General features: G+C 40.6%; 4 protein-coding genes across 8 annotated transcripts in view; 3 read left to right on the forward strand and 1 right to left on the reverse strand.

The window, feature by feature from the left end:
- Nucleotides 1-9,870: 9,870 nt before the first annotated feature.
- seraf (Schwann cell-specific EGF-like repeat autocrine factor) lies at nucleotides 9,871-27,167 on the forward strand. Its single transcript, XM_061915505.1, has 5 exons — nucleotides 9,871-10,225; nucleotides 16,351-16,446; nucleotides 19,494-19,598; nucleotides 23,083-23,178; nucleotides 26,901-27,167. The coding sequence occupies exons 1-5, from the start codon at nucleotides 10,009-10,011 to the stop codon at nucleotides 27,011-27,013; spliced, it is 627 nt and encodes a 208-aa protein (XP_061771489.1). The 5' UTR covers nucleotides 9,871-10,008; the 3' UTR covers nucleotides 27,014-27,167.
- Nucleotides 27,050-104,756, reverse strand: vwde (von Willebrand factor D and EGF domains). Of its 4 annotated transcripts, none has more exons than XM_061915500.1 (31): nucleotides 104,418-104,755; nucleotides 95,803-95,993; nucleotides 90,129-90,360; nucleotides 89,972-90,049; nucleotides 86,367-86,623; nucleotides 86,219-86,308; nucleotides 85,987-86,128; nucleotides 85,274-85,488; nucleotides 85,126-85,199; nucleotides 79,245-79,518; nucleotides 76,752-76,948; nucleotides 74,197-74,987; nucleotides 72,057-72,193; nucleotides 71,803-71,967; nucleotides 71,568-71,672; nucleotides 71,380-71,494; nucleotides 71,056-71,312; nucleotides 69,490-69,709; nucleotides 66,178-66,315; nucleotides 65,904-66,110; nucleotides 65,427-65,810; nucleotides 60,147-60,242; nucleotides 55,682-55,777; nucleotides 55,510-55,605; nucleotides 45,618-45,713; nucleotides 45,412-45,507; nucleotides 43,322-43,417; nucleotides 41,421-41,516; nucleotides 41,241-41,336; nucleotides 41,065-41,162; nucleotides 27,050-27,448 (listed from the first exon to the last, which is right to left on the reverse strand). In XM_061915500.1, exons 1-31 carry the CDS (start codon nucleotides 104,497-104,499, stop codon nucleotides 27,434-27,436), a joined length of 5,232 nt encoding a protein of 1,743 aa, XP_061771484.1. In that variant the 5' UTR covers nucleotides 104,500-104,755; the 3' UTR covers nucleotides 27,050-27,433. The 4 variants fall into 4 exon arrangements, with proteins under 4 accessions (XP_061771484.1, XP_061771486.1, XP_061771487.1 ...); XM_061915502.1 differs by lacking the exon at nucleotides 27,050-27,448 and adding an exon at nucleotides 36,105-36,532 and having other exon boundaries at nucleotides 104,418-104,756; XM_061915503.1 differs by lacking the exon at nucleotides 27,050-27,448 and having other exon boundaries at nucleotides 39,917-41,162; nucleotides 104,418-104,694.
- Nucleotides 104,757-133,763: 29,007 nt separating this feature from the next.
- On the forward strand, nucleotides 133,764-135,895 carry si:dkey-30e9.6 (uncharacterized protein LOC564083 homolog). The gene is made up of 5 exons (XM_061916620.1): nucleotides 133,764-134,070; nucleotides 134,908-134,992; nucleotides 135,064-135,200; nucleotides 135,286-135,393; nucleotides 135,495-135,895. The coding sequence occupies exons 1-4, from the start codon at nucleotides 133,924-133,926 to the stop codon at nucleotides 135,370-135,372; spliced, it is 456 nt and encodes a 151-aa protein (XP_061772604.1). The 5' UTR covers nucleotides 133,764-133,923; the 3' UTR covers nucleotides 135,373-135,393; nucleotides 135,495-135,895.
- Nucleotides 135,896-138,799: 2,904 nt separating this feature from the next.
- The window catches only part of arl4aa (ADP-ribosylation factor-like 4aa), a 7,243-nt gene continuing 1,863 nt past the window's right edge, over nucleotides 138,800-144,179 (forward strand). Inside the window, exons 1-2 of one of the 2 annotated variants that reach the window (XM_061915507.1) lie at nucleotides 138,800-139,161; nucleotides 140,624-140,706. The gene's annotated coding sequence lies outside the window, so the exon portion shown is untranslated. The remainder of the gene's footprint in view (nucleotides 139,162-140,623; nucleotides 140,707-144,179) is intronic. The other variant, XM_061915506.1, reaches the window with a different exon arrangement.

The raw sequence follows: 144,179 nt of genomic DNA on the forward strand, positions 1-144,179 counted from the left end.
TTAGGAGACCCTGCCCCAAGTGGAGGAGTTCAAGTACCTAGGAGTCTTGTTCACGAGTGAGGGAAGAGTGGATCGCGAGATCGACAGGCGGATCGGTGCGGCGTCTTCAGTAATGCGGCCGTTGTATCGATCCGTTGTGGTGAAGAAGGAGCCGAGCCGGAAGGCAAAGCTCTCAATTTACCGGTCGATCTACGTTTCCATCCTCACCTATGGTCATGAGCTTTGGGTTATAACCGAAAGGACATGATCACGGGTACAAGCGGCCGAAATGAGCTTCCTCTACCGGGTGGCTGGGCTCTCCCTTAGATATTGTGATGATAAGCTCTGCCATCCGGGAGGAGCTCAAAGTAAAGCCGCTGCTCCTCCACATCGAGAGGAGCCAGATGATGTGGTTCGGGCATCTGGTCAGGATGCCACCCGAACGCCTCCCGAGGGAGGTGTGTAGGGCACGTCCAACCGGTAAAAGGCCACGGGGGAGACCCAGGACACGTTGGGAAGACTGTCTCCTGGCTGGCCTGGGAACGCCTCGGGATCCCCCGGGAAGAGCTGGACAAAATGGCTGGGGAGAGGAAAGTCTGGGCTTCCCTGCTTAAGCTTCTGCCCCTGCGACCCGACCTCGGATAAGCGGAAGAAGATGGAAGGATGGATGGATTATTTATTAATATTTAATACTCTCTGTTTTTACTTTTCCCCTGGGGGTCGCCCACATATGCGGTCCTCTCCAAGGTTTCTCATAGTCATCATGGTCGATGTCCCACTGGGGTGAGTTTTTCCTTGCCCTTATGTGGGCCATACCGAGGATGTCGTTGGTGGTTTGTGCAGCCCTTTGAGGCACTTGTGATCTAGGGCTATATAAATAAACATTGATTGATTGATTGATTTTGTTTTATTTCCTTGTTGTTGAAAGTGCCTTGACTGTTGAGTGAAATATAAATGTATGTTTGTTGTTCAATAAAAATATTAACCCTTGTGTAATGTTCATATTGTTGTTACTCAGCCAGCGTTTGTGGGTCTGATGGACCTGTTTCATTTTGTGGCTTTTAATGCCTCACAATCAAACACTTTTATGTTAAAATACTGAACAGATGGTTATTGGGATTAGGTAAATCAAAAACTTTTAACATAAAAGTTAAAATACTGAACAGATGTTTATCGGGATAAGGTAAATCAAACACTTTTAACATAAAAGTGTTTGATTTCTCTGCCAGTTTTTGCATCACGCAGGGATTCTTCTTTTGGGTTTCTGCACCTGCGGTTCCCACACAAGGTTGCAACATTGCTTGTCAACACTGTCTGCTCTCATTTTCTCGCACATTTGACCCTCTGATGTTCTGTGTACCTACACGCTGTAGTCCTCCTGTCTATGCCTGCTGTATGTGTGTGTGTGTGTGTGTGTGTGTGTTACACAGAACATCAATTTCCACACTTCTATTAGCCCCTGATCCAGTAGACCCGGACATCCTCTATGACAGTGGTTCTTAAATCGGGGTACGCGTACACCTGGGGGTAATTGAAGGTATGTCAAGGGGTACGTGAGATTTTAAAAAAATATTCTAAAAATAGCAACAATTCAAAAATCCTTTTAAATATATTTATTGAATAATACTTTAACAAAATATTAATGTAAGTTCATAAACTGTGAAAATAAATGCAACAATGCAATATTCAGTGTTGATAGTTAGATTTTTTGGACATGTTCCATAAATATTGATGTTAAAGATTTATTTTTTTGTGAAGAAATTTTTAGAATTAAGTTCATGAATCCAGACGGATCTCTATTACAATCCCCAAAGAGGGCATTTTAAGTTGATGATTACTTCTATGTGTAGAAATCTTTATTTATAATTGAATCACTTGTTTAGTTTTCAACAAGTTTTTAGTTATTTTTATATATTTTTTTCAAAATAGTTCAAGAAAGACCACTATAAATCAGCAATATTTTGCACTGTTATACAATTTAATAAATGAGAAACTGATGACATAGTGCTGTATTTTACTTCTTTATCTCTTTTTTTCAACCAAAATTGCTTTGCTCTGATTAGGGGGTACTTGAATTAAAAAAAAAAATCACAGGGCGGGTACATCACTGAAAAAAGGTTGAGAACCACTGTTCTATGTAATAGAAATGTGTAGGGGGTGTATGGTGTGTGGTCATTAAATATGTATTCTGATATATGTTCTTCACAGAAAATGAGCCAAAGTCTGTGAGTTTCAGCTTAAAAAAAAAAAGTAAAGGCCCACTGAAACCAGCTACTACCGACCACACAGTCTGATAGTTTGTACATCAATGATGAAATATTAACATTGAAACACATGCCAATACAGCCGGTTTAGTTTACTAATTTGCAATTTTAGATTTCCCGCGGAGTTTCTTGTTGAAAACGTTGCGGAATGATGACGCGTGACGTCACGGACTGTCAGGAAATAATAGCACAGCACTATTTGCGGCTCAAAAGTCGTCTCTTTTCATCGCGCAATTAAACAGTATTCTGGACATCAGTGTTGCTGAATCTTTTGTAATTTGTTCAATCAATAATGGAGACGTCAAAGTAGAAAGATGGAGTTGGGAAGCTTTAGCCTTTAGCCACACAAACACACGGTGATTCCTTGTTTAAAATTCCCGGAGGTGAAGCTTTACTATGGATCAGAGCGGTCAAGCGAACATGGTTCCCGACCACTTGTCAACCGGCAGGTTTCGGTGAGAAAATTGTGTTAAAAACTCGCCTCTTACCGGAGATCTGTGGAGTTTGCGCTGTCCTTGTATCTGCTGTGACTTCTCTCAAACACTGGCCTCAAGACACCCGTGGACACACCCCTCCGACTATCAGGTACTATTTAATTTCACTAAAACACTAGCAACACAATAGAAAGATACGGGATTTCCCGGAATTATCCTAGTAAATGTGTCTAAAAACATCTGAATCCGCCCAATGCAATCGCCTTTTTGTTTTTAACTTTATTTATTTATTAATTTTTTCTAGTCCTTCGCTATCAATATCATCATCCACAAATCTTTCATCTTCGCTCAAATTAATGGGGAAATTGCAATTTTCTGGGTCTGAATAGCTCTTGCTGCTGGAGGCTCCCATTAAAAACAATGTGAGGACGTGAAGAGCCCTCACCCCTTGTGACGTCATCGTTAGTGTTGTGTCGTTCGCGAACGATTCGTTCGAATGAACGAATCATTTGAGTGAACGTACTGAACCGAATCACTTAATGAACTGATTTGTTCCTTTCTCAGTTCAGTTGATCTCCGCCGCGACCATGCCGGTATGAGTTGAACTGGCGCGAATCACGTGAATCACGTTCGCCAACGTACTGACAGAGAACTGACTGTGTCGCGGAGGATGACGTCACATTGAGGATCTCGTTCAGTCACTGTGTGCGTCGTTCATTGGGTACTGAGGGCTTGTGTCGTTCGTGAACTGACACACACCGAGATCTGCCGCTGGGGAAGCTGTTACTGACTGACTCATGATTCGCCGACCTGCACACATTTTTCTATTCTATTTTTCCTATCATGTTTATTATATACCGCTTTTAGAGTGATCATAATTGTTTTAAAAAATATATATATATCCCACATTGGATGTGATATAAAAGGAAGAGTGATTTTTATTAAATTTTTAATACCATGTAGGTTTTGTTAGAAACATTATATGTTAAAATAATAAAATGTAATGTGAAAAAAGAAAACTTGTAACACATTTTAGAATCGTTTTTTCTATCTTGTCAAATCCACTACGAATTGTTAAAATGAATGTAATAATGTAGAAAATAATTGCATTTCAAATACATTTAACAAATGTATTTGAACAAATACAAATACAATTCTACAAACTTCATGGCTGGCTCACATCGTGGTCACATCGTGGTCACTCCGTGATCACGTACGACCGCCAGACACTTCTGGATGTGGACATATCGGGCCGTTTTGGACCGATAGACGCGTGCGTGCTAAACGTGCTAACTAGCATGGGAATACGTCGACGGCTACATCCAGCGGCCTGTGAAGCAGGGGAGTATAGTAGCAGCGGGGGCCGTCTACGGAGCAGACGCCAGCGGTGTGATCGGAAACGCGGATGCCGAGCGGGGCTAAAAACAAAGCAGAAGACTAATCCCCACAGGACACCACTTCCCTCCATCCTGAAGCCGGATTCAAATGGAAGATGCGAGACTACTGGTCTGGGTAAGGAGTCAGTTAAATTAGAACAAGTTTTTTCTGCTTTGAGGGTTTCAGAGTTGGTAATGTGTTTTACCGAGGTGGTTAACTATGATGCGTGCAGTTTATCAAATCAACAAACAATCGGAAAATCCCCGTTACTGAGGTGGCTAACCATGATGCGTGCAGTTTATCAAAGCAACAATCAAACAATCGGAAAATTCCCGTCGTATCAATTCCTAGATATGGTCGTAATTATACTAAATGCACTGGGCATAATAAACACAACATTATTAATATTGCTACTACGGATAATTTGATCAAAAACTCCCTAAAACAGCCCACTACTTATAATATAGGTTTTTTAAACATAAGATCATTGTCTCCCAAAACGTTGTTAGTTAATGATATTATCAGAGACAACAATCTTAACGTCATCGGTCTCAGCGAAACCTGGCTTAAACCAAACGACTTTTTTGCGCTAAATGAGGCATGTCCTCCTAACTTTACACATGCGCATATTGCCCGTCCGCTTAAAAGGGGTGGGGGGGTCGCACTAATATACAACGAAAACTTTAACCTTAGTCCTAACATAAATAATAAATATAAATCGTTTGAGGTGCTTACTATGAGGTCTGTCACATCGCTGCCTCTACACCTGGCTGTTATCTACCGCCCCCCAGGGCCCTATTCGGACTTTATCAATGAATTCTCAGAGTTCGTTGCTGATCTAGTGACACACGCCGATAATATAATCATAATGGGGGACTTTAATATCCATATGAATACCCCATCGGACCCACCGTGCGTAGCGCTCCAGACTATAATTGATAGCTGTGGTCTCACACAAATAATAAATGAACCCACACATCGCAACGGTAATACGATAGACCTAGTGCTTGCCAGGGGTATCACCGTTTCCAAAGTTATGATACTCCCGTATACTAAAGTATTGTCCGATCATTACCTTATAAAATTCGAGGTTCAGACGCATGTTCGTCAAACTAATAATAATAATAACTGCTATAGCAGCCGCAACATTAATACAGCCACAACTACAACTCTTGCTGACCTACTGCCCTCGGTAATGGCACCATTCCCAAAATATGTGGGCTCTATTGATAACCTCACTAACAACTTTAACGACGCCCTGCGCAAAACCATTGATAACATAGCACCGCTAAAGTTAAAAAAGGCTCCAAAAAAGCGCACCCCGTGGTTTACAGAAGAAACTAGAGCTCAGAAATTATTATGTAGAAAGCTGGAACGCAAATGGCGCACGACTAAACTTGAGGTGCACCATCAAGCATGGAGTGATGGTTTAATAACTTATAAACGCAGGCTTACCTTAGCTAAAGCTAAATATTACTCAAATCTCACCCACCGTAATAAAAACGATCCTAAATTTTTGTTTAGTACGGTAGCATCGCTAACCCAACAAGGGACCCCTTCCAGTAGCTCAACCCACTCAGCTGATGACTTTATGCAATTATTTAGTAAGAAAATTGAAGTCATTAGAAAGGAGATTAAAGACAATGCGTCCCAGCTACAACGGGGTTCTATTAACACTGACACGATGGTATATACGGCGGATACTGCAATCCAAAATAGTTTCTCTCGTTTTGAGGAAATAACATTAGAGGAATTGTCACAACGTGTAAATGGAATAAAACAAACAACATGTTTACTTGACCCTCTTCCTGGGAAACTGATCAAGGAGCTCTTTGTATTATTAGGTCCATCAGTGCTAAATATTATAAACTTATCACTCTCCTCGGGCACTGTTCCCCTAGCATTCAAAAAAGCGGTTATTCATCCTCTTCTTAAAAGACCTAACGTCGATCCTGACCTCATGGTAAACTACCGACCGGTGTCTCACCTTCCCTTTATTTCAAAAATCCTCGAAAAAATTGTTGCGGAGCAGTTAAATGAACACTTAGCGTCTAACAATCTATGTGAAACTTTTCAATCCGGTTTCAGGGCAAATCACTCCACGGAGACAGCCCTCGCAAAAATGACTAATGATCTATTGCTAACGATGGATTCTGATGCGTCATCTATGTTGCTGCTCCTCGATCTTAGCGCTGCTTTCGATACCGTCGATCATAATATTTTATTAGAACGTATCAAAACACGAATTGGTATGTCAGACTTAGCCCTGTCTTGGTTTAACTCTTATCTTACTGATAGGATGCAGTGTGTCTCCCATAACAATGTGACCTCGGACTACGTTAAGGTAACGTGTGGAGTTCCCCAGGGTTCGGTCCTTGGCCCTGCACTCTTCAGCATCTACATGCTGCCGCTAGGTGACATCATACGCAAATACGGTGTTAGCTTTCACTGTTATGCTGATGACACCCAACTCTACATGCCCCTGAAGCTGACCAACACGCCGGATTGTAGTCAGCTGGAGGCGTGTCTTAATGAAATTAAACAATGGATGTCCGCTAACTTTTTGCAACTCAACGCCAAAAAAACGGAAATGCTGATTATCGGTCCTGCTAGACACCGAACTCTATTTAATAATACAACTCTAACATTTGACAACCAAACAATTAAACAAGGCGACACGGTAAAGAATCTGGGTATTATCTTCGACCCAACTCTCTCCTTTGAGTCACACATTAAAAGCGTTACTAAAACGGCCTTCTTTCATCACCGCAATATCGCTAAAATGCACTCCATTCTGTCCACTAAAGACGCTGAGATCATTATCCATGCGTTTGTTACGTCTCGTCTCGATTACTGTAACGTATTATTTTCGGGTCTCCCCATGTCTAGCATTAAAAGATTACAGTTGGTACAAAATGCGGCTGCTAGACTTTTGACAAGAACAAGAAAGTTTGATCACATTACGCCTGTACTGGCTCACCTGCACTGGCTTCCTGTGCACTTAAGATGTGACTTTAAGGTTTTACTACTTACGTATAAAATACTGCACGGTCTAGCTCCATCCTATCTTGCCGACTGTATTGTACCATATGTCCCGGCAAGAAATCTGCGTTCAAAGGACTCCAGCTTATTAGTGATTCCCAAAGCCCAAAAAAAGTCTGCGGGCTATAGAGCGTTTTCCGTTCGGGCTCCAGTACTCTGGAATGCCCTCCCGGTAACAGTTCGAGATGCCACCTCAGTAGAAGCATTTAAGTCTCACCTTAAAACTCATTTGTATACTCTAGCCTTTAAATAGACTCCCTTTTTAGACCAGTTGATCTGCCGTTTCTTTTCTTTTTCTTCTATGTCCCACTCTCCCTTGTGGAGGGGGTCCGGTCCGATCCGGTGGCCATGTACTGCTTGCCTGTGTATCGGCTGGGGACATCTCTGCGCTGCTGATCCGCCTCCGCTTGGGATGGTTTCCTGCTGGCTCCGCTATGAACGGGACTCTCGCTGCTGTGTTGGATCCGCTTTGGACTGGACTCTCGCGACTGTGTTGGATCCATTATGGATTGAACTTTCACAGTATCATGTTAGACCCGCTCGACATCCATTGCTTTCCTCCTCTCCAAGGTTCTCATAGTCATCATTGTCACCGACGTCCCACTGGGTCATTATTGTCACCGATGTCCCACTGGGTGTGAGTTTTCCTTGCCCTTATGTGGGCCTACCGAGGATGTCGTAGTGGTTTGTGCAGCCCTTTGAGACACTAGTGATTTAGGGCTATATAAGTAAACATTGATTGATTGATGATTGATTTAATAATATATTTCAATTTTGTCGTCGAGTCAAATGTTAAAATGCAAAAATAATAATACCATTTGTAAATTTGTATGTAATTTTTACCACTTTAAAAACCTTTTTTTTTTTTTTTTTTTTTTCAGATCCATTTAAAAATGGCATGGACACCTCATGGAGAGGACACAAAAAAAAGAAAAAGGAAAAAAAAGACAATAATATTTGTAGCAAATTTGAAAATAAATTGTTTTTATCTTGTCAGATTCGCTTTTAAATGTTAAAATAATCACATCTAATGCAGTAATTAAAAAAAATAAAAATCTGAATTTTCAAACTGGAGCATTCTGTGACTCACTGAACCCTCGACGCAGCCTCATCATGGGGCGGGGGGAGGGACAGAGCGAACGATTCGTTCACCGCGGATTAACGACATGAATCACTCAGTGAACGACAACACTCTCGCTAACAGGACTCGCGAACGTACTGACACAGAGAACTGACTCATTTCAGTAGGCCTTTAATTGTATCACTTTTCTTTTAATTAAAAATTTAAATGGGTCCCACAGACCCGAACACCACATAAGGGTTAAAAAAAACAGCTTTGCCAACGTAGCTAATGAGCTAAGAGGCTAGCTCATTAATTTGAGCGAGGATGAAAGATTCGTGTTTGAGAATATTGATAGCGACGGACTAGAAAAAAAAAAAAGCGCGATTGCATTGGGAAGGATTCCGATCTTTTTAGACACATTTACTAGGTTAATTCTGGGAAATCCCTTATCTTTCTTTTGTGTTGCTAGTGTTTTAGTGAGTTAAATAGTACCTGATAGTCGGAAGGGTGTCTCCACGGGTGTCTTGACGCGCAGTGTCTCAGGGAAGTCGACGGCAGCCATGGACGGCACAAGCTCAGCTTTTGACTTTTTAACCACAATTTTTTCACCGAAACCTGCTGGTTGACATTCCGTCTTGATTCATGTTCGCTTGACCACGCTCTGATCCATAGGAAAATTTCACCTCCAGGAATTTTAAACAAGGAATCACCGTGTGTTTGTGTGACTAAATGCTAAAGCTTCCCAACTCCATCTTTCCACTGTGACTTCTCCAATATTAATTGAACAAATTGCAAAAGATTCAGCAACACAGATCTCCAAAGTACTGTATAATTATGCCGTTAAAGCAGACAACTTTTAGCTGTGTGTGTGTGCAGCGCTCATACTTCCTAAAAACCTGTGACGTCTTGCGTACACGTCATCATTACACAACGTTTTCAAGACGAAACTCCCGGGAAATTTTAAATTGTAATTCAGTAAACTAAAATGGCTGTATTGGCATGTATCCATCCATCCATTTTCTACCGCTTATTCCCTTTCGGGGTCGCGGGGGGCGCTGGCGCCTATCTCAGCTACAATCGGGCGGAAGGCGGGGTACACCCTGGACAAGTCGCCACCTCATCGCAGGGCCAACACAGATAGACAGACAACATTCACACTCACATTCACACACTAGGGCCAATTTAGTGGGGATAGGTTGTATTGGCATGTATTGCAATGTTAATATTTCATCATTGATATATAAACTATCAGACAGCGTGGTGGGTAGTAGTGGGTTTCAGTAGGCCTTTAAATTTGCAAAATGCGCACCATTGGTATTGAGCTTACAACATTTACACCTAGATTTTTTTGTGGACATGTTCCGTAAATATTGATGTTAAAGATTTATTTTTTTGTGAAGAAATGTTTAGAATTAAATTCATGAATCCAGATGGATCTCTATTACAATCCCTAAAGAGGGCACTTTAAGTTGATGATTGCAGTATTTCCTTGAATTGCCACAAGGCATATAGTATGCGCCTGCCTTGAATTACTGCCGAGGCTAGCTCATTAGCAAACGAGCTAAGAGGCTAGCTACACACTATCTTTCAAGTTTGTTGGCAAACAAAGCAATGTTTTAAAATGAGGTAGTAAGTGTTATGTGTTTGTGTATGAATATATACTTTTTGTAAATGACACATTGTAAGTGGCCAATTTTAAAATATAGAGTCGAAGCACGCTTCTTTCCGGTTCCCCTGCCTCCACCGGCTCCACCCCCATCATCGACCCTCCCCGCCAGGCGACACCGTCCCCCGCCTTCCCGCACTCACCTCCTGGAGGGCTGCTTGTGGTACGAAGACTGTGTCGGTCATGGCTTTCACGGCGTCTCTGGGCTGGGCGGCTCTCCTCCTGGCCGCCTCGGTGTCGCTGTGCTGGGCTCGCTCGGACGCACCACGCGGAGTCGCGCAGGGCTTCGTCTTCGACCCGAAGGCGACCTGCGAGCCCCGGTGCGCCCACGCCGGAGTCTGCATCCGCAACAACACTTGTCTCTGCGCCACGGGATACGAGGGAGACTCCTGCCAGTATGGTGACTAAACTCCTGCATTCTCTTTATTCCTAGTAGTTCTGTGCATGCACTATAGCAGTTGTTCTCAACCTTTTTTCAAAAATGTATCCCCTGTGAACATGTTTTTAAATTCAAGTACCCCCTAATCAGAGCAAAGCATTTTTGGTTGATAAGAAGAGATAAATAAGTAAAATACAGCACTATGTCATCAGTTTCTGATTTATTAAATTGTTTAACAGTGCTAAATATTGCTCATTTGTAGTGGTCTTTCTTGAACTGTTTGGAAAAAATAATAATAATAACTAAAAAACTTGTTGAAAAATAAACAAGTGATTCAATTATAAAATACAGATGTCTACACAGAAGTAATCATCAACTTAAAGTGCACTCTTTGGGGATTGTAATAGAGATCCATCTGGATTCATGAACTTAAAGGCCTAATGAAATGAGATTTTCTTATTCAAACGGGGATAGTAGGTCCATTCTATGTCATACTTGATCATTTTGCGATCTTGACATAATTTTGCTGAAAGGATTTAGTACAGAACATCCACGATAACGTTTGCAACTTTCGGTGTTAAGAGAAAAGCCCTGCCTCCACCGGAAGTCGCAGACGATGACGTCACACGTGTGGGGGCTCCTCACATATTCACATTATTTTTAGAGGAAGCCACCAACAAAAAGTGCTATTCGGACCGAGAAAACGCCAATTTCCCCATTAATTTGAGCGAGGATGAAAGATTTGTGTTTGAGGATATTGATAGTGACGGATTAGAAAAAATTTTTTTTTTAAAAATAAGTTTAAAAAAAAAACGCGATTGCATTGGGACAGATTCCGATGTTTTTAGAGACATTTACTAGGATAATTCTGGGAAATCCCTTATCTTTCTATTGTGTTGCTAGTGTTTTAGTGAGTTAAATAGTACCTGATAGTCTGGAGGGTGTCTCCACGGGTGTCTTGACGCGCTGTGTCTCAGGGAAGTCGACGTCAACTATGGACGGCACAAGCTCAGCTTTTCTCCGGTAAGAACTGACTTTTTAACCACAATTTTCTCACCGAAACCTGCTGGTTGACATTTGGTAGGGATCCATGTTGGCTTGACCGCGCTCTGATCCATAGGAAAGTTTCACCTCCAGGAATTTTAAACAAGGAATCACCGTGTGTTTGTGTGGCTAAAGGCTAAAGCTTCCCAACTCTATCTTTCTACTGTGACTTCTCCAATATTAATTGAACAAATTGCAAAAGATTCAGCAACACAGAGCTCCAAAATACTGTGTAATAATGCCGTTAAAGCAGACGACTTTTAGCTGTGTGTGTGTGCAGCGCTCATATTTCCTTAAAACCCGTGACGTCTTGCGTACACGTCATCATTACGCAACGTTTTCAAGACAAAACTCCCGGCAAATTTAAAATTGTAATTTAGTAAACTAAAAAGGCCGTATTGGCTTGTGTTGCAATGTTAATATTTCATCATTTATATATAAACTATCAGACGGCGTGGTGGGTAGTAGTGGGTTTCAGTAGGCCTTTAATTCTAAACATTTCTTCACAAAAAAATAAATCTTTAACATCAATATTTATGGAACATGTCCACAAAAAAATCTAGCTGTAAATGTTGTAAGCACAATACCAATGGCGCGCAATTTGCAAAATGCGTAACTGCATTTTGCAAATTTAATGTAAAATCAAATCAAATCAAATGTTTATTGGATTCATCACTATACAGTGTACATCCACGACAGAACTACTGACTAAACTACTACAACAGCTTGGTTTACTATTTATAAAATATAATAATGTAGGGTTATCTGGAACTTGAAATAGGCCATCCGGCCTGAATCCACACTTGGTAGTAGTTTAGTCAGTAGTTTAGTCGTGGATGTACACTGTATAGTGATGAATCCAATAAACAATTGATTTGATTTGATTTGATTTGACATTAAATTTGCAAAATGCGGTTGCACTGAATATTGCATTGTTGCATTTCTTTTCACAGTTTATGAACTTACATTCATATTTTGTTGAAGTATTATTCAATGAATATATTTATAAATGATGTTTTAATTGTTGCTATTTTTAGAATATTTAAAAAAAATCTCACGTACCCCTTGGCATACCTTCAAGTACCCCCAGGGGTGCGCGCACCCCCATTTGAGAACCACTGCACTATAGGACTATTGTGATCCATACTGAGCAAATATTGGTAATAAAATCAAGTATTAGGCAGTGCATTGTCAAACACATGTACACAAAACAGCTTGCTGATGTTTGTATTACAATAAATTCACACAAAAGCTACTATTAAACACAATATGCAACATTAGATTGATTCAAATACTGGAAAAACCACACAGAAATGAACGTGTATTTTTTAAAATGTCAAATATAATGGAGATGCTCATCTTAAAACTAAGATAATTTAGGCAGGGTTCTCAAACGTACGGCCCGCGAACAGGTTTTATCCGCCCCACGGGATGAGTTTTTGTCAAGTATGAAAATAAGCCGAAATGTTTACAGAAACTGCTGTTCTAAATGTGTCCACTAGATGTCGCAATTGCAATTATTTGTATCTTTGTAGATGATGCTACATATGTATGAAAATAAACTACATGATGTTAGTGCACCAGTCGAGGGAAATGATCAAACTACATAAATAACATACTGTAATTTGATTTTGATATTATTTCTTTTATCTCGATAGATTGAAAATTAACACCAATGAGCATACTTGCCAACCTTAGGACCAGAGGTGGGTAGAGTAGCCAGAAATTGTACTCAAGTAAGAGTACTGTTACTTTAGAGATTTATTACTCAAGTAAAAGTAAGGAGTAGTCACCCAAATATTTACTTGAGTAAAAGTAAAAAGTATGTTGTGAAAAAACTACTCAAGTACTGAGTAACTGATGAGTAACCTGATTACGGCAACAAATAATGCACAAAAACATAAAAATAGCAATGAGCAAATTCAGAGCCAGGAATATCTCTTAAGCAACTAAAACAATAATATATATTAAATAATAGTATATTAAAATAAAATAAAAAAAATGGCACATTGAGCCACAATAATTTAACAGCACCATAGCCTCAGTAGGCATTCATTGATTTGATTGATTGATTGATTAAAACTTGTATTAGTAGATTGTACAGTACAGTACATATTCCGTACAATTGACCACTAAATGGTAACACCCCAATAAGTTTTTCAACGTTTATAAATTACTTAGTAAATGACCAAGTCGAGGTGATCTACCTCATATATACATATACATACACACACATATCATTTATACACACGCATATCATACATACACACACAAATCATATATATATATATATATATATATATATATATATATATATATATATATATATATATATACATTTATATATACAGTATATAATTTATATTTATTTATTTTGCCGTTTTTGTTCACATGTTGAAGGTGTTTTATTGAGTATACATGCATGTTTAACATATAGATTCCTATCTTTCATGAAGACAAGAATATAAGTTGGTGTATTACCTGATTCTGATGACTTGCATTGATTGGAATCAGACGTCCACGTTTTCAAATGGAGGAGAAAAAAAGTTCCTCTTTTCTGTCTAATACCACATGAAAGTCGTTGGTTTTTGGCATCTTATTTGTCCAGCTTCCATGTTCATTTTTATACACTTTACAAGAAATACATTGGCGGCAAACTCCGTAGCTTGCTAGCTTGTTTGCGCTGGCTTTCGGAGACTCTTATTTTGTTAACGCACGCGCGATGGAGCGGCGCTTTTATTGTGAAGACAGGAACTGTGCGATCAGTCTTTAGGCTTTTGACGGGAAGTACGGTTGAAATAAAAAGTGTCTTTTTTCCTTTACACTTTTGATTGATTGATTGAAACTTTTATTATTAGATTGCACAGTACAATACATATTCCGTACAATTGACCACTAAATGGTAACACCCGAATACGTTTGTCAACATGTTTAAGTCGGGTTTTACGTACAACGGTCATGTGATCGCCTGGCTCTGTTTGATTGGTCCAACGTCACCAGTGACTACATGTGATTGGTGAAACGCAGGCATGCGTAAATTCTACTTTGAAGCTCTGTCATTAACCAAAACAAACATTAATAGATCGATAAAAAAAAGTAGCGAGTAGCGAGCTTAATGTAGATAAATGGAACGGAGTAAAAGTAGCGTTTCTTCTCTATAAATATACTCAAGTAAAAGTATGTTGCATAAAAACTACTTGTAGAAGTACAATTTATCCCAAAAGTTACTCAAGTAAATGTAACGGAGTAAATGTAGCGCGTTACTACCCACCTCTGCTTAGGACCTCCGAATTCGGGAGATGGGGCGGGGAGTTGAGGGGGGTGTTTGGTGGTAGCGGGGGTGTATATTATAGCGTCCTGGAAGAGTTAGTGCTGCAAGGGATTCTGGGTATTTGTTCTGTTGTGTTTATGTTGTGTTACGGTGCGGATGTTCTCCCAAAATGTGTTTGTCATTCTTGTTTGGTGTGGGTTCACAGTGTGGTGCATATTTGTCAAAGTTAAAGTTGTTTATACGGCCACCCTCAGCATTCATTTTTGAGTGTCTGTAATAGCAGCATATATTATGTGACTGGGCCGACGCGCTGTTTGTATGGAGGAAAAACGGACCTATAGACAGGTTGTAGAGGATGCTAAAGGAAGTGACTTTAAGGCACGCCCCCAATATTGTTGTCCGGGTGGAAATCGGGAGAAATTCAGGAGAATGGTTGCCCCGGGAGATTTTCGGGAGGAGCACTGAAATTCGGGAGTCTCCCAGGAAAATCATTGACTGACGAACATTATCACATAATTTATTTAGAAAGTATAAATAACGACAAATGAAGGTGGAATACTATCAACTGCAACATATAAGTGTAAAAAAAAACCCCCACAACATTATGATTTGTACATTTTCAGAATGTGCTTGTTGTATTTTTAAACAAAGAAAACAATCTGAAGTTGTCTTTATTTTTAAGTTATCATGCCGTGGTTTTACCAGTCCGGCCCACTTGGGAGTAGATTTTTTTCCATGTGATATAAATTAAGTTTGAAAGACCTGATTTAAGGTCATCATTATTTAATTCATCATTTGAAACCATTCAACACAAAACAAAATGCACAATTTCAAACAGTTTTGGAAATGAAAAGTGTGATAAAATAGTAAGTAGTTGCATATTAAAATTAAGGATATTTTAAATAAAGTTAGTCACTGTTGTTTTGCAGTAAAAAGTGTCCTTCAAGAAGATTTTTGGCACTCTAGTCTGAAAGACCTTAAAGTACAGGTGTATAACTCAAGGCCCGCGAAAACCTGGAATTAATATGCGACTTTTCTTTCTTTTTTTAATAATATTTTTTTATTAATTTGATAGGGAAATCATAATACAGGTACTGAGAAAACAGACCTATTTTTTCCCCTCGCCCCAAAAAACCTAAAAAAAAAAAAAAATACAAAATTTACACCAAAAAATGTCCTACATTTCATGCTTCATTTTATACGGCCCACAAAAACCTGGAATGAATGCGTATCTTTTCTTCCTAAATGTATTAATTTTTCCATTTTGACAGGAACACATACATGTATTGCAAGCATTTTTATATATTTGAAATTAGATTTTTCCTGTTTAAATCAAAATAAGTACTTAATTATCGCCTGGGCTCAGGATTCTTAAGCAAGTATCCATCCAATTGTGCAATGTAAAAATGTTTAGTTTTTTTTACAGTAAAAAAAAATAACTGGTAGCTTAGTTGCAAAAATTCTACCATAAATAACACGAACTGTGGTATCGTTTTTCCATTTACAGTAATACACCATGGATTTTACAGTACAAACAGTGGTATTGTATTAACATTTAATTTATAAAATGTAAAATTTACTGATATTTTTTAACAGTGTAAGTAAACAATATAATTAGTAATTATTTATGCTTATATATTATTCACTGTTAAATGTGGCCCTCTGAGGGCAGTAATAACTGCCATCTGGCCCTCAAGGAAAACAAGGTTGACACCCTGCCTTAAATTGTGATGTCTAAAACACGTGTTCTTGTGTGTGTGTGTGTGTGTGTGTGTGTGTGTGTGTGTGTGTGTGTGTGTGTGTGTGTGTGTGTGTGTGTGTGTGTGCGCAGCCAACTGCTACCCCAAATGTAAGAACGGAGGCGTGTGTCTTCGTCCTGGAAAATGCCGCTGTCCTCCAGGGTTCGGAGGGAGGTACTGTCACAAAGGTAAACAAAGTAGATCTTAGTGAAGAAGAATACTGTAAGAAAATGTACAGTAGGCACGCCAGACTACTGTGCAAACAATCTCTAAGAATATATATGTGAGTGTATATATATATACATATACATATATATATCCGTCTGCTAAATACAGCTGTACCTCGGCTTTCAAAAGTAATACAATCCAGTAGGTCAGAAGCAATTTTTCCCATAAGAAGTACTGTAAATAAATTTCCAGTCGTCCCCGTTTATTGCAGCTATTTGGTTCCAGGCATTACTGTGATTGACACATTTTCACAAAATATGATCATTATTAATATATAATGAGCATAACAAATGTTTATGACCTTCTAGATATATTTTAGAACATAGTTAGAGCCATCTAAACATTAAATAACACTCATATTAGGGCTGAGCAATACGGTTGAAAACTGTATCACGATGTAAGTGATTTGTATCGGTCGATATGTATAATTGTCGATATTTTTTATGTCCTCTGGAAAATAAGGACCGGGAGAAAAATATATCTACTGTAAATATTTTTATTTGAAATGTAAACTTCCTCTTATTATAATCCTGTTAGCTATCGGGGCAGAAAGGAAAGAGAAGTTCAAGACAAACATGGAAAACAATCGATGTAAACAAAAATCTAAAATCACATTAAGATTAAACATTTTATGAAAATGTAAAATAATGATTATGTAAGAAATGCTAGTAAAGTGTAACACAATTGCGCAAAGTTAATAATGTAAACAGAGAAACCAGAGGAGAACTATTTTGCGCAGGTTTACTGCCGGCTGTGCTCTAAAGGGTAAGGCGGTGTGGTATTATTACAGTACTACTGATGACGAGCGCCTTGGTTTAACTTAAAAAAAATTCCACCAAAAAACTGTCATACTGCCGAGGTGACTTTTTCTGTTTTATCGACAATTTCTTCGCTCTCTGCACCACGAGACAAGACGGCGCAACCAAACTTGATAGTGCCTTTATTTATGCAACAAACATTGCTTCGCTACTACCTGATTCTTTTGATGAAGAAAACAATGCATAAATCGAATGCAATTTTTATTGATGTTGATTATGTGTTAATCGCGATGTGTGTTGATATTGTTTAATCGCCCAGACCTAACACACAGTCACCTTTACACGCGTTTAGTAGCTTGGGGTATGTTTTACTGTAGATTACAGTACACCAAGACCCTCCAAGCGTCCAAGCTATGGCAATCACCCGGCCACTACAACACGGTCACTACGTGGAAATACTTAATCACATCCTGGTTCAGTCCTCCAAGGTAAAATTGGGGGGCCTTGTCATTCCACCACGCTCATGCCAAAGTTTCACCGGTGTGGAGTTGAGGATAAAGTGTATAAAAAAGTTGGTCAACTTGATGGTCGCGGTGTAGCTAGCGCTAAGATTAGCCACTGTGCTGTTAGTATTGTTCACCCTTAGCCCGGAAACCCAAGTTATCTTTATAATTTTCCACAAAATAGAACATAAGACATATATATAAGACTTACCTTATATATATATATATATATATATATATATATATATATATATAAGACTTACCTTAACACTTTAAGCTAGAAATGTGTAGACTAGGCTGAAAAACAATAAGAATAAAATGTGTGTGTGTATATATATATATATATATATATATATATATATATATATATATATATACATGTGTGTATATATATATATATATATATATATATATATATATATATATATATATATGTGTGTGTGTATATATACATGTATATATATATATATACACGTGTGTGTATATATGTATATGTATATATACATGTGTGTATATATATATATATATATATATATACACACATGTATATGTATATATATACACATGTGTGTGTGTGTGTATATATATATATACATATATATACAGTATATGTATGTATATATACACATTATATATACGTATACATATACATGTATATATATTTACATATACGCATATATACACATATATATATATATATATATATATATATATATATATATACGTAGATATGTATATGTGTGTATATATACATGTGTATATATATACATATCCATATATATGTATGTATATATACATATTAAATATAGGTATACATACATATACATGTATATGTATTTGTACATATATACGCATATATACATATATATACATACATACAGTATATATACATACATATATATGTACATATATACATATAAATGTATATATGTACATATATATGTATATATACATATATATGTATATATACATATAAATGTATATATACACATATTTATAATGTATACATATATATGATGTATACATATATATGTATATATATACGTATATATATGTACATGTATACATTTATATGTATATATATGTACATATATATGTATGTATGTATACACATATATACATATGTGTATATATACATATATATGTATATATGTACATAATAATGTATACATATGTATATATACGCACATATAAATATATATATATTTGTATATATGTATATATATGTATACATATATATATATATATATATATATATATATATAAAATATGTGATGTAGTGAGGATGCAATATTTGACGTGGGATGACTAACACATTCAGGAAAGAAAAGAAAAATGAACAAAAATCTTTATAGAGAATGTTAGTGTCACGTGCAGAAATCAACGTGAAATATATATAAAGTATAGATTAGATGTATAAATCAACATTTAACATCACTTTTCCTTTTATTAAAGACTCTTGTTGACTGTCTGGAGCAGGGAGGTACCTTTTTGTACTAGATCTTTCTTGACTTCAATAGTGTTTCTCACTTTCTTTATCAAAGTGCTGGCACTCGCAACTAACCTTGGCCCCACGGCGGATTATTCTGCGGGCAAACCGATAAGTTTTTTTTAGGAATTTTCCTCAAAATTGATCTCCTATAAAAACCCGGGGTACCACCGTTTGAATTATTATGTAGTATTCTAAAAATGTCATATCTTTGCTGGTTGATGAGAACTGTTCTTTTTTCCTATATTTTCGTTCAGTGACGTGCGACGGCGGATGTTGGAACGGAGGCGAATGCAACGCCGTCAACGGAGTGGCCAAGTGCATCTGTCCTTTCAGCTGGACGGGCTCCAAATGCCAAGAGGGTTTGTTTAAGTGGGGGGAGGCCAATACTTTCGTTATAAAGAAATCATAAATTGCTCATTTCCCAACTGATTTCCATGCGGTTTACTTTGTCAATGTAAAAAGTACATGTGCTACTAATACATATTATATTTTTTTGTAATAAAAAAAAAAAAAATCCAAAACTATGACGGGTTACCGTATTTTCCGGACCATGGAGCGCACCGGATTATAAGGTGCCCTGCCGATGAATGCATTATTTTTGTCTTTTTTCATATATAAGGCGCACCGGATTATAGGGCGCATTAAAGGAGGCATATTATAATTCATGTTTCTAAATTAAAAACCCTTCCTTGTGGGCCACATAACATCTTTGGTCAAAATGTTGCATAGGTGATGTTTTACAGATCATCTTAAATTTGCTTTCTGACAATCGCTTCCAAATGCACAGTTTTGTGGGCGGTCTTATTTACGTGGCTCACCCTCGGCAGCCTCTTCGCCCCGTCATCTTTGTTGTAGCGGTGTAGCATGCAAGGACGGGAGTGGAAGAAGTGTCAAAAGATGAAGTTCACTGTTTTATTGAGAGTCAGACTTTACTTAAATGAATAATGCAGCAGCATCTCCTCATCCAGAAACAACAACACCGGAAATGTAAAAAAACATTAGACAGGAACTCTAATAACTAAAGATCCTTGGGTGGATAATGTGAAGTCACTACACCGGTATGTTTTAGCGCTTTCATGGCGAGTTTACTGACAGATATAAGTAAGAACTTTAAACTACATTATATTAGAAATGGCAACAGCAGAGGATGAATGTCCCTTACAAGAAGATAGAGAAACAGAAGAAGCTTATTGACGACGGTGTCGCCACGGACTACAAAGGCGAGACACACGCAATTTTTCAGGATTTATGCAGATCCCAAATACACATCAGCAGGTACCAGAAGGTAGGAAAAGTTTGTTTTGCATAATATTGCAAAACAAAACGCCAGATATGTCTTACTTTTTCACACACCATAATAATACTCATATGTTGAAGTACATCAAGGGGTGCGGCTTCATAGTTTCCCAAAGTCGTACTAAAACGTTTCGATAAATCTTTGAGCGCCGTGTGTAATGTTCTACACTTACAATGGAACATCTAAAATGTTGGTGTTGTTTACTTGAGTCATATTGCCATCATAATGCAGTCTACACTTATCTCTTATGTGTGACTGCCATCTACTGGTCACACTTATCATTACACCATGTACAAAATAACATTTCTTCAAGGTCGGTCAGCAAAACCAGAATTATTCCGTACATTAGGCGCACTGGGTTAAAAGGCGCACTGGCCGGTTTTGGGAAAAAGAGAAGGATTTTAAGTGCGCCTTAAAGTCCAGAAAATACGGTACTATTGATGTCTATGTTTCAACCGCACAGTGTATTTTACAACCGTATGCAGTAGTGCTGTCAAAAAAGAATCGATTTTCGAATTAATCGCAATTCTTATTTGTAACTATTCTTAATTGATTAAAATGAAATAAAATATATAAAAGGGAATAAGCGGTAGCAAAAGGATGGATGGATTTTTTGAAAGTGTCGGTCCTCTCCAGCCACTCACAACACATCATATTGTTGATGTGATGATCATATCTGCTGTACAGATTTTCTTTAGAAAAGAGAAGTGTTAGATACTTCTCTTGTTGCCTTATTTGTATTTGACTTTAATAAATGTTTGGGTAGAATTTTACCAAACAAAACCAGTTTCCTCTGAACTAATTTTGAAATGTATCACAACTGTTGATCTATTTTATGGAGGAATGTAGTTAGTCATAGAACTGGTACCCAATGTTATAACAAAAATTATTGATTTGAAATCGAGAATTGATTCTAAATGGAATTGTTACCCCCAAGAATCTAATCGAGTCGTGGGGGTGGCTAAAAATTTACAGATGCATCTCTGTGCCGTCACCACCAATGGAATACCTTGGCACTGTGTCTCTACAAGTTTCGACATGCAGCTCAAAGGGTCGTGATGTATCGAGTTATATCTATGGCAGGGGTCGGAAACCTTTACCACTCAAAGAGCCATTTTGACCCGTTTCACAAAATAAAGAAGACGATGGGAGCCACAAAACTCTTTTGAAATTTATAATGAAATAACACAGCATAAGGAGTTTTTTTTTGCTTTGTGCTATGTGTAAACCAGGGGTCTCAGACACCTGGCCCGCGACTTTTACATGAATTCTGCTTGACAGCATTACACTTGTCAACCCTCCCAAATTTTCCGGGAGGTTCCCGAATTCTCAAAGCAACCATTCTCGCGAAAATCTGCTGATGGTCACTCAGATAACAATAACAAGGGCGTGCTTTGAAGCCACTGCCTTTGACGCCTTCTACAACATGTACAGTTTGCCAGCCCAGTAACATGTTGTATGTGGCTTCCGCCGATGGAAGTTCACGACTGCAAGGCATAGTTGTTCGACAGCCATACAGGTTACACTGAAGGTTGTGATATAGACAATTTTAACACTCTTACTAGTATGCGCCACACTGTGAACCCATACCATACAAGTATGACAAACACATTTCAGGAGAACATCCTCACAGTAACAACATAAACGCAACACAACAAATACCCAGAATCCTTTGCATTCATGACTATTCCTGACTATATTATACACCCCCCCGTGCGTCGGTTGAGGTGGGCAGGGTTGGGGCGCGTGGGTGTATAATATAGTCAGGAATAGTCATGGATGCAAAGGATTCTGGGTATTTGTTGTGTTGCATTTATGTTGTGTTACTGTGAGGATGTTCTCCCAAAATGTGTTTGTCATTCTTGTTTGGTGTGGGTTCACAGTGTGGTGCATATCAGTAGGAGTGTTAGAGTTGTTTATATCACAACCTTCAGTGTAACCTGTATGGATGTTGAGCAAGTAAGCCTCGCAATCTCGTACGTGTAACGATAGAAGCAGAGAAATGCATGCGTCAGCTGGCACGCAGATAGCATTGTGTAAAGGCGGGCACAATGACATGTTATAGAGGACGTTAAATGTAAAGCAATCACGGCACGCCCTTAATGTTGTAGTCCGAGTGAAAATCGGAGAATGTTAGGCCCGAGTGATGTCCTGGAGAGGCACATAAATCCGGAAACCCCCCCAAATAATCGGGGGTATGCAGCTGAGCCACATCAGAGTGGGCAAAGAACCGCATGTGGCTCCGGAACCGCGGGTTGCCGACCCCTGATCTATGGCTAGCGCGCTAATCGCTACTTAGCTTAAATGCTAACATGAATCTAAACTTGCATAAACACGCTGGTGCACATTGAAGCCACAGGCCATGCACTCTTAGAACAAATAACTGTAATTTCGGTCCAAATAAACATGATATGAAATTTTCATATTGTTACATCCCTACAGCCAAACTAATTGCTTTTTTTTTGTCTTCATAGAGAGGAATAAAAATAACTAATAATACACTTGTTAATGTTTCTAATGCTCCGGTGTGCTTTGTCCCACTGCAGCCATTTGTCCCCAAGGCTGCAGGAACGGGGGTCTCTGTGTGGCTCCTGGAATCTGCAGCTGTCCTGAAGGTTGGCTGGGCGGCGCCTGCCACGTTGGTGAGTTCAAAACGTTGTCAGAAGCGCACTCTTGTCTATTTTTAAAACTCTAAAAACGCCTCACATACCGAATCGCCGCTAATGAACAATATTGTCGATAGAACAGCTGGTCTGAAAGTCAAGCTAACGCTACGGCCGTGCTTCCGTTTCCTGTGGCCCCGCGCCCACTTCACTCTGAAGTGACTTGTACGTGGCCTAACCTTTGCCGCAGGCTGCCAGGACCTTTAGCTTGCAATCTGAGATCATGGAGCGTTCCTTCAGTGTCACGTCTAATCCTCAATGCTTGGAGACCCAATGGTACTTTGGTTTTCCTTCCAATTTGTTCCAAAAAGTCCAAAAAGTCTTCTTCCATAAGAAATAATGTCAATCTGAATTAATAAATAATTGTATAGAGCGTAATGGTCAGTCCCTTCAGGAATTTGCAGGGTTTTTTTGAGTGATTAAGGCCTAAAATGCATGGATTTCAGGAAGTTGCAGCAAAACGGCTTTGAGGCTTTTTTTAAATATAAAATATAATCAACTTAGGATTGTATTAATTTGTTATCAATGTTTTTTGACCTCAAAAAGCATTGGATTTCAATAAAAATAATGCAATGATGTTTTACTTGTTTTATACCACACGGACTTAAGTGGACACTAAATAGGGGTGCACAAAAAATGTATTCACATCCCGATCGCAATTCTTACTCATCCCGATTCTAAATTAGTACATAATTTTCAAACGTCTTTTTGTATTGTATTATTATTTAATTACAATTTTAAAAATATGTTTTTAGGCCTTCTCTATGCAACCAGAAGGAGTCATAAATACAAACTTGCATCCTAAGGTACCCTATTTTTCGGAGTATAAGTCGCTCCGTTATAAGTCGCACCTGCCGAAAATGCATAATAAAGAAGGAAAAAAACATATATAAGTCGCACTGGAGTATAAGTCGTATTTTTGGGGGAAATTTATTTGATAAAACCCAACACCAAGAATAGACATTTGAAAGGCAATTTAAAATAAATAAAGAATAGTGAACAACAGGCTGAATAAATGTACGTTATATGACGCATAAATAACCAACTGAGAAGGTGCCTGGTATGTTAACATAACATACTATGGTAAGAGTCATTCAAATAACTAACATATAGAACATGCTATACGTTTACTAAAAAATCTGTCACTCCTAATCGCTAAATCCCATTAAATCTTATACGTTTAGTCTCTTACGTGAAAGAGCTAAATAATATTATTTGATATTTTACGGGAATGTGTTAATAATTTCACACATAAGTCATTCCTTAGTATAAGTCGCACTCCTGGCCAAACTATGAAAAAAACTGCGACTTATAGTCCGAAAAATACGGTACTAGTTTAGTTGTAAATGATCAACTTATAATGAATGAGATGTTTTGTGCTTGTTTTTGGAGCGAACAAGCATCAATGGTTGAATATTTCCACAATTAGTGATAATAAAAACATTTATAAGAAATTCACAATTCAATCGTGAAAATGCCAGCGACCACAAAAACTTCATACAATTACAGTTGGCAACAAAAAGACAACAGAACAAACCACCCGACCCAGTTTTTCCCAGCTGGGGGAAAAAAACTGCATTTCAAGATGTTAAAGGGGAACATTATCACAATTTCAAAAAGGTTAAAAACAATAAAAAAACAGTTCCCAGTGGCTTGTTGTATTTTTTGAAGTTTTTTTCAAAATTTTACCGGTCCCCGAATATCCCTAAAAAAAAGCTTTAAAGTGCTTGATTTTCGCTATTTGCGATGCGACTATCCATTTCCCTGTGATGTCATACAGTGCTGCCAATGTAAACAAACAACGGCGAATACCACAGCAAGATATAGCGACATTAGCTCCGATTCAGACTCGGATTTCAGCGGCTTAAGCGATTCAACAGATTACGCATGTATTGAAACGAATGGTTGGAGTATGAAAGTATTGAAGAAGAAACTGAAGCTATTGAGCGACTAGCTATTGACGCTATTCATAGCCATAGCATGGCCGAATAGCTGCGTTAGCATCGCCGGTAAAATGTGCGGACCAAACGATCAGGACTTTTGTCTCTCTTGACACTGGAGCAACTTAAATCCTTCGATTGGTAAGTATTTTTTTCGCATTAAATGTGGGTGGAAGTAAACGTAATATAGTTGCAAATGCATCTGCAGGTTATCCATACATCTCTGTGCCATGTCTGCTTCAGCACCGCCGGTAAATAGCATGTTAGCATCGATTAGCGTAGCATGTTAACATCGATTAGCTGGCAGTCAACATCAACAAAACTCACCTTTGTGAATTCGTTGTCTTTACAGTTGCAAATGCATCTGCAGGTTATCCATACATCTCTGTGCCATGTCTGCTTTAGCACCGCCGGTAAATAGCATGTTAGCATCGATTAGCGTAGCATGTTAACATCGATTAGCTGGCAGTCAACATCAACAAAACTCACCTTTGTGAATTCGTTGACTTTACAGTTGCAAATGCATCTGCAGGTTATCCATACATCTCTGTGCCATGTCTGCTTTAGCACCGCCGGTAAATAGCATGTTAGCATCAATTAGCGTAGCATGTTAACATCGATTAGCTGGCAGTCAACATCAACAAAACTCACCTTTGTGAATTCGTTGACTTTACAGTTGCAAATGCATCTGCAGGTTATCCATACATCTCTGTGCCATGTCTGCTTTAGCACAGCCGGTAAATAGCATGTTAGCGTCGATTAGTGTAGCATGTTAGCATCGATTAGCTGGCAGTCACGCCGCAACCAAATATGTCTGATTAGCACATAAGTCAACATCAACATAACTCACCTTTGTGATTTTGTTGAATTTATCGTTGCAAAGGCATCTGCATGTTATCCATACATCTCTGTGTCATGTCTGTCTTAGCATCGCCGGTAAAATGTGGAGACACTCTGGCACATTCAATGGGGGTCTGGCGGCAGACACTTTCGCATCTTCGGGCCAGTGGTGCAACTTGAATCCCTCCCTGTTAGTGTTGTTACACCCTCCGACAACACACCGACGAGGCATGATGTCTCCAAAGTTCCAAAAAATAGTCGAAAAAACGGAAAATAACAGAGCCGAGACCCAATGTTTGCAATTTGTTGAAAATAAAAATGGCGGCTGTATTACCTCGGAGACGTCACGTTCTGACGGCATCGCAAAAAGAGCGATAAACAGAAAGAAGTTTAATTCGCCAAAATTCACCCATTTATAGTTCGGAAATCAGTTAAAAAAATATTTGGTCTTTTTTCTGCACCATCAAGGTATATATTGACGCTTACATAGGTCTGGTGATAATGTTTCCCTTTAAATATTTATTAATGTGCAGTTTTTACTAACAAAAAGTCAATTTTATTTTTAAGTTTTCCTATTCGAGATGATTAAGTTATAGTTAATTAAAATGTTAATTGCGTTTGTAATGTTTACTTGCACTATTAGTTATTACAGTTGTGCTTAATTTAAACTATGTAACATTAAATATTGTGAAATGCTTACATTTTGTCTAAACGGACAATTGTTTGCTTTTGTCTGTGTGTATAATTTGGTCTGCAGTTGTTTTAAGTTGCATTAAAATAGATTTGCTGGTAGATGCAGAAACCCTGTGTACCTAATGAAACGTCCAGTGAGTGTTTTTCCAGATGTGACCCAAAACAAAAATATTTACGAGCGTCCTTTTTAAGCTAATAAACAACGTTGTGTGTTGTTGTTGCTGGCAGCTGAGTGCACGGTGCCGTGCATGAACGGAGGGAAGTGTATCTCACCTGACAAGTGCCGCTGCCGCCCCCCCTACTTGGGCCTTCGCTGCGAGGAGAGGAAGAGACGCCACTAAGGGTCAAGGGTTACTGAGGGTCCCCGGCACAGGAGGTCAATGTAGATTAGTCCATTTATTGACTTGTAATCATTGTCATGTTTCTGTGTAGGTAACGTGTGTCACAGAACAATGTGAAATATCCCACCATACCAAAATAAAATCATAGAAATAGTCCAGTTTATTTAGTTTTTGCTTGGAAAAGTCTCACTTTTAAACGCACAAACAAGTCTGAAGAATAGAATGTGTGTAGTAAGAAGAAAAATACTATTTTTAAGGCTAAAAATGGCAACAAACTTAATGTGTTTACTATTGTTGTGTTACATTGAGGTAGTGACCACAAAAAGAAAAGGGCAATACATCAAGTCTCCTCCTGGTGGAGACATTCGTACCAAATATTTACATGATCACACTTACACATCTTCGCTTCTTCATTTTCTGTCACGCCCTTGATCCCTGCAAAGTGGCAAACATATTATTATTATCCGTACACATAAAAGCAATCATGTTCCATCCATCCATCCATCCATCCATTTCTACCGCTTATTCCCTTCGGGGGTGCTGGAGCCTATCTCAGCTACAATCGGGCGGAAGCCAGCGTACACTCTGGACAAGTCGCCACCTCCATCAAGTCTTTAGTTTTATAGAAACTTGTATTTTGTCTTTACACATTATCTTGCCTTGTCCAGTGAATATTCATGTTTTTTTTTAAATTGTATGAAGGTAATAGTGTGTCTTTTATTACAAAAGCTTTTTTGCACTGACTTTACTTTTACACCAAATTATGTTAACAAATTTATCCATCCATCCATCATTATTAACTACCCTGTCTGCAACTGAAGTGGGTTGTTTGGGTGGATCTTTCCTCTTGATGTCGACGGCAGTTGTCGATGTAAACAAAGGATGAAGTCCGTAAGGTTTGCTCACTTTCAGTTGACATCCAAAAGTACCAGCTAGTGAAAAGTTAGTTTTCCTTGCTTCAAGTTGTTTCATATGTTTTTGGCGTTTTGCATGTACTTCCAAAGCCTTGAAACCTCGTGATCCACAGTCAATATTATGACACCACGTGCACAAAACTTTTCCGGGACGATCGATTTTCCGAATAAAATCGCCGAACAAAGTCGTAACTTTCTTCTTCCCAACAGTATCAGTGATTTCCCTTTCCATCCAGTCCCATCGAAACTTAATTTTGACATGTTTATCAATTTCTTTTACTCGTGAAGCGTCCTTTCTCTCGAGAACCGACATTGTTTACATTTGGAAAATGGCGGTAATAACGTCAACATTCATAACAGATGTCCTGATTGGTCACAAGGAACATATCGACCAATCAACTACGGCGTAATATAAGCTATGTCTTGAGTCTTGATTACAAAAGACGAATCGGCAAGTAAACGAATCTTGACTTAGGGTCGTAAAAAAAAAAACGAAGATAAATTCCCCCCCCCCCCCCCCCCGATAAAAAAAAAACGGAATTCCGACTTTACACGGAAAAATCACATGCCTGTTAAACACATTTTTCTCACAAATTTTTATTCAATGAAATAGTCAGCATAATTTGATGTAAAAAAAAGAATATATATATATATATATATATATATATATATATATAATTAGAGATGCGCGGTTTGCGGTCTCATCCGCGGACTCCGCGGATAAACAGCGGGTCGGGCGGTTGACATGACGAAAAAATAGATTTTAAATAGATTCAGGCGGGTGGCGGTTGAACCATCCGGAAATATTTGATATGCATGGTTCTGAGATCGGTATCATTTGCCTTTCAAAGAGCCATTAAAGACCCGTGTCATTAAGCGAAGAAGACAATAAGAGAAGCTATTATTCTCCTGAATGACTGCCGGCAGTCACCCAGATAAGTATTTGGCCGTGTTATGAAGCCATTGGCTTTGTCGCCTACTACATGTACGATCTGCTTGTCAGTCCAGCATCATGTTTTGTGTGGCTTCCGCGGCAACACGCACACGACTGCAAGGCATACTGGGTGACACAGAGTACACTAATGGTTGTGATATAAACAATTTTAACACTCTTAGTAATATGCGCCACGCTGTGAAGCCAGACCAAATAAGAACGACAAACACATTTCGGGAGAACATCCTCACAGTAACACAACATAAACGCAACACAACATATACCGAAAATCCTTTGTATGCATGACACTTCATGACTATTTTATACCCCCGCTAGCAGCGGTTGGGTACGATCCTGATAAAATGTTGGTTCGGGTTGACGACGGGTGGATGACGACTTTGGTGATGCGGATGATATAATTGCCTATCCGCGCATCTCATATATATATATATATATATATATATATATATATATATATATATATATATATATGTATGTATGTATATATATCTACATATATATATATGTATACATATATATGTGTGTGTATGTATATGTATATATATATATTCAGTTCACAAATTTTACAAACTGGATTTTTTAAACACATTTTTCTCACAAATTTTTATTCAATGAAATACTCAGCATAATTCGATGTAAAAAAAGAAAAGAAAAACAATATGTATTCAATTTACAAAATCAAAACACATTTAAATCATTTGCTTAAATTCTGTGTACAAAAATAGATTTTGTAATAAAGTAATACAAATTGACCTAAAATATAGTTGGTTCAAGTCTAACCAAGGAACCAGTTTTTAATGTGCTCTACTGCCACCTGCTGGCTGTCTTGCAAGTAGGAGTGGGCGTATCGATCAAAATATCTGTTGTATTGGTATCGGAATGATACTCACGTAATAAGATTTATATATGTTGCAGTTTCTGTTTTTTACGTCCAACAAATTACTTAAATTTCCTCAATTTCCTGCTCAATTTGCCCCTCACTCTCCGTGCTCGACTGACAGACTTTTTTTTCACAAATATCTGCCTTTTGTAGACATTTTCATGTTCACATTTTTGAACTAAATGAACAGGTGTAGTAGAATATGATGCAATTATTTTTTTATATTAATTGTATAATAATACATTAGTTTATATTGTTGCTTTTAGTTATGAAACATCCATCCAACCGTCCATTTTCTTATTCTTGCCCCCTTTTTGGGGTGGCGGGGGGTGCTGGAGCCTATCTCAGCTGCATTCAGGCGGAAGGCGGTGTACACCCTGGACAAGTCGCCACCTCATCCCAAGGCCAACACAGATAGATAGACAACATTCACACTCACATTCACACACTAGGGCCAATTTAGTGTTGCCAATCAACCTATCCCCAGGTGCATGTCTTTGGAGGTGGGAGGAAGCCGGTGTACCCGGAGGGAACCCACACAGTCATGGGGAGGACATGCAAACTCCATACAGAAAGACCTCGAGCCCGGGGATCGAAACCAGGACCTTCGTATTGTGAGGCACATGCGTGCTGCCCAGTTCTGAAACATTATTAATTCATTCATATTTTACCTATGTTATCTTTGTCATAATTAACTAACTTGAGACAAATTCACACAATCTTTCCGTCATTTTTTTTTAACAATTCAAGTCACGGTATCGGTGATATCAGCCCTGTATTCACTTGGTATCAGACTGATACCAAAATTCCCACTATCGCCCACGCCTACTGCTAGCACTCTTTTTGGCATTTTATCATAAAGGGGAACTGCACTTTTTTGGAATTTTGCCTATCATTCACAATCCTTGTATAAGACAAGAACACATGTTTTTCTTATTTTATCCATTCTCAGTCGTTAAATCGGGCAAGTACTGTGGACGGGACACTCTCTGCTGTGTTGGATCCAGTTTGGACTGGACTCTCACGGTTGTGTTGGATCCACTATGGATTGAACTTTCACAATATCATGTTAGACCCGCTCGACATCCATTGCTTTCGGTTCCCCTGGGGGGGGGTTTGCCCACATGTGCGGTCCTCTCCAAGGTTTCTCATAGTCATCATTGTCACCGACGTCCCACTGGGTGTGAGTTGTCCTTGCCCTTATGTGGCCTCTACCGAGGATGTCGTTGTGGTTTATGTTGTGGTTTGTGCAGCCCTTTGAGACACTAGTGATTTAGGGCTGTATAAATAATCATTGATTGAACTAGGTGGCTAACAATGCAGCTAACGGGAGTACACTCTTGCTTGGTTTTAAACAATGTCATGTCCGGCTCACTGAACTTGCGTGGTGGTCAAGCCAGCGTCTGTTCCCAATGGGTACTTGGCATCATTTAGCCTTTCTCAAAGAAAAAACGCCCTATGTGTGCATTGTTTTCGGCTGTACAAAGTGTTCACGAAAAGGATAAACGTTTCTTCAGAGTTCCTCGAAATAATCAAGAAAGGCTGAAGACTGCAAGATTTTACAAAACGACAAAATAAATAGCATCCACTCCAGTCCAAAAATGCTCCAGTTTACTGCGTTAAAAAGTGTGTTTGATATACTTTTAACGTTTAGTATTTCCCATTCAACCCTTGTGTGGCGTTCGGGTCTGTGGGACCCGTTTTCGTTTTTTATTAAAAGAAAAATGATACAATTAATTAACTTTTCAAACTGTGACTCACTGACCTTGGTTCATTTTCTGTGAAGAACATATATCAGAATAAGTGAAGTGAAGTGAATTATATTTATATAGCACTTTTTTCCCTAGTGACTCAAAGCGCTTTACATAGTGAAACCCAATATCTAAGTTACATTTAAACTAGTGTGGGTGGCACTGGGAGCAGGTGGGTAAGGCGTCTTTCCCAAGGACACGACGGCAGTGACTAGGATGGCAGAAGCTGGGATCGAACCTGGAAACCTCAAGTTGCTGGCACGGCCACTCTACCACTCTACTGAACAGATGTTTACCTTATCCCAATAAATATCTGCTCAGTATTTTAACATAAAAGCAGATGTTTATTGGGATAAGGTAAACATCTGTTCAGTATTTTAACATAAAAGTGTTTGATTGTGAGGCATTAAAAGCCACAAAATGCAACGGATCCATCAGACCCACAAACGCTGGCTGAGTAACAACAATATGAACGTGGTACGGAAAAGTTCTCTGTCAGTTTCTGCATCCCACAGGGATTCTTCTTTTGTGTTTCTCCACCTGCGGTTCCCACACAAGGTTGCAACATTGTTTGTCACCACTGTCTGCTCTCATTTTCTCGCACATTTGACCCTCTGATGTTCTGTGTACTTACACTCTGTCCTCCTCCTGTCTAGGCCTCAGTATTTTAACATAAAAGCAGATGTTTATTGGGATAAGGTAAACATCTGTTCAGTATTTTAACATAAACGTCTTTGATTGTGAGGCATTAAAAGCCACAAAATGCAACAGATCCATCAGACCCACAAACGCTGGCTGAGTAACAACAATATGAACGTGGCACGGAAAATTTCTCTGTCAGTTTCTGCATCCCACGGGGATTTTTCTTTTGTGTTTCTGCACCTGCGGTTCCCACACAAGGTTGCAACAATATTTGTCACCACTGTTGGCTCTCATTTTCTCGCACATTTGACCCTCTGATGTTCTGTGTACTTAGACTCCGTCCTCCTCCTGTCTAGGCCTCAGTATTTTAACATAAAAGCCAATGTTTATTGGGATAAGGTAAACATCTGTTCAGTATTTTAACATAAAAGTGTTTGATTGTGAGGCATTAAAAGCCACAAAATGCAACAGGTCCATCAAACCCACAAACGCTAGCTGAGTATCAACAATATGAACATTACACAAGGGTTATTAAGTATCATCTCGGTATTATTTTCATTTCTTAAAAAATATTTTTGCTGCAAGTGTTTCAAAAAGCCCCAACTCTGAGTCTAACTAAAAGAAAGCAAATGTGACCAAAACTAAAAAAAATAGGTTTTTATCAAAGGCAGCAATCATAAATGAATCTTTCAGACCATACACAATGTTGACATCTATAGTTATATTTCGTCAAAGTTGGGGAGAAACTGGCGTACTCAAACGGTGTGTACAGCAGCGACAACATGGCAGCAAAGTTCAATCATGAAAAACAACCTTACCCGAGCAAAAACGATGCACATTTATCTGAGAAAGTCTTGATACCAATTTCCTTGACCCAGTCAAACGCAAAGAACTTGTAGACCGACTTGATTTTCCAAGTTTCAATCTGTTTTGTCGAGTAGCATGACATCTGGAGTACAAAATAGTTCGACATGTCTGGGAACGCGGCCGACATATAATCCTTAATATCACTCAACAAATCTTTTTTTTGATAAAGTACAGGGATCTATTCTATTTTATAGTTAGATTTTTTTGCGCGTATCTGCTTTTTGCGGGAAGATTTAGGCCTCTTTTGCACTCAGACAGTTCATGCGCTGTGCTGTACAATAGCCATCTTGGCTTGGTTGACCACCACTGTTTTTCCACTTCCAGGAAGACGTTACGTGACAAAATACAAGCAATTGTGCCTATTAAGCTCTTTAAAAGAACATCTAAAAACCGCCAACAATGCTCCATGTACATGTTGTGACTTAATTATTAACCAAGTATCAACAAATTGGTGAAATATCTGCTCTCATTTTCTCGCACATTTGACCCTCTGATGTTCTGTGTACTTACACTCTGTCCTCCTCCTGTCTAGGCCTCAGTATTTTAGATTTTAAATAGAGTTGTCTGATGATATCGGACTGCTGATATTATCGGCCGATAAATGCTTTAAAATGTAATATCGGAAATTATCGGTATCTGTTTCAAAAATTAAAATGTATGACTTTTTAAAACACCGCTGTACGGAGCGGTACACGGACGTAGGGAGAAATACAGAGCAATTGCGTCTCCCAGTCAGTAGCCCCTCCCCCATACCCTCTCCCACACACAACACAAGAGTTGCAGCACGACTGCAGCAATAGAAGTTTACTGCCGATGCTTGATGACCTCATCAAACCGCCTCGAGCGGAGCATAACAACATCAAGAGTGTGTTGTTGCCGGTGCTGTAGCCTGGCTAACAAGCCAGCTCGCTCCGTGACAAACGACATGGTTTGGGATTATTTTAAAGTGTCTCTGACGGATGAAAAACTGGCAATTTAAAATGACCGCAAAAAGTTGGTTATGCGAGGAGGAACGAAGACGTCTTCTTTTAATACGAACCATTTTTACTTTGTCTTTTTGAACAAAAGACAGGTACCTTGACCACTCCCGAACTGTGAACCATCATTGTAGCAATTTTCACCTTTGATCACTAAAGACACTTTAACTGCTGCTGTGACCCAAGGTCACCTCCATATTTACGTATACTGTTGACTGTCAATCAGAATGTGCAATAATGTTATGTACTTACCGTGCTTTGTATACACATTTGTATTTTTAGCTAAGTACCGTGTGACTTGTTGAAGGGTGGACTAGCAAAGTAAGATTTTCATTGTACGGCAAACTGTCTGTTTAACTGTACATGTGACAATAAACAATCTTAAATCTTGAGTCTTGATCTCCCACCTCTTCAAGAATCATAAGGAGATACACGATGAATACAGGCGGAAGATGGATAAAAATCAAACAGCGAAAAAAAGTAGTACCACACAGTTGTAGCTTAAAGACTCCGCCGAGAAAAAACAAAAATACAACAAAAAACACCCCTGTCTCAACGCATTTCAGAAGCTCTGACTGACTGGTAGGCCACTTCAAGCACTCACCACTAGCTTGCAGCACATTTGTGTTACGTACACAAATACGTTAGAGCAGGGCAGATTGAGCCCAGTTTATAATTTCCTGTTATACAGTATGCCAGGCAGTCTTGCACTAAAGGAGGACTAACTTATTGTGTACTTTATTACTTGACTATACTCTGGACTGAAGCTGTGTGCCTTCATTGTTTTTGTAGCTGTTGTTTTGAGGCATGTTTAAAATAAAATAAAAAATAATGCACTTTGTGAAAGTCAAAGTATAGTACTTCCCATAGTTGTAGTGGGTATCAGGGAGAGCATGTACCAAATTCCAACCTGCTGTTTTGAGGCATGTTAAAAAAAAATAATGCACTTTGTGACTTCAATAATAAATATAACAGTGCCATGTTGGCATGTATTTCCATAACTTGAGTTGATTTATTTTGGAAAACCTTGTTACATTGTTTAATGCATCCATTGGGGCGTCACAACAAAATTAGGCATAATAATATGTTAATTCCACAACTGTATATATCGGTATCGGTTGATATCGGAATCGGTAATTAAGAGTTGGACAATATCGGATATCGGCAAGAAAGCCATTATCGGACATCTCTCATTTTAAATCATGCCTAGTAGAACAGAGCTGGGCAAATATTTTGACTCAGAATTTTTGAGAGAAAAAAAACGTGTCTGGGGGCCCAAAGTGTGTGTATGTGGCTTAGTGGTTAGAGTGTCCGCCCTGAGATCAGTAGGTCGTGAGTTCAAATCCCTGCGAGTCATACCAAAGACTATAAAAATGGGACCCATTACCTCCCTGCTTGGCACTCAGCATTAAGGGTTGGAATTGGGGGTAAAGTCACCATAAATGATTCCCTGGTGTGGCACCGCTGCTGCCCACTGCTCCCCTCACCTCCCAGGGGGTGATCAAGGGTGATGGGTCAAATGCAGAGAATAATTTTGCCACATCTCGTATGTGTGTGTGACAATCATTGGTACTTTAACTTTTTTTCAGAAACACTAATACCAAGTCAAAACATCTGATAGAGTTCCAAAAACGTTATGACAGACCACCTCAAAAAAAACGGAATGGAATTTTTCACTTTTTTACTGAATGGGATACCCAAAATGTATATGAAAATAAAGACGTGGCGTGGTTGGGAGAGTGGCCGTGCCAGCAACCTGAGGGTTCCTGGTTCAATCCCCACCTACTACCAACCCCGTCACGTCCGTTGTGTCCTTGAGCAAGACAGTTCACCCTTGCTCCTGATGGGTCGTGGTTAGGGCCTTGTATGACAGCTCCCGCAATGTGTGTGTGAATGGGTGAATGTGGAAATAGTGTCAAAGCGCATTGAGTACCTTGAAGGTAGAAAAGCGCTATGCAAGTATAACCCATTTATCATAACCCATTTAAAGTGGAATTTACAATATGAATATGAACGTCGCTTCTCTTCTACTTCTCAGACCAGCTCCTCGATAAACATCTTTTAGAATCAAGAAAAACACAACAAAAAGGTAACAAACAGCAAAATATAAATGCAAAGTGTAATTAGCACATACAATATGATATATCATCACGGAAAAATGTACTTCCGGTTCTGTTTCGGATACACGCGTTTCAGGCTGGCTGCTCTGAAAACAAACCCCGCCCACTCTGCTTTGTCCCTGGTTTGAGCTGCTGTGACGTATATTACCGTAATAACGCCTATAATACCCAAAAGCGTAGAAGTCAAACATTTTTAAATACTTTCTATAGTTCAAGACTCGCGGTAGTTTAAAAACAGCACTGCACATCATAATGGCGGCGACAGTTTTGATGTTAAAGGTCTAAAAAAAATGATGTAGAACGTCCGGCGAGCCGGATTGCAAATCATAACGGGCCGTATTGTGCTCAGGTCTGTAGTAGAAGGTTGTGGACAAAAACTGAGACGTTGGTCAACTTTGACATCCAACTTAAAGCTGAAAAGAGAAAGACACAAAAAAAATTGCTTATCATTTCATTTGATTTTTTGATTCTTCATCTAAACGGGAAGATATGAACATCTCATCTGTCGTCATCCCACTGAAAGCAGACATTGGAAAGTGATTGTTTCATTATGTCCATAGCACTCAACGCCAAGAAAGCGGGAATGCTGATTATCGGTCCTGCGAGACACAGACACCTATTTAATGATACCACCTTAACATTTGACAATCAATCAATTGCTCAAGGCGACTCGGTAAAGAAATTGGGTATTATCTTCGACCCAACTCTCTCGTTTGAGTCACACATCAAGAGTGTTACTAAAACGGCCTTCTTTCATCTACGTCATGGGTGTCAAACTCTGGCCCGTGGGCAAAAAATGGCCCGCCGTGTAATTTCATTTGGCCCTTGAGGTAATATCAAATTAAGATTAGAGCTGGCCCGCCGGTATTATACAGGGGCGGTGCCGCTGTAACAACGCATTTGCAAACCCTCACGATTTACCCGAGAGACTTACGAATTTCACTGCCCCTCCCGAAAAACTCCCGGGGCAACAATTCTTCTGAATTTTTCCCAATTTCCACCCGGACAACAATATTGGGGGCGTGCCTTGAAGTGGGTTAGGGTTAGGGTTAGGGTTAGGGTTAAACCTGTCGTCACGTCCGCTTTTCCGCCATACAAACAACGTGCCGGACCAGTCACATAATATCTGCGGCTTTAACACACACGAATGAAAGCAACGCATACTTGGTCAACAGCCATACAGGTCACACTGAGGGTGGCCGTATAAACAACTTTAACACTGTTACAAATATGCGCCACACTGTGAAGCCACACCAAACAAGAATGACAAACACGTTTCGGGAGAACATCTGCACCGTAACACACATAATACCCAGAATCCCTTGCAGCACTAACTCTTCCTGGACGCCACAATATACACACCCGCTACCACCAAACCCGGCCCCCCCAATATTTATTTTAAATGGATGGATGGATAATTTGAAACTCGCCTTTGCATGTCACTATAAAGTTATATAAGCCTTGCTTGTTCAATATTCAATGCAAAACTTGTTTGCATCCCTCTTAAAAGGTTAATTTGTTCAACCTTGGCCCGCGGCTTTGTTCCGTTTGAAATTTTGGCCCACTCTGTATTTGAGTTTGACACCCCTGATCTACGTAATATCGCAAAAATGTGTTCCATTTTGTCCACTAGTGACGCTGAGATCATTATTCATGCGTTCGTTACGTCTCGTCTCGATTACTGTAACGTATTATTTTCAGGTGTCCCTATGTCTAGCATTAAAAGATGACAGTTGGTACAAAATGCGGCTGCTAGACTTTTGACAAGAAAAAGAAAGTTTGATCACATTACACCTATACTGGCTCACCTGCACTGGCGTCCTGTGCACTTAAGATGTGACTTAAAGGCCTACAGAAATGAGATTTTCTTATTTAAACGGGGATAGCAGGTCCATTCTATGTGTCATACTTGATCATTTTGCGATATTACCATATTTTTTCTGAAAAGATTTAGTATAGAACAACGACGATAAAGTTTGCAACTTTTGGTCGCTAATAAAAAAGCATTGCCTGTACCGGAAGTAGCAGACTATGTGCGCGTGATGTCACGGGTTGTGGAGCTCCTCACATCCTCACATTGTTTACAATCATGGCCACCAGCAGCGAGAGCGATTTGGACCGAGAAAGCGACGATTTCCCCATTAATTTGAGCGAGGATGAAAGATTTGTGGATGAGGAAAGTGAGAGTGAAGGACAAAAAAAAAAAAAAGACGAGGGCAGTGAGAGCGATTCAGATGTTATTAGACACATTTACTAGGATAATTCTGGAAAATCCCTTATCTGCTTATTGTGTCACTAGTGTTTTAGTGGGATTATATGGTCGTACCTGTACAACCTGAAGGTCGGCCTCGCACCTTTCTTCAGCACCAGTCGAAGGGTGGTGGCGATGCCCATCGCTGCCCTTCGCAAGGGACCCTCTTTGAAACACGATCATTCGAAAGGATCGCTGCATAATAAACTGTACTTTGTGTGTGTGGTCCAATCCAACCATTTTCGCTTGACATCTCTGTTCCATAGTAAAGCTTGACTGTCCTCTTTTGGGAATGTAAACAAAGAAACACCGGCTGTGTTTGTGTTGCTAAAGGCGGCCACAATACACCGCTTCCCATCTACAACTTTCTTCTTTGACGTCTCCATTATTCATTGAACAAATTGCAAAATATTCAGCAACACAGATGTCCATAATACTGTGTAATTATGCGATGGAAACAGACGACTTATAGCTGGGAACGGTGCTGCTCTACAATGCGTGACTTCACACGCACGTGTCATTATACCGCAACGTTTTAGCATGATACTTACGCGAAAAATTTAAAATTGCAATTTAGTAAACTAAACCGGCTGTATTGGCATGTGTTGCAATGTTAATATTTCATCATTGATATATAAACTATCAGACTGCGTCGTCGGTAGTAGTGGATCTTTAAAGGTTTTACTACTTACGTATAAACTACTACACGGTGTAGCTCCATCCTATCTTGCTGATTGTATTGTACCATATGTCCCGGCAAGAGATATGCGTTCAAAGAACTCTGGCTTATTAGTGATTCCCAGACCCCCCAAAAAATCTGCGGGCTACAGAGCGTTTTCTATTTGGGCTCCAGTACCATGGAATGCCCTCTCGGTAACAGTTAGAGATGCTACCTCAGTACAAGCATTTAAGTCCCATCTTAAAACTCATTTGTATACTCTAGCCTTTAAATAGACTCCCTTTTTAGACCAGTTGATCTGCCGTTTCTTTTCTTTTCTGCTCTGCCCCCTCTCCCTTGTGGAAGGGGGGCAGAGGTCCAGTGGCCATGGATGAAGTGCTGGCTGTCCAGAGTCAGAACCCGGAGTGGACCACTCGCCTGTGCATCAGTTGGGGACATCTCTGCGCTGCTGACCCGTCTCCGCTTGGTATGGTCTCCTGCTGGCCCCACTATGGACTGGACACTCACTATTATGTTATTAGATCCACTATGGATCTAACATAATAGATCCATAGGATGACAATGAGGTTTCTCATTGTCATCCCACTGGGTTGAGTTTTTCCTTGCCCTGAAGTTGGATCTGAACCGAGGATGTCGTTTCGGCTTGTGCAGCCCTTTGAGACACTTGTGATTTAGGGCTATATAAATAAACATTGATTGATTGATTGTTTGTATTTTTTGTTTAGCACTTGCTTGCTACTTGTGGGATTTTTTTAGCACACAGATTCTAAAACTTGTATATCATCCTTCTTATATTCAGGCTCAAAAACACAAGGTTGTGGATCTTTTGTCCAAATGTTGTCGTGTCTCATGAAGTCTGCATGAGTGGTTAAGTTTTTCTTGAAGGACAGTGGAATGCTGTGATGCGTCTGAGAAATTAATACGACCCCGTACGTTTAAAATGAGAGAAAATGCGTAAATATTGCATTTTATGTAACCTTGCACACCACCTGTAGGATACAACTAGCCATACTTTCCAACCCTCACGGATTTTCCGGGAGACTCCCGAAATTCAGCGCCTCTCCCGAAAATCTCCTGAAATTCAGGCGGGGCTGGAGGCCACGCCCCCCCTACCTCCATGAGGACCTGAGTGACGTGTCTGAAAGCGTGTCTGCCCGTTGACGTTATAACTGTAGAATGATCGAGGGCGAGTTCTTGGTTTCTTATGTGGGTTTATTGTTGGGCAGTTTCATTAACGTCCTCCCAGCGCAGTAACAACACACAACAACAGCAGTCACGTTTACGTCTAACACTATCGTAAGGCAGTTCGTCTGCCGTAAACAGCATGTGACACTCTTAAACAAGACAATACTGCCATCTACTGTACATGCACCAGCACAACACCTCCTACATTCACATCCCATCTCCCCGGATTGTAAATAACCTAATGTAAATAATCAAATGTATTTCCAATGTATATATTTGTTCTTATGCTATCTGAACTCACTATGTTTTCTGCTGGCTGTACATATCCTACTAAGTCACACCAATGTCCATTTCTCTGTTGATGCAATTGTTGATGACTGAAGTACTGATATCAACCAAAGCTCCTCATCCCACCCCCCGGATTGTAAATAATTCAATGTATATACTTTGATGATTAACTTGTGTGGTGACTGTATTATGCTGATAGTATATATGTGTACCATGAATTGATTAATGTGGACCCCGACTTAAACAAGTTGAAAAACTTATTGCGGTGTTACCCTTTAGTGGTCAATTGTACGGAATACGTACTGTACTGTGCAATCTACTAATAAAAGTTTCAATCAATCAAGCATGCATTTGTGACAATAACATCTACTTTTGAAAGTGCAGTGCACAACTGCACACTCAACAGCTGTAAATATACTACTCCCCTCTTAACCACACCCCCAAACAAACCCCCCACCTCCTGAAATCGGAGGTCTCAAGGTTGGCAAGTATGCAACTAGCTCCCAATGTCAGGTATAAGGAAGTGTGAGCCGAGCACCCACCTGGACGGCGCAGGTGAGCCCCTTGTAGCCTCTCCGACAGTGGCAGTAGTCGGGCAGCACGCACCTCCCCCCGTTGAGGCAGCGCTGTCTGCACACGGCTTGGAGGGCCCACAAAAAGTCAGGTTAGTGAATGAGAAGAGCATTCTTACAACACAATTCGGGTGTCGAGCCCTCACCTGTTTGACACTGCAGACCTTCCCACCCGGCCGGGCAGTTGCAGGTGTTGGGCCCCACGCACTCGCCGCCGTTTTTGCACTTTTGCAGGCAGACGGCTGCGGCGTGAAGGCAGAGACGACAGGAAGAACAAATGAAATTGGATCTCGAGGCAGCAGGATGAAACTGACGGCGTCACTCACGTATGTGACAACGCCTGCCCGTCCATCCCGATGTGCAGGAGCACGTGTTGGCGCCCACACACTTGCCTTTGTTCATGCACGCAGGCTCGCACACACCTGCGACACACATTGTGTTACTTTGAAAAATTCAGCACAACTGCTGGTAATAATTAGTGCTGTGCGGATCAATACGGAAATATCAATACCAGATCTTTACGCTATAATATCCATCATCAAATCGATACTTTTGAGACTTTAGTTCAGGGATGTCGAAACTTTTTCCACCAAGGGCCACAAACTGAAAAGTCAAAGTATGCAGGAGCCATATTGATAAGTTTTTTATATTTAAAAAAATGCTAAAAACAGATATTGTTTCAGCTATGTGTTTTAGGTCAGTGGTCCCCAACCACCGGGCTGCGGCCCGGTACCGATTGGTAGCGGGCCGCAGAAGAATTTTTCATTCATTTTTATTATTTTTTTTAAAAAAGTATTTTTTTTTTTATTAAATCAGCATAAAAAACACAATATACACTTAAAATTAGTGCACCAACCACAAAAAAAACCCTTTTTCATGACAAAGAAAAAAATAAGAATTTCCCCCCCCCGGGCCGCGGGACAAATTATTAAGCGTTGACCGGTCCGCGGATACAAAAAAAAGGTTGGGGACCACTGTTTTAGGTGACCAAGTATTTTGTTTTTAATTATTAGTTATAAATGGGTAAATGGGTTGTACTTGTATAGCGCTTTTCTACCTTCAAGGTACTCAAAGCGCTTTGACACTACTTCCACATTTACCCAATCACACACACATTCACACACTGATGGAGGGAGCTGCCATGCAAGGCGCCAACCAGCACCCATCAGGAGCAAGGGTGAAGTGTCTTGCTCAGGACACAACGGACGTGACGAAGTTGGTACTAGGTGGGATTTGAACCAGGGACCCTCGGGTTGCGCACGGCCACTCTTCTACTGCGCCACGCCGTCCCTGTTACAAATTTTTAGCTTTTTCCCGTTACAAACCGATTTTTTTTTGCTCCTTTTTCTTACATTTTTACTGTCATCCCTCCCCATAAGAATATAATAATAATACTACTAGTAATAACAATACAATTGTGTAACTGCATAGTAAAGTGTGTAAAAACTTCTGCCTGTACAAAAGTTACACATTAAATAGTGTTCATTATAGTTGTTGTCATTTTTCAAATTAATTCATAAGTTAATATAATGACTTTTTTTAATTAACTAACTAAACTTTGTTTATATTTTAGGTATATTTTATTTTTATTTATTGAGCTTCTAAGATTTTAGATCAGCGGTGTCTAAACTTTTCCCACCAAGGGCCGCATACTGAAAGGTGAATTAGTGAAGTGAATTATATTTATATAGCGCTTTTCTCTAGTGACTCAAAGTGCTTTACATAGTGAAACCCAATATCTAAGTTACATTTAAACCAGCGTGGGTGGCATTGGGAGCAGGTGGGTGTCTTGCCCAAGGACACAACGGCAGTGACTAGAATGGTAGAAGCGGGGATCGAACCTGGAACCCTCAAGTTCATGAGATTTTGAGCCAAAACCTCTTTCCATCAGTGAGAGCTTTGAACGGTTGACCAAATACTTATTTTCCACCATAATTTACAAATAAATTCTTTAAAATTCCTACAATGTGAATTCCTGGATTTTTTTCTTTCGCATTCTGTCTCTCACAGTTGAAGTGTACCTATGATGACAATTACAAACCACTGTCATCATTTTAAGTGGGAGAACTTGCACAATCGGTGGCTGACTAAATACTTTTTTGCCCCACTGTATATTGGCACAAAGTAACAGTATCGCTGATACCAACCTGAATTTTACTTGATATCGGATCAGAATGAAAATCAGTGGTGTCGCACATCACTAGTAATAATAAGTAACGCCACTCACTTTTCTGACATCTTGTCCCCGTGTAGCCTTCAGGACAGGAACACACGTTGTTCCTCATGCAGTGACCCCCGTTCTTGCAGGTTGGGCTGCACACGGCTAACAAACACAAACAAGTAGGGATTGTCATGTCTTGACATAACAGTGGTGTGTACGTGATCCCAAAATGCGGAGGCAGGAGACAACGTGCAGGTAAGAAAAGTTATTTTACGTCCTTAAAGGGGAACATTATCACAATTTCAGAAGGGTTAAAACCAATACAAATCAGTTCCAAGTGGTTTATTTTGTTTTTTTAATTTTTTTTCAAAATTTTACCCAACCCGGAACATCCCTAAAAAAAGCTTTAAAGTGCCTGATTTTCGCTATCTGTGAAGGCATCGTCCATTTTCCTGTGACGTCATCCAGTGATGCCAATACAGATAGCACAGCAGGATATAGCGACATTAGCTCGGATTTAGACTCGGATTTCAGCGGCTTAAGCGATTCAACAGATTACGCATGTATTGAAACGGATGGTTGGAGTGTGGAGGCAGATAGCGAAAACGAAATTGAAGCAGAAACTGAAGCTATTGAGCGAATAGCTATTGACGCTATTCGGCCATGTTTGCCTTAGCATCGCCGGTAAAATGTGCAGACCAACCATCGGAAGTTTCGCATCTTGTGACACTGGATCAACTTAAATCCATCGATTGGTAAGTGTTTGTTTGGCATTAAATGTGGGTGGAGGGAAACGCTAGATGTAAATATAGTTTCAAATGTACATACAGCTAGCCTAAATAGCATGTTAGCATCGATTAGCTGGCAGTCATGCCGCGACCAAATATGTCTGATTAGCACATAAGTCAACAACATCAACAAAACTCACCTTTGTGATTTAGTTGACTTTATCGTTATAAATGCATCTGCAGGTTATCCATACATCTCTGTGCCATGTTTGCCTTAGCACTGCCGGTAAAATGTGCAGAGACTCCGGCACATTCAATGGGGGTCTGGCGGCAGATTTCTTTGACTTTATCGTTGGAAATGCATCGGCTTTGAGTGTTGCAGGATATCCACACAATCTTGCCATCTCTGTAGTAGCATAACTTTCGTCGGTAAAGTGTGCGGAACAAACGACTGACCATTTCATCGGCTTTCCCCACACCCTCGTATTTTGAACAAATTTCGTCCAATTTCTTGCCCCTTTCGCATCTTTGGGCCACTGGTGCAACTTGAATCCCTCCCTGTTAGTGTTGTTACACCCTCCGACAACACACCGACGAGGCATGATGTCTCCCTGGTTCCAGAAAATAGTCGAAAAAACGGAAAATAACAGAGCTTAGACGCGGTGTTTGTAATGTGTTTGAGAAAATGGCGGCTTTATTACCTAGGTGACGTCATGTTCTGACGTCATCGCTCTAAAGGCGTTTAATTCACCAAAATTCACCCATTTAGAGTTCGGAAATCAGTTAAAAATATATATGGTCTATATATTGACGCTTACATAAGTCTGGTGATAATGTTCCCCTCGAAGCAGGCAAAATACAAGGAGCCGTGCCACTCGGAAGTGCACGTGAAGTATAGCACACCAGAGTAAACATTAAATGTAAGACAATAGCATTCAGCTAATAAGAACCTTAAACGGTAAAACAAAGCTAATAATGAGTCCGGCTGGGATATAAAAGTGCTTGAGTCGGACTGGCCGCAAGTGTGTGTCCTAATCACAAAACAGAGGCAGGTGTGCACAATCAGCGCTACTAGCAACTAGAAGGTAAACAAGGGAGGAAAGGAGGGCTCAACACATAAATAACCGCTAAAAAAACGATTGTAACGGGTCATGACTGCGCTGATTAATCGGCCACTGATCAGTATGGGCTAATTTGTGTGAAAAAGTATAGGATCCAAAAAGTGACCCCAAGAATCGATATTGAATCGAATCGTGGGACACCCAAAGATTCACAGCCCAAATAAATACATTAAAAAAATCTACAGTTGATACATATGATCGGTATCGGCCGGTATCGGAATCGGCAGCATAAACACCTGGTTGGAACATCTTTACGTATAAATGGAATTAAGCAGAACCAAAAACTGTTTTGTTGCATATTTCTTACCAATCTGGCACTGAGAGCCGTAGAAGCCGCCGGGGCACACGCAGACGTTTGGTTTCACGCACGTGCCCCCGTTCAGGCAAACTGGATGACACTCCGCTGTGGACCCCGGGCAAGCGTACACATTTCAGTGATCTCCTCGTGGAAACAGGATGTAGATTGCGGACTGTCCATACCACCGTCACTCGGTGTGATGCCATGTGTCATACCCGAATTGCACGTTGGTCCGTTCCAGCCTGGCTTGCATTTGCACACATCGGGAGAAACGCACTCGCCGCCATTTTCACAGTGCCTGTTACACACCACTGAAACACACACAGTTTTATATTATATTGTACTGCTCTCATTACATGATGCAGGTGTACACAATGAAGTGTCTGATGTAAATGGAAATGAGAAAACTCAGGGTGTTCCGATACCATTTTTTCACTTCCCATAGGATGCAGATAATTTTGAAGTTTGACTGATATCGATGTTAATCCGATACAATCAATATGAATCATACGCTTGTTGTTTTGTAGTTTGGAATATTACAAACCCCGTTTCCATATGAGTTGGGAAATTGTGTTAGATGTAAATATAAACGGAATACAATGATTTGCAAATAATTTTCAACCCATATTCAGTTGAATATGCTACAAAGACAACATATTTGATGTTCAAACTGAAAAACTTTTTTTTTTTTTTGCAAATAATCATTAACTTTAGAATGTGATGCCAAACGTTGGGAAAGGTGGCAATAAATACTGACAAAGTTGAGAAATGCTCATCAAACACTTATTTGGAGACTCTCACAGGTGTGCAGGCTAATTGGGAACAGGTGGGTGCCATGATTGGGTATAAAACAGCTTCCCAAAAAATGCTCAGTCTTTCACAAGAAAGAATGGGGCGAGGTACACCCCTTTGTCCTCAACTTCGTGAGCAAAGAGTCAAACAGTTTAAGAACAACGTTTCTCAAAGTGCAATTGCTAGAAATTTAGGGATTTCAACATCTACGGTTCATAATCTCATCAAAAGGTTCAAAGAATCTGGAAAAAATCAATCCACGTAAGCGGCATGGCCGGAAACCAACTTTGAATGACCGTGACGTTCGATCCCTCAGACAGCACTGTATCAAAAACCGACATCAATCTCTAAAGGATATCACCACACGGGCTCAGGAACACTTCAGAAAACCACTGTCACTAAATACAGTTTGTCGGTACATCTGTAAGTACAAGTTAAAGCTCTACTATGCAAAGTGAAAGCCATTTGTCAACAACATCCACAAACGCCGCCGGCTTCTCTGGGCCCGAGATCATCAAAGATGGACTGATGCAAAGTGGAAAAGTGTTCTGTGGTCTGACGAGTACACATTTCAAATTGTTTTTGGAAATATTCAACATCGTGTCATCCGGACCAAAGGGGAAGCGAACCATCCAGACTGTTATCAACGCAAAGTTCAAAAGCCAGCATCTGTGATGGTATGGGGGTGCATTAGTGCCCAAGGCATGGGTAACTTACACATCTGTGAAGGCACCATTAATGGTGAAAAGTACATACAAGTTTTGGAACAACATATGCTGCCATCTAAGCGCCGTCTTTTTCATGGACACCCCTGCTTATTTCAGCAAGACAATGCCAAGCCACATTCAGTACGTGTTACAACAGCGTGGCTTCTTAAAAAAAGAGTGCGGGTACCTTTCTGGCTCGCCTGCAGTCCAGTACTGTCTCCCATCGAAAATGTGTGGCGCATTATGAAGCGTAAAATACGACAGTGGAGACCCCGGGCTGTTAAACGACTGAAGCGCTACATAAAACAAGAATGGGAAATAATTCCACTTTCAAAGCTTCAACAATTAGTTTCCTCAGTTCCCAAATGTTTATTGAGTGTTGTTAAAAGAAAAGGTGATGTAACACAGTGGTGAACATCCATCCATCCATCCATCTTCTTCCGCTTATCCAAAGTCGGGTCGCAGGGGCAGCAGGGAAGCCCAGACTTTTGTTTTTATTTACCTCTAACACAATTTCCCAACTCAAATGGAAACGGGTTTTCTAGAAAAGGCTTGATGAAATAAATCAAATCGCAGATATGAAATACACTAACTTACTAACAGATTTAATGTTTATGAGGTGAATTAGTTTTTTGGTGAGACCAAGTGGTCACAATAATACATCGACGCGGTAAATTGAATGATACGGACACGTTTGTTACCGAATACTTTCTAACACTCTTCTGCCTTGGAGACTTTGTAAGTGTAAGTAATATAGAACTATAATTATTTAAGACTTGTTTGTATTGACACATTTTAGATTGCAATGTTGTAACCAGTGTGGCGGCCCCCCCTGGTGGTGCGCCGTGACCCTAGGGAACTTAATCACTATCATGCTTCAAACCCCGCTTCAAAAAGCTCAAACTACAAAACGTGCACATATTAGCCATTTGTATTCATAAAAAAAATCTGCACAAATAATTGTATTCATTTTCGTTTTGTAAGTGTTTTATATATTGTGCTTGAGACAATGTTGCTGATCCATTTGAATGTATTTTTTTTTTTTGTCATTTTTATTTTATTTTTCAATATCAAATGGTTCAAGTTAATAAAAAAATGTTATAGCTTAAAAATTTTGGGGGGGGGGGGGTTTAGGGAAATTGCTGCACTTTAAATCTTGTGTTAGTCTCCCAAAAATTTTTTTAATAAAGTTATTTGTTGATGCATTCTTCTTATTTTTTGCTTTTTTGAATGTTGTTAAGTTTCAGATTCAGTGTATTTCGAACATGCATACGATACAATGTAATGCATCACATATTTCCAGTTGTTTCATTACAGCGTGTCTGAAAAAGAGAAGGAAGAAGCAGAGCTCATTTAATCCTACCCCTTTTCATATTAGAGCAATTTTATCCCATTTCCTTCTTCTCTATTTGTAACGAAATAGTGAATAAATAAATAATGATATGCCATAGTAAATAAACAAATATTAAATAAATAAATAATCATATCCCAAATAACAAAATGAAAAAAGGTTTAAGATGTTTATCATAATTGTTCTCCTTTGTACTTAGTAAACACTTGTAGTTTGTACAGTCCCTTAAATTCAGTCATATTGATGCTATGTTTAATTTATTTGGTTAATCCATTCTATAACTAAAACTGCTAAAGGTTTTAAGTGTTGTACGAGCATATAAATGTCTTAAATTAGATTTTCCTCAAATATTTCATATCTCGTATTTTGTTGAGAATAATGATTGTACTTTAAGGATACAATGTTATGCAGAGGTGTACTTACAACAATTTTACGAACAAGTCATACTATTGGTAGTCGTGGCAGAAAGTGTCCAGCGGGCACAAGACATTAGAACAACGTTGAGAACTTGTTGGATGAGGTCCTGACATTGAGCAACTCAAACATAACATTGAAACAACATACTTTTTGAGCATGTTTAATCAAAGTTGGGATCTGACCAATGTTCCCTCTAAGTGTTCGTATGTGTGAGCAAACACAAAAACTCCCTGAGCATTCAGTGGAGCACATGTGAGAAACATCACACGTGGCAATACCAGCAGCACACCGATCTCAAACCAATCTTTTATTACAAAACCCGTTTCCATATGAGTTGGGAAATTGTGTTAGATGTAAATATAAACAGAATACAATGATTTGCAAATCCTTTTCAACCCATATTCAATTGAATGCACTACAAATACAACATATTTGATGTTCAAACTCATAAACTTTTTTTTTTTTTTTGCAAATAATAATTAACTTAGAATTTCATGGATGCAACATGTGCCGAAGTAGTTGGGAAAGGGCATGTTCACCACTGTGTTATATCACCTTTTCTTTTAACAACACTCAAACGTTTGGGAACTGAGGAAACTAATTGTTGAAGCTTTGAAAGTGGAACTTTTTCCCATTCTTGTTTTAAGTAGAGCTTCGGTCGTTTAACAGTCCGGGGTCTCCACTGTCATATTCTACGCTTCATAATGCGCCATACATTTTCGATGGGAGACAGGTCTGGACTGCAGGCGGGCCAGGAAAGGAGCGCACTCTTTTTTTACAAAGCCACGCTGTTGTAACACGTGCTGAATGTGGCTTGGCATTGTCTTGCTGAAATAAGCAGGGGCGTCCATAAAAAAGACGGCGCTTAAATGCCAGCATATGTTGTTCCAAAACCTGTATGTACCTTTCAGATGTGTAAGTTACCCATGCCTTGGGCACTAATGCACCCCCATACCGTCACAGATGCTGGCTTTTGATAACAGTCTGGATGGTTCGCTTCCCCTTTGGTCCGGATGACACAATGTCGAATAGGTGTGTACCTCGCCCCATCCTTTCTTGTGAAAGACTGAGCATTTTTTGGGAAGCTGTTTTTATACCCAATCATGGCACCCGCCTGTTCCCAATTAGCCTGCACACCTGTGGGATGTTCCAAAGAAGTGTTTGATGAGCATTCCTCAACTTTATCAGTATTTATTGCCACCTTTCCCAACTTCTTTGTCGCGTGTTGCTGGCATCAAATTCTACAGTTAATGATTATTTGCAAAAAAAAAAATGTTTATCAGTTTGAACATCAAATATGTTGTCTTTGTAGCATATTCAACTGTATATGGGTCGAAAATGATTTGCAAATCATTGTACTGCGTTTATATTTATATCTAACACAATTTCCCAACTCATATGGAAACGGGGTTTGTATAATACTCAAATGACAGGAGTTATTTTCATGAGATTATTTTGTAATATTAGTGATTTGGCGCACTTATAAAGAAAAGAAAAGAAATCTTGTTTTTCATAAGCTATGGATTAGTATTGTACAATATGTCTGGGTGGGGGTCCTGCTTTGTACCCCGTTCAGAGATCACATTTAGTTCCCCTTGAACATCCTCATGTCGCATAATGAAATGTAAGCATAGGATGAAGTGTGCATTCCTGTAATTTTTTCTAGTAACAGCATTCCGTGATTAATATCAATAAATTAACATTAATCATAAATGACAGTAGAATAAGCACACATGACTGAGGAGTCATAGTGTAACTTTGTGTGGTGTTTTGAATTGTCCGACTTTTTGTGTGGCCATAAACGCACCAGTTGAAAAGTTCGTTTTGGCCTGGTTTGTACACCAGAAAATGACTAGTTTTGAGATAGAAGTTTTTTACTCATGTGTTGGTGTGATTATGGTCGAATATAAACAGTTTTGCTCAATAAAGTGATCAATATAATTCCTATCCCCGAAGCCTCTCGATGGACGTCACAATAATTGAATGGTGTTCAATTGAACGGTTTTGACGAACACCGTTAGGGCCGCTTGTTGTCACTGTCACTCACAGTTGCATTGCAAAATTATACAGAATAAATGATGTGCTTATTTTGTTTAAAATTCAGATGGGATTTGATTTGGTGCGCTGCATTTATTTGCTGTGCGCAGAGGACGCTTGAACAGTGCGCAATTGTGCAGGCGCGCACCTTCTGGCGTTGATTTGACCATTGAATTTTGGTCATTTATCAAGCAATATTCCACAACACAAATACAATATTGAAACAAAATACTTTTTGACGACGTTTAATCAATGTCAGGTTTTGACGTTGATTTGACCATTGAATTTTGGTCATTTTCCAACCGATATTCCACAACACAAATACAATGTTGAAACAACATGCTCTTTGACGACGTTTAATCGATGTCAGGTTCTGACGTCGATTTGACCGTTTAATTTTGGTTGTTTTCCAACCAATATTTTAGACGAACACAATGTTGAAACAACATGCTTTTTGACTACGTTTAATCAATGTCAGGTTTTGACCTTGATTTGAACATTGAATTTTGGTCATTTCCCAACCAATATCCCACAACATAAATCCAACGTTGAAACAACATGTTTTTGACAACGTTTAATCAATGTCAGGTTTTGACCCTGATTTGAACATTGAATTTTGGTCATCTACCAACCGATATTCCACAACACAAATACAACGTTGAAATAACATGCTTTTTGACGACGTTTAATCAATGTCCGGTTTTGACTTTGATTTGAACATTGAATTTTGATCATTTACCAACCAATATTCGACAACACAAATACAACGTTTAAACAAAATACTTTTTGACGACATTTAATCAATGTCAGGTTCTGATGTTGATTTGACCATTGAACTTTGGTCATTTTCCAACCAATATTCTACAACATAAATAAAACCTTGGAACAACATGCTTTTTGACAACGTTTAATCAATGTCAGGTTCTGATGTTGATTTGACCATTTAATTTTGGTCATTTTCCAACCAATATTTTACAACATAAATACAACGCTGAAACAACATGCTTTTTGACGACGTTTAATCAATGTCAGGTTCTGACGTCGATTTGACAGTTTAATTTTGGTTGTTTTCCAACCAATATTTTAAACAAATACAACGTTGAAACAAAATGCTTTTTGCCTACGTTTAATCAATATCAGGTTCTGACGTTGATTTGAACATTGAATTTTGGTCATTTTCCAACCGATATTCCACAACACAAATACAACGTTGAAACAACATGCTTTTTGACGACGTTTAATCAATGTCAGGTTCTGACGTCGAATTGACCGTTTGACTTTGGTCATTTTCCAACCAATATTTTAAACAAATACAACGTTGAAACAACATGCTTTTTGACGACGTTTAATCAATGTCAGGTTCTGGCGTTGATTTGAACATTGAATTTTGGTCATTTCCCAACCAATATTCCACAACACAAATACAATGTTGAAACAACATGCTTTTTGACGACGTTTAATCAATGTCAGGTTTGACTTTGATTTGAACATTGAATTTTGGTCATTTACCAACCAATATTCCACAACACAAATACAACGTTGAAACAACATGCTTTTTGCCGACGTTTAATCAATGTCAGGTTCTGACGTTGATTTGAACATTGAATTTTGGTCATTTTCCAACCGATATTCCACAACACAAATACAATGTTGAAACAACATGCTTTTTGACGACGTTTAATCAATGTCAGGTTTGACTTTGATTTGAACATTGAATTTTGGTCATTTACCAACCAATATTCCACAACACAAATACAACGTTGAAACAACATGCTTTTTGCCGACGTTTAATCAATGTCAGGTTCTGACTTTGATTTGAACATTGAATTTTGATCATTTACCAACCAATATTCGACAACACAAATACAACGTTTAAACAAAATACTTTTTGACGACATTTAATCAATGTCAGGTTCTGATGTTGATTTGACCATTGAACTTTGGTCATTTTCCAACCAATATTCTACAACATAAATAAAACCTTGGAACAACATGCTTTTTGACAACGTTTAATCAATGTCAGGTTCTGATGTTGATTTGACCATTTAATTTTGGTCATTTTCCAACCAATATTTTACAACATAAATACAACGCTGAAACAACATGCTTTTTGACGACGTTTAATCAATGTCAGGTTCTGACGTCGATTTGACAGTTTAATTTTGGTTGTTTTCCAACCAATATTTTAAACAAATACAACGTTGAAACAAAATGCTTTTTGCCTACGTTTAATCAATATCAGGTTCTGACGTTGATTTGAACATTGAATTTTGGTCATTTTCCAACCGATATTCCACAACACAAATACAACGTTGAAACAACATGCTTTTTGACGACGTTTAATCAATGTCAGGTTCTGACGTCGAATTGACCGTTTGACTTTGGTCATTTTCCAACCAATATTTTAAACAAATATAACGTTGAAACAACATGCTTTTTGACGACGTTTAATCAATGTCAGGTTCTGGCGTTGATTTGAACATTGAATTTTGGTCATTTTCCAACCGATATTCCACAACACAAATACAACGTTGAAACAACATGCTTTTTGACGACGTTTAATCAATGTCAGGTTCTGACGTCGAATTGACTGTTTGACTTTGGTCATTTTCCAACCAATATTTTAAACAAATACAACGTTGAAACAACATGCTTTTTGACGACGTTTAATCAATGTCAGGTTCTGGCGTTGATTTGAACATTGAATTTTGGTCATTTCCCAACCAATATTCCACAACACAAATACAATGTTGAAACAACATGCTTTTTGACGACGTTTAATCAATGTCAGGTTTGACTTTGATTTGAACATTGAATTTTGGTCATTTACCAACCAATATTCGACAACACAAATACAACGTTGAAACAACATGCTTTTTGCCGACGTTTAATCAATGTCAGGTTCTGACGTCGAATTGACCGTTTGACTTTGGTCATTTTCCAACCAATATTTTAAACAAATATAACGTTGAAACAACATGCTTTTTGACGACGTTTAATCAATGTCAGGTTCTGGCGTTGATTTGAACATTGAATTTTGGTCATTTCCCAACCAATATTCCACAACACAAATACAACGTTGAAAAAACATGCTTTTTGACGACGTTTAATCAATGTCAGGTTTTGACTTTGATTTGAACATTGAATTTTGGTCATTTACCAACCAATATTCGACAACACAAATACAACGTTTAAACAACATGCTTTTTGATGACATTTAACCAATGTCAGGTTCTGACTTTGATATGACCGTTTAATTTTGGTCGTTTCCAACCAATATTTAAAACAAATACAGCGTTGAAACAACATGCTTTTTGACTACGTTTAATCATTGTCAGGTTCTGACGTTGATTTGAACATAAAATTTTGGTCATTTACCAACCAATATTCCACAACACAAATACAACGTTGAAACAAGATGCTTTTTGACGACGTTTAATCAATGTCAGGTTCTGATGTCGATTTGACTGTTTGATTTTGGTCGTTTTCCAACCAATATTTTAAACTAATATAACGTTGAAACAACATGCTTTTTGACAACGTATAATCAATGTCAGGTTCTGACGTTGATTTGGCCATTGAATTTTGGTCATTTCCCAACCAATATTCCACAACACAAATACAACGTTGAAACAACATGCTTTTTGACGACGTTTAATCAATGTCAGGTTTTGACCTTGATTTGAACATTGAATTTTGGTTATTTCCCAACCAATATTCCACAACACAAATACGTTGAAACAACATGCTTTTTGACTTTGTTTAATCAATGTCAGGTTCTGACGTTGATTTGAACATTGAATTTTGGTCATTTCCCAACCAATATTCCACAACACAAATCCAACGTTGAAACAACATGATTTTTGACGACGTTTAATCAATGTCAGGATCTGACGTTGATTTGACCTTTGAATTTTGATCATTTACCAACCAATATTCTGCAACACAAATACAACGTTGAAACAACATGCTTTTTGACGACGTTTAATCAATGTCAGGTTCTGACGTCGATTTGACCGTTTGATTTTGGTCGTTTTCCAACCAATATTTTAAACAAATACAACGTTGAAACAACATGCTTTTTGACTACATTTGATCAATGTCAGTTCTGCCGTTGATTTGAACATTGAATTTTGGTCATTTCCCAACCAATATTCCACAACACAAATACGTTGAAACAACATGCTTTTTGACAACGTTTAATCAATGTCAGGTTCTGACGTTGATTTGACCATTGAACTTTGGTCAATTCCCAACCACTATTCTACAACATAAATACAACCTTGGAACAACATGCATTTTGACGACGTTTAATCAATGTCAGGTTCTGATGTTAATTTGATCTTTGAAATTTGGTCATTTCCCAACCAACAACGTGGATCCAACGTTGGACATCGACATCTCAATTTACAAATACAACAATTTTTCAACATTGTTTAGAAGTCAGTTTTAAAAACATAAGTTTAATCAACGTATCAATGTCTTGTGCCATCTGGGCTGGGCAACCCAAAATGTGTTCCTCTTCCTGAATAGAAAATGTGTTCAGCTGATGCATAGCTACTCACCTACCATGTTTACCTTTTATAAATGACTAAATCAGAAGAAAAGACCAACATTGTGTACTTATTGGAGGATGTTTAGATGTTAACTAGTTGTCCAGCTTTGCGCAAGTAAACACGACTGCTTGTATTGGACATTTTACATGCAAGCCAATATCATCCGCTATTGGACCAAAAACAATATCGGATCGGCACACCGCCGAGTGAAAATTACTATTTTTTTGTGGACATGAAAACATCTTACTGATTTCACATCTCGGTCCCACGTAACCGTAGGGGCAGGTGCACAGGTTCCTGGCCAGACATGTGCCTCCGTGCTGGCATGGTGGCTCGCAGCTTGCTGTGGAGACAAAGAAAATTTGAAAATGTCTACTATTGAAGTGTACCAACCACTGCTGGGGTGAGGGGTGGCTCACCTTCCTCGCAGGTTGGCCCGCCGTAGCCCAACAGACATTCACACACGTTGGGTCTCACGCATCTTCCCTGGTTCTTGCAGTCAGGTCGGCACACGGCTTGTGTTGCGTGCAGAGAGAACATTAAAGGTAAAAGGTTTCATTTCAGGAAACACACACACACACATTTTTGTATTTGTTACTTTCTTAAGACCTGAGAAAAATGCCTACCTCTTTAGGACCACCCTTTCTAGATATATTAAGATGTGTATTTACAACATTAATAATATATACCTACTACCGTACTTCCTTGAATTGCCACAGGGGCGCTAATTAATTTAAAACCTCTTCTCACTCCTGCGCTCACCAAAGGCATGCGGTAAAAGTGAGCATGCTCTAATTATTTTAAAACCTCTTCTCACCCCGGCACTTACCAAAGGTATGCAGTAAAAATTTGAGTGTGATGTAAGCTTGGACCTTAAAGGCCTACTGAAATTAGATTTTCTTATTCAAACTTGATCATTTCGAGATATTGCCATATTTTTGCTGGAAGGATTTAGTAGAGAACATCGACGATAAAGTTAGCAACTTTTGGTCGCTAATAAAAAAGCCTTGCCTGTACCGGAAGTCGCAGACGATGACGTCACCCATGTGAGGGCTCCGCACATCCTCACATTGTTTATAATGGGAGCCTCCAACAAAAAGAGCTATTCAGACCTAGAAAACGACAATTTCCCCATTAATTTGAGCGAGGATGAAAGATTTGTGGCAGAGGATATTGATAGCAAATGACTAGAAAAAATAAATAAATAAAGTTTAAAAAAAAAAAAAGGCGATTGCATTGTGAGCGATTCAGATGTTTTTAGACACATTTACTAGGATAATTCTTGAAGATCCCTTATCTGCTTATTGCTTTAATAGTGTTTTATTGAGATTTTAAAGATTGTATAGACATACCTCGAAGTCAGAGAGAAGCCGAGGAGCCAAGCTCACAGCTGCCTTTTTTGACGACGAATAATCCATTGATGTCTCCGGTAAGATATATATCACAATTTTCCCATCCAAAAACATGCTGGTTGACTAAGAGAAAACATGTTCGTTTGACCGCTTTGCTTCACAACAAACAAAGAAACACCGGCTGTGTCTTGGTGCTAAAGACAGCTGCAATCCACCGCTTTCCACCAACAGCATTGTTCTTTATAGTCTCCATTATTAAATGAACGAATTGCAAAAGATTCAGCAACACAGATGTCCTAAATACTGTGTAATTATGCCATGAACAGAGACGACTTTTAGCCGTGTTTGGTGCAGCGCTAATATTTCCTTACAGTCCGTGACGTCACGCGTACGCGTCACCATTCCAAGAAACTCACGGGAAATTTAAAATTGCAATTTAGTAAACTAAAAAGGCCATATTGGCATGTGTTGCAATGTTAATATTTCATCATTGATATAAAAACTATCAGACTGCGTGGTCGGTAGTAGTGGGTTTCAGTAGGCCTTTAAATCCTACTGAATAAATGATAAATGGGTTGTACTTGTATAGCGCTTTTCTACCTTCAAGGTACTCAAAGCGCTTTGACACTACTTCCACATTTACCCATTCACACACGCATTCTCACACTGATGGAGGGAGCTGCCATGCAAGGCGCTAACCAGCACCCATCAGGAGCAAGGGTGAAGTGTCTTGCTCAGGACACAACGGACGTGATGAGGTTGGTACTAGGTGGGGATTGAACCAGGGACCCTCGGGTTGCGCACGGCCACTCTGCCACTGCGCCACGCCGTCCCTAATTAATCTTCTTCCCTTTGTGCGATTTCAAATTACCGGTATTGAAATCAGCCTCCTCCATTTTGAAAATGATGACAGGGGAAGTGTCACTCCTGAAGTCACGAGTTTGACCAGGCGGTAATACTAAGCATGCGCTAATTATTTTGGGAAGCGAGTGTGACCCGGCAGTAATTCAAGGCAGGCGCATACTATATGCCCTGCGGCAATTCAAGGAAATACGGTATGCAAATTTAGGTTTTTATTGTTTGTTTCTAATTGGTTTGTAATCTACACTATTTACTTCCAAGTTATTACAGTATGTCTCTACATACATAATTATTTTATTTTTTCAATTAATTTTGGCCAAAGGGGGTGCATTTCAATTTCTTACACACACTTGTTACATATGTTGGCTAGAGGGCAAGCACTTTACATTTTTACACACACTTGTTATTTCATATGTTAACCAGAGGGGGAGCACTTTTAAAACCGACACACAGTCAATTTGAAAAATCCCTCTTTTTTGGGACCACCCTAATTTTGAAAGATTTTACTAAAAGGGATGAAAATGAGACATTTTCTGTTAGATGCAATAGTTTTCCATATTGGGACCAAGATTTTGGTCCTAACTTGTTCACCGGTCCTAATATAGAAAGTACCGTATTTCCTTGAATTGCCGCAGGGCATATATTATGCGCCTGCCTTGAATTACTGCCAGGTTGAACTCGCTTCCCAAAATAATTAGCGCATGCTTAGTATTACCGCCTGGTCAAACTCGTGACGTCACGAGTGACACTTCCCCTGTCATCATTTCCAAAATGGAGGAGGCTGATTTCAATACCGGTAATTTCAAATCGCATAAAGGGAAGAAGATTAAGAGCTATTCAGTAGGATTTAAGGTCCAAGCTTACATCACACTCAAATTTTTACGGCATACCTTTGGTAAGTGCCGGAGTGAGAAGTGTGACCTCGGACTATGTTAAGGTAACGTGTAAAGTTCCCCAGGGTTCGGTCCTTGGCCCTGCACTCTTCAGCATCTACATGCTGCCGCTAGGTGACATCATACGCAAATACGGTGTTAGCCTTCACTGTTATGCTGATGACACCCAACTCTACATGCCCCTAAAGCTGACCAACACGCCGGACTGTAGTCAGCTGGAGGCGTGTCTTAATGGAATTAAACAATAGATGTCCGCTAACTTTTTGCAACTCAACGCCAAAAAAACGGAAATGCTGATTATCGGTCCTACTAGACACCGACCTCTATTTAATAATACAACTGTAACATTTGACAACCAAACAATTAAACAAGGCGACTCGGTAAAGAATCTGGGTATTATATTCGACCCAACTCTCTCCTTTAAGTCACACATTAAAAGCGTTACTAAAACGGCCTTCTTTCATCTCCGTAATATCGCTAAAATTCGCTCCATTTTGTCCACTAAAGACGCTGAGATCATTATTCATGCGTTTGATACGTCTCGTCTGGATTACTGTAACGTATTATTTTCGGGTCTCCCCATGTCTAGCATTAAAAGATTACAGTTGGTACAAAATGTGGCTGCTAGACTTTTGACAAGAACAAGAAAGTTTGATCATATTACGCCTATACTGGCTCACCTGCACTGGCTTCCTGTGCACTTAAGATGTGACTTTAAGGTTTTACTACATACGTATAAAATACTACACGGTCTAGCTCCATCCTATCTTGCCGATTGTATTGTACCATATGTCCCGGCAAGAAATCTGCGTTCAAAGGACTCCGGCTTATTAGTGATTCCTAAAGCCCAAAAAAAGTCTGCGGGCTATGGAGCGTTTTCCGTTCGGGCTCCAGTACTCTGGAATGCCCTCCCGGTAACAGTTCGAGATGCTACCTCAGTAGAAGCATTTAAGTCTCACCTTAAAACTCATTTGTATACTCTAGCCTTTAAATAGACCTCCTTTTTAGACCAGTTGATCTTCCGCTTCTTTTCTTTTTCTCCTCTGTCCCCCCCTCCCTTGTGGAGGGGGTCCGGTCCGATGACCATGGATGAAGTACTGGCTGTCCAGAGTCGAGACCCAGGATGGACCGCTCGTCGGGACCCAGGATGGACCACTCGCCTGTGTATCGGTTGGGGACATCTCTACGCTGCTAATCCGACTCCGCTTGGGATGGTTTCCTGTGGACGGGACTCTCGCTGCTGTCTTGGATCCGCTTTGAACTGAACTGTCGTGGTTGTGTTGGAGCCACTATGGTTTGAACTTTCACAGTATCTTGTTAGACCCGCTCGACATCCATTGCTTTCGGTCCCCTAGAGGGAGGGGGGTTGCCCACATATGAGGTCCTCTCCAAGGCTCTCATAGTCATCATTGTCACTGGCGTCCCACTGGGTGTGAGTTTTCCTTGCCCTTATGTAGGTTCTTCCGAGGACGTCGTAGTCGTAGTGGTTTGTACAGTCCTTTGAGACATTTGTGATTTAGGGCTATATAAATAAACATTGATTGATTGATTGATTGAGAAGAGGTTTGAAAATAATTAGCGCATGCTTACTTTTACCGCATGCCTTTGGTAAGCGCAGGAGTGAGAAGAGGTTTTAAATTAATTAGCGCCCTGGCGGAAATTCAAGGAAATACGGTACTTTTCCTTGTTGATGTCTCAAGAATGGTAGAAATACGAGAACACACACACACGCACGCACGCACGCACGCACGCACGCACCCATACTCAAGGCGTCTTACCAATGTGGCAGTTATAGCCGGTGTATCCCTCCTTGCACGTGCACGTGTTAGGCTGCATGCACTGCATGTTGCTCCCGCATGGAAACCTGCACACAGCTGGGGCAGAAACAGGAAGAGGAAGTAGAGACTGACAGCAAGTACAGTAGGTAAAGTTGTGTTTTTGCCTCATCCTTCACTTTAAGCGTGATTGAATAAATCACTACTGACTTGGTAAGTCCAAAAGAGAAATAGATTCACTATTTTCTGCTCACAGATGCTACCGGGTGGTTGTCTGCAGCTCGTCCTGGATAGTCCCACTCCCTAATGCTATTGGCCTTTCTAACTTTACCCAGTTTGTAAACCAAAGGCTGTGGGGCTGAACCAGGAGTGGTGGTGCACTTTTTAAACGCACTTCTGACTCCGACTTTACTTTCTCGAAAATAGATTTATTCGCAAAAAAAAAGAGATGTTGACCCCTGCTCGGCAACCCAAAAAGTTAAAAGAGTCATACAGGACCAAAAAAAAAATTAAAAATCTGTATGGAGCCGCAAAAATTTTTAAAGCCTTCTATAAGTGTTATACAAACCCTGTTTCCACATGAGTTGGGAAATTGTGTTAGATGTAAATATAAACGGAATACAATGATTTGCAAATCATTTTCGACCCATATTTAGTTGAATATGCTACAAAGACAACATATTTGATGTTCAAACTGATAAACATTTTTTTTTTTTGCAAATAATCATTAACTTTAGAATTTGATGCCAGCAACACATGACAAAGAAGTTGGGAAAGGTGGCAATAAATACTGATAAAGTTGAGGAATGCTCATCAAACACTTATTTGGAACATCCCACAGGTGTGCAGGCTAATTGGGAACAGGTGAGTGCCATGATTGGGTATAAAAACAGCTTCCCAAAAAATGCTCAGTCTTACACAGGAAAGGATGGGGCGAGGTACACCCCTTTGTAAACAACTGCGTGAGCAAATAGTCAAACAGTTTAAGAACGACGTTTCTCAAAGTGCAATTGCAAGAAATTTAGGGATTTCAACACGTACGGTCCATAATGTCATCAAAAGGTTCAGAGAATCTGGAGAAATCACTCCACATAAGCGGCATGGCCGGAAACCAACATTGAATGACTGTGACCTTCGATCCCTCAGACGGCACTGTATCAAAAACCGACATCAATCTCTGAAGGATATCACCACAGGGGCTCAGGAACACTTCAGAAAACCACTATCACTAAATACAGTTCATCGCTACTCCTGTAAGTGCAAGTTAAAGCTCTACTATGCAAAGCGAAAGCCATTTATCAACAACATCCAGAAACGCCCCCGGCTTCTCTGGACCCGAGATCATCTAAGATGGACTGATGCAAAGTGGAAAAGTGTTTTGTGGTCTGAAAAGTCCACATTTCAAATTTTGGGGGAAATATTCAACATCGTGCCATCCAGACCAAAGGGGAAGCGAACCATCCAGATTGTTATCAACGCAAAGTTCAAAAGCCAGCATCTGTGATGGTATGGGGGTGCATTATTACCCAAGGCATGAGTAACTTACACATCCATGAAGGCACCATTAATGCTGAAAGGTACATACAGGTTTTGGAACAACATATGCTGCCATTTAAGCGCCGTGTTTTCATGGCCGTCCCTGCTTATTTCAGCAAGACAATGCAAAGCCACATTCAGCACGTGTTACAACAGCGTGGCTTCATAAAAAAAAGAGTGCGGGTACCTTCCTGGCCCGCCTGCAGTCCAGACCTGACTCCCATGGAAAATGTGTGGCGTATTATGAAGCGTAAAATACGACAGCGGAGACCCCGGACTGTTGAACGACTGAAGCTCCACATAAAAGAAGAATGGGAAAGAATTCCACTTTCAAAGCTTCAACAATTAGTTTCTTCAGTTCCCAAACTTTTATTGAGTGTTGTTAAAAGAAAAGGTAATGTAACACAGTGGTGAACATGCCCTTTCCCAACTACTTTGCCACGTGTTGCAGCCATGGAATTCTAAGTTAATTATTATTTGCAAAAAAAAAATAAAGTTTGTGTGTTTGAACATTAAATTACTTGTCTTTGTAGTGCATTCAATTGAATATGGGTTGAAAAGGATTTGCAAATCACTGTATTCTGTTTCTATTTACATCTAACACAATTTCCCAACTCATATGGAAACAGGGTTTGTAATTAGAGATGTCTGATAATAGATTTTTTTGCCGATATCCCGATATTGTCCAACTCTTAATTACCGATTCCGATATCAACCAATACCGATTCATACAGTCGTGGAATTAACACATTATTTTGCTTATTTTTGTTGTGATGCCCCACTGGATAGTTTAAACAATGTAACAAGGTTTTCATAAACAAAACAACTCAAGTTATGGAAAAAAAATAGCCAACATGCCACTGCCATATTTATTATTGAAGTCACAAAGTACGTTATTTTTTTTTAGCATAACTCAAAACAACAGCTTGGAATTTGGGACATGCTCTACGTGAGAGAGTATAAGGAAGTTGAGGTGGGCGGGGTTTTGGTAGGGGGTAGCGAGGGGTGTATATTGTAGCGTCTTGGAAGAGTTAGTGCTGCAAGGGGTTCTGGGTATTTGTTCTGTTGTGTTTATGTTGTGTTACGGTGCGGATGTTCTCCCGAAATGTGTTTTTCATTCTTGTTTGGTGTGGGTTCACAGTGTGCCGCATATATGTAACAGTGTTAAAGTTGTTTATACGGCCACCTTCAGAGTGACCAAGTACGCCTTGCATTCACTTGTGTGTGTGAAAGGCCGTAAATATTATGTGATTGGGCCGGTACGCAGAGGCAGTGCCCTTAAGGATTATTGTCGCTCTGTACTTCTCCCTACATCCGTATACCACGCCGTACAGCAGTTTTAAAAAGTCATAAATTTAACTTTTTGAAACAGTTACCGATAATTTCCGATATTACATTTGAAAGCATTTATCGGCCGATAAGTTCAGCAGTCCGATATTATCGGACATATCTAGCAATTAGGTGTTCTTTCCATGTACATCCAACAGTACATCCAAGGTGAACGAAAAACCAGTTTAACTGCTTACAAAGCCATAAACAAAAAACTAAAGCTTAAGTGTTACGTTAGAAATGGTCAACAACTGTTTTCAACGCCAGTCCCTCGACCCGACTTTTGTCCAATCAATTTCACCTGTGCGTCCCTATACCCTATCGTCAGAGTGATGTACTCACAGCCATATTAGCGTGGCCTCTCGTTACAGGTGCTGTAAATCTGTGGTCCCCAACCTTTTTGGAGCTGCGGACCGGTCAACGCTTGATAAATTGTCCCGCGGCCCGGCGGAGAGGGGAGTCTTTTTTTTTTTTTTCAAATGAAAAAGGGACTTTTTTTGGGTTGGTGCACTAATTGTAAGTGTATCTTGCGTTTTTTATGGTGATTTAATTTAAAAAAATAATAACAATAATAATAAAACATTTATAAAAAATTATTCTGCGGCCCGGTACCAATCGAGCCACGGCCCCGTACCGGTGGTTGAGGACCACTGCTGTAAATTACAAAGAATATTAATGACAGTTTCTAATTCAATGAAATTAACTTGCAATACATCACAACATATTTTCAGGGCAATTCAATAAATGAATAATTTAACTTAATAATAAGTGCAGTACTAGAGAAATATATATAACATAAAAATGGCTACCACAACCATAATAAGCAAAATTAAAGAACAGTAGCACAGTTGGCCCAAGTATTCATCAAGCACCACCACAATGACCAATATCAAAGTGCAGTAGCGCAACAAGCCCAAGTATTCATCAAGAACAACCACAATGACCAACATCAGAGTGAAATGAATTATATTTATAGAGCACTTTTCTCTAGAGACTCAAAGCGCTTTACATTGTGAAACCCATTATCTAAGTTATATTTTTAAACCAGTGTGGGTGGCACTTGGAGCAGGTGGGTAAGGTGTCTTGCCCATGGACACAACGGCAGTGACTGGGTTGGTGGAAGCGGGGATTGAACCTGGAACCTTCAAGTTGCTGGCACGGCCACTCTACCAACCAAGCTATACCGTGCAGTAGTGCAGCAGGCCCAGGCATTCATCAAGCACCACCGCAATGACCAATATTAAAGTGCAGCAGCGAAGTAGGTGTTAAAGGCCATCTTTCAAACAAATAATTTACCTTAAAGGGGAACATTATCACCAGACCTATGTAAGCGTCAATATATAACTTGATGTTGCAAAAAAAGACCATATAATTTTTTAACCGATTTCCGTACTCTAAATGGGTGAATTTTGACGTCACATAGGTAGTCAATCCGCCATTTTCTCAAACACATTACGATCATCGAGTCAAATCAGCTCTGTTATTTTCCGTTTTTTCGACTGTTTTCCGTACCTTGGAGACATCATGCCTCGTCGGTGTGTTGTCGGAGGGTGTAACAACACGATCAGGGACGGATTCAAGTTGATTTACGTGGAGTGTGCAACGATTTGCACGGCATACTAATCGTTTGGTCTGCACATTTTACCGGCGATGCTACGACAGACATGGCACAGAGATGTGTGGATATACTGTGACACTCAAAGCAAATGCATTTCCAACGAAAGTCAACGAAATCACAAAAGTGAGTTTTGTTCATGTTATTGACTTATGTGCTAATCATAATTTGGTAACGGCATGACTGCCAGCTAATCGATGCTAACATGCTATTTAGGCCAGCTGTATGTACATTTGTAGCTATATTTGCATCCAGCTTTTCCCTACACCCACATTTAATGCCAAACAAACACTTACCAATAGACAGATTTAAGTTGCTCCTGCACATTTTACCGTTGCACAGTTTCTTCTTCAATTTTGTTTTCGCTATCGGCCTCCATACTCCAACCATCCGTTTCAATACATGCGTAATCTGTTGAATCGCTTAAACCGCTGAAATCCAAGCTAATGTCGCTATAGCTTGCTGTGCTATCCGCCATGTTGGCATCATTAAATGACGTCACAGGAAAATGGACGATGGATTTAAAGGTAGCGAAAATCAGGCACTTCAAAGCCTTTTTTCAGGATATTCCATGATGGGTAAAATTTAGAAAAAAACTTCAAAAAATAAAATAAGCCACTGGAAACTGATTTTTTTTGGTTTTAACCCTTCTGAGATTGTGATAATGTTCCCCTTTAATAATATATGCAGCACTAGAGAAATATAAATAACAAAAAAATGGCTACCAGAGCAGGATTCTCACAGGAATGAGGCACAAGAACAACCTTACCTGCCGTAGCAACCACTTCCACACCTGTATTTACCTTTGCATGTGACCCCGTTGCCAGTGTAACCACGCGGACAGCGTGCGCAGCTGAAAGATGCTGGGCCAACTTGCTCACATTGGACCCCCGGGAAGCAGGGAGAGTCGTCGCAGGTCAAATGGCGTGACCCCCCGGTGGTGAGGTCGGGGGTCGGCACCACACCGCCGCGGTTGAAGGTGGGGCCGGACACTCCGGTGGCGGACAGAGTCTGAGGGGATTCGGGGCTTCTCTCCGAGGAAGAAAGCCTGCGGGCGTTCATGGTGGCGCCTGGTCTCCTCGTCCTGTCGGCGGGTCTTCTGGGTAATGCGGGGGACGACGAGGATGATGAGGAGGCGGACGTGGGGGTCATTTCCTTACTTGAATTTAGAACGGTCGTACTACGACCTGGAAAAGATTGGAAGTTAGAAAACATGACTTCAAAATCGGGAGAGCACAAAGTATTTTGTGTATCCGACAGCTGATGTGTGCGGGTGCTACCTCCTACTTTCGCATCCGTACCCGTTGACGCGCAGCTTAGCCCGTTTCCATGGAGACCAGGAGGACAGGGTCCACAGACGAAGCCCGCCGACACGTGGCGGGTTTCAAAGCACTGAACCCCCAGGTGGCACGGCCTATGGGTGCAGGGGGAGGGGGGAGGGGCTTCGGGCAGCGCTCTCCTTTCTGTGGTTGTCGCTGCCTTGAGGGCTTTGGGTCAAGAAAGACACGCTCACACACCAGTGACACGTTAGAAGTCAACCGTGTGAGCACGTACGAGTACAGATCCTCCCGTCGCCGCTGAAGCCAAGTGGGCAGACTCCGCACGAGAAGGAGCCCAGCGTGTTGCTGCAGTCCACTCCTGGAAAACACGGCTGGGAGACGCACTCGTCCATGTCCTCTCTGCAGGTGACACCTGACCACAGACACGATGACCAGTGTATCTCGGTAGGTGGTGAAGCATTAGATAGTGTTAGGGAGGTAGTTTTAGATTGGTAGGAATACCAAGTAGGTGGGTAGGTAGATATATCAGGTCGGTGGGTAGGTTGGGTAAAGGAGCTATAGGTAAGTAGGAAAAAGGGCTGGTGGATAAGGTAAAGGAGGTAGGAAGGTAGATAGATTAAGTGGGTAGGTTAAAGGTATAGGGTAATTAAGTAGGTGTGTAGTTTAGATAAAGGCGGTAGGTACAAAGGTGGGTGGATTACATAGGTAGATGTATTAAGTGGGTAGGCTATAGGTAGATTACATAGGTACAGTGGGGCAAAAAAAGTATTTAGTCAGCCACCGATTGTGCAAATTCTCCCACTTAAAATGATGACAGAGGTCTGTAATTTTCATCATAGGTACACTTCAACTGTGAGAGACAGAATGTGAAAAAAAATCCAGGAATTCACATTGTAGGAATTTTAAAGAATTTATTTGTAAATTATAGTGGAAAATAAGTATTTGGTCAACCATTCAAAGCTCTCACTGATGGATGGAGGTTTTGGCTCAAGATTTCACAAAACATGGCCCCATTCATTCTTTCCTTAACACCGATCAATCGTGCTGTCCTCTTAGCAGAAAAACAGCCCCAAAGCATGATGTTTCCACCCCCATGCTTCACAGTAGGTATGGTGTTCTTGAGATGCAACTCAGTATTCTTCTTCCTCCAAACACAACGAGTTGAGTTTATACCAAAATGGATACATGGATGATACAGCAGAGGATTGGGAGAATGTCATGTGGTCAGATGAAACCAAAATATAACTTGTTGGTATAAACTCAACATGTCGTGTTTGGAGGATGAAGAATACTGAGTTGCATCCCAAGAACACCATACCTACTGTAAAGAATGGGGATGGAAACATCATGCTTTGTTGCTGTTTTTCTGCTAAGGAGACAGGACGATGTTAAAGAAAGAGTGAATGGAGCCATATATTGTGAGATTTTGAGCCAAAACCTCCTTCCATCAGTGAGAGCTTTGAATGGTTGACCAAATACTTTTTTTCCACCATAATTTACAAATAAATTCCTTAAAATTCCTACAATGTGAATTCCTGGATTTTTTTCCACATTCTGTCTCTAACAGTTGAAGTGTACCTATGATTAAAATTACAGACCTCTGTCATCATTTTAAGTGGGAGAACTTGCACACCCGGTGGTTGACTAAATACTTTTTTGCCCCACTGTATCTAAATTGAAAGGAATTCTAGAATAGGTAAGTAAATGGCTATATTGTAAGCAGGGGGAGGTAGGTAGGTATATCGGGTAAATAGGTAGGTGGGTAGGTTTGGTAAGGGGGTAGGTAGGTCGAAAGGTAGATAGATCAGGTAGGGAGGTAGGTAAGTAGGTCTGTAGGTTAGATCAAGGGGATAGGTAGTAAATTGAGTAGATTAGGTGGGTAAGTAGAAAGTTGGCACGTTGTGTAAATCGGAAGTAAAAACAGAAAACAAAGATTTGCAAATCCTTTTCAACCTATATTCAATAGAATGTACTGCAAAAACAAGATACTTATAACGTTCATACAAGAAAACGTTATTTTTTGCAAATACTAGCTCATTTGGAATTTGAAGCCTGCAACATGTTTCAAAATAGCTGGCAAGAGTGGCAAAAATGACTGAGAAAGTTGGGGAATGCTCATCACTTATTTGGAACATTCCACAAGTGAACAGGCTAATTGGGAACGGGTGAGTGCAATGATTGGGTATAAAAGCAGCTTCCATGAATGAGGATCGGGCGAGGGTCAACATTTCTCAACGAGCTATTCCAAGGAATTAAGGGATTTCACCATCTACGGTCGGTAATATCATCGAAAGGTTCCGAAAATCTGGGGAAATCACTGCAAGTAAGTGATGATATTATGGACCTTCGATCCCTCAGGCGGTACTGCATTAAAAAGCGACATCAGTGTGTGAAGAATGTGTTCCTGAGCCCAAGTGGGCTCAGGAACACTTCAGAAAACCACAAAGAGGAAAAGAAGCCAGCATCGGTGATAGTATGGGGGTGTATTAGTGCCCAAGGCATGGGTAACTTAAACATTTGTGAAAGCACCATTAATGCTGACAGGTTTTAGAGCAACATAGTTTGCCATTCAAGCAATGTTATCCCTGCATATTTCAGAAAGACAATGCCGAGCCACTTGTTACAACAGCGTGGCTTCATGGTAAAAGAGTGCAGGTACTAGACTGGCCTGCCTGTAGTCCAGACCTGTCCTCTATTTAAAATGTACGGCGCAATATGAAGCCTAAAATACCACAACAGAGACCCCTGACTGTTGAACAACTTAAGCTGTACATCAAGCATGAATGAGAAATAATTATACTTCAAAAATTGGTCTCAGTTCCCAAACGTTTACTGAGTGTTTTTAAAAGGAAAGGCCATGTTGCAATTCGGAATTAATGATTACTTGCAACAAAAAATAAATACGTTTCTCAATTTAAACATTAAATATCTTGTATTTGCAGTCTATTCATAGGAATATAGGTTGAAAGGGATTTGCAAATCATTGTATTCTGTTTTTATTTATGAATTACACAACGTGCCAACTTCACTGGTTTTGGATTTTGTAGATACATTTTGTAGGTAGATTAGCTAAGTATGTATATAGGTCAGTAAGTAGGGAGAGAGAGAGGTAAATGGCGAATTAAATAAGTAGGTTATTAGTAGGTATGGCGGTTAGGTATGTAGATTAGGTAGGTAAGCAAGTATGCCAATGAGTAGGTAAGAAGGAAGTAGGTAGGTAACTGGGTGGGGAGGTTCGGTACTTAAAATAGGTAAGTCGTAGGTAAGGAATATGTAGCTTTGTATGTAAGTAGGTTAGTGGGGAAGTTAGGTGCATAGATTAAGTAGGTAGGTAAGTAAGTAGGTCAGTAGGCCAGTAGGAAGGTTAGGTATTTAGATTGGTATGTAAGTAAGTAAGGAGGTAGGTACTCTAGGTCGAGTTAGTAGGTAGGAAGGTAGGTACTCTAGGTAGGATAAATAAGTAGTTCAGTGAGTAGAGAGGCAGGGAAGTAGGTCACTAGGTGGGAAGGTTAGGCATATAGATTAGGCAGGTCAGTAAGTAGGTCAGTGAATAGAGAGGTAGGTAAGAAGGCAGATGTGAGTGTACCCTTCATTCCAGGAGGGCAGATACATGTGAAGGAGTTGGGGCCGTCCAAACATCGCCCCAGCCTGCAGGGGTTGGGCTTACAGTCGTCAATGTCCACCTCGCACCTTTGACCTTTGAACCCGTCGGGGCAAGCGCACACGTACTGGCCACTGCCGGCGGGGAGGTTGACGTTTGTCATGCAGGAGGCGCCGTTCGCACATTCGCAGGGCCGCACCGACACCTGTGATAAAAGTTCAGGGTCATTTCCTATGACGGATACCCAGCCTTGAGAGGTCAGTACTAGAGATGCGCAGATAGGCAATTATATCATCCGCAATCGCATCACTAAAGTAGTCATCCACCCGCCATCCACCCGAACCAACATTTGATCATAACCGCAACTGCCTGCCACCCGCCCGTTGTTGTATATCAGGGGTCGGCAACCTTTACCACTCAAAGAGCTATTTTGAGCCGTTTCACAGAGTAAAGAAGACAATAGGAGCCGCAACCATTCTCGCAAATATTTGCTGGTGCTATGAAGCCATTGCCTTTGACGCCTTCTACAACATGTACAAACTGCTTGCCAGTCCAGCAACATGTTGTATGCAGCTTCCGCAGATACACGTACAAGATTGAAAGGCATACTGGGTGATACAGAGTACACTGATGGTTGTGATATAAACAACTTTAACACTCTTACTAATATGCGCCACACTGTGAAGCCACACCAAACAAGAATGACAAACACATTTCGGGAGAACATCCTCACAGTAACACAACATAAACCCAACACAACAAATACCCAGAACCCTTTGCATTCATGACTCTTCCTGACTATATTTTACACCCCCGCGCCCCCGACCCCGCCCATCTTACCGACGCACGGGGAAGGTTTGGTGCTAGCGAGGTGTATAATATAGTCAGGAAGAGTCGTGGGTGCAAAGGATTCTGTGGGTATTTGTTGTGTTGCGTTTATGTTGTGTTACTGTGAGGATGTTCTCCAGATATGTGTTTGTCATTCTTGTTTGGTGTGGCTTCACAGTGTGGTGTATATTAGTAATAGTGTTAAAGTTGTTTATATCACAACCATCAGTGTACTCTGTATCACCCAGTATGCCTTGCAGTCGTGTGCATTTGCCTGCGGAAGCCGCATACAACATGTTGCTGGACTGCCAAGCAGTTGGTACAAGCTGTAGAAGGCGTCAAAGGCAGTGGCTTCATAGCACGCCCTTATTCTTGTTCTCTGGGTGACCGCCAGCAGATATTCATGAGAATGTTTGCAGCTCCTATTGTCTTCTTTACTTAGTAACACAGGTCAAAATGGCTCTTTGAGTGCTTAAGGTTGCCGATCACTGAACTAAGTATATTAAATATTTCCGAATGGTTCAACCGCCACCCGCCCGAATCTATTTAAAATCAATTTTTTCGTCATGTCACCCGCCCGACCCGCTGTTTATCCACGGACTCCGCGGATGAAACGGCAAACCGCGCATCTCTAGTCAGTACAGTATTTTCATGCTGCTGTTTGAAGCAGATTTCTTGTGTGTTCGTGGCACCTTCTAGTGGACAGAAACAGTAAAGACGTACCTGCACGGAGGCCAATGTCTCCGCATTGCAGTCGTCCATCACAGTAAAGTTGAACGTGTACGTGTCACCCGGCTGAGCCCTGACCTTCCAGATGATCAGGCCAGCAGGAGACAATGTCGCGTCCTCTGGAGCCGATTTCAAAGTGAATACCACCGCCGAGCCCTCGGGGTCCCGAGCCTGCAACTGGTAGATGAAGACCTCCCCCTGGAAGGACCACAGGCGAGGAGGCAACGACTCCAACACGGGGCACTCATTTTCTGTGGTTAAAAATGTTGCCTTGAGCCATTTGTGTCCATCTAACAACGTGAAAGCACAAGTGCTTACGAGCCGCCATTGTCCAAGTGTGTTGGGAGGAGGCAGGGCGACACGTCAGGCAAGGACTTCCGGGATGCGACTCATCCTCGCTGTAACAGAAGCCGTCGATGTTGCATGTTTTCTCCTACGAAGAAAAGACAGCGACAACTCTTTGTATTTGTTCCAACATAACCTCACATTTTGTTTATTGTCCTCACCCGCAGGCTACAGAGGACCTCAGGGTGGAGGACGCAGACCTGACAGTTTCCGTCAAACAGAGTCAGTATTTTAGCGTTGCTGTAGCTGTAGCCGTCGTTGGACACCTGTTAGGTAGAGACATAATGCTGCCTCTAAGTACACACTAAAGTCCTTGGATAACACAATACTTGAAAGTACAGCAGCATGTGTGGACCATGAACTCAGCAGGACTCATGTATTGGAGTTTGTACTAACTTTGATTTGCCAGCGGGCCAATGGTCCGTTTGTTGATATCATCACGTCCACGCCTGCTGGAGCTTGGTTGACCTCCGGGGGGAGCTGGCACGCCATAGCCGTCCCATCCACAAAGGTGGCGGGGACGAACTGAGGCTCGTCCAGAAGCCGCTCGCTTCCCACCAACTTGTAATAAATGACAGGAAGAAAGGACGGAATTCGACTTCCGAACAGTAAAGACGGCGGTGTCTTCATTCAAACACTTCAAAGACTACCTTTTCTTTTACAAACTCACACTTGAGCTTGTGGGACTCCTTAAAACCTTGACCGTAGACGTGGACCGTGGAGCAGTCGCCCTGTCGGACGTCACAAAGACCCCCCGACTCCAACTCTGTGATCTCCGGGATCTGGTCTTCAGTGAGTTGAAAGAAATATATCAAAAATACAGTAGAAAGTGTTTGCCCTATTTTTTACACTACATTGTGACAGAAACATGTCTATTTACATACTTTAATTGTTTCCAAACGGTGTCTGTAACACGGCAGTAAAATGGCTGATCAAACAAAACAGAAGTCATCGTCATTGACCAACTACACTGCAAAAACTGAACCCTCAAATAAGGGTGATATTTGCTTGTTTTCTGTCTGAAAAGATAATTCTTCTCAGTAAGCAGATTTTATGTTAGAGTGTTTTATTTGTTTTAAGGGTGTTGGTCCTAATTGGGTGTGAGTTTTCCTTGCCCTTATGTGAGCCTACCGAGGATGTCGTAGTGGTTTGTGTTGTGGTTTGTGCAGCCCTTTGAGACACTAGTGATTTAGGGCTATATAAGTAAACATTGATTGATTGATTGATTGATTGAATTTATCTCAGTAAGATATTGCAGCTTGTTGGTGAGATTGTATGACCTATATTGAGTAAAACATGCTTGAAACTAGAATATCAACTGATCCGAAGCTGTGTCGTTAACACTCACAAGTATAAAAAAAATGTTTTTAAGTAATATTTCTTACTTCAAGCATGAAAAAAAAATCTTTATGCCGACCGCATATCATTATGTCAGCATTTACTTAATTTAAGAGTATTTTTCAACATATTGAGCAAAAAAGGTCTCTTTTTTTCTACCAAGAAAAGTGCAGTTGTTATTAGTGAGAATATACTTATTTTAAGGTATTTTTGTGTTCATTGCGGTTAGCTAACTAGGGACTGAATGTCCCTTTGGGACAGAGGACCCTATTGTATTTCTAAGGTTTTATTATTTTACTTGTTTTGGAAAGTCTTGACAAGCCAAATGTTCTTGTTCAATTGGCAGATAATTTTGCTTAGTTCAAATAAAATACCCCTTATAAAAATGTTTTGGGGTGTTTTTGAACACTGACTTTTTGCAGTCTAGCTGTGGAAGCTAGCTCTCCAATCAGCTAAACAGACTCAATAATGGTGACGTTTTGGTGAATTTACTGATCAATTTGTGAAACAAACAAGACAAAAAGAATGCCATCGTAAGTTAATAATATCAACACAGACACTCGTAAACGTAAACATATTAGCTAAAGCTAACTGCGCTAGCTTCATTACATTATGATAGCGCGTACAAAAATATGCACGAAAACACTCCTACAGACATCACACATGGGACATTTTACTGTGTATGAATTGTTTTGGGGCTTCACGGTGGAAGAGGGGTTAGTGCGTCTGCCTCACAATACGAAGGTCCTGCAGTCCTGGGTTCAATCCCAGGCTAGGGATCTTTCTGTGTGGCGTTTGCATGTTCTCCCCGTGAATGCGTGGGTTCCCTCCGGGTACTCCGGCTTCCTCCCACCTCCAAAGACATGCACCTGGGGATAGGTTGATTGGCAACACTAAATTGGCCCTAGTGTGTGAATGTGAGTGTGAATGTTGTCTGTCTATCTGTGTTGGCCCTGCAATGAGGTCGCGACTTGTCCAGGGTGTACCCCGCCTTCCGCCCGATTGTAGCTGAGATAGGCGCCAGCGCCCCCCATGACCCCAAAAGGGAATAAGTGGTAGGAAATGGATGGATGGATGGATTGAATTGTTTTGGTTATATTGTAAAACTTACAAACGTTGCTCGAAGTGATAAATTAACAATCTTTTCGAGCAGAAACACTATGAAGAGTTTTACTTTCAGTTCAAGGCACTAAAACAGGAAGAACATATTCAACCCGCAACACCAGCAGTGAGCAAACTCGTCCACAAGATGGCGCCATAGCACAAACAATGACACACCTTTTTAGAGTTTCAGATTGAGTCTGATGAAAATTATTAAACACAAAACACTACGGCCCTAAGCGAATAAAAATCTATAAATTAGCCACACCGTTTTATAAGTCGCAGTATTCAGCGCGTAGGAAAAAAGTAGCCGCTTATAGTCGGGCTTTACGGTAATCAGACTGGACTTACCCGACAACACGCTGCAGTCGTAGGACCCGAACCCAGGGAAGCAGATGCAGCCCCACTCAGAGCACTGTCCGTTACCGTTGCACAGACTGGGACACTTGAGGATGGCCACCATGTCCTGGTGGTCTGACGTCCTCGTGCCCTCCTCTGCCAGCCGCCTCTCGCACTCGTTCTCCAGCAGCGGTAACGTCGCGTTGAGCCACGAGAGCTCGTCTTTCCGCTGGATGTCGCTGACGCACATGTCCACCGCAGCGGTAACCATGAAGTTGTGGAGGAGACGTCCGCAGTTCTGAGCGACGCTGGAGTTGACCACGGCGTCCCGGCACTCAGCCCGGGCCTGACGCTCGGTCAGCCCGGAGGGCGTCGGCCACGCCGGGGCTAGGTCTATATGAGACGTCGCTTCGTGGTCTTCTGGGAAGAAGTAAGCAAAGCTCTCCAGGTCAGACTGGCGGAGGCTTTGGTGGGAGGAGTTGGGGACGTACTGCTGGGTCTGTCTCTTGTTCCGGGCGGCGGCACTTCCATGCTGCTCGTTGGGGGTGAGGAGGCCAGGATGCAGCACTTGTCCACCATCTTCCTCCCCGGTGAGCAACTCCAACGAGCTGATGTACTCGGCTGTGACGTCAAGCGAGGGGATGACGCCGGAGAGCTGCACATTGCCGTGGCGAGAGCAGGTGACTGGGGGACGGCGACTTCCCTGGCTAGTTTCCGTTTGACAGTTGCAGAACTTAAGCGGGCTAAGCATGCTGGGAGATGACGTAGGCTTGGAGTCGAACATGCTACTTCCTGGGCGGAGCCTGTTTGGGGTGGAAAAAGATTGTAACCCACCACTATCCATGGGAGGGCCGTTACATAGGGCGGTATAGCTCGGTTGGTAGAGTGGCCGTGTCAACATCTTGAGGGTTGCAGGATCGATCCCCGCTTTCGCCATCTTAGTCACTGCTGTTGTGTCCTTGAGCAAGACACTTTACCCACGTGCTCCCAGTGCCACCCACACTGGTTTAAAGGCCTACTGAAATGAGATTTTCTAATTTAAACGGGGATAGCCGGTCCATTCTATGTGTCATATTTGATCATTTCGCGATATTGCCATATTTTTGCTGAAAGGATTTAGTAGAGAACATCCACGATAAAGTTTGCAACTTTCGGTGCCAAGAGAAATGCCATGCCTCTACCGGAAGTCGCAGACTATGACGTCATATGTTTGGGGGCTCCCCACATATTCACATTGTTTTTAACGGGAGCCTCCAACAAAAAGTGTATTCGGACCGAGAAAACGACAATTTCCCCATTAATTTGAGCGAGGATGAAAGATTTGTGTTTGAGGATATTGATATCGACAAACTAGAGGAAAAAAAAATTATTAAAAAAATAAGTAAAAAAAAAAAAAATGTGATTGCATTGGGACGGATTCCGATGTTTTTAGAGACATTTACTAGGATAATTGTGGGAAATCCCTTATCTTTCTACTGTGTTGCTAGTGTTTTAGTAAACTAAATAGTACCTCGTAGTCGGAGGTGTACGTCCACAGGTGTCTTGACGCCAATGTCTCAGGGGAGTCGACGGCAGCTTTATGGACGGCACAAGCTCACCTTTTCTCCGGTAAGAAGCGACTTTTTAACCCCAATTTTCTCACCGAAACCTGTTGGTTGACATTCCGTCGTGATTCGTGTTCGCTTGACCGCGCTCTGATCCATAGTAACGTTTCACCTCCAGGAATTTTAAACAAGGAATCACCGTGTGTTTGTGTGGCTAAAGGCTAAAGCTTCCCAACTCCATCTTTCCACTGTGACTTCTCCAATATTAATTGAACAAATTGCAAAAGATTCAGCAACACAGATCTCCAAAATACTGTATAATTATGCCGTTAAAGCAGACGACATTTAGCTGTATGTGTGTGCAGCGCTCATACTTCCTAAAAACCCGTGACGTCTTGCGTACACGTCATCATTACACAACGTTTTCAGGACGAAACTCCCGTGAAATTTAAAATTGTAGTTTAGTAAACTAAAAAGGGCCGTATTGGCATGTGTTGCAATGTTAATATGTCATCAGTGATATATAAACTATCAGACTGCGTGGTGGGTAGTAGTGGGTTTCAGTAGGCCTTTAATCTCATAACTTTTTATCTCATAATTTTGACTTTATCTCATAACTATGACATTTTATCTCATCATTTTGACTTCTTATTTCATAACTATGACTTCCTATCTAATAATCATGACGCTTTATCTCATATTCTTGACTTCCTTTCTCATAAATAAGACTTTTTTCCTCATATTTTTGACTTCTTATCTCATATTTTTTTACTTTTTATCTCATAATTATGACTTTTTATCTCATAATTTCAAGTTTTATTCTATATTTAAACATGCTACTTTCTGAGGGGAACCTGTTAGTGTGGAAGAAGACTCTGACCCACTATCGATGGGAAGGAGTATCGAAGAGTGGCACAGTTTAGCCCTCTCCATATTAAAGCATTGCAGTCAAATTGGTACCTTTCAGGACCATAAGGCTTGGTGGAAATGAGAGCTACCAGAACCCCTTTCAAAGAAACTAACCTCCAGTCAGAGATGAACGCCTGCAGATCCTCCAATGTGCTCCCCGCCAATGAGTGGAAGTCGTTGTCCGGATCTCCATCGTAAGTCCCACACAGGCCTGTGGTGTGTCCGCGGTCTGAACCAGGGGCTCTCAAAGTCAGACTCATACCCCAGTCGGCCACATCAGCACGTACAAATGCTCCTGATGAAAAGGTCAACTGTCCCAACAAAAAATTATGAGAATAGGTCAGCACCAGAAAACAGGAGTTGAAATGCTTCACTTCAGTCCACTAGAGGGCCCTGTCACAATCTTGGGGTATTTATGCTTTTAAAGGCCTACTGAAACCCACTACTAGCGACCACGCATTCTGATAGTTTATATATCAATGATGAAATATTAACATTGCAACACATGCCAATACGGCCTTTTTAGTTCACTAATTTGCAATTTTAAATTTTACGCGAGGTATCCTGTTGAAAACGTCGCGGCATGATGACGCTTATGTTGACGCGTGCTCGAGACGTTATTGGTTTGAGCGGACATTTCAGCCCAGCACCACACACGGCTAAAAGTTGTCTCTTTTCATTGCATAATTACACAGTATTTGGGACAGCTGTGGTGCTGAATCTTTTGCAATTTGTTCAATTAATAATGGAGACTATAAAGAAGAATGCTGTTGGTGGAAAGCGGTGGATTGCAGCTGCCTTTAGCAACCGAAACACAGCCGGTGTTTCTTTGTTTGTTGTGATGCCTTAACACAGAGCGGTCAAGCGAACATGTTTCTCTACGACAAACAGCAAGTTTTTGGATGGGAAAATTGTGGTATTAAGTCGGCTCTTACCGGAGACTTGAGTGGATTATGCGACCTCATTCTGACACTGACGTTCACCGCAGCCATTCGACTTTCAGGTATGACTTTATAATGTCACTAAAACACTATTAACACAATAAGAAGATAAGGGATTTTCCAGAATTATCCTAGTAAATGTGTCTAATTACATCTGAAACGCTCCCACTGCCGCCGCCTGGAGCCGTCGCCTTTTCTTTTTTTTTTTTCCTTTTTTTTTTGTGCTTCACTCTAGCTTTCCTCATCCACATATATTTCAACCTCATTCAAATAAATGGGGAAATTGGCGCTTTCTCGTTCCGAATAGCTCTTGCTGCTGGTGGCTATGATTATAAACAATGTGAAGATGTGAGGAGCCCAACAACCAGTGACGTCACGCGCACATCGTCTGCTACTTCCGGTAAAGGCAAGGCTTTTTTTATTAGCAACCAAAAGTTGCGAACTTTATCGTCGATGTTCTCTACTAAATCCTTTCAGCAAAAATATGGCAATATCGGGAAATGATCAAGTATGACACATAAAATAGACCTGCTATCCCCGTCTAATATAAGAAAATCTAATTTCAGTAGGCCATAAAGGCCTACTGAAAACCCACTACTACCCACCACGCAGTCTGATAGTTTATATATCAATGATGAAATATTGGTACTTTTTAGTTTACTAAATTGCAATTTTAATTTTCCCGCCAAGTGTCCTGTTGAAAATGTCACGGAATGCTGACGTGTACGCGTGACGTCACGGACTGTTAGGAAATATTAGCGCTGGACACACACACAGCTAAAAGTCATCTGCTTTAACCGCATATTTACAAAGTATTTTGGACATCTGTGTTGCTGAATCTTTTGCAATTTGTTCAATTAATATTGGAGAAGTTAAAGTACAAAGATGGAGTTGGGAAGCTTTAGCCTTTAGCCACACAAACACACGGTGATTCCTTGTTTAAAATTCCCGGAGGAGAAACTTTACTATGGATCAGAGTGGTCAAGCGAAAATAGATCCCGACCACTTGTCAACCAGCAGTTTTCGGTGAGAAAATTGTGGTAAAAAGTCGCCACTTACCGGAGATCAGCTGAGCTTGTGCCGTCCGTACAGCTGCCGTCGACTTCCATCAGACACTGGCCTCAAAACACCCGTGGACACACCCTTCCGACTATCAGGTACTATTAAACTCACTAAAACACTAGCAACACAATAGAAAGATAAGGGATTTCCAAGAATTATCCTAGTAAATGTGTCTAAAAACATATGAATCCGTCCCAATGCAATCGCGTTTTTTTTTTTCTAGCCCGTCGCTATCAATATCCTCAAACACAAATCTTTCACCTTCGCTCAAATTAATGGGGAAATTGTCGTTTTCTCGGTCCGAATAGCTCTTTTTGTTGGAGGCTCCCATTAAAAACAATGTGAGGATGTGAGGAGCCATCAACGGGTGACGTAATCGTCTGCGACTTCCGGTTAAGGCAGGGCTTTTCTGTTAGCGACCAAAAGTTGCGAACTTTATCGTGGATGTTCTCAAGTATGACACATAGAATGGACCTGCTATCCCCGTTTAGGTAAGAAAATCTCATTTCAGTAGGCCTTTAACTGGACAAACAAAAACCATTCATGTATGAAAAAGATGACTCTGGTTCCTAATGACTACTCCAAATGTATTTTCTTCACTCACCGTGACTTTGCGTCCTTGGTAGGACTCGCTGACGCGTACGCCGCTCTTGCTCAGGTCTCCGTTCTTCACTGAAAGGCGGGGCTTGGTTTCCCCCATTTCGCCATCGCACATATCGAAGGCGATGATGTCGCTCCCGTCCTTCGCAACCAAACCGCACGCGCACGACGTCGGAGCCACGCCGCTGCCGCACTCCCAATGCCGGACATGGACCTCAAAGGGCCAGCGGGAGCTCCTGTAGAGCACGAAGGTGCCGATTTGGTAGTTCTCATAGCGCCTGTGGATGGAGACAGCATCAAAATTTGTCTTTGGATAAACACCTTGTCTGCTTTACAGTGGGAGTGCCCCGAGCCGGTATCGATATTGTTCCGATATTAGCAAAAAAAAAAAAAAAACCTGGACAACCAGTTAACATCTAAATGACCTCCAATAAGCACAAATGGTTGGTCTTTTCTTGTATTTTAGTCAAGTCATTCACAAAAGGTAAACATTGCAGGCTATCGGCTACTGGGAGCTAACAGCTAGACAACAGCTAAGCACATAAGCGAGACATCGATAGTAAGTGTCCTTCATTGAACAATATTGCAGTCTAAAAGAGCACATTTGTAATCGTAAGCTATCGACTAATAGGAGCGAGCAGCTAAAAAACTGCTGAGCACGAAATAGCACACAACGAGACACACGTAATACAGTGGGGCAAAAAAGTATTCAGTCAGCCACCGATTGTGCAAGTTCTCCCACTTAAAATGATGACAGAGGTCTGTAATTTTCATCATAGGTGCACTTCAACTGTGAGAGACAGAATGTGAAAAAAAAATCCAGGAATTCACATTGTAGGAATTTTGAAGAATTTATTTGTAAATGATGGTGGAAAATAAGTATTTGGTCAACCAATCAAAGCTCTCACTGATGGAAGGAGGTTTTGGCTCAAAATCTCACGATACATGGCCCCATTCATTCTTTCTTCAACATGGATAAATCGTCCTGTCCCCTTAGCTGAAAAACAGCCCCAAAAAATGATGTTTCCATCCCCATGCTTACCAGTAGGTTTGGTGTTCTTGGGATGCAACTCAGTATTCTTCTTCCTCCAAACACGACGAGTTGAGTTTATACCAAAAATCTGATCACATGACATTCTCCCAATCCTCTGCTGTATCAACCATGTATCCATTTTGGTATAAACTCAACTCGTCCTGTTTGGAGGAAGAAGAATACTGAGTTGCATCCCAAGAACACCATACCTACTGTGAAGCATGGGGTTGGAAACATCATGCGTTGGTGCTGTTTTTCTGCTAAGGGGACAGGACGATTGATCCGTGTTAAGGAAAGAATGAATGGGGCCATGTATCCTGAGATTTTGAGCCAAAATCTCCTTCCATCAATGAGAGCTTTGAATGGTTGACCAAATACTTATTTTCCACCATTATTTACAAATAAATTCTTTAAAATTCCTTCAAAGTGAATTCCTGGATTTTTTTTTCACATTCTGTCTCTCACAGTTGAAGTGTACCTATGATGAAAATTACAGACCTCTGTCATTTTAAGTGGGAGAACTTGCACAATCGGTGGCTGACTAAATACTTTTTTGGCCCACTGTAAGTGTCTTTCATTGAACAATAATGCAGTCTAAAACAGCACATTTGTCACTATAAACAAGTAACGGTAGGCTATCGCCTATTAGGAGCTAGCAGCTACACAACAGCTAAGCGCACAATAGCACACAAGCGAGATATAGCCAGTAAGTGTCAATTGAACAATATAGCAGTCTAAAACAGCACATTTGTCACTATAAACAAGTAACGGGAGGCTATTGACTACTAGGAGCTGGCAGCTACGCAACTGCTACGCACACAATAGCACACACGCGAGACATAATGTAGTAAGTGTCCATTGAACAATATTGCAGTCTAAAACAGCACATCTGTCAATATAAACAAGTAACGGTAGGCTATCGACTACTAGGAGCTGGCAGCTACACAACTGCTAAGCACACAATAAAACACAAGCGATACATACATAGTAAGTGTCTTTTCATTGAACAATAATGCAGTCTAAAACAGCACATCTGTCAATATAAACAAGTAATAGCAGGCTATAGACTACTAGGTGCTAGCAGCTACACAACTGCTAAGCACACAATAGCACACAAAATAGACATACGTAATAAGTCTCCTTAACTGAACAAGATTGCAGTCTGAAACACCAAGTTTGTAAATATAAACAAGTATACAATAATTATATTTCACAAGTTTCCCCAAGCTCGCCAGTATACTTGTGGTGTGGCTAAGGGCATGGTCTATGTGATGTCATCGTACAATTTGCATAATTGGCGACGATGCAAATGTTTTCTTTAAAAAGGCTAAAAAATGTGCGTATATTTAAAAACTAATCTGTGTTATTAGTAATAACACAGATTTGTTTTTATTTTATATCGTTTTGCTCAAATTTTTTATTGTTGCTTATCGAACAATGTAACAGTCTATGGTCTACAAAGTGGTCCACATTTCAAATTGTATTTGGAAACTGTGGACGTGGTGTCCTCCGGAACAAAGAGGAAAATAACCATCCAGATTGTTATAGGCGCAAAGTTCAAAAGCCAGCATCTGTGATGGTATGGGGGTGTATTAGTGCCCAAGACATGGGTAACTTACACATCTGTGAAGGCACCATTAATGCTGAATGGTCCATACAGATTTTGGAGCAACATATGTTGTCATCCAAGCAACGTTATCATGGACGCCCCTGCTTATTTCAGCAAAACAATGCCAAGCCACTTGTTACAACAGTGGGACTTCGTAGTAAAAGGGTGCGGGTACTTTCCTGGCCCGCCTGCAGTCCAGACATGTCTCCCATCGAAAATGTGTGGCGCATTATGAAGCGTAAAATACAACAACAAGACCCCGGACTGTTGAACAACTTAAGCTGTACGTCAAGCAAGAATGGCAAAGAATTCCACTTTCAAAGCTTCAACAATTAATTTCCTCAGTTCCCAAACGTTTATTGAGTGTTGTTAAAAGAAAATGTGACGTAACACAGTGGTGAACATGCCCTTTCCCAACTACTTTGGCACCTGTTGCAGCCATGAAATTCAAAGTTAATTATTATTTGCAAAAAAATAGAAAAGTTTATGAGTTTGAACATCAAATATCTTGTCTTTGTAGCATATTCAATTGAATATGGGTTGAAAATGATTTTGCAAATCATTATATTCCGTTTATATTTACATCTAACACAATTTCCCAACTCATATGGAAACGGGGTTTGTACATATATACATATTAGAGGTGTAACGGTACGTGTATTTGTATTGAACCGATTCAGTACGGGGGTTTTGGTTCGGTTCGAAGGTGTACCGAAAGACACGGACATATTAAGTAGCGCACGATTTGTAAACAATGCACACCGAGGCACGAGTGGTGCAACGGATCAACAATGATCCGTGATCCGTTCGGATCAATATCTTCGGTTCGGCACACACGTGATCCGCGATCTGATTTATGAAAAAAAAAAAAAATTGTTCGCACAGCGTGGTAATGGCGAGCGGAGTAACGGAGGAACTTGAACGCCCCGTGCCATTTAATCGGTGTGTTTATAGGTGCAGACTCCATTGTGCAAAACGAGGGGTTTAAACACATGCTGAAAGTGCTTCAGCCACATTACGACATCCCGTCGCGCACCAACTTCAACGTTAAGATTGTGCCAGATTTTTATGAGCAAGAGAAGAAAAAAGTTGTGGACGAACTATCCCGAGCGTCGTCTGTTGCGCTCACGACAGAAGGGTGGAGGTCCAGGGGAACTATGTGACAATAAGTGCAAGGGTGGAGGTCCAGGGGAACTATGTGACCATAAGTGCAAGGGTGGAGGTCCAGGGGAACTATGTGACCATAAGTGCAAGGGTGGAGGTCCAGGGGAACTATGTGACCATAAGCGCTCATTTCATCACAGCAGAGTGGGAGATGAGAAGACACGCCCCCTCCACCAGAGTCACCTTGCGCAGGTACTGACACAAGCAGTGGAGGAAAGGAGAAATCCCATTTTATGGGGCACTGTTTTTCATTAATTATGTTAAAAAGAAGATATTATGCCTTGTGCACTTGAACTAGATTTTATATATTTTAATTTAATAATTTAAAAGTGTTACAAAACAAAGTGTCAAAACTTCTGTTTGTCTCGTCTTTTTTTTTTTTTTTTTTTGCTGATCCGAAAAAAATGATCCAATCGGTGAGTTTTTTGATCCGTTGCACCCCTACGAGGCACCATGAATTGATTTACGTGGACCCCGACTCAAAACAGGTTGAAATGCTTATTGGGGTGTTACCATTTAGTGGTCAATTGTACGCAATATGTACTGTACTGTGCAATCTACTAATAAAAGTTTCAATCAATCAAAAAAAACAACAACACACGGCATGCTAGCAACGACTGGGCTATGATAGACTGATTATACCTCCTCTTTTCACCGGACATGTCTTCTTTTGCGGGGCTGTCAGGGTGGAGTTTCTTTAATGCCTCAAATGTCCGGCATTTAAAGTTAGGGTTGCGTATATTTTCAATGTACGTTCAAGGTTAAGAAGGGGTTCAAAACAAGACAATTTGTGCACACAGCAGCATTCGTGATGGAGGGACAGAGACAGACAGCGCGAGAAAGTGATGATAAACATGCATGTGTCGCCAGGCTCTGATTTAATTTTTTAATATCTATAGCAGGGGTCTCAAAAGTGTGCCCCGGAGGCCATTTGCGGCACACACCTAATGTTTTAAAGGCCCATGGCACATTCTAAAAATACTATTAAAATAAACAAAAACATAAACAAAAGTGAAATAAAAAATCTTAAAGGCTAAATGTAATTTAGAAAAAGTTGCAACGTTGTCTAATTTCAAACTGTCATTGCTCAAAACATAATATTGAATCAAAATCAATGTTATTATGAATTATTGACCTATCCAAGTTTCCGATTACTTCACATCAAAATATTTTTGGTGGAAGATTAAGAAAATGTGTTAAATAAATAATGTATATTTAGTTTTTTTCTTACTGTACCAAAAATGAACTGAACCGTGACCTCTGAACCGAGGTACGTACGTACCAAACCGAAATTTTTATGTACCGTTACACCCCTAATAAATACACATGTACACATTAATATACATACATATATACACATTTATACACATATACACGTATATATATACAAATACATACATACACATACATATATATATATATATACATACATTTATATACATATATACACATTTATACACATATACACACATATATATATTTATACAAATACATACATACACATACATATATATATACATACATTTCTATACATATTTACACATATATACACACATAAAGATATACACACACATATACGCACACTCACACATATATATATATATATAAACACACAAACATATATATATAAATACTCAGTAACAAACATGTTTGCATCAATCAACTTCCTGTGTCATAAGCTTAACTTAATGAATTATTGTGGCCATTAGGTGTCCCCAAAAACCACTACCTCTCCTTTTAAAAGTAAAGACAGCATAAGTTCGTTCTAGGCGGTTAATAAAAAATGGTTAGTGTTTTTCATACTTACCATAGTTCTGGGTTCGACAAATTTCACTTGATCAAACTTTTTCTAACCTTCCGCACCACAAATACACAAAAGTATGTATGATTCCTGCTGATATCAATTTAGATTAATATTGGTATTGGCCAATACTCAAGTCTCCAATATTGGTATCGTATCGGAACACCCCTACTATATAGTAGCACACAAGTTGTGTGTTTGAATGACAAAGTACATCTTTGTATACGATGCTTTACAGCATGCTTCTATTCTTCTGGATGACAACATGACTGAAGTACCTGCCATCAAATGTGATCATATGAGGATCAGTGAAGACGTAACAGTAAGCTGAAGGGACATCCTGTACTTTTATCTAGAAAAGACAGAAATAAATCTAACATTAAAATATGACACTGGAGTGCCTCTTTAACACGTGACATCACTTACCAGGACAGGTTGTGGCACGTAACCATTCCACACAAAGTTACGTGTGACAATCGGCTTGACAGAGATCTGAGATGTCCTCTCATCATCTTTGACGAAGTCGGTTATGGCGGAGAATCGGACGACGGCCTGGCCGCAAACGCCGTCCATGCAGGGGCTGCTGGGTAAATCCAGCGTGCAGGAGGACAGGGACACATCTGCTCCGAGCAGAGCCTCGTCTGCAACACAATACATTGACACCAACCATGACATAACATGACTTTATAAGCTGGGAATGTGCCAGTCGATTGGCTACCTATCTTTATCAGCCGATTTTTGTAAAAAAGTACTCGATTGGCATTGACGATTACTGCATTCTTATGCTGATCTTAAACACTGATCCTCTTTGGCTGACACTTTGTTTATTTTTAATCTTCTTCTTTATAATTGAATCACTTGTTTATTTTTCAACAAGTTTTTAGTTATTTTTATATCTTTTTTACAAATAGTTCAAGAAAGACCACTACAAATGAGCAATATTTTGCACTATTATACAATTTAATAAATCAGAAACTGATGACACAGTGCTGTATTTTACTTCTTTTTGTCTTTTTTTTCAACCAAAAATGCTTTGCTCTGATTAGGGGGTACTTGAATTAAAAAAATGTTCACAGGAGGGTACATCACTTAAAAAAGGTTGAGAACCACTGCTCTAGCTTGACCAGTCGGCTACAAACCTTGGCTGTTTGTGCTGAGCTGCAAGGAGATGATGCACGGCTCCGAAGACGACTCTTCCAGGCAGGGGATGGGAATCGTGCTCTCAACCACCAGCTCGTACAAATTTCCGTCCTCGGCCACGTTGCTCACGTTTGGGGTTAGCTGCACATGAAGGTTTGGAAGTATTTGCTATTAAGACTCTCCTGGTTGTCACAAACATGAAAAGATGAAAGTCCAAACGCTGGAATGTACCCGGATCCCGGCGAAGAACTCCTGACTTTCCACGGAGGAACTCCGGAGGTCTGGAGAGTCCAAGTAGAATGCCAAGACGGAGCAGTAAATCTGAAAACGGATGATCGTTGAGTGCTTGCTGACGTCTCCTTTGGCGAGCCGGCGTCACCTTGTCTCCCAGACGCAGGTTGAAGCCGTCCAGCTCGATAAGGGCTGACGTCCGGACGGTGGTCTCTTGCTTGAGCTCCTCCCTGGCCTCGCCGCGAGGAGAGGAGCGGGACCAGGTCACCACGTGACCCAGAGAGCTGTCGGAGCTGCTGTTGAAGCTGCACTGCAGGTGGACGGCGCCCCCTGTCCACTCGGAGACCACGATGACCGGCACGGACGGAGCGGCGGGCGGCTTGGCTGATGGCACCGCAGAAGAAACTGAAGAAGAAAGAAGAATTTTAGCGTCGGATTTTCATACACGGGAAAATTTGCCTTGATCCAAAAGAAGAAAAATGTAGAAATAACACACATGGACGGGATCAATTAGAACTTGATTTGATGAGATTTGCGAGTATGAAATAAAACAAGTATGAATGTTCTGCCCGAAGAAAGTGCTCAAGTCATTGTTTCCTGGCAGAGCTTTCAAGCTACGGACACATTGATCCAGCAACAAGGGTAGGAATCCACATGTGTAATTTCATGACAAAAACTTGGTCAAACATTTGTAAGTAGATATTGTGCACATATTAGAGATGCGCGGATAGGCAATTATATCATTCGCAACCGCATCACCAAAGTCGTCATCTGCCCGCCGTCTACCCGAACCAACATTTTATCAGAACCGCAACCGCCCGCCACCCGCCCATTGAAATACTTCAGAGGTCGGCCACCTTTATCACTCAAAGAGCTATTTAAACCCATTTTCACATAGTGCAGAATACAATGGGAGCCGCTAACGTTCTCGCGAATATCCAATGGTATTCATCCTGCTGACAAGAATAAGGGCGTGTTATGAAGCCATTGCCTTTGACACCTTCAACAACATGTACAAACTGCTTCCCAGTCCAGCAACATGTTGTATGCAGGGGGGTGTTTGCTGCTAGCGGGGTGTATAAAATAGTCAGGAAGTTTCATGGATGCAAAGGACTCTGGGTATTTATTGTGTTGTGTCACTGGGAAGATGTTCTCCCGAAATGTGTTTGTCATTCTTGTTTGGTGTGGCTTCACAGCGTGGCGCATATTACTAAGAGTGTTAAAATTGTTTATATCACAACCATTAGTGTACTCTGTGTCACCCAGTATGCCTTGCAGTCGTGTGCGTGTGTCTGCGTAAGCCACACACAACATGTTGATGGACTGTCAAACAGATCATACATGCTGTAGAAGGCGACGAAGCCAATGGCTTCATAGCAAGCCCTAATAATTATTAATTCGGTGACTGCCGGCAGTCATTCTAGAGGATGTTTGTGTCTCCTATTGTCTCCTCCGCTTTGTGACACGGGTCCTAAATGGCTCTTTGAATGGTAAAGGATACCGATCCCTGAACCATGTATATCAAATATTTCCGAATGGATGAACCGCCACCCGCCCGAATCGAATTAAAATCTATGTTTTTGTCACGTCACCCGCCCGACCAATGGTTTATCCGCGGACTCCGCGGATGTGACCGCAAACCGTGCATCTCTAGCACCTATATATTTAGTTTGTTTTGTATTGAATTTGCTGACTTTGTGGTCGTTATTTGTCTGAGAGTAATAACTCTGCCGATCAATGCATACATGTAGCGATCAATAATACATGTAGCGATCAATAATACATGTAGCGCTAAATTGGACCTGTAGAGGGCAACAATGCAACACTTTAGGTTTGATTGTGATAAGTCACATACATTTTGTACAATTGTGTGGATGTATTAACACTAAACCTATTCTATTTATGTACAAAACCCAAAACTAGTGAAGTTGAAACGTGTGTATATCGTAAATAAAAACAGAATACAATGATTTGCAAAACTTATACTCAATTGAATAGACTGCAAAGACGAGAGAAACTTATTTTTTTTTGTAAATAAATATCAAGTTAGAATTTAATGGCGAGTGAGGGAAGAATGGATCGTGAAATCGACAAGCGGATCGGTGCGGCGTCTTCAGTAATGCGGACGCTGTATGGATCCGTTGTGGGGAAGAAGGAGCTGAGCCGGAAGGCAAAGCGCTCAATTTACCAATCGATCTACGTTCCCATCCTCACCTATGGTCATGAGCTTTGGGTTATGAACGAAAGGACAAGATCACAGGAACAAGTGGCCGAAACTAGTTTATTCCGCCGGGTGGCGGGCTCTCCCTTAGAGATAGGGTGAGAAGCTCTGCCATTCGGGAGGAGCTCAAAGTAAAGCCGCTGCTCCGCCACATCGAGAGGAACCAGATGAGGTGGTTCGGGCATCTGGTCAGGATGCCACCCGAACACTTCCCTAGGGAGGTGTTCAGGGCACGTCCGACCGGTAGGAGGCCACGGGGAAGACCCAGGATACATTGGGAAGACTATGTCTCCCAGCTGGCCTGGGAACGCCTCGGGATCCCCCGGGAAAAGCTGGACGAAGTGGCTGGGGAGAGGGAAGTCTGGGCTTCCTTGCTTAGGCTGCTGCTCCCACGACCCGACCTCGGATAAGCGGAAGAAGATGGATGGATGGATGGATGGAAATCTTCTTTAGCCTCTGTTTCTTCGTGTTTTAAACTAGCTGCACTGGAGACAGGTAGTGGGGGCAGGATAATGCAATTATTGACAGTGCAGTGTGAAAGCCGGTGTGTTTACTTTGCAATTAAACAAACGCAGTATCAAAGAAACATAACCTGCGCAAGGAATTTTTGACAAAACGTCCACATTTTGATGTCTGGCCCCCAAGCCCTTAGACCAGGGGTCGGGAACCTTTTTGGCTGAGAGAGCCATACAAGCCAAATATTTTAAAAAGTATTTCCGTGACAGCCATATAATATATTTTTTTTAAGACTGAATACAACTAAATGCGTGCATTTTTAAGTAAGACCAACATTTTTAGAGTATAATAAATCTCTTATTCTTTTTAATAACATTGTTATTCTAAAGCTAACCAACAATAAATAAAATACTTCTTGCCATTAATGCGACTTCTTTGAACAGGTGCAGTAGAAACCGGATGGATGGATTAAAATGCATTAGAATGTTTTATATTTTGAACGTTATTTTTGACACTTCGATTACCAGCGGAATTATTCATTACTTACCGTGTTCAACAATGTCAGCTAAGATTTATCTGAGAGCCAGGTGCAGTCATCAAAAGAGCCACAGGTTCCCAACCCCTGCCTTAAGACTCTTGAAACTGCGGCCTTCTTCATTATGTAGTTGAATAGCCCTGCTCTAAAGTAACGTTTTTTTTTGGTTACTCTACCCACCTGTGTAACTAACTAAGTGCAAAGGCTCCCACCTGAGCCTTTCTGACTGGTGGATGTAATTGACCAACAAGCCACATTCATTAAAAAAAAATATATATATATATTGATCAGATTTCTCAACCCTGTGCCAGCTTCACTGGCGTGAGTCACAGCCTGGCAAAGAGCCATCGCAATGGAAACAAGACCCGCTGGACTTCAGAGCACGTGGTCGGCTCATTAAAGTGGAGCCAAAGGGTGTGTGTGTGTGTGTGTGCATTCCTGACCGCATGGAGACTCCTCGACCTGCTGATTGTTTTGCTGCGTGACCTAACAGGAGCTGACAGGGGCGAGCTTCAAAACAAGAATAGAAAAAGCTCCTCACTTTCTGTACACGCTCCACCCGTGTTCACCTCCCCAAGGTCGCAGGTCAGCGACGTTTTGGGCGACGTGTCTGGTATTTCTGTCAAAGAAAAAGACGAGTCGATGAGGATGCGTCCCGGTACTTTTGCCCAGAGTAATCGGACGTATTGGTACGTTACCCTGTGCACAGTAGCCCATGCATCCCTGAGTGGGCTGCAGCAGGTAAATGTAGAACTGGCCACAGTTACGGACAGACACTGGGATGCGGAACAAGCAGCATTCCTGGCTGCTGCTCGGGAAGAACTGCCACGCGGCACACGCCGTCAGATGCCTGAGCTCCAACGGGCCCGGCAGGGATTCGTCCTTGCCAAGGGAGAGCCACACAGGAGCCTGGGTCCCGCAGTGGTTCACCTGCCAGAACATTCCAATGTTTTCATTGAGAAATTAACATGCCTAGCAATCCACTGTCTTTCATATATTCATTTATTAGTTGCGACACACCCCTAATAAAATTGGTCTGCCACATGTAAGTACCTTTGTGATTTTGTTTTGTTTTGATTTAACGCTATCTGATTATAGAGTTGTTTAAATAGCTTGTAGTAACAAATCAGGACAGTAAACGACATGGTTTTTGGGATTGTCTCGATCTGATATTGGATATCGGTCTACAAACAGATAGTGTGTCATGAGATATAAATTGAATTAAGAGGACTTAAAAGAAACCAGATGAGCTCAAATATAGCTACAAATGAGGCATAATGATGCAGTATGTACATACAGCTAGCCTAAATAGCATGTTAGCATTGATTAGCTTGCAGTCATGCAGTGATCAAATATGTCTGTTTATCACTCCACACAAGTCAATAACATCAACAAAACTCACCTTTGTGCATTCAGGCACAACGTTGAAAGTTTGGTGGACAAAATGAGACATAAAAAGAAGTGGCATAAAACATCTCTTCAGAAAGTCGGAGAAAGTTATGCATACAAACAAACTACGGTGAGTTCAAGGACCACCAAAATTAGTAGGACAAAACATCACTTGCCAAATTCTCGTATCAGTGAAGCATGTTTAATATAAACAGTTTGCTTTATAACAATTAGGGAGATTTGTGTCATGTTTGACTTCCCACAGAAACCATATTAAAACAAAAAATATATATTTCATATTTTTTTCCCCCTCATCTTTTTCGATTTTTCATACATTTTTGAAAAAGCTCCAGAGAGCCACTAGGGCGGCGCTAAAGAGCTGCATGCGGCTCTAGAGCCGCGGGTTGCCAACCCCCGCCTTAGACTAATAGGAGCTAGAAGCTACACTACATCTTAGCGCATAATAGCACAAAGCTAAACATGCATGTGTTTAATTGAACAATATTGCAGTCTTAAACATTACATTTGTCAATATAAACAAGTATATTGCATATTACTTACACACACAAAGTCTCCAAGGCAGAACCTTATTCGAAAGTATCCAGTAACAAACGTGACTCCAAAATTGAATTTACCGCGTCGTGAGTTTAACTCAATGAATTACTGTGGCATCTAGATATTGCCCAAAAAACTATTACCCCTCCACTTTAACTTATAGACAGTATAAGTCCATTACAAACAGTTAACAATAAATAGGTTAGTGTTTTTCATACCGACCGTTGTTGTCTGTTTGACTAATTTTCTATCATTCCACACTACAAAATAATTAAAGTATGTATGATTCCTGTTGATATTGTAGCAGACCAATATTGATAGCGGCCAATACTCAAGGCTCTTCTATTGGTATCCAATCGGAAGTGACACTAGCTGTTACTGTGCGTAGTCAAAGGCACATCAACTCATTTGACAGACGGTCATCAAATCGACAGAGTGACAGTCTTACCGACGTATAAACCAAAATAAACAACACAAAACAGGTCAGTTACCACACAAAGTACTACCATACAGTGGGGCAAAAAAGTATTTAGTCAGCCATCGATTGTGCAAGCTCTCCCACTTAAAATGATGACAGAGGTATGTCATTTTCATCATAGGTACACTTCAATTGTGAGAGACAGAATGTGAAAAAAAAATCCAGGAATTCATATTGTAGGAGTTTTAAAGAATTTATTTGTAAATTATGGTGGAAAATAAGTATTTGGTCAACCATTCAAAGCTCTCACTGATGGAAGGAGGTTTTGGCTCAAAATCTCACGATACATTGCCCCATTCATTCTTTTCTGAACACGGATCAATCGTCCTGTACCTATTGCAGAAAAACAGCCCCAAAGCATGTTTCCACCCCCATGCTTCACAGTAGGATGGTGTTCTTGGGATGCAACTCAGTATTCTTCTTCCTCCAAACACGACGAGTTGAGTTTATACCAAAAAGTTATATTTTTGTTTCATCTGACCACATGACATTCTCCCAATCCTCTGCTGATTCATCCATGTATCCATTTTGGTATAAACTCAACTCGTCGTGTTTGGAGGATGAAGAATACTGAGTTGCATCCTAAGAACACCATACCTACTGTGAAGCATAGGGGTGGAAACAACTTGCTTTGGGGCTGTTTTTCTGCTAAGGGGACAGGACGATTGATCCGTGTTGAGGAAAGAATAAATGGGGCCATGTATCGTAATATTTTGAGCCAAAACCTCCTTCCATCAGTGAGAGCTTTGAATGGTTGACCAAATACTTATTTTCCACCATAATTTACAAATAAATTCCTACAATGTGAATTCCTGGATTTTTTTTTTTACATTTTTTTTTTCACAGTTGAAGTGTACCTATGATGGGAGAACTTGCACAATCGGTGGCTGACTAAATGCTTTTTTGCCCCACTGTATATCCAACAACAACTACACTGCAAAAACTGAAATCTAAGTAAGATGAAATATGTCAAATAAGGGTGATTTTGCTTATTTTCTGTCTGATAAGATCATTCTTCTCACTAAGCAGGTTTTTTGTTAGAGTGTTTTACTTGTTTTAAGGGTTTTGGTCCTAAATGATCTCAGTAAGATATTACAGCTTGTTGCTGAGATTTGATGACCTATATTGAGTAAAACATGCTTGAAAGTATTTTTGTCCTCATGTCCAAAACACACAACAATGGTGCACAGGAAAGCGGGGAAGAAGAGGAAAAAGGCGGCCAAAATGGTCAAAAGTCCCAATTTTGTCCAAAATATCTCCCCGGGTTTCAGTCCCACGAGTCTCGCCACCGGCCGCACAAGTCCCGGGATGCAAAAATTGTCCAAAACGCACCAAGCTAAGTCCCACAGGAAGTGGGGGAAAAAAGTGACAAAAGTCGTCAAAAGTCTGCAAAATTTTTCCAAATACCTACCCAGATTCGAGTCCCACAAGTCCCGCGGCCGGCCGCGCAAGTCCCGGGATGCCCGAAATGTCCATAACACACCCAGCCGAGTCCTACGGGGAGTTGGGGGATAAAAGTTGTAAAAGTCGGCAAAAGTCCCAAAAATTTTCAAAATACCTACTCAGGTTCGAGTCCCACATGGAGTGCCACAAGTTTTAAGACTTGTGGAACTTGAACACCCGGGTGTGATTTTGGAACATTTTACCGACTTTTCTCACTTTTCTCCCCTCCTTCCCGTGGGACTTTGCTGGGCGCGTTTTGGACGTTTTGGGCATTCTGGCCGGCGGCGGCGGGACTTGTGAGACTCAAACCTGGGTAGGTATTATGAACATTTTTGGGACTTTTGCCAACTTTTCCAACTTTTCTCATATTAAAACAGATGACAGCCAAATGGACTTTTGCTGTTTTATTTTCAATGAAGCAATAGAAAATACATACTCATATAGTAGTACACTTCCTATTAGTGAGAATATACTTATTTTAAGGTACTTTTGGGTTCATTGAGGTTAGCTCATTTTACTTGTTTTGGAAAGTCTTGACGAGCCAAATTTTCTTGTTCTTTTGGCAGATATTTTTGCTTAGTTCAAATAAAATGCCCCTCATTTTTGTATTTTGTTTTCTTGTTTTTGAACACTGACTTTTTTCAGTGTAAGCGTTGACTTTAAATTCTAACTGTTATTTACAAAGTGCCCGCAAGGCATGCTGGGTACGTACCTCCACGTTTCAATTATGAGCTATTAGTACAAAAACAGGAACATTATTTTGAAACTCAGTGCACACAGATGTTTTCTTTGAATCGCATGTGCGTGAGTCAATAACTTCATGTTTCATTGATATATAAACTTTAAGACACAAATTAATGTTCTTTTGCATGGGTGTCAAACTCTGGCCCGCGGGCCAAATCTGGCCCACCGTGTAATTTAATTTGGCCCTTGAGGCAATATCAATTTAGCATTAGAGCTGGCCCGCCGGTGTTATACAGCGTAGGTGCCGCTGTAACACCGCATTAACCGCTAATACTCATACTTGCCAACCCTCCTAATTTTCCCGGTAGACTCCCGAAGTTCAGTGCCCTTCCCGAAAATCTCCCAGGGCAACCATTCTCCCGAATATCTACTGATTTCCACCTGGACAACTATATTGGGGGCGTGCATTTAAGGCACTGCCTTTAGCGTTCTCTACAACCTGTTGTCACGTCCGCTTTTCCTCCATACTAACAGCGTGTCACATAATATTTGTGGCTTTTACATATATACACACACACACACACACGCGCACACACACACACACGCGCACACACGCACACACGCGCACAAGTGAATGCACAGCATACTTGGTCAACAGCCATACAGGTCACACTGAGGGTGGCCGTATAAACAACTTTAGCACTGTTACAAATTTGCGCCACACTGTGAACCCACACCAAACACATTTCGGGTGAACATCCGCACCGTAACACAACAGAACAAATACCCAGAACCCCTTGCAGCACCAACTCTTCCGGGAAACTTTCAGCAAAAAATAATTAACGTTTTATTCATGCATTTTCTCTTGCTACTTCAAGGCTTGAATGTTTGGTTCATTCATTATTGTTATTTTATTTTCAAATTTATTATTAGCGTGTGGAAAAAATTTGATATTTACCTCAGAAGGCTACAAATAGAAAAAAAGGCATAGATTTCTTTATTTTATTTTATTTGATATGCCATTGATCTTTTTTTAATTATTATTATTAGTATTTGAAACTGGATTTTGCATTTTGCTAAAGTTATATAAGCCTTGCTTGTTCAATATTTAATGTAAAACTTGTTTGGGTCCCTATTAAAAGGTTAATTTGTTCAACCTTGGCCCGCGGCTTTGTTCCGTTTTAAATTTTGGCCCACTCTGTATTCTAGTTTGACACCCCTGTTCTATTGGCACAAACCACAGTCCTCACACAAATGCTGAGTCTTACATCAAGGCCAGTGATGCCAATTAGTCAGGCAGCGTCCTCCCCTCGCCCCAGCGCTTCAAGTACATAGCAGGCCGTGTGGTTGTCCATCACTCAGGGGAGCGCATCGATGCCTGGGAAGCTGACACCTCAGATGGGTCATTGCAGGCTTGCCACAGTCCACACCCACAAGAAATGAGACAATCTCCGAGCACAACACACACACTGACAGCTGTGTGTGTGTATGTGTGTGCGTGCTTGCGTGTGTGACTGAAAATAACTAATTTGGCCATTAAAATGATCGACGGGGAGAGAACATTAAGAATTTTAGGTCCGAGTAGGAAATATTGAACGTAAATATTGAGAGAGTTAGGTGATTAATGGAGTCTAATTACAGTACATGGAATACATTTTAATTGCATTTAAAGTGTCTGTCCAGATGTTTTTCCCTCTATGCAACTCTCCAAGTTCTGCTGATGTGAGCCAACATCTAAGAAGGCAATAAAAGTCGGACGAGGTCTGCCGAGTATGTTGCACAGATAGAACTGGGGGAGGGAAAAGGTGCTTGGAGACGTTTACCTCCACACACTGGGTGGGCATGACGGCCGGTTTGTCAAAAATCTGGAACTGGTACCATCCAGGGACCAGCGAGTGGTCGCAGACGAAGTCCAGCAGGGACGACTGCAGCAGCCAGGTGGAGCTGAAGGTGATGCTGCGGTACGGGTTCTGGAGCACCGAGTGCCCCCCCGGAGCGCACTCTGGAGGGAGAACTGAAAAAAAAAAAAAGCATGGAGGAGGAAATAATGTCCTGCATCAGGGTTATTCAACTGGCGGCACGGGGGCCAAATCCGGCCAGTTTAAAACTTGGGAGACACACATTTTTGCAGCAGATTCCTAAAAACAACAGAGTGCTCCTGTTGCACAGAGGAACTTGGACCACTGTAAACACACTTGCAGATCCTTGCACTGATATTTTAAACTTGCGAGCAGTTGGCAGTTACACATTTTTCAAATGTAATTGATGTAACAAAGATTTTAGTTTATTTCGAACATGCATGCATACTGTCATGCCTGTGAAACAGGTCTTATGTTTGATCATGTTATGTTTAGTTTTTGGACATTCAGCTCTTGCGTTTGCACTTCCTTGTTTTCTTTGTCACCATGGCTACTCATTAGTTCCCACCTTGCCACGCCCCTGCCCTCAGTCCCGCACCTGTTTCTCATTACCGCAGCTACTATTTAAATCATTTACTTTCTGTCCATCGGTCTGGGAACTTTGCATTTTGCCTTCACGCCTGCTTGCTCCACATCCTTCATGCCCTCGATCACCTGCTACGCACCTTGCTGTTCATGCCTCTTGTTTTTGTCACAGTCAGTGTTTTGTTTTAGTTGTTTATAGCCATGCCATCGTGCTGTTTTTGTTTATAGTTCATTCATGCCATTGAGCAAGTGTTTTGGTTTCACGTTTATAGTTATAGCCTAGTATTATACCTCCTTGTGAGCGCCCTTTGTTTGAATATTTTTGTATTTAGTGTATAAATAAATAACCATGTACCTGAACTCACGCCTGGCTCGTCCTACATTCCCTCTGCGTCGAAGGAGCAAAACCAATCCATGTCACAGCTTGACACATACAACATGATACACAATTTTCAGTTTCTCTTTTCCACATGTTCGAAAAGGAGTAGGAAGAAGCAGAGCTTAGGTCAGGCCTGCATGGGCAATTATTTCGACTCAAGGGGCCAAATTTAGAGGGAAAAAACATGTGTCTGGGGGGCGGTATATCTATTTTTAAGAACACTAATACAAAACCTTACAATAATGTCTGAATGAATGCTAAAAACTTTATGACAGACCGCCTTGAAAATTTAAATGGAATTTTAAATTTTTTTTACTGAATGAGACACCCACAATGTACAAACCTCGTTTCCATGAGTTGGGAAATTGTGTTAGATGTAAATATAAACGGAATACAATGATTTGCAAATCATTTTCAACCCATATTCAGTTGAATATGCTACAAAGACAACATATGTGAGCGCCAAGGGTGAAAAATAAACTCACTAACAATCCGACACATAGCTAAGCTTCAGAACATTGTAGTAAAAATCTCCTTCCGCGTCTGTCCCTGACACCCGCATTTCAGGCTGCCCGCTCTGGAAACACTCTGTGGAAACGCTCCACACTCACACTGCTTGGTGCCTTGTCTGAGCTGCTGTGACTTAGATCACCATAGTAACTAGTACATCATGCAAAAGCGCAGATTGCAACCATTGAAAAACAAACCCTGTTTCCATAAGAGTTGGGAAATTGTGTTAGATGTAAATAAAAACAGAATACAATGATTTACAAATCCTTTTCAACCCATATTCAATTGAATGCACTACAAAGACAAGATATTTGATGTTCAAACTCAAAAACTTTATTTTTTTTGTAAATAATAATTAACTTAAAATTTCATGGCTGCAACACGTGCCAAAGTAGTTGGGAAAGGGCATGTTCACCACTGTTTTACATCACCTGTTCTTTTAACAACACTCAATAAACGTTTGGGAACTGAGGAAACTAATTGTTGAAGCTTTGAAAGTGGAATTCTTTCCCATTCTTGTTTTATGTAGAGCTTCAGTCCGCTGTCGTATTTTACGCTTCATAATGCGCCACACATTTTCAATGGGAGACAGGTCTGGACTGCAGGCGGGCCAGGAGAGTGCCCACACTCTTTTTTTAACGAAGCCATGCTGTTGTAACACGTGCTGAATGTGGCTTAGAATTGTCTTGCTGAAATAAGCAGGGGCGTTCATGAAAAAGATGGTGCTTAGATGGCAGCATATGTTGTTCCAAAACCTTAATGTACCTTTCAGCCTTAATGGTGCCTTCACAGATGTGTAAGTTACCCATGCCTTGGGCACTAATGCACCCCCATACCATCACAGATGCTGGCTTTTGAACTTTGCGTTGATAACAGTCTGGATGGTTTGCCTCCCCTTTGGTCCGGATGACACAATGTCAAATATTTCCAAAAACAATTTGAAATATGGACTCGTTAGACAACAGAAAACTTTTCCACTTTGCATCAGTCCACCTTAGATGATCTCGGGCCCAGAGAAGCTGGCGGGGTTTCTGAATGTTGTTGATAAATGGCTTTCGCTTTGCATAGTAGAGCTTTAACTTGCACTTACAGATGTATCGACGAACTGTATTTAGTGACAGTGGTTTTTTGAAGTGTTCCTGAGCCCATGAGGTGATATCCTTTAAAGATTGATGTTGGTTTTTGATACAGTGCCGCCTGAGGGATCGAAGGTGACGGTCATTTAATGTTGGTTTCCGGCCATGCCGCTTACGTGGAGTGATTTCTCCAAATTCTCTGAACCTTTTGATGATATTATGGACCGTATATGTTGAAATCCCTAAATTTCTTGCAATTGCACTTTGAGAAACGTTGTTAATTAAACTGTTTGACTATTTGCTCACGCAGTTGTGGACAAAGGGGTGTACCTCGCCCCATCCATTTTTTGGGAAGCTGTTTTTATACCCAATCATGGCACCCACCTGTTCCCAATTAGCCTGCACACCTGTGGGATGTTCCAAATAAGTGTTTGATGAGCATTCCTCATCTTTATCAGTATTTATTGCCACCTTTCCCAACTTCTTTGTCACGTGTTGCTGGCATCAAATACTGAAGTTAATGATTATTTGCAAAAAAAATGTTTATCAGTATGTACTAGAGATGCGCGGTTTGCGGTCTCATCCGCGGAGTCCGCGGATAAACCGCGGGTCGGGCGGGTGACATGACGAAAAAATAGATTTTAATTAGATTTGGGCGGGTGGCGGTTGAACCATCCGGAGACATTTGATATACATGGTTCTGGGATCGGTATCCTTTGCCATTCAAAGAGCCATTTAAGACCCGTGTCATAAAGCGAAGAAGTCAATAGGAGACGCTATTATTCTCTTGAATGACTGCCGGAAGTCACCCAGATATTAAATATTAGTGCGTGCTATGAAGCCATTGGCTTTGTCACTTTCTACATCATACACGATCTGCTTGTCAGTCCAGCAACATGTTATGTGTGGCTTCCGCAGCAACACGCACATGACTGCAAGGCATACTGGGTGACACAGAGTACACTAATGGTTGTGATATAAACAATTTTAACACTCTTAGTAATATGCGCCACGCTTTGAAGCCACACCAATTAAGAACGACAAACACATTTCGGGAGAACATCCTCACAGTAACACAACATAAACGCAACACAACAAATACCCAGAATCCTTTGTATTCATGACACATCCTGACTATTTTATAAACCCCAATCAACGGATTATTATGCCTAATTTTGTCCGATAATATCGAGCTACCGATATCATCGGACATCTCTACTAAAAACTAAAGCTACAAGATGTTTTCGTTTTTTCAAACCAACACCGATACAGATAGCTTCTTGCTTCTCAAGAACAATACCGATAACCGATACCTGTTATTTTTCCAATGTAATTTGTGCACATGCACCTTTCTTTGCAACTGGCTTTAGGGCAGCTTCTCGAGCATAGGTTACAATGGTTTTCAAAACACCGTCAGAGGTGATTCTGATGGCTGGTAAGGTTTGATGTGTCGAAGCGTGATGCTTTTTTTCCTTCTCGCCAAATGTTTGCAGAACATTCGGCGCAAATTGCAGGCAAAAATGTCTTCCTCGGAAACAGTGAAGAAGTCCCAAACGATCTCTGCCATGTTTGTTTACAATGTGCCTAGGGGAGGTTTACGATATGAGTCAGAATAAGGTAGCGCTTGATTTGCTCACCCAACCTACTTACAGCAAAGTCAGTTACAGGTATTCTCGCAACATTTGAGCCTTTTTTATGCTTTTAAAAAAATCTATAAATATTAATTATAATTATTATAATTTATATTTGTTTAAATATAAATCTATTGGCTTTGAAAACTAAATATATCAAATTGGCCCCTGCATCATTTGATTTTTCAGTGTGGCGCTCAGTGGAAAAAGTTTGGACACCCCAGATTAGGCTATTTAACTGCTGGCCAGCGAATTCAGTTAAAAAAAACATGTGAGAGATTCACATTTTTGCAGCAGATTCTTAAAAACTCTAGGGTGCTGTCATAGATATGATCTTTGACTATATATTTTTTGCAGAGGGTCCTTTTTTTTTTACAGAACGTGCTTCTGTAACTCAGAAAAAATTGACCAAAATCAAATGTCTACTGTAGCTGTCAAGAAATACAAAATAAAACTTATCTTATAGTGAAGGGAAAAGTCAGTCCCATGATCCTTAGTGTTCTACAAATGTGGCTTTCAAAACAATTTAGTTGAACATCTCTGCTCTACATGAAGACATTAAGTTGTCATTAGTGCAGAGTCTCTAATAATCCTAAAAAATATTTAAATGAGCTCACATTCCAATATTTGACCTACTGTACAGCTGAGATCATTTTAGAGCAACGTAGACCAAACTCATGGTTCCATTGGATTTAGATGCGTCAAACCACAATTTTGGACTACACAGAAATGTTGTTAAAAGAGGGGAACTGCACTTTTTTTTTTAAATTGTTTATGCATTCTAAATAGTAAAATATGGCAAGTACGAGGAGGCTAACAATGCAGATAATGGGAGTACATTATTCATAAAAAATATCCCATAACCGCCAACAATACTTCAAATACATCTCGTGACCTGAATATTAACCAAGTGTTTGCGATATTGTTATCATGTGGTAAGGTAACACAGACAATTTTTTTAGCGGCGCCGTGATCACAGAGGTTTAACTAGCTATAATGCTGCTATCTTGACATATTGAGCCGGTAAGCTGCTGCATTGCCTCTGAGTTGGTGAAAGTTAATTCTACATTATAATTCATGCTTCTCACCCGAATAGTAGAAAGTTGTGGACATTATCAGAGAAGTTTGGCAACTTTGACATTGACGGATGGCGAGAAAGAGACAAAAAGATGTGGCTTTTTTTTTTTAACAGTCGATTAATTTTTCAACTAAACAGGAAGATATTAACATCTTACGGTCGGCATCCCAGTGAGAGTAGATATTGTACAGTACGTGATCGTTTTATTATGTTCAAAGGTTGTATTTCTTGTTTAGCACTTGGCAAAACTGCTACTCGCTGGATCTCAGTTTTTAAAACTTGTAGCTCATCCTCCTTATATTTAGGCTCAAAAATATAAGTTTCTGGATCACAATTTGTCCCAAAATATTATTTGTTGTCTCCCACAAAGTATGCCATTATTATTTAATTCAAACATTTTTTTTAACATCCATCCATCCATTTTCTATATTGAGCAAAAATGCCTTATTTTTCTACCAAGAAAAGTGCACTTGTTATTAGTGAGAATATACTTATTTTAATGTATTTTTGGGTTCATTAAAGTTAGCTAATTTTACTTGTTTTGGAAAGTCTTGACAAGCCAAATTTTCTTGTTCTATTGGCAGATTATTGTGCTCCGTTCAAACAAAATACCCCTCATTTTTGTATTTTTTTTTCTTGTTTTTGAACACTGACTTATTGCTGGAGGTTTGTTGGGACTCGCGCTAAGAATTACAAAGGCGAAAATATTGTTTTAGTAACTTACGTCAATCAATGTTCCACCATGGATCGCTTCAGCCCCCCTAAAATAGACCGATCGCCGCCAATGGGCAAAATTCCAAACAAAGTACTGTGGGGGTTTTTTAAGAGCACTTCAGATTTTAACTTGGGCCCAATTTTATTTAAATTCTGATGAAGTTATGACAGTTGTTCTTCTCAGAAAAACATTTTACCCCCCCCCAAAAAAATTAAACACATCTTTTCTTATTAATAAATGACGACGCATCTCCAAACTTTAGCGGGTAGTTTACATTGTGGATGCCATGCGGGGTGCATTATGGTTGTTTACAAACATGCATTTCTTATCATTGTGGTTGTAGCTTGCAGTGATGTAACTTTTGAGTAGATTGTGCAGTATGAACACTCCAGAGGTAAAAGTTCATTAAGAGGGGTGAACTCACCGGCTCTCAGCCATGTTTCCGTCACACAGGAAGTCAAGCCCGCGGAAAGAGAAGAAATCCTTCAGGATAAACGTTTTGTTTGTCAAAGATCTTGCCTTCACAAGACCGAACCTGGCGGGGGCCAGCACGTCCAAGGGCGCAGCTAATCCAGGTGGGGCCCGACACACAGCCCACAGGTGGCGGGGGAGAGGAGCCACGAGGCGGGAAAGGAAGCTGACTGGGACGTCGAAAAACCAACGTTGAAGTTGATCATATCAGTGGGAGAGGGGCAAAGATCCAACAGTGTTTGGCGGTCATACACAAGCAGTGAGCTTACATAGACGAAAAAAGACGCAAACAACACAAAAACGAACAGAGTTGACAGCTAGAGATGGCTGGGCAAAGCACATACTGGCGCCATCTTCTGGAAACTCAGAAGTGACGTTACTCAAATAGTGAAAGGTAAGTGGTGTTTTTTTTTTTTAGTAACCAGCAAGCACAGTACAGTTAGTAGAACACCTGTGTTTTTATTACTGTGTATTTGATAGGTGTCGTCTGAAATTCAACTATTTATTTTATATATATATATATATATATATATATATATATATATATATATATATATATATATATATACACATATAACAAAAAAATATATATAGCTAGAGTGCACTGAAAGTTAAGTATTTCATACATATATAACTGTATATATATATCTGAAATATATATGAAATACTCGAGTTGGTGAATTGGCTGTAAATATACACCCCTCCCCTCTTAACCACGCCCCCGCCCCACCCCTGACCACGCCCCCAACCCCACCTCCCGAAATTGGAGGTCTCAAGGTTGGCAAGTATGAATCAATGTTCTACCCCCCTAAAATAGACCGAACGACGCCAATGGGCAAAATTCCAAACAAAATACTGTTCCCCTTTGTTTTAGGGCACTTCGGATTTTAACTTGGGCCCAAATGTATATAAATTCTGATGAAGATATGACAATTGTTCTTCTCAGACAAATAATTTACCGCCCCCAAATTTTTTTGAACACATCTTTTTTTACTAATAAATGATGACACAGCTCCAAACTTAGCAGGTAGTTTACATTGTGGATGCCATGCGGGGTGCATTATGGTTGTTTACAAACATGCATTTCTTATCATTGTGGTTGTAGCTTGCAATGATGTAACTTTTGAGTAGATTGTGCAGTACCAAAATTCTTTCATTTAACTCTGCAAAAATTATTTGAGTAACCATCAGCGTGAAATGTGCTATTTTATGGTTTACTTGTTTTGGAAAGTCTTGACAAGCTAAATTTTCTTGTTCTATTGGAAGATAATTTTGCTTAGTTCAAATAAAACACCCCTATTTTTTTTGTTTGTTTGTTTGTTTTTGAACACTGACTTTTTGCAGCACACAGGAGGTTTGTTGAGGCTTGCGCAAAGAATTACAAAGGCGAAAATATTGTTTTAGTTACTTACGTCAATCAATGTTCTACCCCCTAAAATAGACCGAACGGCGACAATGGGCAAAATTCAAAACAAAGTACTGTTCCCCTTTGTTTTAGAGCACTTCGGATTTGAACTTGGGCCCAAATTTATATAAATTCTGATGAAGTTATGACAGTTGTTCTTCTCAGACAAAAAAAAAAAGTCATAACAAATTATGACGCATCTCCAGACTTTAGCAGGTTGTTTACATTGTGGATGCCATGTAGGGTGCATTATGGTTGTTTACAAACATGCATTTCTTATCAATGTGGTTGTAGCTTGCAGTGATGTAACTTTTTAGTAGATTTTGCAGTACCAAGATTCTTTCATTTAACTCTGCAAAAATTATTTGAGTAACCATCAGTGTGAAATGTGCTAATTTATGCCAAGGTGGTCCGAGGTAGACGTCAGTAAAGATTATCTGGTGCACATTTCAAAGAGGCAACCCACCCAAAACCCCAAAAGGTCAAGTGAAAGGTGATATAGGCTGTCTGTGTGTCATTCAGACCTGATGGAGATACCACCATACTCCATAAAATCTGCAGGCTTGTCCTGGGATGACAGATCCCTGATGGGATTATTATGAATTGTCACAAGTCATCAGCAGCAAAACATCACTAAATGTTCTAAAACGGTCATTTTGAGAACATATCGACATTGGTTGTGTTCTAAAAGTGAAAAAAATAAAAAATAAATAAAAGTTTCAAACTAACCTGTTTGTGCGCGCACGGTGTAAGGAAGAGAAACAGCAAAGCACCAAAGAATTTTCACCAGCGTCCCGAAGATGGCCGTCATGATTCGGGTTCCTTCGGCGCCTTCCGTCGTCTTGCGGAGACTCCCCGGCTCGTGTGTGGTAGAGTCCGGCTTCTGTGGCTCCGAGGGCGGCGGACTATACAGCCTGCGGGCTGGCTGAGCACACTGCGTCAGGGTGCCGCGTACGGAGCGCCAGGAGGGGCGGGAGTGGCGCACAGTCCCACCACTTCTACAACGGCATCTTCCAAAAAACTAGGATTTGATTCCTGAGGAGGGGGTCCATATTTATTCCACCGAGGACTGCATCCTGATCAAATCAAAGGGTGAGGAGCCTGTTTACTGCTCATATTTTTTTATTTTGTAAAATACTAAAAACCTCAGTTTTCATATGCGGTTTAAGATTAAAAAAAATAACACTGTCTCGGTGTTAGTACAAAACACACGTATGGTAGTTTGATATTCTTGAAAAAAAAAATATGTTAGCTTTTCTGGCATTAAGTAATAATTAAAGTCAACGAGAGGTTTAGGTTTCGTGTTTTCAGAGTGTCCCTGAACGCACCACACTGTAATAGTAAAATATGTGCGGCTTTTCCACGATTAAGAAAAAATAGGCTGGAGCCAGAAAACATAACGCAGTTTATAGACTTTTAAAAGATGTATTTATGTATATATTTTTATTCAACAAGTTAAAGTAAAACTACATTTTTGGGAATTTTACCTATCATTTACAATCCCTATTTAAAGGCCTACTGAAACCCACTACTACCCACCACACAGTCTGATAGTTTATATATCTCGATGAAATATTAACATTGCAGCACATGCCAATACGGCCTTTTTAGTTTAATAAATTACAATTTTAAATTTCCCGGGAGTTTCGTCTTGAAAACGTTGTGTAATGATAACGTGTACGCAAGACGTCACAGGTTTTAAGGAAATATGAGCGCTGCACACACACACACAGCTAAAAGTCGTCTGCTTTAACGGCATAACTACACAGTATTTTGGAGATCTGTGTTGCTGAATCTTTTGGAATTTGTTCAATTAATATCGGAGAAGTCAAAGTAGAAAGACGGAGTTGGGAAGCTTTAGCCTTTAGCCACACAAACACACGGTGATTCCTTGTTTAAAATTCCTGGAGGTGAAACTTTACTATGGATCACAGCGAACATGGATCCCAACCGAATGTCAAACAACAGATTTCGGTGAGAAATTTGTGGTAAAAAGTTGCTTCTTACCGGATATCAGCTGAGCTTGTGCCCCCCATACAGCTGCCGTCGACTTCCCTGAGACACTGGCGTCAACACACCCGTGGAAGTACACCTCCGACTATCAGGCACTGTTAAACTCACTAAAACACTAGCAACACAATAGAAAGATAAGGGATTTCCCAGAATTATCCTAGTAAATGTGTCTAAAAACATCAGAACCCGTCCCAATGCAATCACGTTTTTATGTCCCCTCCAACACGTGACGTTTTCAACAAGAAACTTGTGGGAAATTTAAAATGGCAATTTAGGAAACTAAAAAGGCCGTATTGGCATGTATTGCAATGTTAATATTTCATCATTGATATATAAACTATCAGACTGCGTGATGGGTAGTAGTGGGTTTCAGTAGGCCTTTAAAGGCCTACTGAAACCCACAACTAAATTTCCCGGGAGTTTCGTCTTGAAAACGTAGTGTAATGATGACGTGTACGCAAGACGTCATGGGTTTTAAGCAAATATGAGCGCTGCACACACACACAGCTAAAAGTCGTCTGCTTTAACGGCATAACTACACAGTATTTTGGAGATCTGTGTTGCTGAATCTTTTGCAATTCTTTCAATTAATATTGTAGAAGTCAAAGTAGATGGACGGAGTTGGGAAGCTTTAGCCTTTAGCCACACAAACACACGGTGATTCATTGTTTAAAATTCCTGGAAGCAAAACTTTATTATGGATCAGAGCGCGGTCAAGCGAACATGTCAACATGCCACTTGTCAACCAGCAGGTTTCGGTGAGAAAATTGTGGTTAAAAAGTCGCTTCTTACCGGAGAAAAGCTGAGCTTGTGCCGTCCATAGCTGCCGTCGACTCCCCTGAGACACTGCGTGTCAAGACACCCGTAGAGACACGTACCTCAGACTATCAGGTAATATTAAACTCACTAAAACACTAGCAACACAATAGAAAGATAAGGGATTTCCCAGAATTATCCTAGTAAATGTGTTTAAAAACATCAGAATCCGTCCCAATGCAATCGCGTTTTTTTTTTTCTTTCTAGTCCGTTGCTATCAATATCGTCAAACACAAATCTTTCATCCTCGCTGAAATTAATTGGAAATTGTCGTTTTCTCGGTCCGAATAGCACTTTTTGTTGGAGGCTCCCATTAAAATCAATGTGAATATGTGAGGAGCCCCCACACGTGTGACGTCATCGTCTGCGACTTCCGTTAAAGGCAGGGCTTTTCTCTTAACAACGAAAGTTGCAAACTTTATCGTGGATGTTCTCTACTAAATCCTTTCAGCAAAAATATGGCAATATTGCGAAATGATCAAGTATAACACAGAGAATGGACCTGCTATCCCCATTTAAATAAGAAAATCTCATTTCAGTAGGCCTTTAAGACAAGAACACATACAGTACAGGTCAAAAGTTTGGACACACCTTCTCCTCATTCAATGCGTTTTCTTTATTTTCATGACTATTTACATTGTAGATTGTCACTGAAGGCATCAAAACTATGAATGAACACATATGGAGTTATGTACTTAACAAAAAAAAAGGTGAAATAGCTGAAAACATGGTTTGCATTCTAGTTTCTTCAAAATAGCCACCCTTTGCTGTGATTACTGTTTTGCACACTGTTAGCATTCTCTCGATGAGCTTCAAGCACACCTGTGAAGTGAAAACCATTGCAGGCGACTACAACGTTCCCTATAAGGTACGCAGCTATGCAATTGCACACTGCTCACGCGTCCTCTGCGCACGGCAAATCTAGGCCGCGCACAAAATCGAAAAAAAGATAGGCGCATAACAGTGTGCACGTCTGTCGTCGCTCACATGTGCGCCACGAATGCTCAAGGAGTTTTGGCGTTTGCTCACACATATGAAAAATTGGAGGGAAAATTGGGCGACTATCTGTTGAAGCTCATTGAGAGAATACCAAGAGTGTGCGAAAAAGTAATATAAAACATGTTTTCAGTTATTTCACCTTTTTTTGTTAGTACATAATTCCACATGTGTTCATTCATAGTTTTGATGCCTTCAGTGACAATCTACAATGTAAATAGTCATGAAAATAAAAAAAACTATTGAATGAGGAGAAGGTGTGTCCAAACTTTTGACATGTACTGTATGTTTTTCTTTTTTTATGCATTCTAAATCGTAAATAAAAGCGAGCAAAAGTCAGCAAACAACGAAGTCACTGGGGACTCCTAATCCACCCGCAAAGCCTTCTAAATAACCATCCAAAAAGCACCAACAATAGTCCATTTACACAGACTGACGCCGCCAGTGGATATTAAAGGATGGCAAAGAACGAAGACACTCGACAGCGTAGCCAATTAGCCGCCGTTACGCATCTTCTGGAGATCCATGGTTACACATGTGTAGGCCTACAATCATCCCTTGCCATAAACAGATGTAACAGTTAATTTTGCCTCATATTTTATTTTAACTGCGAGCAAAGAATGCAGTCCCGAACTGATAAATCCAAAATAGACAGAGATGATACAGCATTATCTGCTCACAGATGCCATCTGGTGGTTGTTTGAGCACATTGCAGCTAGTCCTGGATAGTCCCACTCCTTAATGATTCAGTCACATGCAAGATTTTTACAGGAATGAGGAAAAATTACAGTGCTACTTATTGTAACACTTACATCTTCATTTCATTATAGACTTTTTTTTGTTGCATATTCTACATAATTTTAGCCTACATTAATAATTTTCATGCATAAAAATGGCTAAATAAGAACAAATGATATATACTACATAGGGCTGAGCTATAATGAAAAAAACTAATTGTGTTTTCTCTTCAAAAATTGCTATTCGCGATTTTTATATTTTATACATAAAAATGCAAAAAAAACGTGAAAATAACGAGAGAAGGAAGCCATGTTACTTTTAGACCGTCAATCAGCATATTCTTGTTTCAAGGCGCCACACATTGGAACAATAGGCAACAATTCATTTTCCAAAATATTTGGCTTTAGCCAGACACTCAGAGCTTCTGTCTACATCAGGGGTCTCAAACATGCAGCCCGCGGCCAATTGCGGCCCGCGAGACGTTATAATGCAGCCCGCGCTTTGATATGACAATTTAATGTTGGTGCGGCCCGCGAGTTTAATATGAATGGCGCTTGATAGGTCATGCTTGCCCACGTCCCCCAAATTTCCGGGAGACCCCTGAATTCCAGGGCAACAATTCTGCCGAGGCCCCTGTCAATTTTTACCAGATCAACAATATATTCAGGGAGTGCCATACATTCTGAACTGACAGCATGCAAGCTCAGTTGATTGCTGCATCTCCCCATGTGAGACACATTTGCGTCATTGCAAGACATATTTGTTCAACAGCTACACAGGTCACACTAAGGGTAGCCGTAAAAAAACTTTTAACACTGTTACAAATATGTGCCAGACTGTGAACCCACACCAAACAAGAATGACAAACACATTTCGGGGGAACATCCGCACTGTTATACAACATAAACACACCAGAACAATTACCCAGAATCCCAAGCAGACCTAACTCTATACATCACTGAAAAAAGGTGAGAACCTCTGTTGTAGAGGATGTTAAAGGCAGTGCAGTCAAGGCAGCACTTAATAATGTCGGCCGGGTGAAAATTGGGACAAATTCGGGAGAATGGTGCACCGGTACATTGTCGGGAAGTGCACTGAAATTCAGGAGTCTCCCGGAAAAATCGTGAGGGTTGGCAAGTATGTTGCTAGGGCGGGAAAGCAACTCATAGAAGGTGAATTCATTAAAAAGTGCATGTTAGATTTTTTAAGAAATCTTTTCTTGCGGCCCAGCCTCACCCAGTTTCTGCATCCAGTGGCCCCCAGGTAAATTGAGTTTGAGACCCCTGGTCTACATCATTTACAATGAATTGATTAACGTGGACCCCGACTTAAACAAGTTGAAAAACTTATTCGGGTGTTACCATTCAGTGGTCAATTGTACGGAATATGTACTGTACTGTGCAATCTACTAATTAAAGTTTCAATCAATCAATCAATCATGCTCTTAAACTGTAGAACTAATTGAGAAAAGTGTCTATAATGTAATCATAACATATAATAATGCAAGTAACCACTTAAAATGATATTAACTGTATAATTATTTATCATTGTACTGTAATTGGAAGTTGAATAACTTTGATATACTAAATAAATAAACACAAAATAAAATGGACTCTCATTTATGTAAACAAAATGTAACTTAAATAATTATTGAACATGTTAAAAGTGCCTTTTTTCCAAGTCGGAAAAATGAAGTCTACATCAAAAATATGATTTGCCTGAGTAGCTCTGGACAGGACAAAAAAAAATGAAATAAAAGGAAAATGGAAATCAGACGTTTTCTTTTTGTTTGTTGCCATCACGTGATCACTGCATTCTCGCTTTTACGTCAATGTTGATGGGCTCATATTGCCCATCCAATTGGAAGCTGAAATATCCCCATAACAACACATTTGGCTTTGTAATCATAATTTTTTCCTCCTAATTTGTGTTACTTTGCGGCGAGTCGCGAGTAGGGCGGCTATCTGTCCGGGTTTCCTGTGCGCATAAAGCTGGCGCCCCGCTATAGTCTCCGCCCACCTAGACCAAGATTGTGAATGACTGAAAAAAGGGCTCACTGCGTTCAGTTAATTCTACTGTTGATTTACATTATTTTAATACAAAAATTGTTTGGGTTTTTAAATACGGCTGTCTAAAAAAAAAAAGATTATCAAATTAATCGCGATTCCTATTTTCTCTATTATATATTTGATTCTTTATCAATTCAAAAAAATAAAAAATCTATTTAAAAAAAAGTGTAAATATTTACTTTAGAAAAGAGAAATGTTGGATATTTCTCTGGTTGCCTTATTTGTGTTTGATTTAATTAAATATTTATGTAGCCCTGTGATGAGGTGGCGACTTGTCCAGGGTGTACCCCGCCTACCGCCCGAATGCAGCTGAGATAGGCTCCAGCAACCCCCGTGACCCCAAAAGGGACAAGCGGTAGAAAATGGATGGATGAAAATATTTATGTAGAATTTTATTTTGAAAAATATATATATTTTGTAAGTACTATAGTAATTAATCAGAGATGTTTTTCTATTGTATGGGGGAATGTAGTTAACCATATAACTGCCACCCAATGTAGCAAAAAAGTATTGATTTTGAATCGGGAATCAATTCTGAATCGAATCGTTACTCCGAAAAATCAAACTGAATAGGAATAGTGAGTTGCCCAAAGATCCACATCCTTAATTTTAAACCGATTGGAACAAATTATTAACGAAAACCAAGATACCAATGTGTATTTAAAGGCCTACTGAAATTATATTTTCTTATTTAAACGGGGATAGCAGGTCCATTATATGTGTCATACTTGATCATTTCGCGATATTGCCATATTTTTGCTAAAAGGATTTAGGAGAGAACATCGATGATAAGGTTCGCAACTTTTGGTGCTGATAAAAAAGCCTTGCCTTTACCGGAAGTCGCAGACGATGACGTCACAAGGGTGAGGGCTCCTCACGTCCTCACATTAGACTGAGAAAACGACAACTTCCCCATTAATTTGAGCGAGGATGAAAGATTCGTGGATGATGATATTGATAGCGAAGGACTAGAAAAATAAATAAATAAATAAAATAAAATAAAAAAAAAAAGGCAATTGCACTGAGACGGCTTCAGATGTTTTTAGAGACATTTACTAGGATAATTCTGGGAAATCCCTTATCTTTCTATTGTGTTGTTAGTGTTTTAGTGAGATTAATTGGTACCTGATAGTCAGAGGGGTTTGTTCACTGGTGTCTTGACGCCAGTGTCTGAGGGTAGTCGACTGCAGCTGCATGGACGGCGCAAGCTCAGCTGATCTCCGGTAAGAGGCGACTTTTTACCACAATTTTCTCACCGAAACCTGCCGGTTGACAAGTGGTCGGGATCCATGTTCGCTTGACCACTCTGATCCATGGTAAAGCTTCACCTCTGGGAATTTTAAACAAAGAATCACCGTGTGTTTGTGTGGCTATAGGCTAAAGCTTCCCAACTCTATCTTTCTACTTTGACTTCTCCATTATTAATTGAACAAATTGCAAAAGATTCCGCAACACAGATGTCCAGAATACTGTTTAATTGCGCGATGAAAAGAGACGACTTTTAGCCGCAAATAATGCTGCGCTAATATTTCCTGACAGTCCGTGACGTCAAGCACACGCGTCATCATTCCGCGACGTTTTCAACAAGAAACTCCGCGGGAAATTTAAAATTGCAATTTAGTAAACTAAACCGGCCGTATTGGCATGTGTTGAAATGGTAATATTTCATCATTGATATATAACTATCAGACTGCGTGGTCGGTAGTAGTGGGTTTCAGTAGGCCTTTAAAGTTTAAAGGTATTCTTAGTCGTTTGTAACAACTGTAGATAGAACTGTTACCAAGTTTTATACAAACAAACGACATGCATTCAAGAAACATTTCAGCTGGTGTTCTTTACTGTGTTACTTTTTGCTGTATTGCGCTATGTTTTGTTGTTGTTTCATTTTTTTTCTATAGGCCATTAAAAAAATACACATGCTGCACTTTGGACACCCTCGTCCTATATCCAACCAAGATACAGTATACCTCCTGATCAACAAATGGCTCAAAGGGAGGTTGGACTGGAGGGCTTAGTTGCCCCCGTCCTAGAAAGACATTTTGGACAAACGTATGCTTCAAACTTTGTGGGAACACAACAAATCTGACAGAAACAAACCAGAGTCTGCACAATAATCCACATGTCCTTTACTTTTCAGTGCCTGTTTTTGTCCCAATACTTTCGTCCACGTGTTGTATGATTCAACAAAAACTACTTGCTGCAAATTTCGGGGAAGTGGCCTCTCTCAGACAGTTGGACGGAGTACAGTACAGTGCACAGAGTTGGCTATCAAATTCTGGTGTTTTCCATTTTCTCCTTCAAACAGGAGCTGGAACTGCTCTTACTGGAAGAGGTAACAGAAACGTAAGGAGGTGATTGTTCAGTTCTGAAAAAAAAAAATACTACAATATCTGGAGGGTTTCAAAGCTGTTGGCCTATTTGATGTGATGAAGTACAGGGACAAGCTGAATCATTAGTGGTCCTATACCAGGCCTGGGCAATTATTTTGACTCAGGGAATTTAGAGAAAAAAATATGTCTGGGGGCCGGTATATTTATTTTTAGGAACACAAATACACAACCTCACAATAATGTCTCATTGAATGCTAAAACCGTTATGACAGACCGCATTAAAAAACGGAACATAATTAAAAACAATCTTTACTGAATGAGACACCCAGAATGTACATTAAAATAAAGAATGTGGGATTTACAAAATTAACTATGAACGATTAAACACTGAATATTGACAACATATGAATTAACACCCCCTCTCGATCGGCATATTTTACAATCAAGCGAAACGCAACAAAAATGTAAAAAACAAGGCAAATATGAATGCAAAGGGTAAAAAAAAACAAAAAACACCTACAGTTTGATACATCTACAAACCCTGTTTCCATATGAGTTGGGAAATTGTGTTAGATGTAAATATAAACGGAATACAATGATTTGCAAATCATTTTGAACACATATTTAGTTGAATATGCTACAAAGACAACATATTTAATGTTCAAACTGATAAACATTTTTTTTTTTGCAAATAATCATAAACTTTAGAATTTGATGCCAGCAACACGTGACCAAGAACTTGGGAAAGGTGGCAATAAATACTGATAAAGTCGAGAAATGCTCATCAAACACTTATTTGGAAAATTCCACAGGTTTGCAGGCTAATTGGGAACAGGTGGGAGCCATGATTGGGTATAAAAACAGCTTCCCAAAAAATGCTCAGTCTTTCACAAGAAAGAATGGGGCGAGGTACACCCCTTTGTCCACAACTGCGTGAGCAAATAGTCAAACAGTTTAAGAACAACGTTTCTCAAAGTGCAATTGCAAGAAATTTAGGGATTTCAACATCTACGGTCCATAATATCATCAAAAGGTTCAGAGAATCTGGAGAAATCACTCCACGTAAGCAGCATGGCCGGAAACCAACATTGAATGACCGTGACCTTTGATCCCTCAGACGGCACTGTATCAAAAACCGACATCAATCTCTGAAGGATATCACCACATGGGCTCAGGAACACTTCAGAAAACCACTGTCACTAAATACAGTTAATCGCTACATCTGTAAGTGCAAGTTAAATCTCTACTATGCAAAGCGAAAGCCATTTATCAACAACATCCAGAAACGCTGCCGGCTTCTCTGGGCCCGAGATCATTTAAGATGGACTGATGGAAAGTGGAAAGGTGTTCTGTGGTCTGACGAGTCCACATTTGAAATTGTTTTTGGAAATATTCGACATTGTGTCATCTGGACCAAAGGGGATGCGAATCATCCTGACTGTTACCGACGCAAAGTTCAAAAGCCAGCATCTGTGATGGAATGGGGGTGCATTAGTGCCCAAGGCATGGGCACTTACACATCTGTGAAGGCACCATTAATGCTGAAAGGTACATACAGGTTTTGGAACAATATATGCTGCCATCTAAGCACCGTCTTTTTCATGGACGCCCCTGCTTATTTTAGCAAGACAATGCCAAGTGTGTCTTCGTAAAAAAAGAGTGTGGGTACTTTCCTGGCCCACCTGCAGTCCAGACCTGTCTCCCATCGAAAATGTGTGGCGCATTATGAAGCATAAAATAGGACAGCGGGGATCCCGGACTGTTGAACGACTGAAGCTCTACATAAAACAAGAATGGAAAGAATTCCACTTTCAAAGCTTCAACAATTAGTTTCCTCAGTTCCCAAACGTTTATTGTGTGTTGTTAAAAGAAAAGGTGATGTAACACAGGAGTTTGCATGTCCTCCCCGTGAATGCGTGGGTTCCCTCCGGGTACTCCGGCTTCCTCCCACTTCCAAAGACATGCACCTGGGGATAGGTTGATTGGCAACACTAAAAATTGGCCCTAGTGTGTGAATGTGAGTGTGAATGTTGTCTTTCTATCTGTGTTGGCCCTGCGATAACGTGGCGACTTGTCCAGGGTGTACCCCGCCTTCCGCCCGATTGTAGCTGAGATAGGCGCCAGCGCCCCCCGCGACCCCAAAAGGGAATAAGCGGTAGAAAATGGATGGCTGGATGTAACACAGTGGTGAACATGCCCTTTCCCAACTACTTTGGCACGTGTTGCAGCCATGAAATTCTAAGTTAATTATTATTTGCAAAAAAAAAAACGTTTATGAGTTTGAACATCAAATATCTCGTCTTTGTAGTGCATTCAACTGAATATGGGTTGAAAATGATTTGCAAATCATTGTATTCTGTTTTTATTTACCTTTAACACAATTTCCCAACTCAAATGGAAACGGGTTTTGTAATGTAATATCAACTTTGTTTTAAAAACCTTCCGCATCTGTCCCTGACACCCGCATTTCAGGGTGAAACTCCTTGGAAATGCGCGCGACCCACACTGCTTGGTGCCTCATCTGAGCTGCTGTGACTTACATTACCTTAGTAACTATTATATTATGCAAAAGCACAGATCCCAACCATCGAAATACTTTGTAGAGTTCAAGACTTATGGTCTGCACATCATAATGTCAGCTACAGTTTCCATTTTAAAGACCAAAACATTTATTTGGGAATGTCAGGCGGGCCCGATTGAAATTTGCCCAAGTCTGTCCTATAGTGTATACTGAATGTACTGTACAGGCACAGGTCATAATGACCAGTTTTCACTCATTCATAAATGGAAGCTTGCCCTGACCAGTTATTTTTTTAAAGTGCATCCTAATTAACATAATTAAAAGGGGATCTATACTTTATTTTGTTTTGTCTATCATTTAAGATCTATGTTAGACAAGAACATGTTTTTTATGCATTTTTGGTCGTAAATATTTTTATGTACACACTGTAAGTGTATATGTAATGTGGTAACATTCATAACAACATGTAATATTTACGTATTTTTTATCATTTTGAGCATATGGCGGCCTATTAATTTCACAGATGTATCACAATGTTCGCTTTTCCCTTCAACAATAACGACCCTACCACTCTTTAAAGACTTTGTCAGGGACAATTGAGAATACTTTGGGACAAATGATGATCCAGAGCTTTATATTTTTGAGCCTGAACATAAAGAGGATGAGCTACAAGTTTTTGAAGCTGTGTGCCAAACAGATGACCCTTTAGTAAGACACTAAACGTCATGTAGCAGCATTGCTAAGTTCTAAACAAGAAATATAAATTATGAACAGAATAAAACCATCACTTACTGTACAATGTCTGCTCTGAAGAAATAACCATAAACCTCACAAAGGGTTAAAATGAGCACCTCTTTGTGTCTTTCTCGCCATATCTGGGTCAAAGTTGACTAAGTTCTCGGTTTATGTCCGCAACCTTCAACTATCCAGGTGAGAGGCCTGATTTATAATTTAGAATCAACTTTCACCCACTCAGAGGCGATGCAGAAGCTCAATGTCAATATAGCAGCATAAGTTATTTAGCTGTTTGTGATCAGAGCGCGGTTTGTCAAAACTGCCACTATTTGGCTTCTCTATATATGCCAATAAGGAACCTAGTCTGCAGGGTGTTTTCTAAACAATTCTAAACATCTGAGATTCTGATGACTGCAACTTTGCTGCCATCTTGTGGACATCGTAAGTAATTCAGGTAAATGCCCACAAATTGTGCTTTGAAACAAATACAGCACAGCATTTTTACTTACAACCCAATCCAAACAACCTTCTCAAGACATGACACAAAAAAAATGAAACAAACGTAAAAAGTCAAAACACATGGTCACATGTAGCGCAACCTGCTCACTGAACTGTGTGGATATCATAAAAATTGTCCAAGCAGCACAAAACAAATATTAAAAAAAATAAATCTAAATTAAATGCATTATATGGTATTATATATTGTATTATAATGTATCAATGCTTGGTATAATTTAACTGCTTAATATTTCTGGTTGACTACAAAACCATAAGTAAACAAGGTAAGAGTTTAACTTTAAGATACTCTTAATATCCAATTATATATCTACTATATTAATATAGACACATAAAGGCTATATATCATACATACATACATGGGGCGGTATAGCTCGGTTGGTAGAGTGGCCGTGCCAGCAACTTGAGAGTTGCAGGTTCGATTCCCGCTTCCGCCATCCTAGTCACTGCTGTTGTGTTCTTAAGCAAGACACTTTACCCACCTGCTCCCAGTGCCCCCAGACTGGTTTAATTGTAACATAGATATTGGGTTTCACTATGTAAAGTGCTTTGAGTCACTAGAGAAAAGCGCTATATAAATATAATACACTTTACTTCACATATATGGCTACTTTATATGCAGTCCACCTTCGGCCCCCAGTCACATATTTTTAGTGCAATGCAGCCCCCAAGTCAAAATGTTTGGACACCCCTGTCTTTTAATAACAATATTGCTAATATTTTTTAGGTCATGAGATGTAAAGAAAGAACTGTTGGCACTTTTTGGATCTTTTTTTAGAGTTGTATTGTTCGCCCCCTCGTCCTTGCCGCATATTACATGTTACAATGCGTTAAAAAAGAAAAACATGTGTCCCTGTCAGTGACGTGCTGTCAGGGGAGTGAAGTGAGGCAGTGCCTCACCTTGCCACAAGGAGGGGTAAAATGCTTAACTATGAGATGTTCAAAAAACAGAGTAATAAAATAAGTTTGAATATTTCTCTTTTGGTCTATGTTTTCTATGTGATTTTGGTGTGGTTCCTGTATCCATCCATCCATCATCTTCCGCTTATCCGAGGTCGGGTCGCGGGGGCAACAGCCTAAGCAGGGAAACCCAGACTTCCCTCTCCCCAGCCACTTCGTCTAGCTCTTCCCGGGGGATCCCGAGGCGTTCCCAGGCCAGCCGGGAGACATAGTCTTCCCAACGTGTCCTGGGTCTTCCCCGTGGCCTCCTACCGGTTGGACGTGCCCTAAACACCTCCCTAGGGAGGCGTTCGGGTGGCATCCTGACCAGATGCCCGAACCACCTCATCTGGCTCCTCTCGATGTGGAGGAGCAGCGGCTTTACTTTGAGTCCCTCCCGGATGGCAGAGCTTCTCACCCTATCTCTAAGGGAGAGCCCCGCCACCCGGCGGAGGAAACTCATTTCGGCCGCTTGTACCCGTGATCTTATCCTTTCGGTCATGACCCAAAGCTCATGACCATAGGTGAGGATGGGAACGTAGATCGACCGGTAAATTGAGAGCTTTGCCTTCCGGCTCAGCTCCTTCTTCACCACAACGGATCGGTACAACGTCCGCATTACTGAAGACGCCGCACCGATCCGCCTGTCGATCTCACGATCCACTCTTCCCTCACTCGTGAACAAGACTCCTAGGTACTTGAACTCCTCCACTTGGGGAAGGGTCTCCTCCCCAACCCGGAGATGGCATTCCACCCTTTTCCGGGCGAGAACCATGGACTCGGACTTGGAGGTGCTGATTCTCATTCCGGTCGCTTCACACTCGGCTGCGAACCGATCCAGCGAGAGCTGAAGATCCCGGTCAGATGAAGCCATCAGGACCACATCATCTGCAAAAAGCAGAGACCTAATCCTGCGGTTACCAAACCGGAACCCCTCAACGCCTTGACTGCGCCTAGAAATTCTGTCCATAAAAGTTATGAACAGAATCGGTGACAAAGGACAGCCTTGGCGGAGTCCAACCCTCACTGGAAATGTGTTCGACTTACTGCCGGCAATGCGGACCAAGCTCTGGCACTGATCGTACAGGGAACGGACCGCCACAATAAGACAGTCCGATACCCCATACTCTCTGAGCACTCCCCACAGGACTTCCCGAGAGACACGGTCGAATGCCTTCTCCAAGTCCACAAAGCACATGTAGACTGGTTGGGCAAACTCCCATGCACCCTCAAGAACCCTGCCGAGAGTATAGAGCTGGTCCACAGTTCCACGACCAGGACGAAAACCACACTGTTCCTCCTGAATCCGAGGTTCGACTATCCGACGTAGCCTCCTCTCCAGTACACCTGAATAAACCTTACCGGGAAGGCTGAGGAGTGTGATCCCACGATAGTTGGAACACACCCTCCGGTCCCCCATCTTAAAGAGAGGAACCACCACCCCGGTCTGCCAATCCAGAGGTACCGCCCCCGATGTCCACGCGATGCTGCAAAGTCTTGTCAACCAAGACAGCCCCACAGCATCCAGAGCCTTAAGGAACTCCGGGCGGATCTCGTCCACCCCTGGGGCCTTGCCACCGAGGAGCTTTTTAACTACCTCAGCGACCTCAGCCCCAGAAATAGGAGAGTCCACCACAGATTCCCCCAGGCACTGCTTCCTCATAGGAAGACGTGTTGGTGGGATTGAGGAGGTCTTCGAAGTATTCCTTCCACCTATCCACAACATCCGCAGTTGAGGTTCCTGTATATTCGGATAATTTTCATGGTACAAAATCGTGGAAATTCTGTGTTTCCTGATCAAAATAACGCAGCAGACCAGAAGTGAGGCAGACACAGGTGGTGCCTCCACGGCTACACACAAAGTGTATTGAGCGTGGGCGGGAGAGGGGGCGCGTGCTTGATGCAACGGGGAAAAAGCAGGCCATGAGGCAGCAAGAACCTCTGCCTCAAAATAGGGGGCGATATATTGGTCAACGTCTCAGCAGTAATCTGACTCGCCACACTGCGAGAAATGGGGGCGCTAAAGCTAGGAGACACATGTCTCTCAGCCTTTTTTTTTTTTTTCAAACTTTATTTATAATAAACATGGCATTTTTATTAGAGTAAGCCAGCGTTTGTGGGTGTTATTGCTGCTTCAGGTACAAATACAGAAAGGTAGGATACACCCACAATACTTGATTTATTTTGTTAAAAGAAAATGGGACCAAAAAGTATTTAATAACAACTTTGTCAAATACTTTTTGGACCGATTTTTGTCAAACCATAATATCATTATAACCATTTTATAAAATAAAATTTCTCCCTTCGTTTTCCTGTTATTCTAATGTGCAATCCTAAATCAACAATGGTTAGAACTGCTCATATGAATTTAAGTTAAAAAAAAGAAGAAAAAAAACTAAAAAAGTATCCATGCCTCACCTGGTGTATGGTTCACCTTACGTCACTGGTTCCTGTCTTACATAATGATTGTGAATAATGGTCAACATTCCAAATAAAGTGTAGTTCACTTTTAACCCAAACATTCCAATCCATATTATTATTAAAATATTTTCTGGAAGAAAAGTACATAACAATTGTCGGTCACCATTTTGTTTGTACAGTATTATATATATATATATATATCTATATGTATATCTATATATCTATATAATGTATATATTATATATATATATATATATATATATATATATATGTATATCTATATATATATAGATATACATATATATATATATATATATATATCTGTATATATATATATATATATATACATATATATATATATATAGATTGATTGGCAACACTAAATTGGCCCTAGTGTGTGAATGTGAGTGTGAATGTTGTCTGTCTATCTGTGTTGGCCCTGCGATGAGGTGGCGACTTGTCCAGGGTGTACCCCGCCTTCCGCCCGATTGCAGCTGAGATAGGCGTCAGCGCCCCCCGCCACCCCAAAAAGGGAATAAGCGGTAGAAAATGGATGGATGGATGGATTGATGCTGCCACAGAAAGACGTGTTTTATGCCACTCCTTCTTTGTATCTATTTGTCTATCAAACGTTTTATGCTGTGCGTGAATCCACAAAGGTGAGCTTTGTTGATGTTATTGACTTGTGTGAAGTGCTAATCAGACATATTTGGTCACTGCATGACTGCGAACTAATCGATGCTAACACGCTATTTTTGCGAGCTGTATGTACATAATGCATCATTATGCCTCGTATTTTAGGAATATTTGAGGTCATTTTATTTGTAGTTTTAGTATCCGTTTCCTTCACACGCATCTTTACCTTTGGCCATTTCTAAGCCAGTAATTTCGCACCCTCTGAAAAAGCCTCTGTTTTGTAAAAATGTGTCGAATAAATATTACATTTCAACATTTCTGTCAAGGAAGATTTGCGTCAGCCTGCGACACATAGTCATTTTGATAGTAGTTTAATATAGCCAATATAGACACTTATATCATGTGTTGCCTTCATTATAACTAAAGATGCCCGATAATATCGGACTGCCGATATTATCCGCCGATAAATGCTTTAAAATGTAATATCGAAAAATTATCGGGATCAGTTTCAAAATTGTCGTATCGGTTTCAAAAAGTAAAATGTATGACTTTTTAATACGCCGCTGTGAACACGGACGTAGGGAGAAGTGCAGAACGCCTATAAGCCCTAATGACACTGCCTTTGCATGCCGACTCAATCACATAATATCTACGGCTTTTCACACACACAGGTGAATGCCATGCATACTTGGTCAACGGCCATACAGGTCACACTGAGAGTGGCCCCATAAACACTTTTAACACTGTAACAAATATGCGCCACACTGTGAACCCACACCAAACAAGAATGACAAACACATTTCGGGAGAACATCCGCACCGTAACACAACAAAACAAATACCCAGAGCCCTTTGCAGCAATAACTCTTCCGGGACGCTACAATTTACACCCCCGCTACCTCCGCCCAATCCCCCACCTTAACCCTGCACCCCCCAACCTCCTCATGCTCTCTCAGGGAGAGCATGTCTCAAATTCCAAGCTGCTTTTTTGAGGCATGTTAAAAAAAATAATGCACTATGTGACTTCAATAATAAATATGGCAGTGCCATGTTGACATTTTTTTCCGTAACTTGAGTTGCTTTATTTTGGAAAACCTTGTTACATTGTTTAATGCATCCAGCGGGGCATCACAACAAAATTAGGCTTAATAATGTGTTAATTCCATGACTGTATATATCGGTATCTGTAATTAAGAGTTGGACAATATCAGATTATCGGATATCGGCAAAAAAGCCATTATCGGACATCTCTAATTATAACACTCTAGGAAGGCTTAACATTTTTTGCGGTTCCATACAGATTTATTTTTTTGTATTTTTGGTCCTGTATGACTCTTTCAACAGTTTGGGTTGCCGACCCCAGCTCTAAAGTAACGGTCCTCTTACTGGGGTAGAATTTTTGGCTACGCAACCTGTCGACCAAATTGAGCAATCCGTCATAAGTGAACTGAAGTGAACTGCCAAGAGAGCTGTCGTCAGACCACTTGCAAGTGAAGTTAACTATCAAAATGCACTCGGACCATAAAAGTCAGTTAGAGCTGAGCGGGGAAGAAAAACAAAGTGAAGGTTTGAAGAGCTGGGAAGCTGACAGCTGCAGCGTCCCAGTGCAGCAACATGAAGGTGCCTGACTGTCTTGTAGCCGCGTCAGGAACATAACCCCCTCTGCCTCGTAAATCTCCTGCGCCATCAGCAGGCAGGGAGCCTGGAATAGCCATCAGGTAGATGCACTAACTCACGTTCTTCTTGTTTCCCCCTGTCTCGCCAGACACAACCCAAAATTTAAACCGCAATTGGCAAAAATAGACTATGTAGGAGCTTGTTACATTGCGTGAAGTCAACTATAGTTACAATAATAAATCAAAGCTGCTGTCAGCAAAGAACGAGCACTCGCACCTTTGTGCAACTCGCAAATGTTAAAGGGGAACATTATCAGAATTTCAAAAGGGGTAAAAACAATAAAAATCAGTTCCCAGTGGCTTGTTGTATTTTTTGAAGTTTTTTTCAAAATTTTACCGGTCCCGGAATATCCCTAAATAAAGCTTTAAAGTGCCTTATTTTCGTTATCTTCGAAACCACTATCCATTTCCCTGTGACATCATACAGGGCTGCCAATACAGACAACATGGTGGTTACCACAGCAAGATATAGCGACATTAGCTCGGATTCAGACTAGGATTTCAGCGGCTTAAGCGATTCAACAGATTACGCATGTATTGAAACAGATGGTCGGAGTATGGAGGCAGATAGCGAAAACGATATCGAAGAAGAAATTGAAGCTATTGAGCGAATAGCTGTTGACGCTATTCGGCCATAGCGTGGGTGTACCTAATTAAGTGGCCCATAGCATGGCTGCCTTATTAGGATCGCCGGTAAAATGTGCGGACCAAACGATCAGGACTTTCGCATCTTGTGACACTGGAGCAACTTAAATCCGTCGATTGGTAAGTGTTTGTTTCGCATTAAATGTGGATATCTAGTTTCAAATGTACATACAGCTAGCATAAATAACATGTTAGCATTGATTAGCATAGCATGTTAGCATTGATTAGCTGGCAGTCATGCCGTGACCAAATATGTCTCATTAGCACGTAAGTCAACAACATCAACAAAACTCACCTTTGTGATTTCGTTGACTTAATCGACTTAATCTGCAGGTTAACCATACATCTCTGTGCCATGTCTGTCTTAGCATCGCCGATCAAATGTGAAGACACTCTGGTACATTCAATGGGGGTCTGGCGGCAGATTTCTTGCCTGTGGTGCAACTTGAATCCCTCCCTGTTAGTGTTGTTACACCCTCCGACAACACACCGACGAGGCATGATGTCTCCAAGGTTCCAAAAAATAGTCGAAAAAACGGAAAATAACAGAGCTGAGACCCAGTGTTTGTAATCTGAAAATTAATATGGCGGGTGTATTACCTCGGTGACGTCACGTTCTGGCGTCATCGCTAAAAGACCTATAAACAGAAAGGCGTATAATTTGCCAAAAGTCACCCTTTTAGAGTTCAGAAATCGGTTAAAAAAATACATGGTCTTTTTTCTGCAACATAAAGGTATATATTGACGCTTGCATAGGTTTGGTGATAATGTTCCCCTTTAACGCAGGACACAGCGCAGTCACGTCCTTCCTAATGCCCCCACCCACCATCAAAATTTCAGGAAGATCGGAGCATGTGGAAGGAAGTTATGACTGTTATACTCTTCTACCACAAGGGGGCGATCTTAGTGTTGCTAAGCCGAACAGATTGATTGATTAATTGATTGATTGAAACTTTTATTAGTACATTGCACAGTACAGTACATATTCCGTACAATTGACCACTAAATGGTAAAACCCGAATAAGTTTTTCAACTTGTTTAAGTCTGGGTCCATGTTAATCAATTCATAGTGCTAACATTACAGTTAAAGTACGTCAAAAAACAAGTTACCGTATTTCCTTGAATTGCCGCTGGGGCGCTAATTAATTTAAAACCTCTTCTCACTCCTGCGCTTACCAAGGGCATGTGGTAAAAGTAAGCATGCGCTAATTATTTTAAAACCTCTTCTCACTACGGCACTTACCAAAGGTATGCAGTAAAAATTTGAGTGTGATGTAAGCTTGGACCTTAAATCCTACTGAATAGCTCTTAATCTTCTTCCTTATGCGATTTCAAATTAACAGTATTGAAATCAGCCTACTCCATTTTGAAAATGATGACAGGGGAAGTGTTACTCGTGTTACTCGTGACGTCACAAAGTTTGACCAGGCGGTAATACTAAGCATGCGCTAATTATTTTTGGGAAGCGAGTTTCACCCGGCGGTAATTCAAGGCAGGCGCATACTGTATACCCTGCGGCAATTCAAGGAAATACGGTATGTGACACTGAGGCGTACAAATTAAAAACTGGTCAAAAGGTTTGCATGTGTCAAGTATCAAGTTATATCACTCTGAGGCATAAAGCTAAGAAAGTAAGCATGCTAATGTAAAGATGCTAACAGTTAACTTGTGTCAAGTACCGTGTTGTATGAATTTGAGGTTCAGCTGCAATATTGGCTAAAAAAGTTAGCATGTGCCAAATACCAAGTTATTTGATTCTGAGGCATAATGCTAAAAAGGTTAGCATGCGAACAGTTAGCATGCATCAAGTACCCAGTTGTATTAATTTAAAGGGTTTGACTGCAAAATTGGCTACAAACAATTATAGGCTGAAGTTAAAAAACAAGACAAAGTTCAGAAAAATAAAAAGTCTGATGCAGCAATGCCTTACCTAATACCATACTTCCTTGAATTGCCGCCGGGGCGCTAATTAATTCAAAACCTCTTCTCACTCCTGCGCTTACCAATGGCATGCGGTAAAAGTAAGCATCCGCTAATTATTTTAAAACCTCTTCTCACTCCGGCACTTACCAAAGGTATGCAATAAAAATTTGAGTGTGATGTAAGCTTGGACCTTAAATCCTACTGAATAGCTCTTAATCTTCTTCCCTTTATGCGATTTCAAATTACCGGTATTGAAATCAGGCTCCTCCATTTTGAAAATGATGAGAGGGGAAGTGTCACTCGTGACGTCACGAGTTTGACCAGGTGGTAATACTAAGCATGCGCTAATTATTTTGGGAAGCGAGTGTGACCCGGCAGTAATTCAAGGCAGGCGCATACTAAATGCCCTGCGGCAATTCAACGAAATACGGTATACTAAAATGAAATTTAATGTGCTTAGTTTTTAACTTTATTCAGGTCAAGGTACTACATCCTCTTGAACAATGGTTGCAGAAAGTATTAAAACGCTCATAAATTAATTGCTATTTTAAGGGATGGTTTTCCCCAGAATGCTACAGGACAGTTAAATGACTGCCACCATGTAAATATGATAAAGTAAATAAAAGTATTTGGCCCTGCGATGAGGTGGCGACTTGTCCAGGGTGTACCCCGCCTTCCGCCCGATTGTAGCTGATATAGGCGCCAGCGCCCCCCACGACCCTGAAAGGGAATAAGCGGTAGAAAATGGATGGATGGATAAATAAAAGTATACCAATGATTGTCACACACACACACACTGGGTGTGGCGAAATTATTCTCTGCATTTGACCCATCACCCCTGATCACCTCCTGGGAGATGAGGGGAGCAGTGGGCAGCAGCGGTGGTCACGCTCGGGAATCATTTTTGGTGATTTAACCCCCAATTCCAACCCTTGATGCTGAGTGCCAAGCAGGGAGGTAATGTGTCCCATTTTTATAGTCTTTGGTACGACTCGGCCGGCGTTTGAACTCACAACCTACCGATCTCAGGGCGGATACTCTAACCACTGGGCCACTGAGTAGGTGGCAATGCCTCATCGTTTTTGGCAAATTTTCTTTAATAAAACCACAATACCTGATTGTTTGAAACGTCAATTAAAATGGCAATGCATTTAGCTGCCTTTGAATACTTTGTACTCTCCGCAACGACACAAAGTTGTAGTACTTTGTGTAACTTATGTCAAACGTCACTTCAATAAAAGAAGACAGGGAAGTGCTAATACTGACTTCATTTTTCAGAAAATGTTCTTGTTTTTTAACATCGTTTTTGATTGATTGAAACTTGAATTAGTAGATTGCACAGTACAGTGCATATTCCGTACAATTGACCACTAAATGGTAACGCCCGAATAAGTTTTTTAACTTGTTTAATCCGGGGTCCAGGTTAATCAATTCATGGGTAACTTTAACATGTTAACTTTTTTCCCCAACACTGACACATACTCGTTAATGATAGCATAATAATTTTTTTTTAAGTATGCCTCAGACTCATAAATTTGTAGTTAACACATGCTAACTTTTTTTCACCATTTTTTCATTTGTACGCCCCCGAGTCACATCGCTTGGTTATTGACGCATTTTAAAAGTTTACATGGTAACCGTAGCATTTCTGTTCGGTTTATCAACACCAATATCGCCCCCTTGTGATGGAAAATTATAATGTCGTAACTTCCTTCCACATGCTCCAATCTTCCTGTAAATTTTGATAGATAGATAGATAGATGGATGGATGGATGGATGATAGATAGATAGATAGATAGATAGATAGATAGATAGATAGATAGATAGATAGATAGATAGATAGATAGATAGATAGATAGATAGATAGATAGATAGATAGATAGATAGATAGATAGATAGATAGATAGATATTACTTTATTGATTCCTTCAGGAAAGTTCCCTCGAGAAAATAAAATAGTAGATTGGGGAATTGCGCGGTTTGCGGTCTTAAATAGATTCGGGCGGGTGGCGGTTGAACCATTTAGAAATATATGATATACATTGGTTCAAAGATTGGTAACTTTTACCGTTCAAAGAGCCATTTTGGGCCTGTGTCACAAAGCGAAGAAGACATTATTTGACGTAAACATTCTCAAGTATGTCTGCCGGCAGTCACCCAGTTAATAAGTATAAGGGCGTGCTATGAAGCCTTTGCCTTTGACGCCTGTTACAACATGTACAATTTACTTACAAGTCCAGCAATATGTTGTGTGTGGCTTCCACTGACACGCACACGACTGCAAGGCATACTGGGTTATACAGAGTACACTAATGGTTGTGATATAAACAATTTTAACACTCTTACTAATATGTGCCACGCTGTGAAGCCACACCAAACAAGAATGACAAACACATTTCGGGAGAACGTACTCACAGTAACACAACATAAACGCAACACAACAAATACCCAGAATCCTTTGCATCCATGACCATATTATACACCCCACTAGCATCAACCCCACCTGCGTCGGTAAGATGGGCGGGGTTGGGGGCGCGGGGGTGTAAAGTATATTAAGCATGTCATGGATGCAAAGGACTCTGGGTATTTGTTGTGTTGCATTTATGTTGTGTTACTGTGAGGATGTTCTCCCGAAATGTGTTTGTCATTCTTGTTTGGTGTGGCTTCACAGCGTGGCACATATTAGTAAGAGTGTTAAAATTGTTTATATCACAACCATTAGTGTACTCTGTATCACCCAGTATGCCCTTCAATCTTGTACGTGTATCTGCGGAAGCTGCATACAACATGTTGCTGGACTGGCAAACAGTTCGTACATGTTGTTGAAGGTGTCAAAGGCAATGGCTTCACAGCACGCCCTTATTCTCTCTATCTGAACGAGCACCATCGGATATTCGCAAGCATTTTGGGGAATCCCATTACCTTCTTTACTTAATGACATGGGTCAAAATAGCTCTTTTAGTGGTAAAGGTCGCAGACTCCGGATATATAACAACGGGCGGGCGGTTGCGGTTCTGATAAAATGTTGGTTCGGGTGGATGACGACTTTAGTGTGGCGGTTGCGGGTGATATAATTGCCTATCCGCGCATCTCTACTGCACGGAATCATGCGTGGCCGCTGACTGAACCACAAGTTGCAGAGGGGTGTGTGGCCCTGTTTGTTGCTGCTTGCAGCTCTAATTATAATTGTGATCAACAATTTCATCAAAAAACTTGAAGATTTGACATATCAGTATCAGTATTAGAATGGCCAATATGACCATCCAGGAGGACTTATTACCGGTCCAGGGTCCGGAAACGCGCAGGTTGCATCACTGCAGACCCCTCACACCCTGGTCACAAACTGCTCCTCAGCCGTTACAAATCACTGTGTGCCAAAACAACCGTCATAAAAACAGTTGGTTCCTTCTGGCTCACTCTGATGAATGCTGCAATGAAACACTGGAATTAATATGTCACTGTGAATGTACTAACTCATGTTCACGTCATCATCTTCTTTTGTTCTATTATTTTTGTATTAGTCTTGCATATTTTAGTTATTAAAGCACTTGTTTGAATGTTTTGTTTTTTGTTCATATGTATTGTTTGCATTGAACAAAGAGCACAGTGTACTAGGTTAAATTCCTTGTGTGTTAAACATACCTGGCCAATAAAGCTCATTCTCATTCCCAAATTTGTAGTATCATCAAAACTAATGGAAAGAATCCAAACAACAGAAGAATAAGTGTGGATTACATTTTAACAGAGGTGTAGATAAAATCATGTTACAACAAAAGGTAACCAGTTATTTACAGTAATTTATCAATAATATTGATGTACAGTGGGGCAAAAAAGTATTTAGTCGGCCACCGATTGTGCAAGTTCTCCCACTTAAAATGATGACAGAGGTCTGTAATTTTCATCATAGGTACACTTCAACTGGGAGAGACAGAATGTGAAAAAAAATCCAGAAATTCACATTATAGGAATTTTAAAGAATTTATTTGTAAATTATGGTGGAAAATAAGTATTTGGTCAACCATTCAAAGCTCTCACTGATGGATAGGAGATTTTGGCTCAAAATCTCACAATACATGGCCCCATTCATTCTTTCCTTAACACGGATCAATCGTCCTGTCCCCTTAGCAGAAAAACAGCCCCAAGCATGATGCTTCCACCCCCATGCTTCACAGTAGGTGTGGTGTTCTTGGGATGCAACTAAGTATTCTTCTTCCTCCAAACACGACGAGTTGAGTTTATACCAAAAAGTTGTATTTTGGTTTCATCTGACCACAAGACCTTCTCCCAATCCTCTGCTGAATCATTCATGTGCTCTCTGGCAAACTTCAGACGGGCCTGGACATTCACTGGCTTAAGCAGGGGGACACGTCTGGCACTGCAGGATTTGATTCCCTGTCGGCATAGTGTGTTACTGATGGTAACCTTTGTTACTTTGGTCCCAGCTCTTTGCAGGTCATTCACCAGGTCCCCTCGTGTGGTTCCTGGATTTTTGCTCACCGTTCTCATGATAATTTTGACCCCACGGGATGAGATCTTGCGTGGAGCCCCAGATCGAGGGAGATTATCAGTGGATAAATGTTCCCACAGTTGATTTTTTCACACCAAGCTGCTTACCTATTGTAGATTCACTCTTCCCAGTCTGGTGCAGGTCTACAATTATTTTCCTGGTGTCCTTCGACAGCTCTTTGGTCTTGGCCATAGTGGAGTTTGGAGTCTGACTGTTTGAGGCTGTGGACAGGTGTCTTTTATACAGATAACGGGTTCAAACGAGTGCCATTAATACAGGTAACGAGTGGAGGACAAAAGTGCTTCTTAAAGAAGAAGTTACAGGTCTGTGAGAGCCAGATATCTTCCTTGTTTGAAGAGACCAAATACTTATTTTCCGCCATAATTTACAAATAAATTCTTTAAAATTCCTACAAAGTGAATTCCTGGATTTTTTTTCACATCCTGTCTCTCACAGTTGAAGTGTACCTATGATGAAAATTACAGACCTCTGTCATCATTTTAAGTGGGAGAACGTGCACAATCGGTGGATGACTAAATACTTTTTTGCACCACTGTACATGTGTCAGCAGTCAAATTAGGAGCCTTTCGAAAGGGTTCTATTATCTTTTTATCCGAAATATATATATATATATATATATATATTGCAGGAGAATGAAATATACAAACTCCAAAACCAGTGAAGTTGGCATGTTGTGTAAATCGTAAGTAATACAGAATACAACAATTTGCAAATCCTTTTAAACCTATATTCCATTGAATAGATTGCAAAGACAAGACACTTAACGTTCGAACTGGAAAACTTTTTTTTTTGCAAATATTATCTCATTTGGAATTTGATGTCTGCAACATGTTTGACAGGTGTCAAAAAAACTGAGAATGTTGAGGAATGCTCATCAAACACTTATTTTGAACATCCCACGGGTGAACAGGCTAATTGGGAACAGTTGGGTGCCATGATTGGGTATAAAAGAAGCTTCCACGAAATGCTCAGTCATTCACAAACAAGAATGGGGGTGAGGGTCCCCACTTTGTCAACAAATGCCTGAGCAATTTTTTTAAGAACAACATTTCTCAACCAGCTATTGCAAGGAATTTCGGGATTTCTCCATCTACGGTCCGTAATATCATCAACAGGTTCAGAGTGGGGGAAATCACTCTACTTAACATTGAATGGCCGTGACCTTGGATCTCTCAGGCGGTACTGCATCAAAACCGACATCAGTATGTAAAGGATATCACCACATGGGCTCAGGAACACTTCGGAAAACCACTGTCAGTCACTACACTTATTAGCTCCATCTGTAAATGCAAGTTAAAACTCTACTATGCAAAGCCAAAGCCATTTATCAACAACACCCAGAAACACCGCCGGCTTTGCAGGGCCTGAGCTCATCTAATATGGACTGATGCAAAGTAGTAAAGTGTTCTGTGGTCTAACGAGTCCACATTTCAATTTGTTTTTGGAAACTGTGGACGTCGAGTCCTTTGCAACAATGAGGAAAAAAACCATACGGATTGTTATAGGCGCAAAAATCTAAAGCCAGTATCTGTGATGGTATGGGTGTGTATTAGTGCCCAAGACATGGGTAACTTACACATCTGTGGAAGCACCATTAATGCTGAAAGGTACACGCAGGTTTTGGAGAAACATGGTGCCATCCTAACAATGTTTTTATCATGGACTCCCCTGCTTTTTTCATCAAGACAATGCCAAGCCACGTGTTACAACAGCATGGCTTCATAGTAAAAAAGTGCGGGTACTAGACTGGCCTGCCTGCGGTCCAGACCTGTGTCCCATTGAAAATGTGTGGCGCAATATGAAGCCTAAAATACAACAGCGGAGACCCCCAGACTGTTGAACAACTTAAGCTGTACATCAAGCAAGAATGGGAAATAATTCCACTTCTAAAATTCATCTTCTAAGTTCCCAAATGTTTACTGAGTGTTGTTAAAGGGAAAGGCCATGTGCCCCTGTGCCAACTTTTTTGCAATGTGTTGCTGCCATTACATTCTAAGTTCCAGTACTCTGGAATGCCCTCCCGGTAACAGTTCAAAATGCTACCTCAGTAGAAGCATTTCAGTCTCACCTTAAAACTCATTTGTATACTCTAGCCTTTAAATAGACCTCCTTTTTAGACCAGTTGATCTGCCGCTTCTTCTCTTTTTCTCCTCTGTCCCCACCCCCTCCCTTGAGGAGGGGGTCCGGTCCGATGACCATGGATGAAATACTGGCTGTCCAGAGTCGAGACCCAGGATGGACCGCTCGTCGGGACCCAGGATGGACCGCTCGCCTGTGTATCAGTTAGATTAGATTAGATTAGATAGTACTTTATTTATTCCGTCAGGATAGTTCCTTCAGGAAAATTAAAATTTTCAACACAATCCCATTCAAGTTTAGACAAATATTACAGGGAGACAGAACAGGATCGCTGACGGGTCTGCCGGCTTCCAGCGCCCCTTACAAAAAAGATGAGATACAGGTAAACAAGGAGGGGGAATAGAAGATTAAAACAAAATAAAACAAATCGGTCTTAGCCTGGGCCCTGGAGAGGAGGTGCAGACTGAGGCCAAGGGAAAAAACAACAACTCATAGCCATGGTACACATCCCTCTTCCATGTGTGTAAGAGGGAAACATCAAACATCAAAGAACACAGAGGACATTAACGACATTAAAGCAGCAGATACAACCAGACACTTCTACATACTAGCTATGAATAAAAAGTAAAAGAAACATATCCACTGTGGTGGCTTCTGCGGTGTTTCACGCCATCGTCCGCTGGGGTGGAGGGAGCATGGCCAGAGACAGGAGCAGACCCAACAAAGCAACCAAGACAGCCGACTCCATTTTCGGCCTGTGTCCAGTCCGCATTGATGAGCGAGGATACGTCCAAGGTGACTGAGGTGTCCGACACCTGCTCACCCAGCCAAGACACCGCGAAGCCTCTCCGTCCCAGCGCACAGTGCTAGCTCCGAAGCCCTGTCCCCTCATCCGCACCTCCTCCAGTCCCTCCGAACTCTGCAGTCCTGTCCCCTCATCCGCATCTCCGCCAGTCCCTCCAAACCAACTCCGGTATGGCAGAACCCAGCAGCTGGTCTCCATGGCCAAAAGGCTCCCGGGAGGCAGATCCAGAAGTCCACAAAAAAAAAAAAAAGCACCACAGAGGTCACGAAAGTGGCACCCCTTGTCACACAGTCCCAAAGGGTCCCGGACCAAAAGGCAAAAAAAATATAATAAGACATGAAAACAAGAGGGAAACACAAAAGGATGACACAAGAGCACAGGGCTCCTGCCTACAGCAGCCACTACAGCAGCGCCATCTTGGAAAAAAAAAAAAAGTTGGGGACATCTCTACGATGCTGATCCGACTCCGCCTGGGATGGTTTCCTGTGGACGGGACTCTCGCTGCTGTCTTAGATCCGCTTTGAACTGAACTCTCGCGGCAGTATTGGAGCCACTGTGGATTGAACTTTCACAGTATCATGTTAGACCCGCTCGACATCCATTTCTTTCGGTCCCCTAGAGGTTTCTCGGTCATCATTGTATCTGTCTTCCCACTGGGTGTGAGTTTTCCTTGCCCTTATGTGGGTTCTTCCGAGGACGTCGTAGTCGTAGTGGTTTGTACAGTCCTTTGAGACATTAGTGATTTAGGGCTATATAAATAAACATTGATTGATTGATTGATTTGCAAAAACAATGAAGTTTCTCTGTTCGAACCTTAAATATTTTGTATTTGCAGTCTATTCAAATGAATATAAGTTGAAAAAGATTTTCTAATCATTGTATTCTGTTTTTATTTACAAATTACACAACATGCTAACTTCACTGGTTTTAGGTTTTGTATGTTGCAATATCGATTTTAGGCCATATTGTCATCTCTACTGGTAACACAACAATAAAACAAGCACACGGTGTAAGTCACCTTACAAGTAAAGCAAGCAAAGGTTTCTGCGTCGATTATGTTGACAACCACTAGCCAGTCCGGGAGGAGTCGAGGTAAACTGGTTACACTGCAGTGGGGAAAGTACTGGTTTGCTATTACACTGCTTTAAAAAACAGTTGTTAAATGCTGCCACCTAACGGAGGCATTGAGACATTACAGTATTGTGTTTTTGTATTAGATTAGATTAGATTAGATAGTACTTTATTTATTCCTTCAGGTGTACACACAATTTATGGGTCCTATGAGCTGAAGCATACTAAGAATACTGTAATACTGCCTTGTATCCTACATAAAACATGAAAAGAAGATAACTATCTGACAAGTACCAGTAAAGGACTCCTAGTAAAAGCACATTGTTGTTAAGAGAAAGTTATTTATAGTGTTGCTGTCTTGCAGAGTGTCCATTCTTTCTTTTGTTCAAAATAAAAAGTTGCTGTGGTCACCAAGCGGCACTTTTACAGACTTGCACATCCAGTCTTCTCCTAGTTACTCTACTGCCCAACATGACAACAAACTGCCATTTTGAAACTAAGCAGGCTGAGAGTGAGAACTAACACTACCAAATGTTTCTTCACGGTCCGGGGAACTCGCTGTCCTCCTTCGAGGAGCAGCTTCGCTTTATGTGGAGTCAGGACGTTTTAGCAGGACTGAGGCCGCAGCTCCCGCAACCAGACTCCAAGGGTTTGAGTGACACGTGGACCAGCATCAAGCTGCCTAACTACTCTATCCAACGCAACAAAGACAGAAGGACTCGTCCAAAATGTGTCGTTGCAAGACCCTGTCAAAATGGAAGATTCCTGCCAAGTATTTTCATGGAGAGCCAGAAGATTAAAGAAACTCCAAAGTTCATCACATCCTATCGACCTCCGGATGCTCTGGAAAGCCAAATAATGTTGGTGAAGACGGGGAAGTTACCTCTTGGACCGTTCCAGAACCACAGACCTCACGACTTCAGACAAGCAAGTCTTTTTCTATTTATGACTTTTTAGAACGTGTGAATGGGAGTGTGAATATTGTTTGTCTATCCATGTTGGCCCTGCGATGAGTTGGCGACTTGTCCAGGGTGTATACTGCCTTCCGCCCGATTGTAGCTGAGATAGGCTCAAGCGCCCCCCGCGACCCCAAAGGGAATAAGCGGTAGAAATGGATGGATGGACTTTTTAAAACGGGAAACACGGTGGAACAAAGGTTTGTGCATGTGCCTCACAATACGAAGGTCCTGGGCTCGGGATCTTTCAGTATGGAGTTTGCATGTTCACCCCGTGACTGGGACGGCTTCCTCCCACTTCCAAAAACACGCACCTGGGGATAAGTTGATTGGCAACACTAAATTGGCCCTAGTGTGTGAATGTTAGTGTGAATGTTGCCTGTCTATCTGTGTTGGCCCTGTGATGAGGTGGCGACTTGTTCAGGGCCTACCCCGCCTCCCGCCCATCTGGATGGACTTTTTTAAATGGTAAATGGGTTGTACTTGTATAGCGCTTTTCTACCTTCAAGGTACTCAAAGCGCGTTGACACTATTTCCACATTCACCCATACACACACACATTCACACACTGATGGCGGGAGCTGCCATGCAAGGCCCTAACCACGAACCATCAGGAGCATGGGTGAAGTGTCTTGCTCAAGGACACAACAGATCGTGACGAGGTTGGTAGAAGGTGGGGATTGAACAAGGAACCCTCAGGTTGCTGGCACGGCCACTCTCCCAACTTAAAACTTAGATCCATCTCGTCATTTTCAACTTGACCACAAGATGGCAATAAAGCACCATAACAACTAACCTTTGACTCCAGCTCAACGAAGACCTTCCAAACATGGACACTTCCTATGAGAAGGACCCTGCTGACCTCAAGTTCAAGTTAAAACACTTGGACGTTTGTACGTTTCTCGACATGACCTCCGTTTCTCTCGACTGTCGCTTGCAAACGTGTCTCTCTTTATGTTGACAGTGGGGGCCGCCACAGCGGAATCAAACACACGCATGCAGGACATCAGGACGCAGCGATATGGACATAGAGACGACGATTGGGACATGAGGCTGATCCTCCCTCTGCTGCCTTGGCCTCCAAAACAAACTACCACTACAGTCAGTCATGAAAAAATATGCCTTCATCCACGACACAATGGCTGTAAGAGTTCAAGGTCTTTGATTCTCCATGTCTGCTTCACAGAACCGACCGAGAAGAAGTGAAGCATGCAAAGCATTCTTGGAGCACGTGGAAGAAAAACTCTCAAGAAGCTGGAAAACTGGATTGTGAAGCTAAACACCACAACTCTCAGTCAGTCAAGCCTTTTTTTTTTTTTTTTTTTTATCAAAGCATAAACTATTGATAATGCAGGTGTCACTGACAACAAGCGATATATCTGTGTATTTGTTTAGTGGCACGATGAAGGCGGCAGGCCAGCAGTGACGGCTGTCACAAAGTTCAAAACTCAGCTTCATGAGGTCCGCTGCTGCTGTCGACAGCTGCTCATTTGATGTCCCACCCTCTCCGCTCACCCCAAAAAATGACAAATACGCAGAAGGCCACGCAATGTGTGATAGCTGCAAGCAAGCATGTCTGGAATATCTGCATTTAATGCGCCCTCTATGCGCACGTGCACACTCTCAATATAAAATGCAGACAATGTATTACACTCCATGACCTCACAGCTGACATGTGTTTTCTTATTTGAAACCCATTTTAACCTTTGCATTATCTTCTATTTTTTCCCAGTAATTAAACGGGACTTGTGTGCTTATTCTTCGAAAATACTGTTTATTAAAACTATTTTCATACATTTTAAGTGGCATCCATCCATCCATCTTCTTCAGCTTATCCGAGGTCGGGTGGCGGGGGCAGCAGCCTAAGCAGTGAAGTCCAGACTTTCTTCTCCCCAGCCACTTTGTCCAGCTCTTCCCGGGGGATCCCGAGGCGTTCCCAGGCCAGCCGGGAGACATTAGTCTTCCTAATGTGTCCTGGGTCTTCCCCGTGGCCTCCTACCGGTTGGACGTGCCCTAAACACCTTCCTAGGGAGGCGTTCGGGTGGCATCCTGACCAGATGCCCGAACCACCTCATCTGGCTCCTCTCAATGTGGAGGAGCAGCGGCTTTACTTTGAGCTCCTTCCGGATGACAGAGCTTCTCACCCTATCTCTAAGGGAGAGCCCCGCCACCCGGCGGAGGAAACTCTTTTCGCCCCTTGTACCCGTGATCTTGTCCTTTCGGTCATAACCCAAAGCCCATGACCATAGGTGAGGATGGGAACGTAGATCGACCGGTAAATTGAGAGCTTTGCCTTCCGGCTCAGCTCCTTCTTCACCACAACGGATCGATACAGCGTCCGCTTTACTGAAGACGCCGCACCGATCCACCTGTCGATCTTACGATCCACTCTTCCCTCACTCGTGAACAAGACTCCTAGGTACTTGAACTCCTCCACTTGGGGCAGGGTCTCCTCCCCAACCCGGAGATGGCACTCCACCCTTTTCTGGGCGGCATTTTAAAGGCCTACTGAAATGAGATTTTCTTATTTAAACGGGGATAGCAGGTCCATTCTATGTGTCATACTTGATAATTTCGCGATATTGCCATATTTTTGCTGAAAGGATTTAGTAGAGAACATCGATGATAAAGTTCGCAACTTTTGGTGCTGATAAAAAAGCCTCGCCTTTACCGGAAGTCGCAGACGATGACGTCAGAAGGGTGAGGGCTCCTCATGTCCTCACATTGTTTTTAATGGGAGCCTCCTGCAGCAAGAGCTATTCGGACCGAGAAAACGACAATTTCCCCTTTAATTTGAGCGAGGATAAAAGATTTGTGGATGATGATATTGATAGTGAAGGACTAGAAAAGAAATTAAATTAAAATAAAGTTTAAAATTAAAATAAAGTTTAAAAAAAGGCGATTGCATTGGGACGGATTCAGATGTTTTTAGACACATTTACTAGGATAATTCTGGGAAATCCCTTATTTTCTATTGTGTTGCTAGTGTTTTAGTGAGATTAGATACTACCTGATAGTCGGAGGGGTGTGTCCACGGGTGTCTTGAGGCAAGTGTCTGAGGGAAGTCACGGCAGATACAAGGACGGCGCAAACTCCACAGATCTCCGGTAAAAGGCGACTTTTTAACACAATTTTCACACCGAAACCTGCCAGTTGACAAGTGGTGGGGATCCATGTTCGCTTGACCGCTCTGATCCATAGTAAAGCTTCACCTCCGGGAATTTTAAACAAGGAATGACCCTGTGTTTGTGTGGCTAAAGGCTAAAGCTTCCCAACTCCATCTTTCTACTTTGACTTCTCCATTATTAATTGAACAAATTGCAAAAGATTCAGCAAGACAGATGTCCAGAATACTGTTGACTTGCGCAATGAAAAGAGACGACTTTTAGCCGCAAATAGTGCCGCGCTGATATTTCCTGACAGTCCGTGACATCACGCGCACGCGTCATCATTTGGCGACGTTTTCAACAATAAACTCAGCGGGAAATTTAAAATTGCAATTTAGTAAACTAAACCGTCCGTATTGGCATGTGTTGCAATGTTAATATTTCATCATTGATATATAAACTATCAAACTGCGCGGTCAGTAGTAGTGGGTTTCAGTAGGCCTTTAAGTGTACCGTTTTAAATCAGGATTAATGGAGTGGGAACTTTAAAAAAAGTAATGTAACCAACCAACCAATAAATTTAATAGCCCGTTTTGACTGTTTTGATGCAATGATAAATGTTATGTTGCGATGTTGTATTTTATTTTTTATTATATCGTATATGTATTGTGTACTTTTTTTCTTTAAAATTGGAATGTTACTGCTTTTTTTACATCATGGCCAGGGGACTACAGATGAAAACTTATTTTTTTAGCTTTTTTAACTATGTGTAGTCATGGGTTTTATGAAATTGCATTGTCCCCTTTGGAATAAACTAATCTTAAATATAACGTAAAAGGTGATTTTAATGATTTTTTTCAGGAATAACAAAAAACATAGGCTAAAAATTGGCAAATACACAGTAAATAATTTTAAAAAATTGATACCATTAAACAATTGACAAAAATATTGTTCCTTTGAATCAGAATCCTTTCATGAATTTTTGGTCGGTGCAATAAAACATGAAACATTAACAAGGATAACTAAGTCCATCCATCCACCCATTGGTAGAAATGGATGGGTCAGAATTTATATAAAACATTAATAAAACAAGAATATGAATAGGACAGTAATATAAAAGATCAAATTCGGTACGCATGTATGATGTAAGGTAGTAGTATTTTAAAACTGCCATTGCTTGGGTAGGAGGGCGCACTTCCTGGTTCATGGCCAATCATTTTAAATACAAACACGCGCATGCGCACAGACACGCGAAAACATACTAGCCGGCTGTTGCTAAAGCTAACTGTTGCTGGTATATTGGAAGTATATTTGTCTAACAACTTAATCATCATGTTTAGCTTTAATCGCGACAAAATAATCGACATAAAAATATAAAAGTGCTTCCGCTTTTGAAAAAGTGTGTTGTTTGAACAAATTTCGAGGTAGTAAATGAAGAACGACATTTTGTGGAAAATGCCAATCATTTTTTTAAATGTGACTTAGTAGTGACGCCGTGAAAGACGATGTAGCTACCTCTCGTTTTGCAAAAAAAAAAAAAAAAAAAAGCTTCATTTTAAATACAACAGAGAGAGGCGGTTTGTGACTCACTTGAGATTAAACATTGATAGAGCAGCAACCAGGGAGACGCCTGATATTCAACCAGAGCAACAGGTGATCCTCGTTCCCGGGCATTGTTCGTGATTGACAACCTGTTGACCAATCAGTGGAAAGAGACAACCATAAATGAACCAATCGCTTGCGGCGCCTGAGTCAAGATGGGCGTCAACCAGGACCGCTGAACCGTGGCTCGGTCAGTCAGCTCCACACCGACCATCGAGCTCCAACAGGCGGTGTGCTCGCTTCACTCTCACCGGGGAGGCGCGTGGAGGTGGGAATACGCGACATTATCGAGCATTTAAAGGAGAAGGAGTACGGAACCGGATGAATAAAACCACTACGGAGGGCTGAGACTGGTAAGTAAGCTGTTTTTTTGTGTGGCGTGTCATCAAAAAGCTTGTGTGTGTCGGCTCTCTGCTGCAGGTATGCATTGCAACACACTCACACCCCAACACACGACACACAATCTAGAAGAAATAAAAACGGATCTCCAAATGGATCAGTCAATGTATTGTCAGCGTTTTAACGTTCTGTATATGTTGCGGATGTAATTTGAATTCAAAATCTGTTATAATTTTTTCTAGGATTTTTGTAGCCTCGCTGTATGCATTTTGGAAGATAGAATCACGTGAGGACGTGTAAAGTGCAACAAATAGTCATGTTTTGACACCAGCACAGCAAGCTTACATAATACTGAGGCTGTGTTGTCTTTGACTGACATGTTTAGTTATTATAGTCTGTTTTTTTTTCTTTTTTAGTGGTGACTCACACAAAGTATGTTCCAACGTAACGATGAACACCGGTTGTGCATAATCCTGCATTTCTGTTGGCTGCCAGGGTATTTATTATGAAGAGATCTAATAGCTCGACACATGATATTTTTGTGTTCTATTGCCCTTTTTTGCATAAAAACGCAATACAGGTCGGAGTGGCTCTTCCAGGAAACCTCGGCATGTAAAGTGTAAATGTAGTCAAACTGGTTTAACTGGAAATCAACTCAAAAAACTTTTTTTGTTTGGCTTTATTTTTACAAATAAACGTCCCGTTAAGGAGGGCAGGCCGATATGGCCTTTTATTAATATCTGGATATTTTTAGGCCATGTCACGATACATGATATATATCTGGATATTTTGCCTTAGCCTTGAATCAACACTTGATGCATATTATCACAGCAGTATGATGATTCTTGGTGTCTACATCGAAACATTCTTGTTCATACTTCATTATTATATGCTTATTTTAAACTTTCATGCAGGGAGGGAAATCACACCTAAGTCAGTTGACCAAGACTGTATTTTATTAAACAGTTAAAGGCCTACTGAAACCCACTACTACCGACCACGCAGTCTGATAGTTTATATATCAATGATGAAATATTAACATTGCAACACATGCCAATACGGCCGGTTTAGGTTACTAAATTGCAATTTTAAAATTCCCGCGAGTTTCTTATTGAAAACGTCGCAGAATGATGACTCTTTACGTCATGGACTATCAGGAAATATTAGCTCAGCACCAGTTACGGCTAAAAGTCGTCTCTTTTCATCGCATAATTACACGGTAATTTGGAAATCTGTGTTGCTGAATCTTTTGCAATTTGTTCAATTATTAATGGAGACTATAACAAACAATGCTGTTGGTGGAAAGCGGTGTATTGCAGCTGTCTTTAGCACTGTGACACAGCCGGTGTTTCATTGTTTTTAACACAGAGCGGTCAAGCGAACATGTTTCTCTACGTCAACCAGCATGTTTTTGGATAGAAAAATTGTGATATACATCTTACCGGAGACATCATTAGATTATTTGTCCTCCTGCAGTAGCTGTTTAAAAGGAAGCTGTGAGCTTGGCTCCTCGGCTTCTCTGACACACTGCGTGTTCACCGCAGCCATCCGACCTCGAGGTATGTCTTCACAATCTCAATAAAACACTATTAAAACAAGCAGATATGGTATCTTCCAGAATTGTCCTATTAAATGTGTCTAATTACATCTGAAGCGCTCACACTGCCGCCGCCCGGAGCCATCGCTTTTTATTTTATTTTATGATTTTTTTTTTGTAGTCCTTCGCTATCAATATCATCATCCACAAATCTTTCATCCTCGCTCAAATTAATGGGGGAATTGTCGTTTTCTCTGTCCGAATAGCTCTTGCTGCTGGAGGCTCCCATTAAAAACAATGTGAGGACGTGAGAAGCCCTCAACCTTGTGACGTCATCGTCTGCGACTTCCGGTAAAGGCGAGGCTTCTTTATCAGCACCAAAATTTGCAAACTATCGTCGATGTTCTCTACTAAATTCTTTGATCAAAAATATGGCAATGTCGCGAAATGATCAAGTATGACACATAGAATGGACCTGCTATCCCCGTTTAAATAATAAAATCTCATTTCAGTAGGCCTTTAATAGGCAGTGGCACAAACATTCTTGTCATTTCCAAAACAGAAAGTGCAAGATTGTCAGACATTTTAAAACGAGATGGCGTGGCGCAGTGGGACAGTGGCCGTGCGCAACCCGAGGGTCCCTGGTTCAATCCCCACCTAGTACCAACCTCGTCACGTCCGTTGTGTCCTTGAGCAAGACACTTCACCATTGCTCCTGATGGGTGCTGGTTAGCGCCTTGCATGGCAGCTCCTTCCATCAGTGTGTAAATGGGTAAATGTGGAAGTAGTGTCAAAGCGCTTTGATTACTTTGAAGGTAGAAAAGCGCTATACATGTACAACCTATTTATCATTTATTTATTATTTAAAACAAGCTATTAGTGCATTTTTGTGCACAATGTTACTAAGATGACATGTCAAAAGAACACTAAATTAAAGTGCAAATTTTGTACAGAACGCCACTACAATAGTTAAAAACAAATAAAGTGCACTTGTGCGTGATGTCACACAAGATATTTCAATAAGTGCCACATAAAAATGAGCTGCATATTAAATAGTATATGTCATACGGTGTTGATGTTGAAATTGTTGCTTCGGCATTTTGTGTTTGTGGCGCCGAACAGAGATGTTGACATGCGGAGTTTCAAGCACCATATTCTCTAGCGGGTGACTTTTCAAATGATGCTACATTAACAGTGCTGATACTTTTTGTAGCAACGCTTTTGCCGCATAATTATTCAACATCTTCCCGCTTGAAGCCATACCACCGCCAGACGATGCACACAGAGCTGTTTTTCGTGGTAATTAATTCTTCCTCCATTTGTTACCAGATTCACACCTTCTCTGTCTCGTATTACCACTCGCAATACACAGTTAGCATCACAGCTAATGTTAACCATGCCGCTACCTCTCTTCTCAGGCAGGGCGTGTGACATTGCACACGTGACGTATGTAAGAAGGTGCGCTTGTTTTAAGTCTCTGTGTGGAGGAGAGACAAAGAGGAAGAAATGCATGCAGTTTAATGCCCGCAGCTAAAAGCAACTGGGTGAGAACGTAAACTCGAATATCACAATATAGTCATTGTCTATATCGCACAGAGACAAATCCGCGATATATCGAGTGTATCGATATATCGGCCAGCCCTACGTCCATTATCCATTTTCTGTCGGCTTGTAAGTACTCCGTGAATATGCGCTGCAGAACATGCTCCTCTGCTCGTAAAACCAGCAATAACATGAAAGGTGGGATACCGGTACATTTTAGAGGTGGTATAGTACTGAATATGATTCATTAGTATCTCAGTGCTATACCAATACCAGTATACCATACAACCCTAGATTCAACTATATCGATATGTGCTTCACAAGTTAGCCTTCCGTAAGATAGGTATCGATGCAACATTGTTTTGAAAGGAAATCGATTTATTGATGCGAGGAAAAAGGAGAACATTGGATTTAGGAATGTCACACTTCATACAAAGGTTAACACTTTTACTGTTAGACGTCAAGTCTGTCAAAACAAAAAGTACAGATACCTACAGTGACTGAGAAAGGTCCCGACAAATAAACGCGACGAGGCAATATCATGAATGACAACACACCAACTTTCAGCTACAGCACGATTGCAAAAGCCACAACACAATAATATAAAGCCGCAACACAACAAAGGACGGGGGCGCACACAACGGAAGTGACGGCGACGGACCAACTTCCTGAACTTAGTACACCAGTAACATTGAGAAAGTTAAAAGCAAAAAACAAAGTTATTTGACTGAAAAAGTGGTCACACTTCACTTACTTTACCAACTTTGTTTAGTACAGTTTTCAACTCTACGTCTCCGTAAACCTGTACACTGTCATGTCCGTTCAGTGTTTGACTTATAGTTGTGTTATGGCTTTATGTTATTGTGCTGTGACTTTTTTCTGCTATCATAGCTGTTTATTAAAGTGAAAGTATAAACCACTGCTCATTAAACCTGAAGAGAAATGGCTGCACTTAATTTCTTCATATCATTTCGTCTTTGTATCATTTTTATGTCAAAAAACAACTGTAAAAGTAGCAGGTAAATCTACTGTTAATTCAAACCTGAATTCTGCAACTTGGTTGAACTTTGTTTTTGATATTAATAATGTATTTAATTTTGAAAAGCAGAAATAGCAGCAAAATCTACTGTTTAAATGTCGGTTACAGTAGTTTTTATTAAACAATTATTGAATAGCGAAAATTTAGACAAGTGTTTCCTCTTGTTAAATAACCTAAAGTGTTGGTTGTACTTTATTCAAATAAGGTGTGAATACCTTAGCCATTAATTGTTAACTTGCTTGTTTTTAATTTACCGTATTTTTCAGAGTATAAGTTGCACCTGCCAAAAATTCATAATAAAGAAGAGAAAAAAACATATATAAGTCGCACTGTAGTATAAGTCGCATTTTTTGGGGGAATTTATTTGATAAAACCCAACACCAAGAATATACATTTGAAAGGCAATTTAAAATAAATAAAGAATAGCGAACAACAGGCTGAATAAGTGTACGTTATATGACGCATAAATAACCAACTGAGAATATACCTGGTATGTTAACATAACATATTATGGTAAGACTCATTCAAATAACTATAAACATATAAAACATGCTCTACGTTTACCAAACAATCTGTCACTCCTAATCGCTAAATCCCATGAAATCTTATACGTCTAGTCTCTTACGTGAATGAGCTAAATAATATTATTGGATATTTTACGGTAATGTGTTAATAATTTCACACATAAGTCGCTCCTGAGTGTAAGTCTCACCCCTGGCCAAACTGTGAAAAAAAACTGAGATCTTATAGTCCAAAAAATGTTATACATAATTCTCTTACAAGAATAAGCAGTGCAGTGTCCAGCATCCACTATTTCTTTCAGTCACACTGCTTGAGTTTCTTGGCTAAAAACTTACTCAATCGATTTTAACTCACTGAATCGTTTTGGATTGACTTGATTAAAAAAATCTTGG

Source organism: Nerophis ophidion, linkage group LG11, assembly GCF_033978795.1.
Source record: "Nerophis ophidion isolate RoL-2023_Sa linkage group LG11, RoL_Noph_v1.0, whole genome shotgun sequence".
In the NCBI taxonomy this organism is placed as follows: domain Eukaryota; kingdom Metazoa; phylum Chordata; class Actinopteri; order Syngnathiformes; family Syngnathidae; genus Nerophis; species Nerophis ophidion.

What these genes read in the sequence shown, in the direction of transcription:
- vwde (XM_061915503.1), bottom strand. Translation starts at nt 104,499, where the DNA reads ATGACGGCCATCTTCGGGACGCTGGTGAAAATTCTTTGGTGCTTTGCT. An exon ending in ACCTGCGTCTGGGAGACAAG is followed by an intron (nt 86,309 to 86,366) that starts GTGACGCCGGCT and finishes ATCCGTTTTCAG; the next exon opens with ATTTACTGCTCCGTCTTGGC. An exon ending in AGTTCTTCGCCGGGATCCGG is followed by an intron (nt 86,129 to 86,218) that starts GTACATTCCAGC and finishes CTTCATGTGCAG; the next exon opens with CTAACCCCAAACGTGAGCAA.
- seraf (XM_061915505.1), top strand. Translation starts at nt 10,009, where the DNA reads ATGGCTTTCACGGCGTCTCTGGGCTGGGCGGCTCTCCTCCTGGCCGCC. An exon ending in AGGGAGGTACTGTCACAAAG is followed by an intron (nt 16,447 to 19,493) that starts GTAAACAAAGTA and finishes ATTTTCGTTCAG; the next exon opens with TGACGTGCGACGGCGGATGT. An exon ending in GGGCTCCAAATGCCAAGAGG is followed by an intron (nt 19,599 to 23,082) that starts GTTTGTTTAAGT and finishes GTCCCACTGCAG; the next exon opens with CCATTTGTCCCCAAGGCTGC.
- si:dkey-30e9.6 (XM_061916620.1), top strand. Translation starts at nt 133,924, where the DNA reads ATGGAGAGCCAGAAGATTAAAGAAACTCCAAAGTTCATCACATCCTAT. An exon ending in GTTAAAACACTTGGACGTTT is followed by an intron (nt 134,993 to 135,063) that starts GTACGTTTCTCG and finishes TTATGTTGACAG; the next exon opens with TGGGGGCCGCCACAGCGGAA. An exon ending in CAAAACAAACTACCACTACA is followed by an intron (nt 135,201 to 135,285) that starts GTCAGTCATGAA and finishes TCTGCTTCACAG; the next exon opens with AACCGACCGAGAAGAAGTGA.